The sequence below is a fragment of the Maylandia zebra genome, linkage group LG7 (genome assembly GCF_041146795.1).
Source record: "Maylandia zebra isolate NMK-2024a linkage group LG7, Mzebra_GT3a, whole genome shotgun sequence".
NCBI lineage: Eukaryota > Metazoa > Chordata > Actinopteri > Cichliformes > Cichlidae > Maylandia > Maylandia zebra.
Window position 1 is genome coordinate 40879575 of NC_135173.1, and position 121896 is coordinate 41001470.

The 121896-nt window shown below is 41.5% G+C and overlaps 6 protein-coding genes across 8 annotated transcripts in view; 3 read left to right on the forward strand and 3 right to left on the reverse strand.

Moving 5' to 3' along the window:
- Nucleotides 1–4246, forward strand: part of LOC101477122 (sorting nexin-18) — a 9639-nt gene extending 5393 nt beyond the window's left edge. Inside the window, exon 4 of the mRNA XM_004538347.4 lies at nucleotides 2553–4246. Coding sequence (XP_004538404.1) covers nucleotides 2553–2779 — 227 coding nt within the window. The 3' untranslated portion in view covers nucleotides 2780–4246. The remainder of the gene's footprint in view (nucleotides 1–2552) is intronic.
- A 2921-nt stretch (nucleotides 4247–7167) lies between these two features.
- LOC101476648 (chondroitin sulfate proteoglycan 4) lies at nucleotides 7168–31230 on the reverse strand. Its single transcript, XM_004538345.5, has 22 exons — nucleotides 30953–31230; nucleotides 27621–27784; nucleotides 21773–22879; nucleotides 21263–21673; nucleotides 21070–21191; nucleotides 20307–20415; nucleotides 18890–20218; nucleotides 18688–18780; nucleotides 17088–17585; nucleotides 16854–16982; nucleotides 16197–16382; nucleotides 15934–16116; nucleotides 14935–15111; nucleotides 14519–14717; nucleotides 14309–14440; nucleotides 12982–13160; nucleotides 12683–12878; nucleotides 12420–12591; nucleotides 10457–10853; nucleotides 10194–10346; nucleotides 9338–9916; nucleotides 7168–9190 (listed from the first exon to the last, which is right to left on the reverse strand). The coding sequence occupies exons 1-22, from the start codon at nucleotides 31014–31016 to the stop codon at nucleotides 8063–8065; spliced, it is 7707 nt and encodes a 2568-aa protein (XP_004538402.2). The 5' UTR covers nucleotides 31017–31230; the 3' UTR covers nucleotides 7168–8062.
- Nucleotides 31231–56015: 24785 nt separating this feature from the next.
- LOC101476173 (ras-GEF domain-containing family member 1B-B) lies at nucleotides 56016–68877 on the forward strand. The gene is made up of 14 exons (XM_004538343.5): nucleotides 56016–56245; nucleotides 61563–62102; nucleotides 62229–62351; nucleotides 62748–62885; nucleotides 63020–63235; nucleotides 63413–63487; nucleotides 65841–65933; nucleotides 66089–66191; nucleotides 66280–66359; nucleotides 66514–66609; nucleotides 66698–66793; nucleotides 66985–67108; nucleotides 67222–67294; nucleotides 67405–68877. The coding sequence occupies exons 2-14, from the start codon at nucleotides 61569–61571 to the stop codon at nucleotides 67436–67438; spliced, it is 1785 nt and encodes a 594-aa protein (XP_004538400.1). The 5' UTR covers nucleotides 56016–56245; nucleotides 61563–61568; the 3' UTR covers nucleotides 67439–68877.
- Nucleotides 68878–69325: 448 nt separating this feature from the next.
- On the reverse strand, nucleotides 69326–85551 carry LOC101475683 (anthrax toxin receptor 2). The gene is made up of 17 exons (XM_004538341.2): nucleotides 85233–85551; nucleotides 82256–82327; nucleotides 80893–80964; nucleotides 80707–80788; nucleotides 80478–80582; nucleotides 79700–79768; nucleotides 78535–78615; nucleotides 78377–78437; nucleotides 76606–76701; nucleotides 75787–75856; nucleotides 73239–73317; nucleotides 72953–73048; nucleotides 71642–71692; nucleotides 70671–70766; nucleotides 70375–70548; nucleotides 70214–70294; nucleotides 69326–69481 (listed from the first exon to the last, which is right to left on the reverse strand). The coding sequence occupies exons 1-17, from the start codon at nucleotides 85355–85357 to the stop codon at nucleotides 69443–69445; spliced, it is 1449 nt and encodes a 482-aa protein (XP_004538398.1). The 5' UTR covers nucleotides 85358–85551; the 3' UTR covers nucleotides 69326–69442.
- A 2302-nt stretch (nucleotides 85552–87853) lies between these two features.
- LOC101474998 (progestin and adipoQ receptor family member 3) lies at nucleotides 87854–94502 on the forward strand. 2 transcript variants are annotated; one of them, XR_013099488.1, is made up of 8 exons: nucleotides 87854–88021; nucleotides 88406–88652; nucleotides 88851–89013; nucleotides 89220–89375; nucleotides 89499–89696; nucleotides 89848–89938; nucleotides 90084–90158; nucleotides 92174–92303. XR_013099488.1 is itself a non-coding variant. In XM_014409085.3 (7 exons), exons 2-7 carry the CDS (start codon nucleotides 88456–88458, stop codon nucleotides 92314–92316), a joined length of 948 nt encoding a protein of 315 aa, XP_014264571.2. In that variant the 5' UTR covers nucleotides 87854–88021; nucleotides 88406–88455; the 3' UTR covers nucleotides 92317–94502. The 2 variants fall into 2 exon arrangements, 1 of the variants encoding a protein (XP_014264571.2); XM_014409085.3 differs by lacking the exon at nucleotides 90084–90158 and having other exon boundaries at nucleotides 92174–94502.
- A 4083-nt stretch (nucleotides 94503–98585) lies between these two features.
- On the reverse strand, nucleotides 98586–116543 carry slc26a1 (solute carrier family 26 member 1). Of its 2 annotated transcripts, none has more exons than XM_004538337.6 (8): nucleotides 116399–116543; nucleotides 105427–105910; nucleotides 105133–105339; nucleotides 103171–103417; nucleotides 102835–103066; nucleotides 102288–102471; nucleotides 101520–101807; nucleotides 98586–101420 (listed from the first exon to the last, which is right to left on the reverse strand). In XM_004538337.6, the coding sequence occupies exons 2-8, from the start codon at nucleotides 105832–105834 to the stop codon at nucleotides 100839–100841; spliced, it is 2148 nt and encodes a 715-aa protein (XP_004538394.1). In that variant the 5' UTR covers nucleotides 105835–105910; nucleotides 116399–116543; the 3' UTR covers nucleotides 98586–100838. The 2 variants fall into 2 exon arrangements, with proteins under 2 accessions (XP_004538394.1, XP_004538393.1); XM_004538336.4 differs by lacking the exon at nucleotides 116399–116543 and adding an exon at nucleotides 110409–110579.
- Nucleotides 116544–121896: the final 5353 nt, after the last annotated feature.

The window sequence follows — 121896 nt, forward strand, 5'->3', positions numbered from 1 at the left end:
GTAGCCACCCTGATGTCATCAACTGCTTTGCGGACAATTATTTTGAAGTCTCAATTTTCTAATTTTGGCAAAAAAAACCAACTAAGTGTTGTCTCAGGGGGAAAACTGAACTCCTATGAGTGTCTTTTTTTTTTTATCTGAGCACAAAAAACTCGAGTCAACCCTAACAAGCTAAAGAGAGCACAACCATATAGCAAGCTGTGAAGATGAATGGTTCTGTTGTTATCATCAAGTCCTGAAAATTGGTCAATGGGGGTGTAAAAGTGTATTTTTTATAATGGGGATTTTATGTTGAAAAATAAAATCAAGTGGCGGTATAACCTTAACCATATAAATTTTGTCCAATCAGAAGCCTAGGGGGCAAAAAGTTGCTAGGCAAAAAAAGGAGGAAAAAGAAAGCACTGTGCAGGAGTCCTCCTGTTCTTTCCATTCATAATAAAGTCTTTGAGTTATCCAGTGGCTGCTTTAAAAAATGTCCTTGTTGTATTTTTCATTTCACAATGTGCCAAGTGTTTTCAGTTTGTGAAAGGTCTGGACTGCAGGAAGGCCAGTTGAGTGCTCTTCTAATGCAAAGCAATATTGCTGTAATGCATGGACAGTATGTAGTTTAGCATTGGCTTGCTGATATATGCAAGGCCTACCTTGAAAAAGACTGCATTGTGTGGATAGGAGCACATGTTGCTCTAAAGCTGTATATACCTTTCAGCATTAATGCTGCTTTTCCAGATGTGCATGCTGCCAGTTCCACACACGCTAATTCATCCTCCATACCATCAGAGATGCAGGCTTTTTAAATGAACATTAATAAGAAGCGTCCAGAGAAGATGGCAGCGTTTTTGGATTATACTCGAATAAAGTTTTAACCTGTCTAGTTTCAAGATCATTTCTTGAAGTGTCCTGAGCCCATGTGGTGATTTACATGACAATGCCATGGTCTCAGATTGTCTCATCCAATGTTTGTGAGTTTTTACTTTTAAATTTTGCACATTTAAACTTTGCATTTGGTTATTGTTTAAACTGTTTAATGTATTCTCTCCCTTAGTGTATTTACCCATTTTATTAGTTCTTAGTTGCTTTAGAGTAATTTTTTTCCCTCAGTGCTCCATCTTTTTGTGTCAAGTCTCCCGTACGTTCATTCATATTTTCCACGTTTAGATATCTCACTTCCTGCTTTATTTTGAAAGTTAGTTTTTTTCCTTGTGCTTTGCTTTTAGTTCCCTTGTCTTGGCTCTGCAATTTAGTTCAGATGTCTTCTTCTCCCCAGCTGTCTGCACTTCCTCTAATCACCCTTCTGTTTATGTATAGTTGCTGTCTCCACTTGTCCTTTGTCAGAGTGTCTGTTCCCCTTGGCCCAGTGTGTTTCTTAGTATTTTTTTTTTTTAATGTTTTTAAATCCCCCCCCAAAAGTGCTCACGACAGACCGGTTACTCTCACTGAACCTGGTTCTGCCTGAGTTGAGGTTTTTCCTGTTAAAAGGGAGCTTTTCCTTCCCTTTGTCACCAAAGCGCTTGATCAGCACGGGGTCATCTGATTGTTGGGATTGTTAGACAGACAGAGAGGCCTGTTTAAAACTGGCGACGATGTTGGCGTCAGACTCTGGGCCACGAGAGTTCGTGTTGGATGTAGTACTTCATTCTCACGCCTGTCTTTCTAGACAGAGGAACAAAATTGCAGATATTAAGAATAACAAATGTATTGCAACAGTATTTTTGCCTGCACCTACCATTACAGGAAATTGTCTCATGAAAAAAACATTGCACATTATGATGTCAAAAAGAACATCATACCATTAATGTGGCTTGCCTTTAAGGGCATACCACATCAATGGTATGCCCTTAATGTGTCTCTGGAGGCTCCATTTTTAGTGATCTGATAAATGGAGATAACAGTTTACACGTAGGCTAAAAGCTAAAAGCTAAAAACCCAAAAATATCTGTGTATGTGTTGCCACAACCTTTAGTGACTGTAACTTCAAGTGTGCAAACTTAGATTGTTATCTTATCAGCTATCTGTCGCTGAAGTGTTCTTGTTTATCTGTGTAAAGAAAGGAAACCTGTATTTGAGGTAATGTATTTTAAGATAGAGGAATATCAAAGCAGAGTGGCATGGTAGTTATCACTGTTGCCGCACAGCAAGAAGGTTCTGAGTTCAATTCCACCATCAGGCCGGTGTGGAGTTTGCATGTTCTCCCTGTGTTTGCGTGGGTTTCTCCCACAGTCCAAAGACATGCAGTTAGTGAGGATTACCCACAGGTGTGAGTGTGAATGGTTGTTTGTCTCTGTGCGTTAGCCTTGCGACACACTGGCGACCTGTCCAGGGTGTACCTTGCCTCTCGCCCTATGATAGCTGGGATAGGCTCCCGCGACCCTGTAAAGGATAAGCAGAAGCGAATGGATAGCTGTAGAATATTATTTCTGAAATAAATGTGTCAGGGTTTTATTTCCAGTGTTGTCATGATCACAGAATATTTTTGAATACGTTTTTTTTTTTTTATTGTGAAAAATCCGAAAGTTTTTTTTTTAACTTTTGAACTCTCCGATGTATTTTCCCAGGTGCGCTGACCAAGGTGAAAGACTGCCCAAAGAAGGAAGGTGAGCTGCATGACCGCTGCAACATCATTTCTTTCGCCACGCTGGCAGAAATCCAGCACTTCCACCGCACACGTGTACGGGACTTCCGCTCACAGATGCAGTACCACCTACGCCAGCAGATCAGCTTCTTCCAGAAGATCACGGCCAAGCTTGAGGACGCACTGCAGATATATGACGATGACCAGTAGCACAAGAGTGAGACAAGGAAGAGAACAGACTACAAAGGCTTCAAAGAAATGGGTTGTGGTGGTGGTGTCATCCTCTCATAATCGAGAGCATCTTATTGTCCTTTAAAAGAAAAATCTTTTTTGTGATGATCCCTCGCTGTCTAGTTGGAGCATTGGAAGAAAAATACAGGCCATTTGACAACTTCTTGTATTATCTGAAGCTCTGATGAATGTACCATTAACAAGGATTTTGCTGACGCTCCAGACACATGTTGCAACTCAGCAGGATTGCAGCAGATATTTAAAACAGCTGCTCTCAGTATGACTGGAGCTGCGTTTGAGTCACAGTTTCAGGGTCACGTGACCGTCTCCACTGCCTCTTCATGGGAGCACTCGGTCGGGAAAGAACAATCAACAACAGCCCAAACAAAGACTGGAAAACTAACTAAATCGCTTGAACTGGATGTTTTAGCGCCTGAAAGATATAAATGTACTGATTTGTTTTAACTTGAATGACCTGCTCAGTATTGTTTTAACAAGACAGCGTATGAAAGGGAAGAGGGCACTGTCTACTTTCCAGAATCGGTTTCAAGTCTGGATTTCCATCACAGCTTGAAATCTGAGCTACCTGTGATGTCTGACTTCTTTCACATCACCCTCACCTTGTTTGCATTTGAAACTTTTTGTGGTTGAACATTTTCTCTTAAATGTTTTAATGGTGAAGCGGTACCGCAGTAATCTTAACTTCCAGATGTTTTATGAAAACCTAATGCTACATCTGTCTCTCACCCAATTCAGGGTAAGGTTAAAAGCTCTTTCGAATGCCAGCTATTTCTGGCATGGAAACAGTAAACCGAGAGCATGCAGGCAGTGATTGTGATTATAGCATATTTTACATGCTTTAGAGTGAAAGCTTTTTGTTTGAGAAACATGGCAGTCCTTGTGAAACTGATCAACTTGTACATCTCAGACATGCATCACTAACAGACCAATTCTTTTAATGCTATTTGGGGTTGGCATTGTTCAAATACTAGACATAACAGCTTTTCAACTCCCTTCTAACACGCCACCAAAATATGATCACAATGCCTCACGTGTACTGATATAATGAGCCCGATTCACCCAGAAGCTCCTTGGATTTAATCAGCATTGAGTTGCAGGCTGAGCTCTCTGAGAGACAGTTAGGATTTGTTTAATATTACTTATATTTTCCTTAAAAATGCAGAAAACTCAGAGATACAGTTCAGTGGAGTTGGTTACAGGGGTTTAAAGTATCAGCCACTGTAAGTCTGAGTTGTGGTATCAGGTGTGACTTCATTCCTTTCCTGTGATTTCACTTTACAAAGTTTATAATGGGACAAACCACCATCCTGGTTGTTTTTTAGCTGTTCACTTGGATCGCTAGCAAAAGTGAAAGTGATATACTTTCAATATAACATGATGGGAGAAAATAAAAAAATAAATAAAAGCAGAATTTATTTCAGTTCAGACTCTGTATTGTTGATCATTGGCATTTTTGCACAATATAGGCCCATTTTCTGCATATTTTAGGGTGTTTGTTTTGATGAATATTAATATATTTGTGATGATCACACACTATTTGGACAAAAGGTATTGTGCCACACTTCTTAATCTTTCATCTTTTTAGTGCCAAGGGTGTATAGAATCAGTTACTTAGCAGTTCAGCATGCCTTTGCAGTCATTTGTGAAAGAATAAGCTCACTGAATTCAAGTGCTGTAATAACGCGCCACACTTTCAAAAAAATATATCCATAATCAGCTGTACCCGCTGAAAAAAAATGACGGTTGAAAATCAGAGAAAAGCCTATGAAACATCCAGAGTTGTCATTGTAGATGCGCTTAGTCAGTGTTATTATTCTTGTGTTAAACTTTCAGTTCAGTTTCAATTATATAGTCCCAAATCACAACACCAGTCACCTCAAGGCACTTTATATTGTAAAGTTAGGACCCTACAGTAATACAGAGAAAACCCAAACAACCAAATGACCCCCTATGAGCGAGCACCTGGCGACCCTGGCAAGGGAAAACTCCCTTTCAACAGGAAGAAACCTCTGACAGAACCCGGCTCAGAGAGAGGCAGCCATCTGCTGCAGACGGTTGGGGGTGGTCACACATTTTAAACCCTTTATCAGGTAAGAAACAATGTTTGGTGACTTCACTGGACATAAATTAGCCTAGTTTCCCCTTCTCCAGGAGGCCATAGAACCACTTGGATGTTTCCCACCACCCACCTTACCATATGGTAATTTATGTGGCTGCTTCACTGACCTTGATTTGGACCATGAAAATTACAAATGTGGAAACGTTATCAAAAAATAAAAAACTTGCAATATAGACCAACTTGAATTTCCAAACATTTCAATGAGTGACCTATAAAGGGTTATGCAAGGGTTGACGTACAGTAAGTTCAAATGATGTAAAGTTCATTATCAGAGGGTGAACATGAGGCTCTGCCCAAACTGATTTCCACGTGACCTCTGAATTGGAGCAATGCAGGCTTGTTTATGCAGACACTACTGTATGGTTACCCACTACCTGTGATTCTTTGAATCAGGCTACCAAATGGTGTAACTTAAACAACTTCTCATCCATGTTTTCTACAGCTGTCCATGTTCCTTTATCTGAAAGCCCGTGTAGCGTTCAGTTACACCAACACAGTGACTTCAGTATCAAAATTCAAATACAGTTAGAACAGAAAAAGCCAGAAAAGTACAGTCCACATTAACATTAAAACAGTAATCTATTACTTTACGTATTTACTCCCTGAAAAACTTTAGCTGCACTTCTCTTTGCACTTTTGCTTTAATCACCCAAGATACATTAAGACAGAGTTAACCAGAGGGTTAACATGCACATCACTGCATATCCACACTAATGACTGTGCTAAGGAGGGGACATATGTTGGCACTTTACTGTCACATTCTTGCCCGTTCATGGAACAGGTTCATACTAAATATCTCCTCCCATCAGAAGTATGTTTCTTTATGCACGTTACCTGACAGCTGTTGCACAAACAGGCATGAAAGAGCATGTTTGATTTGGTTTTTGTTTCTGTTCACTGATTATGCAAGACAAAAAAAACCCCAACACAATTGGCATAATTGCTTGATGAGTGCACTGAATTTACCAAATCTAATGTGATTAGAGTGATGTTACCCTTCCTAGAGAAAAGTCTCTCATCTCTTGTTTTCTCTGGTGAAGGGACCACTTCACTCCTTGCTATCTGACACCAGAGTTCAAAGACTGCAGATCAGGTTACTCCAACTGCAGGCCCTTCATTATTTAGACTGTCCTCTTTCTCCCCTCCACTCAGTCTTGATTTTACTTTGAAATTGTGCTTTGTTCAGAATGCGTTCAGACTTACCTGCAAAAGAAACAAACAAAAAAAACAAGACCTTTCTGGGGTACTGCTCTCTAAACGCTGCCTGATTCATTGAGTTTTAAAGGTCAGAGATGAGGGTTGTGGAGCGGTAATACAAAAAATTTGACTCACCCCAGATGTTATGCATGTGACCAGATTAAGAATCTACGTGGAATTCTACAGTGCAATGCATTCAGAATTTTTGGTGTATGTTATGGTGTTAACGCTTGTCACGTGCATGCCTGGCCACAGATATACATGTAGAGAAACAAGTTTTCTGCACTCATTCATGTTGTGTACAACGAATCCTGGCTCTGCCATCTGAACGTCACAGCCGGGTGTGACAGAGTATTAAGGCCACATTAAGAAAAAAATATAATTTTGCCACGGCTGCTTTTTCTTTTTTTTTCAACTTTATTCTCAAAATGCGGCACTAATACTCCTTTGTAGCAGGAACTCATCAGAACCAGGTAATATCTTCTGTTGTCCAATTTTGGTGAGCCTCTGTGAATTGTCACCTCAGCTTCCTGTTTGTAACTGATGGGAGTGGCACCCAGTGTGGTCTTCTGCTGCTGCTGCCCATCTGCTCTTCAGAAATGCTTATCTGCATTCCTTGGTTATAACGAATGGTTCTTACTATTGCCTTCTGCTCAAAGCTGACTGGCATAAACAGTATTTTTCCCCCACAGAGATGCCTGCTGGATATTACCTCTTTTTTGCGACATCTGCTGATGCTCTGTTGGAACTCCAGCATGTTGTCTTGACCATGTCTACATAACTAAATGCAGTGATTTGCCGAACTGTAATTGACTGATTAGATATTTGCATTAACGAGCAGTTGAATCTGTGTACCTAATAAAGTCAGTCAGTTGTCTGTTGGGGTTTCATTCGTTTAAATACTCTGGTATTAAAATGGGCAACTTTATTGTCATAGATGCTTGGTGTTGGCCATTAACAAGGAAATAAAAGGAAAAAGAAATGCCACTAAAAAATAGCGTAACATATTTAGATTTGCACAAACAGCATGGGTATTTAAGAAATATTTTTTTATTAAAAAAACTGTCACAGTGCGTGGCAAACAGATGCAGCCATACAAGGGGTCAGAATTGACAAGTACATCTTACAATGCATCATTATTGATCATAGAAGCAGTTACATAGCAGGAGTAGTAAGAAAAAGGACACAGGAAAGTACAGGACAGGGAATAATGCCTGTGTCTGTACATGTGGGATGAGTGTTATAGCTTACAGTACATTTAGTCGTATGTACAAACATGATGATCTACTGGCTGACGTAATATGTTTTAAAAAAGCAACACCTGACATCTGTACAGCGTGCAATAGCTGTGGGTGAGTGACTTCCATTACCAGTTATATGTGTGCCAACTCAAAATATAGCTGCTGTTAATGTGGTTCACATTAAATGAAATGAACCCCGGGCCACGTTTCACTTCCTCCTTCAGTATAAAATGTATTATTGCAACAACTCTTTGCTTTAAGGAAAATAAGATGTAATTTTCTTGAGAAGGACCCAGGGCAGTTTGTGTTCATTGCTTATAACTAGGAAATCTTTAAAAGAAAAGAAAAAGAAAAAAGGAAGAAGAGCTTTTTAAGCAATAATTTCCTCTGTCTTTACTCAGAAGAGTATTTCACATCTTAGAAACAAATGCTAAAAGTGGGTAACACCTCGCGGATTATGGGTATTTCAAGACAGTATTAATGGAACAAAGTCATATTTATTAGCAACGTAACTTAAATGTGATGGCCATTGCACATTTTACTGTCGTCTTTCCAAAAAGAACATGTTGGATGTGCCTTAGGTGACCATTGGTGTTCCCTGGAAAGCAGACACATATCTTATATATACACACACACACACTACAAACACACCTCTAAGGCACAGTTTTTTCAGCATTACTACCCTCAAACCCAGTACTGGCCCTCTTTTAGAGTTGGAGTCGGGGACCTAGATCTCACAGAGGTCCTGAATCCTGTAGTACGTGGAAGTGGATTGCTAGAAGTTTTATTATCTCTTTCATTACTGTTACAGCCTCTAATATTCCTATCACCACCAGCTAAATCAGCCTCAAATGGCCCCCAGAAGGTCATTCCAGGGGCCAGACTCCTCCGGGGACTTGTGGGCACCCTGGGAGAAGTTGGGCAGCTTGCAGAGCCGAGTGGGGTGACCATAACTGAGGGCATAGCCACACTCCGCTCTGGCCTGCCCAGATACGGGCTGTCCTCATTGGGAACCGGCACTGCAGCGAGTGCCTGGACAAGTCGAAGCCGAGCTTGTTTTTCCTTGCGATGGCGGAACGCCAGGATCAAAACTATGAGTATTATAATGAGAAGCAAACAAGCTAGCAGCGGAAGGATAATGAGGAGGGGGTCCGACGCAGGACGAGGCAGAACCTCGACATGAATCAGCTGGGTGTCGGGAGGGTTCTCCGGACCGTGTTTCTCTGGGATGGAGGGAGTGTGGGGCTGGGGGGCATGGCTGTGACCTCCTCCTGCTCCCTCTACGCTGCTCTTTGACCTCCCTCCAGGACTCCCATTCCGTGTGTGGTTCCCCAGTCGGTTATGAGGCCTCAACTTGTGGTGTGTCCTGTTGTGGTGTGACAAAATGTGGGGGTGCAAACCCACAGTGACCTCACCGTGTGCTGTAGAGCCTCCTCGTCCACCTTCCCGTCCTGCTCTTCCGGCAGTTGTCCTGTTGTGTGCTGGTAGACGGGCTGTTGTGTGTTCGCGACCTATCTTGTCTATTTTATTGAAACCACCAGGACCGTGGCGCATCTGGTGATGAGGTAAGATGGTGAAGTGAAGCTCGCCCTTTGCTGGCTGGACGTTTCCAGACCTCACCAGGAAGCTGAAAGAGTCATTAAGAGGCGTGGCGGGAGCGTGGACTTGAGCTGTTGTGAGCGTGGATTCATTATTGTGGAGCTGGTTGTCGCTGTCACTAAGATTCTCCTCGATGGCAACTCGGCCTTGCACCACATCTCTGAATGTGAATGACTTCAGGACCTCTGACGCTCTGTTAGGATCATATGTTATCTACACAAACACACACACACGAAAACACATAGCAGAGGAGAAAGTCAACAGCAAACCAGTCAGACACGCGACATACTGTAGTTTTATGACATTGCAGTTGGAGAAAGGGACCGTCTAACCCCGACTCATTACAACAAATGGCTTTACCTTGACTAGTTTTCCATGTTTTGGTGGAGAGAGAACCTCAAAGACCGGGTTGGCTCGGCTGATTCTCACCAGCTCTGAGGCATCAATCATGGCTTTTCCCAGTTTCACAGCGATACCACTGGGGACTCGAACTGGCTCTCTCAGGTAGATCAGAGGCCGCACGGTCACTTTCACCGTTGCTGTTACATTTCCATAATTAATGCCAGGTGACGAGGCTGACACTGACATTTGAAAGGTGTCCTCGGACTCGCTGAGATCAGTCATGTGATAGACGACGCGTCCAAACTGGAGGTCCTCGTGGCGGAATGTGGTGACCTCCTGGTCGTTAATAGCGATGCGTCCGTGGCGAGGGGGTGTGGTGACAGTGTAGGAGACAGTGGCCCGGCTCTGACCATTGGTTTGAGCTGCAAGCTGATTGGTTGTCAGGACCACCGCGGTCCGGCCTTGAATCAACGACAGGCCAGTGTTGTTCACAATGGACACCGAGGGCTTAATAACCTCCAAACTAAACAGCTTGTAGAGTGGACGGTGATGGCCGTCTGTTACGTTGAAGTAGAAAACTCCTGTTGAGGGGTCGCCCTAAGGGAGGAAACATTGAAAGGAAGAACAAAAGACACAATGCAGGAATTAGTAGTGGAAAAAACATAAACATGAACTTTATTCACTGCTTTGTTACCACAGAATAATGGCACCACGTAGCCAAAAATAAGGCATATTGAGCATTAACCATGTCCAGCACTTTTTAAATCTCTGCACAATCACAATTACAACAATGTAAGTCTGACGCTATTTTTTTTTCTAAATACATAACACTGACACATGTTTAGGCTTCACTGCTGCAGTAAACCTTCTTCACCTGCTGTATAAAATGCAGCCGGCCGTGGTTGACGTCGTACTGGGTGAATGAGGTCACCGGCTCCGGTCTTTCCCCCAGCGTCAGGTAGCCATTGTTGGGCTTACTTATCACGAGGTAGTGCAGCTCCTCTGGAGGAGTATCATGGTCCTCCACCTCGACATGGAAAAAGTGAAGGATTAAGAAATGATGTAAAAGTTTTGTAGACGTAAAAATAAATTGCAGCTCTACCTAAATTTATACTTGTCCTTTTTGCACTTACTCACCTGAAGACTGCTGGGTCCAAGTACGACTCTCTCCCCCACTACCACCTTCATACTGGGAGCCCTGCTTCTGATCAGTGGTGGCTGGTCATTGACTGGTGTTACTGTGATGTTGAACATCTCTGTCACCCCTGTGGTGTCTTTAACGTGATGATGAGAAACTGTGTCTAGTGATGAAAAGGGAGATGATGACGCAGAGTACAGAGAGGAAAAGGAGCTGGAAGAAGAGGAGGAGTCAGAGGAAAAAGCCGACAAGGATGATGAGGAAGAAGAAGAGGGGAGATCCAAAGGCGCCACCCAGGCCCGAAAAGTGAAGCTGTCACTTGTGGTCTCAGAGTCATCGTGGAAGTATGTGATGCCAAACTTGTTCAGGGTGACTTGTGAAAAATCTGGTTGGTTCCTGAGAAAAGACGATAACCCAAAAGCCATATTTGATACTTTTGTTCATATTTACATGGATGCATGTATTTATATATATAAATCAACACAAGAAGAGAATAATAAGTGGCGCTGAATGTTCTGCATTGTCTTTTAACTTGACAAGGCCGAGGCCTATTGACTTCTCCTAAGTGATCATGATTCACTATAAATTGTAATTTCTCTTTGCCAGCATAAAAAGGATTTGTTAGGCAGCAGTCACTGGACTCTGTGACAATGGAAAAATCCAAGGAACTCAATGAAGTTCTAAGTAGAAGAACTGTAGCTTTACACAAGTTGGGAAGGTCACTTGCAAAAAATCCCCCAAACAAACAACAAAGAAACCCACCTACAAGCTGCCAATGGAGAGACGCCAAACTGTGTTTCATTGTTCTGGTAAGAGTGACAATAAAGATCTATCTTATCTTATCTTGCAGCCATTTCTAAAAAACTTCAAAGTTCAAGATGATCAGTTCAAACAACTGTATGTAAGTATAAGTTCTTTGGATGTGTCACTACTTTGCCAAGGTCTGGATGAATACCCAAACTGTCACCCTCAAATGAGAGGTAATTGGTTAAAATGTTCAGGAACCACCAAGACTCAAGCCTGACATGAATGGAAACTGCTGAATGCCGACGTCGCTGCCCACAATGAGACAGTTTGGACTAAGAAGGTGTAGAGCAAGAAAGAAGCCCCTGCTCAAAAATCAACACCTTCAAGTTCAACTAACATTTGCATCTGTTCACATGGACATGCCAAATGGCTTCTGGTAAAAGGTTTTATGGTTAAATGAGACAAAGACTGAGCTATTTGTCCAAGAGCTATGTGTGGAAGAGTAAAGGCTGGGCTTTGAAACCTATGATTATGGTGCCAACTATCAAGCATGGTAGCAGTAGCGTCACACTGCCAGTGGCAATGATATAATTGGACAAAGAGGATGGCATGATGAAGGAGGAACACCTACAAAGTATTCAAGTTCACCTCAAATCAATAGCTAGGGAGCTAAAACCTGGACGTGATTGGGTGGTTCTAACACGACAAATACACAAATACAGGATCCCAAACACCTCAAAACTGGTTTTAAAATTGATAAAGCAGGCTAACATTAAGGTTCTGGAATGACCTTCTCAAAGCCCCGACCTCAACCCGATTAAAATTTGTGGAAACCAAGGAATTTGAATGAACTTTACCAACTCTACCAAGAGGAGTGGTCAGATAGTCAGTCAGAATTATACCAGAAGCTTGCTGATGGCTACCAGAAGCATCTGGCTGAGGTATAAAGGACATTTAACCCAATACAGGGGTGTATGTTCATGTTTAAGAGTATACATTTGACCCCATGTGGATTAGAGAAAATCCAAAATGATTTCAAATTAAAATTTTTATGGCCATGATATAGTATATGTAAACTAATCCCAGCTGTATAATGATATATATCTTTTATTGAATATATATATATTTACTTTTGCACTGTATATGGTATTACATTCCTTTGATTTTAATTTTGTTTTTCAGTTCATTTCATGACAAATAAGAGCAGCTATGTACCTGGTGAGATTGTGTCCTCGAATAGACAAAATCCCATAGCGAGGCAAAGAAATCACACGATACATGATGTGGTGGTCTTTCCGATGGGACTCTGGGATTTTTCCCAGGAGATTAGAGGCATCAAGCTTGGACCTGTCTATTGTCACCCTGCCTCCTTCAGCCACCACAGCACCTGAGTGATAAATACAGACATAAATGTAGTCACCCTTATATTATATTCTTCTTGCCACATGATATTTATTAGTTTGAAACATAGATAGTACCTGCATTGTTTATTAGTCTGGTCTTGTGCTGAGAGCTGTCATGATGTTCATTGGCTTGGTAGGAGATCAAGATGGTGAAGGTGTGTGGAGGAAGAGAAGCAGGAGGCAAAGACGCCGTGAAAGAAAAAGTGTCTGCAGCTGACCATCCCACTGACTCTGGCTTGTTCTGATCATACAGGATAACGCCATCATCCAACTAAGAGAGCCAAATAAATGAGGAGGGAAAAGAGAATTTCTTTCAGAAGTCAGTCCTCTTAGAAAAAGCGAACACTGACACATGGAGACACACACATCCCTACCATGCTCTGTGTAAAGGTGGAAACATTTCTTGTGGAGTTGTCCGGCATACGTCGGACCAGGCGGCCGAGTTTAGGAGGAGAGGTCACTGCAAAGACCACGGACTGGTTCCTCCTGATGTTGCCGTCAGCAATGTTAGTAACCGCCTGAAGCTCCTTGTCTGAGATTGGTGTCACAGAGCCTTCAGGATAAACAAAAAAAGTAATGCTAAGGAGTGAATCTACCGAGTTTAATGTATTAGTAGCAGGTGACGCCATGCGTCAACAATGCCAGAGTGTTTGGCCTTAACGTGACCAACATCTGCTGCTTTGCTGTACATTTCACTCAGGAGTAGTCTACACCTAATATGGGCCAGATGTCATGTGTGTTGTGGCATGAGCCCACACAATAACCCACGCCAAGCCCACCCCACACCTTTGTAGGGCGTGTTTAGTCTACAGACATCCTGTCACTGAGTCAAAGTGCCAAATGCAGCCAAGGTTCAAATATATTTGTCACCTGAGATCGAACATAACATTGTAAAACAAATATATCAAACAAAAATTTCATACTCGAATGTCTAACTGTGCTCATTCGTTCCTTTGACTGTCCATTGATTGTCAGCGGAAAAGTTGTAGCTAAGTAGTTCATATTGTTCTTAAAATAGCAACATAACCAAAAGAGAGATCAGGAGGAGATGTTTTACTTTTTCTTGAGCCACAAATTCTCTTTCCCCCCCAATAGTGCCACATTAGATCAAGTTCTTGCAGTTTTAACTGATGTGCTAGAAGCACTGTAACCGTTTAGCCTTTAACAGTAAATCTATATTCCCAGTTTCAACACCAATTTTCTCAACACGTTTTTTATAAACTGTTTTTTACTTGACTGCAAAATGTTGTAATTTTTCTCATCAAAGCAAGTAAAATAGTTGTGTGTGGTTATATATAAGAATAAATGCTGTACATATGAGTAGGTGTCACTGTACGCATGTGCTTTATAGGTTTTGGTGTGAACATAAGGCACTGTGGTTTAGAGTAGCGAGGCCACCCAGCGGATTTGCAGTGTATTACATCAGCGTGTCACTGTTGTGCCTTCAGAGCGGCCTTGATTCTTTGTGACACAGATTCACCACAGTGCTAGAAACATTTCTTAGAGATTTTTTTCTGAAAGTCCCGTTCCACCACATCTCAGAGGTGTTCTGCTGGATTGAGATGTGGTGACTGTGGAGTACAGAGGCCATTCAGAGGGTCTTTTTAACTTCAGGTCAAGATGTGACTTCAAAACCATCAGTCACTTTATTTATTTATCTAGTCATTTACTGATTTATTGAAGCTGGAAGAGCAGGTATACCTGGGTAGACTTCCATCGGGTGGTTTCTCTGCAGGGTGAGGATCAGAGAATGAGCAGTTGTGCTAAAGATCTGACGAGGAGCAAAGTTGAGGCCGTCATTCACTTGGAAATGAAAGCCACCCGACGGCGCCCCTGCAGACAGACAGAAACATGTGGTCTACTCCTCTTCTGAATCAAAGGTCTTTTTAGAAAACAGAAACACATGCTTACCATTGTGCACAAACACCAGCTGCTTGCTTTCTATGTGACTTTGAGTGAAGTTCAGAATGTGTCTGGAGGGGGCGCTCTTCAAAGCCAAGTGGCCATTACTGGGTGGTGTCACTATGAACTCCAGCCCCTCAGGTGGAGTGTCAGTGTCCTCCGCACTGAGATCGCCTGTGGTTATCTCTGTAACAGAACCCACCCACACCTGAAGAGCAGAAAGGAAGCACGACAAGTCAGCTTGGCTCAGCATGACTATAAAGAGATATAGATATATAGTTACATAGATACATTTTGTTTGTTTTAATATGCACTAATAAAAAAGCTCTTTCATGACTTTTTGATTTAAGTGTGTCTTTGAAATAATTTTAGCTGAAAATAACAATTGTGTTGACTCTTCTTATCAGTGTGTGGGCTTTTCCCACCTTCAGTCCATGGTTGGTTGTAATCACTGGGGTCTCATCATTGACAGGTGTGATGTTGATGTGAACGGCGCACGGCAGGCTGTGTTTCCTGGTTTCTGTCTGGTTTGCCACAATGGTGAAGTTGTCTCTCAGGGTGTCACTGCCGTCGTGGATGTAGGAAATGTACTCCCGTTCCACCTAAAAACAGATGTTGTGTGGAAAATGGAACAAACGAATCCAATGAAATGATAGCTCACATCATAGTATGAAGCATTTTATCACAAAGATGAGCGCTACATTTAATTTAAGGAAAAATCTGCCAGGTATTGTTGTAGGGTGATTGTGCTCAAGGTCAGCAGGTCAACGGAAAGTGTATCTTTTGTATATTTCATGTTAGATTTTATTTGCAAAATACATGACCTGATCAGGGATGTTTGACCTGAGTATCAGCGATGAGGATTATACAAGTTTTGTGAACAGGTAGAACATGGGTATAAGAAGAAAACATCTATTTTTTTCCACTTATCCAATACAACGTCATGGTTGGAATAGAGCCAATCAATGCGACCATAGGGCAAGAGACGCAGGATAACCACTCACACCTACAGCCAATGTAAAATCACCAGTTAACCCTATATGCATGTCTTCGGACTGTGAGAGAGTATGAGAGGACTCAGACAAACATAAAGGTCTCACTGGCTAGTGGACAAACCCAGGATGTTCATGCTGACAGGCAATGGTGCCAACCACTGCAGCACCATGTCACCCATGAGATGAACCCATTAAATGACCAACTGTTCCTGTGTCCTAGTTTACTCCATTTGTGAGAAATTATTTTAAAAAAAAAAGAGCCTATTAAATGTTTTCAAAGTTGTAACACATGGTTGTGTTGATTGCCCTTCTAGTAAAAAAGGGTCTTTTCCTGCTTTTTGATGCCTCTGAGATGAACACATGGAGTCTTTCAGTCTTTAAGAGCTACATGTGTAATCAAACTTGGTTTTTGAGTGGGTTCGGTCAAACCTCAGTGTGTGTGAAAGCTGTGATAGGCATCCCTGGAATGCGGCTGTGCTCCAAATGTCCATGTCGTGGTGGATTGATGACCTGATACAGGAAGTTCATCCCAGAGAAGTGATGGCTGGCGACTTTAATGATGTCAGAGGTCAGCGGCATAGAAGACCCCTCATCTAGAGTCAAGTCGGACACCTAAACAAAAAATGTGTAGAAGAAAGTAGTGACTGACTGCTTTCTGGTTTGGTAAGTTGACCTCCGTTTGACCTTTTTACCTGCAGAGGAAGCAGGATTGGGATGATATCAATCTCCAGCCTGATAGGTCCAACCTTTGTCACCCCATTGGTTGCTTCCAACAGAACAGAATCATTGGTGCTTCCTGTGGTCTGCTGTTGATAGATGACCAAGCCCTGGTTCAAGTCCTCCTGGGTGAATGTGGGTGTTGACTGCTTTTTGATACCCTGCATGGAGGGAGAAAGTGAACAGACCCCTTGACTGCAGCCTCATTGTGAGGCCGAAATATCACAAATCACCTACTGATTAGAAGGTTGGTTCGATCCCTGGCTCCCCCAGTCTGCATGCCAAGTATCCTTGGGCAAGATACTAACCCCAAGTTGCTCTCCGATGCGTCCATCGGAGTGTAAAGGTGTGTGAATGTTATTAGAAAAAGCACTCCGTTTAGAGTCAGAGCATGGGAGAATGGGTGTGATTGGGTGAATGTGGCATGTTATATAGAGCGCTTTGAGTACTGCGGGAGAGTAGAAAAGCACTATATAAGAATCAGTCCATTTACCAAACACTAAGTGTCAGTGACTTTGTTTCTCAGCTGTACTTGAGCTCCTTTAGATTGTGCCATGATGTTGCTTTTTGAGATCTCTTAGCCTACTTTGTCAGACAGTTTCCATTTAAATGCCTCTTATGGAGGTACCTACTTTATAGTGCTGTCCTCCATTCATGCGTTGATGCTTGTTGTCAGTGGACAACCTCTGAATGATGCCAACTGTGGGAAGACTGTGCACAGTAAAACCTATCTCTGAGGGCTGACTGTCTTCATGGACCACCTGGTTAAAAAAAGAAAATCACAAAAGTGATGCTGAATATGAAACTAAACATATTTTATAATCAGAGAATTTACCTGCATATGTGAGGATCTTGGTTTTGCTTACCTCTAAGTTGTCCCTGCTTATAGAGATATTCTGTCCCTCTTCCACCACCACTGGCCGGTTGTTTCTGACTGTTGGTGGCCTCTGATGACTCTCCAGGTAAATCTTTACCGAAACTCCAATGTCTAGATGTACCTCCCTCTTCCCTCTTTCCACCTGCCTCTCTGTGCTCCGTTCTCTAGCTCTTGCTGTCACATTAAAGCTATCCGACAACTTGTGACTGCCATCATGGCGATATACCAGGCGCCCTGCTATCAAGTCTCGCTGGGTGAATATTGAAATTGCATCTGCGTCTGTTATAATCCCACTCTCTCTGTCAATAAAGCAGATCACGCCATGTTTAGGTGGGATGAAGACCTCAAACGTCACTTCGTGTGGGTCTCTGATGTCAAGGTTGCTGAAGACACTGAGGTTAGCAGAGGTCAGGGTCGTGATCCCACCCTGCTCGACCATGATGCCTGTGTTGTTCTCCACCTGCAGGTAAGGATCCTGTGCCATCACCTGCACCCCACAGCAAAAAGAAGACCAATCATGCTAACATGAACTTCATTATTTTCACACTAAAGTGTCTTCTCAAGTAAACGGTATGAATAGAAATGAAATAAATCACATCACATAGGAATTTATAGTGAGTGCCTAATCTGAATCTTTGCCAGATTTCTACTGCTTGGTTTACTCAGCTTTTTTATATTTGTGCCAGTCATGGGCCTAATGGTTCAATCACAGTGAATCACATGACTCGGAAAAAATCAATAGTTGCCCGAATCAATAGTTCAGATTGCAAGTAAGCAACTGGTTTCCCAGAGGAAGTGCCTTTGTAATTTTGCAGTTAAAAATAATTTCTGTTTAATGTAGATTTCTGTGCTTGCGAACAGAAACAGATTTGAAAATAGATTGTGTGCAATTGCCAAATTGAAACCAATTGTCAGAGATTTACAGTTAACGAACAGTCAGGTGAATAAACAACAATGAGACACTTGTGTAGGTTAACGTGCTGCACGGGTGAAAAGCTCAGAGCAAATCACACCGAACTGAAGTATTCGTTTATTTTTATAGGTTACATCGTCAATATGCAAATATAATCACATTTCCTGTTACGCAGGTCCTGATGTCTGTCTGCATGCAAGCTGTGTGTGTGTGTGTCACAGAGTATGTGTGTTGCAGGTCAATTTCTAAGAATAATATAATGCAAGTCAACTTCTGCGGATATGTATTTCTGTACTGATCTCTTGTCAGCGTCACAGGGTCAGCTTCCTGTTTCAACAGAAAGCTGTGTCTGGTGAAATATGTATAACATAACATTTGAAGCATAATCAATTAAAACAATAAAAATTCCTTAACACCAATCAATTATAAACTGCTGGCAGACTGACTCAGTGTTATTGATGTTTTATCCCTGTCACTGTTGAAGTCAGCAACTGACTGCCAGTCACCGCAGACTTGGTCCTTGTCTTCAACACAACGATTTAATGGCAACAAGATCACATTGCACATGCTCGTAATAACTTTGTGGGCAACCAAGTTTCCTCAGCATGACTGCAACATTACCCTTCCTGTCATTGTTATTAAACCAAAAAAACAAAACAAAAAAGAGAATAATCACCTCCAACAGCGTTGAAACATAATGCTTCCCATCAGATACGAAAAGCACAAAACGCCCAAAACTCACTCCTTTGTGGACAAACAGCACCTTTTTCTGAGATGAGAAAAAGCAGGAGGCCATCATGACCAACGATAAAAAAAAAAGCATTAGCAGGCTTTATAAAAAATATACAAACTATAAAAGATACCATTATTGCTCTTACCTGTTCGAGGTCTCGCTGTGTGAACTCATACAACTTGTGGCTAGGATCACTGGCCAGCACCAACTCTCCCATGGGGATCCCCCTCCGTGTGTACACCAACCAGCTGTCCTCGAAATCTGAGTCATCATCACGATAACGCAGGTCACTCAGCGTCACCAATCTCTGGCCCTCCCGTGCCACGTGGAAAACTTTATCCACAACCCTGAGGGGCCTCTGATCATTGACGAGCTGCACTGAGATGTTAAAGGTGTGCTGTTCTCCATTTCCGTCCTCTTTCTTGTTCATGTGTTTGTGAGCTTTGTAAACCACTATCTGAAATGTGAAAGAATCCTGCTTAGTTTCGCTGTCGTCGTGAACGTACATGATCCTTTCCTCAGTTATATCCTGATTCGTGAACGCCATAATGTTGTCGTTAATTGAAGTTGAGTTGGAGAGGTTGATCCGCCTTATGTGCCCATGCCTGGGGCTCTCTATAATGTTGTAGAGGACCTCCCGGTTACTCGCTGTGTGAGTGAACAGAATATCTCTGGTGATTACTTTACTCCCTCCTTCCATGACTGAGAGACCTTTGCTTATCATAGTGACGGTGGTCGACTCGGCTTTGATGTTGATTCTGAAGTCGTAAGTTGTTGAGTTGGAGTGAGCTGAAAACACCTGGAAGCTGAACGTGTCTCTCGTGTCGTCATGTTGCCGGTTGATTAGCTCGTACCTTACCAAACCATCACTGATGTTCCTCTGGCTGAAGGTTGAGTTCCTTTGTAGGGCCTTGTTGTTGAGGAGAAGCTGACCTTTCTTGGGTACCGTTACCATCCTGAAATGGAGGTCACTCTCACTGAGCTTAACACCCTTAGAAATCACATGGAGGTCCTCGGGAGTGAGAACAGCAGCCTGAACGCCATTGAGCTCCATCTTACTCCGTGTGATCTTGAAGTGAATCCATCGTACCGCGATGGGGAAAACAGCCTCTTGTTTAGCCAGGGAACCGATACTGACTTTAAATTTAAAGTGGTCTGTGATGTTATTCTGCATCTGTAAGCCACGGTAGGTGCTGAGGTATCGAATCCGTTCTTTTTCCAGAAGTTTCTGGGAGAAAGAGGTCGCTGGCTTCCATTCGCCGCTTGAGTGTAACCTCTGGAGCTCGCCATATTGTGGGAACTCTGTAACATTATACCAGATTTCTACTGTGGGGTCAGCCACATTAACTTGTACTGCAAGGTGATTGGTGGTGATGACTGAAGCTTCGCCTTGGTTCACCTCCAGTCCGGTGTTGTTCACCAGTTTATCTTCGAGTGGCACGGTTATTATCCTCAAAACTACTGTGTTGCTTACCTGACAAAGGGAGAGGGAAGAGGCAAAATACCATCTAAGAGGATAAGACATAAGATGAGAAAAAAAGACAAGCTGCTATTTTACTCACCTTCTGCCCGTCACTAACCCTAAGAGCCAGCCTAGAAGTTGAGACCCCTGTGTGGATAAAGCTGATCTTACCCTCCTCTAGATCGTTTAGGGAGAACAAGTTGATGGGCCTGGAAGATAAGAAGGTGAAAACCTTGGAGGTCAAAACAAACAACAAAAAATGTTTTAGTTAAAAGTTGTAGAAAGATGAAAACTACGGGAAAAAATTAGAATAATACTGCTTACTAACTCAAATGACTTCATCCAAGACAAGTGGATGAAACAAATTGGTTCAATTCGTTTTTGTCACTTGGTGCAATGTCTGTGAAAAAATCCTACCAACAAACACTTTACCAGATGAGGGGCTTGGCCCAGCTTTGAAGAAATACTCTCCACATCTGGGCTCAGGAATTTTTGGAAGGACTCTTTAACACAAAATCCCATCATCAGAAAAACAAAATTTGGGAGACATGTTCTCAATAATCAGCACTGATATAATTTTAGTTTTGCCAGTTTGGTCAAATTTGTCAAGACACAAGAGAGAGTGCAAATGCAAGATGTGACTGAAGGGCAGGCTTTCAGCCTTAATGCAAGGGGTAACACAAAAGTATTACATTAACTGTTTAGGAATGACTTAAATGTTTATGTAATGCTGCAAAATATACTGATGTATAAAGTGACCACACTAATTATACACAAACAGCCACTTCCACAAAAGAGCTCAGTATCTGGATCTAAAAAGATTTGCAATGCCCCATTAAAGCTTTATAAGCCGTAACACCAACCTGCCAGGGTAATCCTGATGCTCAAGGTATCCAGCCTCAGTGTTGAGGTTTCCCAGGGAGCTGAAAACAAGCTCCTCAGGACTGCTGTCAGGGTCTAGCGCTCTCAGCACATCTGTAGTCAGCTGGGGGAATTGTGAATGCATTAATTTTGATCTTTGCACGTATAATTACTCAGACATTTTGCTGTACCTACCTGTCGTCTGGACTTCTCGAGTAGAGTAAAATAGTTTCCCTCTGGCAGGCTGAGCACAGGGGCATCGTTCACAGCACTGATGCTAATTTCGAACTGGTGCAGACGGTTGCCCTTGAGAAACACAGGAAGCTCCTTCTTATTGCTGGAGAAGACTGAAAATGTGAAGAAGTCACTCTGGTCCTCTGAGCCGCTGTGAACGTACATCACCCTGCCCTGCCAGAGGTCCAGCATACTGAACGTCCGGTCCTTCTCCTCAATTCCTATCGTGATGGTCCTCTCCTGGCCCTCGTCCAAAATCCTGTCGGGGTCTGGACTCAGGTCCAACCGGAGCTGGCCATGAACAGGCTGTTCCTCAACGCGGAACATAAACTGGGATGGATGAATGCCCAGTTTACGGAAGTCCAAATTCACCTGGCAAAGAGTCCAAAGAGAATTATATATCGGTGCTGCTTATTTTTATTTTCACAATTACTTAAAAAACACTAAACTCAAAAGACAGATCAGCACTACCTTTATGTGTTTTGGTTCAAGAGGTGCCCGGCCTCCCTCAGATACTTCTAGTTTCCTCAGCATCAGGAAGTTAGGGCTCCTCTTCGCGTTAGTCTGTGCAGTTGTGATATCAACCCCAGGAAGATCTGTTGGGCTGGTGAGACTTGCTCTCTGTGGAGCCTGCCCTGTCCTACAGCCAACAGTGACATCCTTGGTCACTGTGGCATGAGGTAGGCCTGTTTTTTGAGTGTTCACCCTGATTTCACTGAGGCAGCCTTTAAAGGAGCCTCCTCCTTCTCCTCCAGATGGAACAGAAATCAGTCGAGCTCGCCTTGCTTGTCCCCGAGCTGCTTCATCCAGCCCTCCTACGAAGAGAGGCCCCGTGAGCTGGAGGACCTGAATCTCTGGGCTCAGACTGGCCTTCACCAGCTCTTTGCCTACCTTCAGCTGAACACTGTGAGGCAACAAGTGAAGCTGGATGGTGTACCAGGTGTGGTTGCTGTTTACATTTGTTAAAGAATGCAGCTCAGTTTTACTCCCCTCTCCACCTCCTACCGAAGCTACCAGATGACCACGTACGATCTCAATGGCAACAAACCCTCCTTGATTGTCAGAGCTATAAAGGACAATGCCGTCTTCTTCTTCTTTTGCAGCAGGATGTAGTTCACATTCAAACACTCCCTCTTGAAGCACATCCCACGGTGGGAGTGACATGAACGCTTCTGAGCTGAAAAAACTGACAGGATCTTCTTCTGTTGCAGAAAACTGTGGACTACAGCCCAGAGATACCTCATGGACGGTCTTGTACCCAGAATGTGGCCTGAGACTGGACAGTAAGTCATGTTGATTGAAGACGACTTCGTCCATGCAACCTCTAAACCCAGAGGAGATGTTGTGAAGATAGAGATGTTTTAATCCAGCTGTCCCGCCAACAAGGAGTCCATCCTCCACACCGAGCTCCAGATCTGGTCCCTGTATTTGTAGGCCGGTGTGGGAGTTCTGGTCCACAGTCATAGTGATATTATGGCGGGTGTGGGTGAGATCCACAGTGTGCCACGCCAGGTCACTGAGATGGATGCCCTTTTCTGAGTGCAACGAATGCTCACCTGAGCCCAGATCAAGACGCACCTGAGGATTAAGGGGGAAGGTGAAAAAGGAAAAAGTTCATAAACTCAAAAAAGTTGCAAGGAAAGCCGAAATATCACACATCACATGTTACAGTGGGGCAAAAAAGTATTTAGTCAGCCACCGATTGTGCAAGTTCCCCCACCTAAAATGATGACAGAGGTCAGTAATTTGCACCAGAGGTACACTTCAACTGTGAGAGACAGAATGTGAAAAAAAAATCCATGAATCCACATGGTAGGATTTGTAAAGAATTTATTCGTGAATCAGGGTGGAAAATAAGTATTTGGTCAATAACAAAAATACAACTCAATACTTTGTAACATAACCATCCATCCATCCATCGTCATCCGCTTTGTCCGGGGTCGGGTCGCGGGGGCAGCAGCCTAAGCAAAGAGGCCCAGACCTCCCTCTCCCCAGCCACCTCCTCCAGCTTGTCCGGGGGAATACCAAGGCGTTCCCAGGCCAGCCGAGAGATATAATCTCTCCAGCGTGTCCTGGGTCTGCCCCGGGGCCTCCTCCCGGTGGGACATGCCTGGAACACCTCACCCAGGAGGCGCCCAGGGGGCATCCTTGTCAGATGCCCGAACCACCTCAGCTGGCTCCTTTCGATGTGGAGCAGCAGCTGCTCTACTCTGAGCCCCTCCCGGATGGCCGAACTTCTCACCCTATCTCTAAGGGAGAGGCCAGCCACCCTTCGGAGGAAGCTCATTTCTGCCGCTTGTATCCGCGATCTCGTTCTTTCGGTCACTACCCACAGCTCGTGGCCATAGGTGAGGGTAGGGACGTAGATCGACCGGTAAATTGAGAGCTTCGCTTTTACACTCAGCTCCCTCTTCACCACGACGGACCGGTGCAACGTCCACATTACTGCAGCTGCAGCCCCAATCCGTCTGTCGATCTCCGGCTCCCTTCTCCCATCACTCGCGAACAAGACCCCGAGATACTTGAACTCCTCCACTTGGGGCAGGAACTCATCCCCGACCCGGAGTGGGCACTCCACCCTTTTCCGGCTGAGAACCATGGCCTCGGATTTGGAGGTGCTGATCCTCATTCCCGCTGCTTCACACTCGGCTGCGAACCGTTCCAGTGCGAGCTGGAGGCCTTCACCCGATGAAGCCAACAGAACCACATCATCTGCAAAAATCAGAGATGAGATTCTGAGGCCACCAAAGCGAAAGCCCTCCGCCACTTGGCTGCGCCTAGAAATCCTGTCCATAAAAATTATGAACAGAACCGGAGACAAAGGGCAGCCCTGGCGAAGCCCATCACCCACCGGGAACGAGTCCGACTTATTGCCGGCAATGCGAAGCAAGCTCTTGCAACGGTTGTATAGGGATCGAATGGCCCGTAGCAATGGGCCAGACACCCCATATTCCCGCAACACCTCCCACAGGACACCCCGAGGGACACGGTCGAATGCCTTCTCCAAGTCCACAAAACACATGTAGACTGGTTGGGCAAACTCCCATGCACCCTCAAGTATCCTGGAGAGGATAAAGAGCTGGTCCAGTGTTCCGCGACCAGGACGAAAACCGCATTGTTCCTCCTGTATCCGAGGTTCGACTAACGGACGAACTCTCCTTTCCAGCACCCTGGCATAGACTTTCCCAGGGAGGCTGAGGAGTGTGATCCCCCTGTAGTTGGAACACACCCTCCGGTCCCCTTTCTTAAAGATGAGGACCACCACCCCGGTCTGCCAGTCCACAGGTACTGCCCCTGATCTCCACGCAACATTGCAGAGGCGTGTCAACCAGGACAGCCCTACAACGTCCAGAGCCTTCAGGAACTCGGGGCGGACCTCATCAACACCAGGGGCTCTGCCACCAAGGAGTTGTTTAACTGCCTCAGTGACCTCGCCCCCGGAAATTGGCGGGTCATTCCCCTCATCCCCAGACTCTGCTTCCTCCTCGGAAGACGTGTCAGTGGGATTAAGGAGGTCCTCGAAGTATTCCTTCCACCGCCTGACAATTTTCTCAGTCGACGTCAGCAGCGCTCTGCCAGCACTATACACAGTGCAGGTAGAGCACCGCTTTCCCCTCCTGAGACGTCTGACGGTTTGCCAGAATCTCTTCGAGGCAGTCCGAAAGTCTTTTTCCATGGCCTCTCCGAACTCCTCCCACACCCGAGTTTTTGCTTCAGCCACTGCCCGAGCCGCATTCCGCTTGGCCTGTCGATACCTGTCGGCTGCCTCCGGAGTCCCACAGGCTAACCAAGCCCGATAGGACTCCTTCTTCAGCCTGGTGGCTCCCTTCACCTCTGGTGTCCACCATTTGGTTCGGGGATTACCACCACGGCAGGCACCCACCACCTTGCGGCCGCAGCTCAATGCAGCAGCTTCGGCAATGGAGACGCTGAACATGGTCCATTCGGACTCAATGTCCCCAGTCTCCCTCGGAATGCTGTTGAAGCTCTGCCGGAGGTGTGCGTTGAAGATCTCGCGGACTGGGGCCTCTGCTAGACGTTCCCAGCACACCCTCACTACGCGTTTAGGTGCACCAGGTCTGTCCAGCGTCCTCCCCCGCCACCTGATCCAACTCACCACCAGGTGGTGATCAGTTGACAGCTCAGCCCCTCTCTTTACCCGAGTGTCCAGAACATATGGTCGCAGGTCTGCTGATACGATTACAAAATCGATCATCGACCTACGGCCTAGAGCGTCCTGGTGCCACGTGCACTTATGGACACTCTTATGTTCGAACAGGGTGTTCGTTATGGCCAAACTGTGGTTAGCACAGAAGTCCAATAACAGAGCACCGCTCGGGTTCAGATCAGGGAGGCCGTTCCTCCCAATCATGCCCCTCCAGGTCTCGCTGTCGTTACCCACGTGAGCATTGAAGTCTCCCAGCAGGACAACAGAGTCTCCAGGTGGAGCATGTAACATAACCTTTGTTGGCAATAACAGAGGTCAAACGTTTACTATAGGTCTTTACCAGGTTTGCACACACAGTAGCTGGTATTTTGGCCCATTCCTCCATGCAGATCTTCTCGAGAGCAGTGATGTTTTGGGGCTGTCGCCAAGCAACACGGACTTTCAACTCCCGCCACAGATTTTCTATGGGGTTGAGGTCTGGAGACCGGCTAGGCCACTCCAGGACTTTCAAATGCTTCTTACGGAGCCACTCCTTTGTTGCCCGGGCGGTGTGTTTTGGATCATTGTCATGTTGGAAGACCCAGCCTCGTTTCATCTTCAAAGTTCTCACTGATGGAAGGAGGTTTTGGCTCAAAATCTCACGATACATGGCCCCATTCATTCTGTCCTTAACACGGATCAGTCGTCCTGTCCCCTTGGCAGAAAAACAGCCCCATAGCATGATGTTTCCACCCCCATGCTTCACAGTAGGTATGGTGTTCTTGGGATGCAACTCAGTATTCTTCTTCCTCCAAACACGACGAGTTGAGTTTATACCAAAAAGTTCTACTTTGGTTTCATCTGACCACATGACATTCTCCCAATCCTCTGCTGTATCATCCATGTGCTCTCTGGCAAACTTCAGACGGGCATGGACATGCACTGGCTTCAGCAGCGGAACACGTCTGGCACTGCGGGATTTGATTCCCTGCCGTTGTAGTGTGTTACTGATGGTGACCTTTGTTACTTTGGTCCCAGCTCTCTGCAGGTCATTCACCAGGTCCCCCCGTGTGGTTCTGGGATCTTTGCTCACCGTTCTCATGATCATTTTGACCCCACGGGATGAGATCTTGTGTGGAGCCCCAGATCGAGGGAGATTATCAGTGGTCTTGTATGTCTTCCATTTTCTGATGATTGCTCCCACAGTTGATTTTTTCACACCAAGCTGCTTGCCTATTGTAGATTCGCTCTTCCCAGTCTGGTGCAGGTCTACAATACTTTTCCTGGTGTCCTTCGAAAGCTCTTTGGTCTTGGCCATGGCGGAGTTTGGAGTCTGACTGTTTGAGGCTGTGGACAGGTGTCTTTTATACAGATGATGAGTTCAAACAGGTGCCATTCATACAGGTAACGAGTGGGGGACAGAAAAGCGTCTTACAGAAGACGTTACAGGTCTGTGAGAGCAAGAGATTTTCCATGTTTGAGGTGACCAAATACTTATTTTCCACCCTAATTTATGAATAAATTCTTTACAAATCCTACCATGTGAATTCATGGATTTTTTTTTCACATTCTGACTCTCACAGTTGAAGTGTACCTCTGGTGCAAATTACTGACCTCTGTCATCATTTTAAGTGGGGGAACTTGCACAATCGGTGGCTGACTAAATACTTTTTTGCCCCACTGTATGTGTGTACATAAAAAACAAAATGAAGAAAATGAAGGCTTTTCCACAAATAGAAATGCAACTGAGATCTCTCTAACAGCACCAGTGACTTGTACTTGGTATTTTTATTAAGCTATTGTGGTTTTCTGTCTTAACCTCACTCGTGTATGAACTTGTCTGGAATTAAAGCAGTGCCGGGGGGGTTACTTTTCCCCCCACTCGCTGAGCAATTTGACGCCAAGATTTCTGGGTTTAATCTTCTGGCTGGTCTTCTTCTGGATAGTAAATTCCAGCATATTTAATGAGCTAAAATGGCCCGAGGGACAATTTTTACCCTTTTTTCCCTTTTTTTACGTCGGCCCCTGGACAGTTTTCACTAATCCGTAGCCATTTTATTGAAATGGATATAGCCTTTATCTTACCTTGTCTCACAGTGATACACTTTGTCTCACATTTTTTGTGTCTTTGAGATAAAGAAGATTAGTTTCTTCTGTGTTATAACCTCCTACCTGCAGGTACCCAGAGATCAGCTCCAGAAGCATGAAGTCTGTGTGTCCTGCTGCCAAAAGCAGCAGCCCTGACTGACTGGAGGTTCGAAATCGAACATGGATTAACGTCTGTATGGACGTCTCAACTGTCCGCAGGTAGATGTAGCCATCTCCGTAGAATGAAACTGCAGCAGTGCAACAACAACAACAAAAAAGACAGATATAAATTGAAGCCTGAGCTGTCACGAAATCACTAAAACATCGTGTAGTTAATCAAAGATGCTCTGACAGCCATGTTTCAGGATTAAGCTTAATTTCATTTGCTACCATACAGGAAGCCCTCATAGCGATCTGGTGGTGATTATAGACCTTCTACCAGGAAAAAACTCTTCCATTAACCTGCATTGACTGATCTGTCACTATGTGCACTCTGTACCTGCTATCTGAAGTCAATTAATGACAACTAATGCATTCTGTAGGGGTTCATTAGACGTCATTAGACCCCACCATTGACCCAGATGACGCAGATTGGTCTTTTAGTTCAAAATACATACCATTAACTTCAATGGGAAACTATGGGAAAAATATACATTAGAAGGAGTTTTAATCAAGGCAATATGTGCACTATATTGCATGACAGATGTCAAAAAGACAAAGTGAGGCATGACTGTGGCTTAGTAAATCTGTACTTATACAGCAGAGCACATGCTAGGATTTTCACATTTTAGCATGATAGCATGATTATATTTGCACTAAACACAGTAAAGCATAGTGTTAAAGCAGAAGTTCATCTTTTTAAAAGGCATCACAGTATTTTCTAATGATAAAAACCATCTCCGTGGCCATTCATACTACACCAAAGTTATTATAGATAAATTAAATGACAGTAAAAGGAAAAACAAAGATTTTCCAAAGAAATTCCTGGTTTTTTTTGTTTTTTGAGGTTTTTGTTTTTTGAGGTTTTTATTTACTTATTTTTTAATAATTTCTAAATAGTTATTTCTGTGAATGACAAAAACTGCTTTATAATTACAAGACAGTCCATGCAATACACTATTTTGTAATTTTACCCACAATTTTAAACATTTGTTTCTTACAGTTTAAACCCAAACAGTTGTGGTGGCAGATCTCTTTCAATTACAACATCAGCATTTTATATAGATCATATATAAAGTATTTGATATTCATGAGCCATGAATTAGTGCTGACGAAAATTCAAGAAGCATTTCCATTACTTCTGTTTTTATTCACCTGTAGTCCAATGATCTATATAATTAAATACAGAGGATGCTTGCCCGTCTCTGGCTTTATAAGCATGTAATTACAGCATACTTTTATCTATCAATGAGGCCAGCATATCTACCACTAACTATAAATGAGCACCAAAAAAGTACGAGTGTCTTTAGCATCATCGATTTGATCTACAAAGCAGCGACACGCTCTCTGACTGTCCATTTGTGCAAACTGTGACGTTCAATGGATAGAGGTCAGAGCCATGTGTCTGGATGCATGCAGCTGCAGTTTGGTGACACTAAAAATGATTCAAAGCTCTGTAAAAGCAGACAGCACAACACTGCAGAGGCAGTGACCACAAAATGGAAATAAAGGGACAATTTATATGACAAAAAAGGGTGGCAAAAAAATCAATGCATTTTAAAGGTGAATTAAAGTTTGTTTGTTTCCACATCGCACAGGAAAAATATTAACAATCCAGGCCTGTATAATCTTAACTATTAATTAGTTAAGATTAACAAATCTATTAGACTACCTGTCATAACAACAAATCTATCAAAACTTTGTTTAAACTTATAACTTGTGTTTATTAAGCAAATAACAAACTAATTTCACTTTTTATAGGCAAATTTGAGCTGACACACTGGAATTCTTAGAAAAGTCAAAAATTGATCAAGCACAACATTCAACCACTAAAATGAATTTGTTTCTGTTACAGCAATACAAGTAAAAACTGTAATTTGGTATCTAAATTTGAAAAAATAATAAGAATGCTCTTCACTATTTCTTTCAGCTTTTTTGTAAAATGTTTGAAAAAAACAATAATTATATTTTACTGGTGGACTAACAGTTACAGACACATTCAAAAATGATTTTGGTGAGTGCTAATGCTAATGTTAATTTAGGCATAAATCTTACTCTGGGTGGTGGTCTATTAACTTTGTTAAGACGTGTATTTGGTCTCTAAACATATTTTTGTGCTTTTGGTTACACATCTAACATTTAGGTGTTTTTGCGCGTGCTTGCTGTAAATAACTTTAACACAGAATTTATTTTTTTCATGTATATTTTGTAAATGTAGGGAAATTGTAATGTTGGTACAAAATTTTAGAATGAGAAAAAGTATTTACATTTATGTGTCTGCACTGTAACATATGTCACAGTGGCTTAATATTTTTTTCTTAAAATCCCTTCTTATCGCTGAGTGGGAAAACTTTGCTATGAAAGCTTTTATTGACTATACGTGCTGCAGTGTGAAGTACTCAGTCAGCAGACTGGCCCAGCATGCTGCTCTGCATAAAGCCTATAAGCCCGCTGTCAGTATAACCCACGTCTGTCCATGCATCCCTAATCTGCCTCTATGATAGCAGTGAACATTGGATTATTAATAATCTTCCTACACTCGCAGACATCTCCAATGTGAATGCAAGTCACTTATGTGCTCTGACAAGCAGGTGTGGTACAGAGACATGTGTAACTGCCTGAGGCAAAGCTGGTGACCATTAGAAAGTTTTGCACGCATACAAAAACTTTCCAAATGTTGTTAAGTGTTTATATTTAAGTGGCAGATACCTGTAGTGGAGAAAATGACATATTGTTTTCTTGGACAAAGAAATGCATTGCAGAGAAGAGCTTAAGAGTTAAGATCAAAGCTGTATTTGCGAGGATTACCACCACCAAAAATGTAAAATTCCTGGCATCAGCTCAACTAACCATGTTGCCGCAAATTCATAAGGGCAAGCATTCTCCCCCAAATATAATCCATCATAATGCCATATGTCACCAGTCTGCAATGTTAGACAGGATTAGATAATAAGCAACCAACTGCCAGATCCATTTGAAGTAAATCAAAGGTTGTAAAAAAAATAAACAGGCCTAAATAACACCAGCAAAACCTTCTTTTGTCTCTATAATGATGGAAATCATTTCAGCGCAGCAGTAATGTATAAAATACACGCCAAGAACCCTTAAGAATTATTTTTCACATGCATCTAAAGGTGAAAGTTTTCTCACGTTGCTATAATGTATCACGTTGCTATAATGTATTGAAACAAATGCCAGGTTTAACTTTTACATCTAGTTTAAGACAAGGAGTATTTTTTTCCTCTGCAGGAACCTACCTCCATAAACGTGTCCGGTGGAGACCAGCAGCAGCAGAAAAACATCAGCCAAAACACTCCCCATGGTTATGTAGGCTCCTAAAATCTATTTTGCATCTTGGTTAAGCGAAACATCTGGATGCATGACTATGCAGCCGATTATCTTTACTGCCCATGTCACTCCCAACACTGACAACGTCAGGGCAATCTCTTCATGCTCTGCTGCTGGCCTTGGATTACAGACTTGGCTCCAAAAAAACCCAAAAAAAAACAAAAAACCATACCTGTGTCTGTGAGCAGAGCGCAGAGAGGTGGAGCTCCACCCTCGGATCCTCCCCTCAAATTCAGGAGACCTGTGTGTGTAAGTATCAGTCGGGAACACAAGGGGGAGTTGTTGCAGCATATGGAGACAGAGATGGAGGGGGGAAATGAGAAGGTACTTTCAGAAGATGGGGCAACCTCAAGAGCCGAAAAATGAGACCAATGTGCAAGTGGGGAAAACTGCAGTACCTCTAGGCGCCACTTACGGCTCCCATGTTTAAATGCCCGACTTTACATCATTAAAAAGCATGTTTCCATTGCAAATCCAGTTTGGCCTCTGTTGATAATTTTCTTCACAACAACTCGGAATGGGGTGACTTAGAAAACACCAACAACACCAACAACAAAAAACCTCTTTGACCAGGATAACTGAGTTATAGTTGTGCGGCCTTATTTTTTTTAAGATGTCCTGATACAGTCGCTAGAGTTCATGGAAATCTTCAAGGCACCATCATAGACAATATAAAACACTGACTATCTTCTGAAAAAATGAAGCCAGTGCTAAAGTAAGTGAACATAACATTTAAAGATATCACAAAGTGCTTCACAACAGAAATGCTAAAACTTATTTATACAAGTTAGCCAAAAGCAATCTTATAAAAAAATTTAACTGCTTTTTAAAAGGGATCACTGAGCCCACAGAAATCAGGCTGGGGGCTCAGTTAGCTACAGTGTGACATGTGAGTATTTATAAGACTTAGTCAGAAGCCTCGCAGAATCATTGTGAACAACCTGCAGACGTTCCAAAGACGTTTTGTGAACACAAGTGAACAATGAATTATAATAACTGAGGTGTGATTAAATAAAAGCATGAATAACAATTTACATGTCAGAGTGTGACACACTGGAAGTTAACTTAGTGATAAAAGCAAGAGCAAACCAGAAATCTTTAACATGAGCATCCCGAGTGAGGATGAGTCAGGAGTTACTCTAAGGCTCATGACAGAAGATTTGGCAAAAGTGGAAGAAATCCATTGGGGACACAAAGACTTCAGTTTTTTTCTTCATTAAGTTGGAGAAAATTGTAAGCTTTTCAACTTTTAATGGAGTCTAAGCAGGTATAATAGATATGTAGCTAATAAATATCTTAAAAAGAAATACAACTTAATGTCATTTGTATAGCAGTGATAAGAATTGTGCTTAAAATGTGTGGAAGAGAGAGCAGATAGCAGAAACCATAAAGGTCCCAAAATAGAAACTTGTGGCACACCGTAGGCAAGAGAAGTGGAAAAGGACCTGAACTTAGAAGCAGCAGCAGAAAAGGTTAACTTAGATAGAACCACGACCCTTTCTAAAATCATAGCAATAAAAAGTAATTTTGAGATTGGGCTGTAAGTGCTAAGAAGAGAAGAGTCAAGCTAAAGTGCCGTAAAGCTGCATTTTATCTGAAGGCCACCAGATGGCGACAGTTGCAGTTACAAAAATACTTCTGGTCCTATACAAGTCTATGGGCTGTTTGTTTGACTAATGTAAAGACTCCTGATGAGATTATGGGCTCATATGGGCTTTTGTAAAATTATGTTATATTTTGACTCAAAAATCAAGATTATTCTCGGTCCAGTCTTTGGGTAAAGACTTGTGACTTGTGACAGAGAGCATGAATGAGCTCTCTGTCTTAGCCTTGCAATAGACTAGCAACCTGTCCACGTATCTCTCCCCAGATTGGATAATTGGCAGAAAATTCCCAGGTTCCCAAGGTTTAATTCCCAGCAGACTGAATAATACATTCTGCAGCCTGGTTTCTTAAACCGAAAGGGTCACAACCAAAGGACAGGAGAAGTGGACTATTTTAATGAGCCTGGATCCCACGCTGAGAGGATTACTGTCTTGTCTTTTAGGTTGTAAAGGTTTTTAAAGCTCAGCTAGCAGACAGCAGATCAAACCAGTCTTTATTTTTGTCTAATTTCACACTTTTTGCTAAACTTAATGAAGCTGATGACAGGAAAAAATCTTTTAAAAACAAAAAAACTGGGAAAAGTTTATTAAAGTTCATTAACATCACTATTAACTGAGATATATTTTAGCAGGAGTATCACAAACTGATTCACTGTCTATTTGCTCAGGAGCATAAAGAACTCTTGAGCAAAGATAAAGGGTCATGTGGGCTGAGGAGTCCAGATTTACCCTGTTTCAGACTGATTGGCGCATCACGCCATCATCCTCAATCCTATTTGTTTTTAACCACACAGCTTTTCTTTTGGTAAATGTAACATTTTTTTCTGACTGCACTAAAAGTTTCACTAATCTATATTCAGAAATCAAAGCAACAATCAAAACTGAGTTACCATATTTGCGTTATATGCAGTTTTACAAATCAAAACAGATGTTGTGCGTTTCGTTTTCACTTTTACAAAGATGATTTACACAACTCGGCACGCCGGGGATTTGTCATAGTGCAAACTCAGTTGTTTTTCCCTGCTGGAGTCAATCAAAGGACTGGGACAAACTGTGGTGTTGTGGGAGGAGAAGTGCTCGAATAAAGACAAAAAGTACAAATAACGGCAAAAGATTATCTTTAATACAAAAGAGATTAGCTGAAAAATAAACTCAATTCAGTCTTCCGCTGCTCGCAGTAAAGCAGGCAACATGTCGTACAAATATTTCATATAAATCTATCTTAAGGACCTGAAATGTGGGCGGTTTTCTGAGATTGAACAGCTACATAACTGTACTGCACAAGTTAGAGAACAGGAACCACCTGGTTCCAAGCTAAACAGCACGGAGCTGGAAGAGATAGAGGATTGGGACTGATTTAACCCCAAAAGCAACTAAAACAACAAAAACACATCACACATCTGGATGGAAGAGACTCAAACCCTGCTTCTTACGCAGTCACCACTTTACAATGTTTATAAATGAACATGTAAAGAAAACAGAAAGTTGCCATGTGTGTTCGTGCTTGCACTTGTATTGGTTTCTGCTTGCATGGGGACAATCTACTACAAGAGAAGAAAAAGTGCAGCACATTATGCACCTATGCAGGGAAGATAAATGACTCACTGTTTTGATACCGGAGTAAAAATAAAGTTAATGGAAGGAAGCTTAAAACCTTGTGTGGGCTCTGGTGTAAACCTTGGCCTGAGCCATTCGCCCATTTCCAGTATGAAAACAATAATTGAGTGACACATCCATTTTGTATTCATGAACAGGTTGCATAAGAAGGGAGAGAAAGAAAAGATGAATGCTGGGGAAAATTAGCGACAGAAGGAGATTTAGAAGGTCGGGATTCTTTCGCTCAGACAGGAGGTGGATAATTAACAACCTGCAGGGTTTTTTCCTGTTCTCTGGGCAGTTTGCCTGAAATATCATGGCATTTCTAACAAAACTTAACAAAACACAGCTCAGGTGTGGTGGTGTGTGTGTGGGGGATAGACTAGAGCTCGATCAGTCATTTATTATGGTAAGTGCTCTCTCTCCATCATTGGCTCATATAATATACCACACTATTAACACACTTTGCTTGTGTGTGTGCTGTGCATGTGTGTGTGTGTGTGTGTGTGTGTGTGTGTGTGTGTGTGTGTATTCCATGTCTAAAGGCACCTCTTCAAATGTTTAGGGGAACTTTTAAGATATTTGATATTTCTTTGCCAAAACATGCAACTTGATGCTGAGACCAGCTGCTGCCTTTGCTCGGGGACACCTTAGAGTCTTTGTGTGTGTGTGTGTGTGTGTGTGCATGTGTGTGAAAGTGAAGTGAGGTGTGACTTACAGAGAAGAAAGTACATCATAAAACACAGGCATTGATAGCAGTGATCAAAGATGGGAAAATGAATGTAAGACAATCAAGGATACTGTTAATAAGGAACTACAACTCTAATATTCTAATATTATGCTAATGCACAGTAACTGAACCACTTTTTACAAGCAAGATATGCAGAAGATCATCTCCGAACACAAAACCCCCATTAATCCTTGGACCAGATGGGCGACAGCAGCACCTGTTAGCTGAGAACAGGAAACTGGGCTCACCAATATTGGACAACTGAAGATTGGAAAAACCTTGTTTTTTTGGTTTTGCTGTGCAGCAGGAATAAGGTTCAGTTCCTGCTGCTATATTCAGATGGTAGAGCTTTGTGCAAACAATATGAAAACAAGGATCCATCCACGCTTGTATCAAAAGTTGATGGTGATGTAATAATATAGGAGATGTTGTCTTGGAACTCTTTGGGCCCCTTAACACCAGTTAGGCATCATCTAAACACCACAGCTTGCTTGAGTATCGTCACCGTCCATGTCCACCACAGTATACCCATTTTCTAATGGCTGCTCCCACCATGATAAAACATCATGCCCAAAAACTCAAATCATCTTAAACTGATTTGTTTAAGACGACGGTGAGTTCACTGTACTCGAATGGCCCCCACAGTCACCAGATATCAATCCAGTAGAGCACCTTTGGGATGTGGTGGAACGGGAGATTGACATCATGGCAGCAACTGTGTGATGCTGTCTTGTCAATATGGACCAAAATGTCAGGTGAATTTTTCCAGCACCTTTTGAATCTGTGCCGTGAAGAATTAAAGCAGTTCTGAAGGTAAAATGGGGCCCAAGGCAGTACTAGCAAGGTGCACCTATGCTTCTCGATAGTTTTAACATTTAAAATGAACAGACTTGAGTTCCAGCTTGAGGCCCAGCTATCCCACCTTACAAGTGCTTTCCTCTCAAAGTCCTGAGAAAATAAAGATGGGCAACATCTGCCGGATCAGCGCTCAAAGTGATGAGTGATGGGAAGGGAAATTGTAGAGGAGGAAGGATGGGATGGGATGAGAGGAAATGAGCGTACATTTTTTTTTCCAAAATGGTAAGAAAGTTGAAGAAATGGAACAAACGTGCTCATGCAAGGGGACATTTTGGTCATCTGTGTTGTTTATTTTTTCCATGTTCAGCTTTATAAACTGCCATGTGAAAGGCGATTTGGTGCTTGCTTTTACAAAAAAGCCCATTAGAAAACATTGAAGCACAGGTATACACTTTTAGAGCTGCATGCGTGCAGAAATTTACATAAATGGCTTATGGTCCACATGCACCTCTTTGCTCTTTCTCTTTCTATGTTATTTTGTCACTCACTGAAACACACACACACACACACACACACACACACACACACACACACACACACACACACACACGTAGGCGCCGCTTGTTTCCCAAACACAATTTCACACTTTCAGACGAGGACTGTTTTGCTCTCATTTTAACTCTTCCTCTCCATCACTGTGACAAAGGTCACGCTCCAAACACAATGGCTGCTGGCAGCTGCTCGCCTGACTCACTGCCACCAGTTGACCCTGCAGCTGATCAGATAATTTAACTTTGTTAAAAGACTTCTAAGCAAAACATAGTCTGCTTCTGCTTTTGCACAAAGGCAGGAGCTGGACTCTGTCACTAGCAGACACGGAGCATCGCTTTATCTCACCGAGCAAACATTTACGATAACATAAAATACTCGAACATGTGATCGATGACACGTACAGGACACTGCAGCTCAACAGTGTGACGTGCTGCCACAGTTTTGCTGCTGGTTGGCTTTCAGTCACTTGTGTTGTAGCCTGGAGTCTGTAAAAACAAACAAGACTTGTTTGTGAGTTTAAAAGAAGGAAATGCATTACATGTGAAGTTAACATCAGATTTCTTTCAGTGAAACTTTCCTCTGATCTTTTCTTTAGCTACGGTGATACATTTTCTCAGCAAATGATTCTGATTCAAAAGCTATTTTTACACAAGTGGCTGCTGAAAACCTTCCCAAAATACTAAACAAGCTAAAACTGAATTTAGCACATAATGTGGAGGGGGCTAGAGAAATTGAAAGTGAATGTTCCCCTCAAGATACAGTCATGACTTTTAATCAGTGTATGACTACATTGCAAAGAAGAAACATAGTAAAGTAGGCATACTTAAAGAAAATAAATGCACCATCAAAAAGATTAACAGTACTGTATGCATCAACGAATGCACAAAGCTCTTCACTATGCATTAACACAAGCTCCATCACCCACTGTTTTTTAGACCTTCCTTTAACAGATTCCTTTATCTCCACCTAAACCAGCACAACTAGTACAACAGCTCCGTGGTGTCGCATCTTTTTTTGAAAAACAACACTGAGCTTGGGAAGACAGCGAGGGCCTCGGTATGAAAGAGCCAATTGTAAAGTTGAACTAATTAGGAGGCCACGACTGAGAATCTGAGACAAAAAGTGGGGTCAGAAGGTCAAACTGAACCAAGAAAGTAAGTGAGTTAGATATGAATCAGCTATTGTTGTCTGCAGAGTGGTCTAATTTCATGTTTACAACTGGGTTTCGTGAAAATTATTCACATTTTGATGCTCTCCATGAACCAGAAGTTGTATTCTGATAACTGTTGTATCCTTAGTTCTACTCCAAAGTGAATTTTGGTGCACCTCAGCAGCACTTTAATCTACTAAAATATTAACAGAAGCAAAACTTAAATGCAACATTTTCACTTGAACGTTATTTCCTCTGCCAAGGAGGTTATTTGATTGGTTTGGTTTTGTTTGTCTGTCCAAAATTTATGGATGAGGCAGAGTCTGGCACAGCTAAGGCGTCATGGAGTCAATCCTAATCTAGATCCAGGAATTTTTGGAAGCTTTCTTTGCCATTTTGCAATACATCTTCACAATATATCATCTTCATGTTCTTAAGAAAATATGACAAACTAATCCAGATCCAGATATCCTGGATCCAGGGATTTGTTTCACTTTAAAAGAAATTTCCAGCCTTGGCAGAGCATGCGGCCCTGGACCGGTCTTGTTTTTAAATGTAAGCCATGCCCAAAGCAGATTCAAAGATCGCATTCAGCTCTTGTGCGGTCAACCAAATGTTGGTGATCTGCTGTTGTTTTAATTCCTTAAGTCACAAATTTTGCCTCTCTCTTGTCACTCAGCAGCATGTGTTTGGCACAGAGTGGTTTGTATTATTTATATGAGGGAATTAGTGAGAGCTGCTGGGACTCCATCAGACAAATGAGTGACTGACCACAGCTATGAGCTAAACAGCACTGTGTATTGTAAAGCTGATCCTCAATAATCTGGGAGTCATTTGATTTATTTTTTTATTTAAAAAAATGTCACTGTGTTGCCTCGTCAAACTGTCATTTTATTGCGCTGACTGTGCCATCGCTGCTCCGGATTTGTCTTAAATGTGATAAACGGCTGTGTGGTTGGCAGGATTTGGATGTGAATGCAGGACTCGGGAGACAGGGAATGAACTCCAAATTCAGCCCTGTTGCTGGTATTTCACAGGAAAAGAGCGAAACAAAAAAATCAGAGCAGGGAGACACACAACCATGAGAGAGAACATGTAGAAGGGAAATGGGCAACACAGACAATTTATACAAATGTAATGAGGTGACGGGTACACAGCTGTGCAATGCGACACTGCAAATTGTGGTATCAATATGATACCAAGTAAATACAGGGTTAGTATTGCCAATACCAATACTGAGCAAAAAGGTTCAGATATTTTTCATGTTCATGTTTGAGGTATATCAATTCACACACAATTCAGTGAGCTATATGAACTTAGAGGATAGAAACAAAGCATCGATTCTACCACGTTAATATTGGTCCCATCCCAATACCACCATTAGTAACAATACTAACGATATTTGGATCAATCTGCCTGCCTCTAGGAAACACAAAGAGTTGGCGACACAAAGAAGACAAATCAGGACAAACGAGACAAAGAAAATTAAACTGGAAAGCCCAAGGCACAAAAGGCCAGCAAATTAGAACAGGAAGTAACTAAACAGATGACAGACATGTAAAATTGACATGGAAAGACAGAAAGACAAGACTAGGCAAACATAGCGAACCTATCATCTAAAGCAAAGAACTTTGGGTAAAAAATGCACCAGAAAATATGAAACATTATAAACAGAAGACCAAAATCATAAATCGTGACAAACAAACTCTGGTTTCAAGACCCGAGGACCATGATATTAAAGGTTCTCTGACATTAGGGTCATAATATAGATGCAGGCATCTGTTTGCTATGTAATGGTGCAGTGGGGACCCATTTAAGGATGATGTCAGCCAGTATAAGTTCAAGCTTCTTTGTTGCATGACGCTCTGTCCGGTCCCTCAGTGTTAGTGCATGTTTATAGTGTTAACATGGGTTAACATTAGAAAAAAATGATGAAGCTTCAAAACAGGATTTCTCTAACCAAAGGGTGACATCACACTGTGACCATCATCTATATACAGTCTGCGGTCTCTGTGCTTACCACATAGATTCCAGGAGCTTTGACAACAGCAGTGTTCAGAAACCTGAGAATGAAAAGGGACTGCTACATATGCTCTTTGTGAAAGAGTCTTTCATTTTGTTTTCCTGGTCTAGTCTGGCCTGTTTGTTTCCCCGGCTCCGTGAAGCAGAATGAGACACAAGGGAAGTAACATTAGTCGAGTTCCAACACATTCAATGTATTTAAAATGCTAATGGTTGGATTAATGATTGAAGAGTATTTTGCTGGTTTTCTTGGACAGGCGAAATGTGGCTGGCAATGACATTGTAAGTTGCTGACTAATGTAGTAGTAAAAACATTTGTTTTTATGATGTGAAACATTGTGGAAATGCCCCACTTGTTACAAAAAATGTTGATTTTTGTACACGTTATTGTTTTTTGCCCTATTAAAGCCAATAATAGCAAGCGTCGCTGTTATGCAATAATTTAATAGGTTCGCTTCACCTCTAAAGGTTGTGCAAATGCTAAATAGCTCAGTTATAATTTGATTTCCCCACTCTCTCTTTCTTTCCCGTCCCACTTCTGTGTCTGTCTTTTGCTACAGGAACGAATCACTGCCATGAGTGGAGCTGAAGTGGCACTTCACTCCAAAAACAAGCAAATCCTTCCCACCCTTTGGTGCTGGCGTTAAAAGAAGAGCTGTTTACGGTCCAGATTCAGGTCACAAATCACTGCTGATGTATGAAAACCTTATGTACATTTGTACAGCTATCCATGTGAAAACTATTAAACCTAACCAAAGGATTACAGACTCACTTAAGAACTGACGCTATCTTCGCTCTTATGAAACACTTTTGAATCTAGTTGGATAAAGTCGGAGACTCTTGGCAGTCTTGGCGGAATTTATTTTTTTCCTTATTGAAATCTTGACAATAATGTTTCCACCAGACATGGAGGATATATTTCTGTTATGAAACAGCTACGGTCAAACTGCAAAATTGATTAACCCACAAACAGTCTCTTATTTTTGTATTAGTTACTACAGATTTGCACAAACCCTGTGCAGATGCCAAACCTTCTTCTTTTTCTTTTTTGAAACGTTTTCTAAGGTCAAACTCAGGCAAAAACTATTTCAGGTATTCCTTATGTTGTGCAGGAGTCAGTGACAAACACTGACTTTCAAAACTGGAAAACATCACAGACAAACAAACACATGACCCCTCCCACAACAAACTGCCTCGAGACGCGTTTTAAATCTAGCACGGCGGGAGTAAGTGGACAGCAAACAAAATGCAGACGCACTGGAATGTTTGCTGTGACTCGTTAGTGACGCACTATTTGTTGTCGTGCAGCGCTGCAGTGCACTTACTGTTAAACACTTTGCACGTGTTGGTGGAGGGGTTGAGGGGAAGGGACAGAGAGAAAGGTTTTGTTGTGTGGCCGAGAGGTTGTTCTCCTTTCCTTTCCTCTCTTCCCTGAAAAGCCCACCCGTCACTCTCCCGGTCTCCCTCCCTCTCCTCTCCCAACACCCTTGTTGCTCCTAACGTCTTTCCTGTGCAGGGGAACGATCTGTTCCCACAATGTGCAGGACATGCCTCTTTCTCAAACACGCACACAGACCGCCAAGTCATTGTGAATATTAATTATTAAAAGGAGATCACATTTCAGTAATAAGCTCACCCTCTTCTTTGAAATAAGATTGTTTGTTTCTGTGGTTTTAAGCTGTTTTTTGCAGATTTGAAACTCTCGGGTTTGTTATTGCTTCATACTCTTTTCCAGAGAACTTCCTACAACACTACAAAGGCTTGCGTCATCACACATCAACAAGTCCAAGGAGGACAGGTGTCCCATATCTAATGAACAACAAACTGAAAGAAGGGATTTTTTATATAAGGAGCCAATTCCTGAATAACTGATGGCACTTTGCCCAGAGCTCCCACTAATTAGTAACTCAGATCTGCACTCACATAAGTCTGAGTGAAGCTAAAAATTTGGTCAGTTACAGATTTTAGTGCTTTAGTAAGTTGATATCTCCCACTAGTGTTTGTTATGTAAGCTCCTGGCAAAGCCCACAAAATACCCTGGAAAAACACAAAGTTTGGAATAAACCTTTCGTGTGCACCAAGGAGCAAGCAGGAACACAAAGCTCGTTTCCTGTTTGTGTCACACTCAGACCCCTCCCCTCCATTTCCTTCCCCGGGGTTTGATTGTGAACCTGCACCTGCAACTTAAGGCCAGCACAAACGCTTTTAGCTGGACTCAGCTGGACACTGAATTCATCTGCAGCACAACAACATATGGAGAAACAATACAGCCCCTGCTTGAAAATATGTTTGTTTTTCACTGATCCATGGTGGTACACAATGGAAAGTCCAGAATGCCCTCAGATTCCTTTGCATTCTTCCCGGTTAGTGTAGACAATGTACATTTGGTCACTACAATGAATATAGCCATCTTATTATGTAGAAGAATGTGAGGAATGTGAGCAGCCGTCCTACTTTCTTCAAAGTATAAAGATTCTGGGTCACGGTGACGAAAGTGGCCAAAGAAAAATGTGCATTAATACAACAAATCATTTTAACTTTTTTTATTTGAAAATGCTGTAGCATAAAACAAAACGAATCCAGCTTATTACGTTCAACATCACAAGAAACAAACACACTAATATATCAGCATCACTGATAAATATATATTTTAATTTCCAGACTCTGGTAGAATACATTGCATGAATATGCTTTGCATCTCTTTCAAGAGTATGACAGCAATAAGGAAAATCATAATCAGCCCACTTTAAACGCTGCTATTGGTCTCTTTTTAAAAATATTTTTTCTGGCTTTATTTGATACAGTAAAGAGTGCCAGGAAACTAGAGAGGGGAAGACACGTGGCAAAGGACCGGGGTCAAACCCTTGCCTGCCACTTTTAGCCATGCAACATACTGTCACCTGCTCCTCCCAGTGAGCTAAACTGCCATCACTGTTACTGGACTCTACCACCAAATTATTTTATTCTTGAACTCCACGATGCATCACAATGACTCCTGCAAATTCTCTCTTCGCAAAACAATCACCACAAGACGGTTTCACACACTCCAAAAATTTTATTTTTGCAATTTGGAAGTCAGAGATAGGACCGCCAGGGCCCTGCTTCTGACTGTCACCGAGTCGACGAGGCACCAAACCCTCTGTGGTCCCTCCTGTGGTTGGTAAGCTCACAGGAGAGCAGACCTATGCTACTTCACTCTACTATGCCTGGTGGGGCCTCATGGGCTAAGGCCCACCCACCAGGTGCTCGCTCAGAAGCCCGGGCCTTTGCTCCTGGGTGGGACCCTGGTTACACTGTCCTGGGCAGAGTAGTCCCTTGGTCTAACGGTCATTGTGTGTGGGGGTTTTGAACCACTTTTTGTCTGGCTCCTCACCCAGGACCAAATTGCCTTGGGAGACCCCACTAGGAGCAAACTGCCCCAGATGGGACCACTGAAACAAACCCCTCATCCACCAAAGGTGGTGCTTCACAAAGGGGATCTGTTGTGCTTAGCATAAAAGCAAAGATGTTGATTTACGTTTTTACCCTCACCTATTGTCACGAACTCTGTGTAATGACCCAAAAAATTTGATTTGGGGCCCAAGTGATGGAAATGAGTTTCCTACAAAATGGCTGGGCTCTCTTTTGAAGATAGGGTGAGGAGCTCTGTCATCTGGACTAAAGAGGCTGCTCCTCAAAGAAGACAGGTAATGTGGTTCAGGCATCTGAATAAGATGCCTCCTGTGAGTTTCTGCAGAGCCTACAACATAACCTACACAAGTGGCCAGAGCTGTTAGCAGCATTCATGCTTGTCCATGGTGAATTCTTTGTTAAATACCTTGTGGCTGTGAATCTGTGGCTTTCTAGCAGCCATTTGTTTCTATCTTGCCAGCCAAGATAGAAACAAATGAAATGCTGGGACTCTTTCCCCCCCCTCTTGGGTCCCTTCTCTTTGTTGTGCTCAATTTTTGTATCTAATTCAAACATAATTGTCCCACAAGTTTTTCCAGTTCTCTGAAGAGTCTCTCATGTCTGTTCTGATAGGTTTGGCAAACTCTCTGCGGGAATTTGCTGACATGCCAGAGACTTTGGTTATTATTATTTATATATGGGTAATGAGTATTATTCTTTCACTGATTAACTGAAAAACTGAAACGATGAAGTAGCTGGAGATGCATAGGAGGAATCAACAACACTGATGAGGAAGGCCCATGCGAGGTTAGTGTGTACATTATGTCCTAGGGTCTCACAGGGGTTTGCATTTACAACATACCTACAGAGGTATAAATCCCATGTGAGGGTTTGTGAGATCCCCCACACCACCTGAAACCAAAGAAACAAAAGCTTTACTTGTTCTGGCTGCTGACAGTTTGTTTCTTTTTTTAATGTGCTGTCACACTCATAATTCTGACCATCTAACAACAGCAATGGACTCCCCTTCACAGAGTTAAAAAAGAAGAAGAAAAAAAGATTTATTTACTGACAACTAGTGTGTACTGATATACATTTTTTATTATAAATGTAATTCCTAACTTTAATATTGTCCATGTGAAATATTTAAGACTGTTGGAGTATGCAATCTGATATCCAGGTAATGTGATTAACATAATGAGTGTGCGTGTGTGATGAGAGACAATGAACAAACAGGAGAATCCACTTTAAGTGTGACTTATTTGTACAGACTGACACCGGCTGATGCTGGTTTGAAACGCAGTTTTTCACTCAGTCAAACAGTTGTTTTAGCTTAAAGGCCAAAGTTCTGCTGCAGGCAGGTGAGAGTGCTTCACACCTGAACTCACTCCTGTTTAAAAGGTGTGATCAAGTCTGCTCTGCACAATAGTGTAGCTGTCACAAAATCCCTTCACTTACCTAATGGTTCGCCATTTCCCCTCGACCACTCCATTTGGGAACCACTGACATAGACAGTGTCCCTGGCTGTTTGCTCTCAAAGCATGAAAGGAGTTCATTTTCATGTTCACCAAAGGGACTGGGGTTTGTTTGTTTTTCCATTTTAAGTGCTGATTGTTTGCTTTTGTTCTTCTCACTAACATTACTAAGGAACAGTTTGTAATGTGGGTTCAATAGAGCCTATTTTAAACATTAAAGCTTGATTTCTGAAAATGAACTATGTGGAGACTTCTTTTGCCTGTCCCGTTTGGATCTTTAGCCATCAGAATTGTTGTCTGAAGGCCAACAAAGATGCCAAGTGGATTTACTTTACCAAGTGGATCATCGTGGACTTGCCATATTGGTCCATTTGATTGACCTTTATTATAATTATGTATTTTTTTTTTATTTGATTTTCGGTTGTTACAGATGGGACAGACATGACTGGGGGATAGGACAGGGAGAAAGAATGAAAGAAAGAGAGGGAGAGAAAGAAAAACAGAGGGGAGAAGAGGTGGTGAGAAAGGGGGGAAGAGAAAAAAAAAGAAAAACAAACAAAACACCTGGATCACCTGTATGGAGATAAGAAAAAACAGAAGAGAAAACAAACAAAAAGGAGCAACATGGTAAATACAATACCATCACAATAAACTAGCTAACAGTCGATAACAGTAGATACTAAATATTACATGTTATTGTGCAGCACGCAAGATGGACATAATAGAATAGTCCAGACTGCTGGACTCTTCTTTATTTCAAAACATGACTATATTCTGCATAGCTCCTCTGAAGCTCTTCGAGGTCAGAGTTCAGTGAGTCTACAGGTCGTTTTTAGAGTATCTGAGTCACTGTGACTGATTCATAATCCCATGTAGTAAATTCAGTTTTAGTTAAAAACACTCTGAAAACAGAAAATTCCTCAGAATCCTATTTAGTTTGAACATGAAGCAAAGCACACACACACACACACACTCACTACAGACATTTATTCCCTCCCACTAAATCCAGTGCCACATCTGCAGACAGTGTAGGAGTGGTTTACAGTAAAACCACCAGAGCTACAGTGAAATTACAGAAGTAAATCAAACCATTCACAGACTGTGCTCACTCCCAGATGTATCTTTACTTTTGTTTTTAGTAAGAGCGTGGGCAGCTTACAACCCACCTCAGACCTCTATTGGGTTAACAGTTTGTTGGTAAGATGAGGAGGTAGTGGAGTGGGCACTTTGTGCCGATATGGAGCTGAAAGAAAAGCAGAAGTGCCTACGCTGTGTATTTAAAAAAGGTTACTTGAATATGTGTTTACTGCCTCCTTTTAAATATTTAGGCTTCATGGGTCGTCAGCTTTAATTAGATAGTAAACAGGGACATGAGAGGAGGGATAATTGAGAGCAAGCAAACCAAGTAGAGAAAGTGAGTGAGTGGAGAGAAATGTGACCTCCTTCAGAGTGCAGAATAAAGCCACAACTAACTTTCTTTGAAAACAAAGCTGTATTACTCTGTTATTTTTATACATTTCTTCTTGTTGTTGCAAAATTCCCCAAATAAGATTCCAAAGAAATGCAAATCAGTGCTGTTTGTCATGGTCACACGGAAAACCTAATGACAAAGCACTTTAAGAAAGAAGAGGCATCGTCAACACTGAGAATGTTATCTTACCTATCTGTAGTGGAAAAACAGACAGTAAGGTCAGTGTAAGGTCAGCTGTGCAAAAGTCTTGAGACACTCCTCATTTCTTTATATTTTACTCCCAAGCAGCCAGATTTTCTTGTAATCTTTTAAAACTGGTCTTGAGCTCTCAGAGCTTTCAAAATGTTTTCACTCATTTTCAGTCCAGTCCTGACCATTTTCAGAAGAATGGGGTTTTTTTGTTTGTTTGTTTGTCAGGCCACTTATCACTGATGTCTGAATCATTCACCCATGAATGATTCAAGCAGAAAATGTTAGGGTACCTGGGTTGTTGACCCAGTGGTTTCAGTTTTGTACCTTTTTATTGGTGTTCTCATCTTAGTTTGTTTTTGTGAAGGTTTTGGTTTCTGTTTTGCATTTCTAATTTTTCCCCAGTTCTTCTTGATGTTTGATTATGTAGTTCTCAGGTTTGGGTTTCCATACTCCCTCTATTCTGTGTCCAGTCAATGTCTGTGTCTGCCCTGTTCCCACGTCTCTGTTACAGTGCCTGCTTGTGAGTCTGTGTCTCTAAGTTCAGTCTGTTTCCTGTTTTATTTTGAAGGTCCATGTCTTATGTTAATGTATCTGGTTTTGCTTCCCCTGTTTGGTTAGGCCTGAGTTGCCCCAGCTGTGTTTCCCTCCTGTTACTCATTCCCTGATTTCTCTGTGTCTGTGTTGTGATCTGCCCTTTTCTTGCTGTGTGTTCTGTCTGTGTACGTTTATTTGCAAATTTGTTACCTTTTGAGTTTAGCAATAAATCTGAGTTGGAGTTACTGTCCACCTCTGAGTGTCTGCACAATGGGTCCTCCTACTACCACTCCTGCCTGCACACAGCCTTCACATGACAGAAAAAAGGAGCAACTCAATGGATGAAGCAGTGTTGTGTCCACACAAAACAAACAGCTTAACAAAAAACCAATTTTAAACTATATCTTTAGGCACTTTGTTATGAGCAGACTGTCACAAAAACATAATTTGTTCCCATTTCTTTAGCTGAATCAATTAAAAAACGCCAAAGATAAAACTGTTTGACAGGCAACAAATTGTTATTTTGTACCAACAAAGTGAGTCCCAAAGTTCTATTAGCCAGTTCTGGTGTATCTTAGCAGTGTGTGCTGTGTGTTTTTAAAAATGTTGAGGAAACTGGTCAAGAAAGCCAAAAGAAGCAGCGGCAGATCTAGAAAACTATCAACAGCAGATGAACAATATCTGAAAGTCACGTCCTTAAAAAGTAAGAACTAGAGCAGCAAAGATCTAACAGGGCACTTGAGAGATGCTTCTGGTCCTTCAGTTGATCCATCTACTGTTCACTACAGTCTCATCAGGAATGGTCTCAGTGGTAGGATGGCTGTCAAGACGTAGTTCTTAAGGGAGGGAAATGGGAGAAAAAGCTGAGGTATACAAAACTACACAACAACTAAATTAACATCAAGGGGTCTCTTAGAGCGATGAATCCAAATTCAAAATCTTTGGTTCAAATGTTAATCAATATGTATGCTGGACATCAGGAAGAAGGTCCCACAGTGAGTGTCTGTCGCAGGGGTCTCAAACTTAAATGAGCTGTGGGCCACTGCTGGCACACTCGTCTCATTGGAGGGTGACTTTAGTGTTCAAGTAGTACAAAAAAACTAATTAACAAACAAGAAAGCACCCACAAATATTTCAGAAAATAGTTTTTTTTTAAATTTCAAATATTGTATAACAAGACAAAACTGCAAATACAATTTTTTTTCTCACTCTTAACTAACTGAACCCTTTCATTGAACAACCAAATAAACACATTGGTACTCTCTTTCTGGCCAGACACATGGCAGCACTTCTGCTATAATTTTGTTCTTGGGCGATTGTGGCTCAAGAGTTGGGAGTTCGCCTTGTAATCGGAAGGTTGACGGTTCGAGCCCCGGCTTGGACAGTCTCGGTCGTTGTGTCCTTGGGCAAGACACTTCACCCGTTGCCTCCTGGTGGTGGTCAGAGGGCCCGGTGGCGCCAGTGTCCGGCAGCCTCGCCTCTGTCAGTGCACCCCAGGGTGGCTGTGGCTACAATGTAGCTGCCATCACCTGTGTGTGAATGGGTGGATGACAGGTTGTGTAAAGCGCTTTGGGGTCCTTAGGGACTAGAAAAGCGCTATACAAATACAGGCCATTTACCATATTTAACAAAATAAAAATGCAGACACACATGTACACATACATTTTTGACTGCTAGTGAAAATTTTCTTTACAAATCACTGAACTAACACAGTCATTTCCTCAACATGTTTGTATCTCTGCTCATATCACCTTCATATTAAAGAATTTTCTGCTTTTTAAAAATTTTATTTTAACATTGCACTCAACAGCAAACAAATTCTCCCTAACAGAAAAAGTAACTTCAAGGGCCAAATTGCATTATAGTTTTTCATGTCAATATATGGGGCGCAAATAGGGGCGACGTGGGCCGCAAATGGTCCCCGAGCCGTAAGTTTGAGACCCCTGGTCTACAGCCATCTGTAAAACAGAGTGAAAGCTCTGTCAAGGTTTGGGGCCCCTTTTCAGCCAGTGGTGTTGGGGATTTTTTCAAAATTGGTGGAATTTTGAATGCAGAAAAGTACCGTCAGATTTTGATCCTACCATCTGGAAAGCATCAGAGCGAACGGAACAAGAGGCAGCCAAAATCCAAGGAAGAGCTTTGGAATGTCCTTCAAGAAGCCTGGAGAACTATTCCTGAAGACTGCTTAAAGAAAAATTATAGATTTCTCAGGCTGTGTTGAACAATGAAGGTGATTAAACCACATATTGATATTCAAGCTTGCTAAAATTGTACAGACCTGTTTTTGCCCTAAATGCTGTATTTCCATGTGCGTTTGCACATGTTTCAATGAACCACTGCACCCATTTCCCATTAAACCAAATATTAAGAAACAAATGGTGGCTCAAGTCTGTTGCACATTTCATATAATTATCTGTGCACTGATTTACTTTTTCGTTGTAGCTTTTGGCAGAACGTTTTACCTGATGAGAATTATGTAACGTGGGTTCATCCGCTTTTCCCATGTCTTTTCACAGGTACATGCTGTGTTTTTATAAGCTGCCTAAAATGTGTGCACACGCATATTATGAATGATTTGTTATGTTCACAGACATTTTATCAGACACTTGTGGTATACAATAACAACAATAAGCAAATGTAGGTCAGCGTAAGGATATTAACTTCTCTACTGAAAAAGGATGTAAGGTGCGCCTGTGTGGACATGGGTCATGTGTTTAAATGTGTACCTCCCATCCTAGGAGGATATCTGTGTGTGTGACATGGAAGTTGAGGGCACATCCAGGAAACAGTCCCTCTGTCTTTATACCATCCATCAGCAGAGAGTTCCACAGAAAGAGCCAGACAGGTCAAAAGAGAAAGATGGGGGAGTCTCATTGAAAGATCAGGCAATTTACCCCTCAAATTTGCTGCTTTATCTTTAATTTAAGCAACTTAAAACAGTTGATTCACACTAAGGATGGAAATGCACCAACTAAATTTTGGTTTCCTCTTTTTTGCATGGGTTATATAACCAGGTGACAACAAAACTCCTTTTTTTCTCATGAGCTGTTGTGTATTTTCAAACAGTGAGAACAAAATCCGTGCCAAGTGTAGAAAACGCCAAAAACACAAAAAGTTAGGGGAATGAGGGGACAGTCATTTTGCTTTCTCTTGATTTAATGCCTCATCGGGCGTTTGTAACTGTGCTCGACAGCAGGAGAAAGCACACACAGATGACGACTGACGTTTGAACCTTAGTCATCCGTTACATAATCAAACACCTGCATTTCCCTTGTTCTTTCAATATTTAAAGGCCAATAAAAAAAATATGAACAGAAGAATGAGACATTACATATGCTGCAAAAGTTGGCGTGTTTCCACAGATCGGCCATGTGACTCATAATGGAGTCTCTGATCAGCAGGTTCTGTCATTACTGTTCCCGTGGGTGAAAATGATCCCCTTTCTCTCGTCTCAGCGTCGCTATAGGAACGCTGTTTGAAGGTCACAAGGTCTAAGAGAAAGACGGATCACTTCAAGGAAAGGACGGCGCAGTATGAGAGAGGGGTGGGACAATGAGCCCATGCAGGACTTGTGGCAGGGAGGGGGTGCATGCATTAGGGTTTTGTTTCTCTTCTTTTTATAGGACTGGGGAATGATGAAGAGTGAATCAGCTCATCTAAACGGTGACTCACATACTCATGTGCTTTCTAGAAGTCAAAACATCATTAAAACCGATTTGAGGCCTGTTGATTTGGCTGATTGACAAAAGCATACAATCGGTGTTGTTCTTCATTATCTGTGCGCAAAGGACAAGAAACTAAAACACTGGTGTCCTGAGGGGTTTGCTTTGGGATTTCGTGCTGTTGGGGCTGATATACAATCACAGTAAGAATGTGGTCAAACTTGTACGGTTTTCTACGTACGCCCTCGGACAAAGGTTTTCTTTTTGCTGATTATGTGGTCCTATTGTCTTCACTGAGCAATGAAGGCAATCAGTTTCCAGCTGAGTGCAGCGTTGCTGGGATGTGCATCAGCACCTCTGAGCACGAGCCCATGGTTCTCAGACGGAAATGGGTGTATTGCCTGCTCCACCCGGCTTAAGGAGGAGTTGTTTCCTCAAGTCAAGCATTTCAAGTACATCAGAGGTCTTGAGATTGAACATACGGCAGATCCAAGGAGCGTCTGCAAAGACACCGTACGGGTTTTTGTGTTGACAGCAGCGCTGAACCCAGCAGCAAACCTGTCGATTGACTAGTTGATCAACATTCACCAGTGCTTTCACCAGTGGCCTCAGGCTGTGGGGCGGTTCCCAAAACAAGCAGCAGATATCAGCTTCCCCTGAAGGGTGTCTGGGGTGACCTTTAGTGACAAGGTGAGAAGATCAGGCATCTAGAGGGGACTTATTTTAGATCTGCAGCAGGAGAAGTGGTTCAGGGATCTGATGGGGATGCCTCCCAGGTGAGGTGTTTCAGACATTTCAATGGGGAGGAGACATATCCAGGATTCACTGATAGATTATATCTCAATGCTGGCTTGGGAACTTGGTGGTAAAAACAGCTGAAGAGAGTGGTGGTACAGCTCTGCAGAGACTGCCGGCCCTGTGACTTGGAACTGGATAAGCAGCAGAAAATGAACAGCTTCATGGATGGATGTGCACTCTCCACAGTTTACAAGATTCTACACACTTCTGAAGCCAGAAAAGGGAAAGTAGTGAAATCTGTAGTTTAGCTTACATATTTACTGCTGCACTGTTTTTCTGCCTTTTTTCCTTTGGCATACTTAAAAACACAGATAATTGGAAAACATATTGTCTCCAGACAGGGTCAAGGGGCTTCCAGTAGCTGAGTCAGACCTCTTACTGGAAGCCTATGAGTAACCCGTCTCCCCCCCCCCCCCCCCCCCCCCCCCCCCCCCAATCCACTCCTCTGTCACTTCCCCTCCCCTCATATAGTCTACATATCACCACTATTTATAACCTCTGCTGTCTTCAAGCTTGCTTGTCACAAGCATAAGTGCAAAACACAGACAGGACGTGTTTAAAATTCTTTTCTTCTTCACTGAACTCCTGCTTTTTATATATCTGCAGCATACAACTCCACACATTCCTCAGAGAAAGAATGTCACCATAAAAGCTTCCCACCCATTTGCCCCCAAGACCCATTATACTCAACCCCTCCCCCAGTTTTTGAGCTCTCCCCTTTCTTTATTCCCCCCTTTCCCGAACAGTAATGATCTCACCCAGCTGTCACTGCGTAATCACACCCACACTCAGTGCGACACACAGGTTTGCTTCTGGTGGCGGCTGACATCACTTGTTTTGAACCCTGTCACCGTTTCCCCGAAATCCAAAACACGATGTTTTTTTGAACACACATGTTTAAATGATTTAATCTTAAATAATATTCTCTTGGTCACATTTGAAGGTGGTTATTATAGCTTTTGTAAAAGTTTGTGTTGTAAAAGTTGTACAAATAAGCAGGATTAAATCGGATTTAAGGGTAAATTGAGACTATTTAGTGAAATTACTCCCAGGTCACACAGAACCGTGCCCTAGAAAACTCTGTATGAACCTTTACATGAAATGAGGGCCTCACCTGTAAGACGTGCAATCCAATCTTTTCATTTTACCTTTGCCTGTTCTCCTAATCATGATTTTGATGTCAATGTGATGTGAGGAACATCTGTTGCTTTGTCTGCCTACATGTCATGGCAAGTAATTTTCTTGAAGCCCATGGATGACATCCACTTTATTTATGCATTTGATGTATCTTCCCATGTGTTAACATGTTCAAACAAACCACTGCAGATCATTTATTGGGCCAATAATGCCCAATAAATGATCTGCAGGCCTAAGTCTGGCCCTGCAGCTCATTTGCATCCCGCTTGTCCGCTCACACTGTCACTTACTTTTAGACAGTTAGGTAACTAAAATCAGTGTATGTAAAACAGAAAGACATTTGTGACGTTATGATCAGATGCCAGGATACGTGGCTGCCAGTTTACTGAATAATCAAATCCTGAACACTTTATAACCACTTCTTCAGGTTAATCGTATTTGCATTGACGTCGTCCACTCTGACAGGAAGTCTTCCTTAACAACACTCCAGCATCAGTGGGCGTCAAGTAGTCAACTGCAAAGCCAAATCTAATGAGAGCTGTCACTGAGCAATGCAAAGGTCAAGTATCAAGGCAAAAAGATGCATGTGCACACACATGCATGAGAGCGTAGTTGTGCTTCAGTCTCAGATGAACTGATGAGCCGGAAGCGGTGCACTTGGGTGCCTGGTGTAGGAGTTGGGTTATTGAAATGAGAAGACCCCGCAGCCTGAAAGACTCAGCTATTCTTGCCTGAATGGTGATGTGTCAGAATGTAAGAGGCGTCAGTGATCAAAAAATGAGCGCCACCCACAACCCGAAGGCCCGGCTGTGCTGCAAGTCTAAAGCTGGTGTTTATGTAATTTGACGTTTATGCAATGAAAATGATCGGACTGAGCTGAGGTGGATGCAGCAGTGCCTCGAGGGGGTGGCTGTGGAGTGCACCCACCTTGCTTTAATTACCATATTTCAGAGGAAATTTGACCGTTTGAGGGCGAGTAGTATATATATTTAGAGTATATTCTAAACATTTAGAAAAAGAGAAGAAGGTGCACTCTGTTGAAGTCTGAATTTTGTTTTCTTTGACCGTGCTGCATGTGGTATTCCTGTTGTTACATCACAATGTTATTTTTCTTGTTTTCTCTTCAATTTAAGGATAACTTTGTGCCATGGGTTGAGTAATGTCTCCAATCTTTTGTGGGTTGTGAAATTCTTTCAAAATCTTATTGTATGAGATTGAGTAAATATTACCACTGAGTGTCAACAACTGTGTTTAGTTTAAATTTAGTCAATTCAGCTGCAGTTTAAGGGCTTTGCAGAACTGCAGGTTTGGCTTTTGTGTCGAGTAAAAGTAAAAGTGTTCTCATTATAACACCTTTACATGCATGATAATGATTAAAAGAGGCATTAAAGGTTAGTAGCTAGACTAATGCTAGAACATAAGAACAAAAGTTACCCAAAAGTGAGTTTACAAAGATGAGTTTTTAGCTGATTTTTAAAAGTGATCACTGAGTAATTGTAAACTTTGACATGTACTCTGCCCTTGTATCTTGCACAGCCAGCAGGCCATGATCACCATGACCTCAGGGACCTGCTAAGGATGTATAAATGTAAAACTTCACTGATGTATGCTGGTGCTTGTCCATGCGAAGCTCTAATAGCTAAAAACCAGAAACTTAAAATGGACTCTCAAGTAAATGGGAACAAAGTGAACCTGAATTAGCAATTCTGTGACATGTGAGTTCTTAGAAAACTGAGTCAGAAGCCTCGCAGTAGTGTTTTGAAAAACCTGCAGACGTTCCAAGGAAGCTTTTTTAAGACAAGCGAACAATGAACCACAATGACTGAGGTGTGATGAAATAAAGGCATGAATAACAATTTCCATTTCAGAGCGTGACGTGTTGGAAATCAACTTGCCAGTATTTCTTAAATGATAAAAGCAAGAGTGAACCAGAAATTTAATTTTAAACCTGAACATCCAGAGTGAAAGGTGAAAACAAAAGCTACTCCAAGGTTCCTGACAGAAGATTTGGCAAAAGTGGAACGAATCTGTCAGGTACACAAGTAAGGACTTCTGTTTTCTCTTCATGAAGTTGGAGAAAACTTCTTGAATGTAAATGTCTTTAAAAGGACTCAGAATGGGCTGAAGAGGGAGCAGATATAACATAAAAAACGAGGTCCCCGAAACAGAACCTTGTGGCACACCATAAGCAAAAAAAGTGGAAGAGGACTTGCACCTAAAAGCAGCCACAGAAAAGGATTGTTCAGACCGATATGAAGAGACCCACTCCAAGGTAAAAAGTATCAAAGGCAGAGATCAGGTCCAGCATCGCTAAAACAGAACATTTTTCTGCATCATTTCACATCAAGATGTCTAAGAAAAGGTGTTTCAGTGGAACGAGCAGTGGAATGTATTTGTATAGAGCAAATGAAAGCTGCTTTTTAGCTGTTTTTTAAAATCTTAGGGGGGAAAAAGACTCATTTTGAAATTGGTCTGCAACTGCTAAGACGTGAAGGGTAAAGCTTGTTTGTTTGTTTTTAAACTGGGTGGATAACCATATTCTTAAAATAAGCAGGGAGTTGACTAGACACCAGTGTTACGTATATTACAGCACACAGGGACCTATGAACAAGAATTCAGGTGAAATGTCGCAACAGTAGAAAGATGCTTTTATCAAGTCAAATAATTTGACCAGATCAGCTAAGTAAGAAAGTTTGCAACATTCCTTTGAAGAAAATGAGAAAAGCAGGTAGACCAGAAGCGACAATACCACTGATAGAGTCAAATAACACATTTGGGTTACCTCTGCTCTTTGAAACCAAGTTTGACAATTCTTTCATCTCTTAGTGAAGTGCTGACAGAAACTAAAATATCCTTTAAATGAACGACATGAACACTTTAAACAGAGAATAGTCTCATATATCCCAGGAGAAGGTTTAAAATAGGGGCTAATCAAATTTTAAAGAACATATTTCATCTCAAACAGAAAGACAGTGATCAGTAACAAAAGTTTTTGAGAGATCAACATTGTTATTAATTGTTAATAAGTCCCCCTCTCAGCCACATTGCCACACACTTTTGCAGTTTTCTTCTCTCTTTTGTTTTTTTTTGCAAAAGATTACATAATGCTGCTTGTTACAAGTAGTCCATGTCAGCTTATTTGACAAATATTTATACATTATCCTATTGTACCCAGCTATTAAATAAACACAAATGTTGATTATGGTTCACAAAAATGAAATTAACAGAATATTGTTACAATGCCAGTGATTTTTTTTTCCTCCTTTGCTGTAGGGAGGAGCCAAGATTTTCCTCCATGCAGGAAAATCCCTGGTTTTGCTTCCAAGATGCCAGATGAAGAATCGAAAGTATCAAACTATAGAGAATTGGTAATACAGGAGCCAATGTCGGCAAACAATCTGACCACTCCACACAGATTTCCGTACAGTGCTGAAATAAATGGCAACATTTGGCAGGTAGGAAAAAGTGAAACCAAGTGCTCTGAGTAACACATACTATCCAATTCATGAAATATATAAGCCCTACAGAAACACAAACAAAACACTATTCAGGGATTTTTTGTCTTATATTTTAAGTCACTAAGACCAGCATAAAGCCACACACACTAACACATTCCCGACGGAAACCGTATACCTTCCATATTTCAGCTCTCCAACAAAAACACTCGCTGCAAGGCTTCACTCGAAAAGACAGAACTTAGATGGAGAGGGAGTCAGCCAATCAGAACTTGGGAGATTTTTGATTTTTTTGACCCCTTTTCTGTGATTGGGCCTAGTCGCCACCCGCCCCCTTGCGTTGATTGGTCAGTTTTCCCGGCTCTGTGGAAGTCATTTGAATACGTCTGGCTTTGTGGGTTATTGCGAGCTTTTGCTTGTTCAAATACTCAATGAAGCAAGAGCGGAGACAGACAGTGGAGAAGAGCACTGCATGGACTCACAGCAGCTAAAAGATTTCCCTGTTTGTTACACGTTTAGCGTCTCCTCGACGTGAGAAAGACTCGAAGTAGCGTGGAAAACCTTTTTCCTTTTAATTTTCTCAAAGGTTACTGGCAGAGACACAGTATTTGGACGCTGAGTAGCACCGTTTCAGAGGTGAGTTGTTTGGAGTGTTGCTTATGTGGATTTTTCGAGAAACGATATACTACTATTTATTCATTTTGTGATAATAAAACCATTTTTGCTATTGAAATATAAATAGATAACTTTCGCATAGGCATAATCGAGTTATAGAAATGCCTTTTCTTGCGCAAAAGTTGATTAAAGTTTCCTAGTTTTTTTATTATTATTTTAAAAACGTATTTACTTCACCTAATATTTTAAAGTGATCTATATCTGATGAACTATTTTCTCTCTAAACGCCCAGTTTCACTCCCGACCTGTTGTTGTTGTTGTTGTTGTTGTTGTTGTGCCACCCATAGGAGTATATAATTAGGCTGGTTGTCAGACTCAAACGAGCATTACTCACCAGCACCTGCGATGGGACCATGCTTGCACAGCATGACTTTTTCACAGTCAGCTTTTACTTTTAGTGTGTTATGACTCAGTCTGAACCCCATCATGCTAACCAGGCATGCTGGGCTGGTTTATATGTGTGTAACAGATTGTGTGAGTGTGTCTGTAGGGAAAAGAAGAAAGAATGGCAGAAAAAAAATGTGTGTGCTGCTGGCCAAGGAAAAAGCCTCCACACACTTCTACACAAACCCACAGGCACTTAAAAGAATGTCAGTACTCTGTGAGCTTGTGAAGCTGCTTAAATAAATCTCACATTAAATAGCTAAACTAATTTAATTATTAACCGAGGCGGTCTGAAGGGTGCCAGCAACATTTGAGTCTTTGGAACTACCTCAAAGTCAACTTACTCCAAGTTAAAATTAAATGCTGACATCTGTGTGTTGTGCAGAGGTTGGAAGTCAACCCCTCCATCCCCAAACAAGCTTAGGTTTAATATAGCTTTGTAGTAGTGTTTATCCTTTCTGGCTGTAGGTTAATACTGTACTAGCCTACCAGATGATACGGGAGACAGGTGTGTGTATTTGTATGAAAGTGCATCCCTGAATCCATTGTGTTTGGAAATAAAAGAAGACAACAGGCTCATAAGTGGTTGAGCCCTGTTGTGCGTATCTCTCCTGTCGATCTGAGTCTGGTATTTTTGTCTGGCTCTGTTTGCCTATCTATCAGATTTTTAAACCAGGCACCGGGTCCCAGCCTCTGGTGTTTTGCTGTGGGCCTCCCCTGACCTGCACACTTCCTTGCGCCACATTTGTTTGGACACTAGGGCTGTTTCCTCCTACTTTGGTTTGGCAATTTGGTTGGTACTTTGATGACGTGTGACTTTGCTTTCCTGCACTCAGAATGCAATCCTGAAGCATTATAGGTTGGAGCTTCTGATGCTTGGACGGCCAAGCAGAACAAAACAACATCTGGACAAAGATATAAAGAATTTCATCAAGTAGGCTTTTTCTGTAATTGAAAAAAACCCCAAAGTCAATGTGTCAGACAATTTTTACCTAAAGGGATTTGAAAATCTATTTCATACCCAAAAAACAGATCTATCCTCCCTTTAAAATCACTGCATGTGTCTTGATTTTCACTACTGATGTATCCTAAGTCCTTGTCATGTCCCCATGAACACATTTAAAAAATTTTCCTGCGCAGAACACATGAAGGCATCTTGGTCCATTGGCATGCTGCATTTATGGGGCTGTTTGAAAATTAAAATCTGACATGGAGGAGCAGTAGAATGTTCTTCACACCGAATGTATTGCTGCAGGGGAGACCTGCAGCAATACATTTTGTATTTTATTTCAACTTATTTCAACATCTGTCCAGTCTTATAATCTTTAAAAGGTTCAGTTTGCTGACTTCTGAGGTGCTCAATCATAAAAAATTAAAAGAAGCATTAAATCATTAGAGAGCCATCTTATTTTTCTACGATATTATGTTATGAGGTGAAGTTACTAGTCCTCCCACGTAAATCGACAAATCATCAGTGACATCATTGTACAGCGTCTCTTTAAAAGGTTAACTCTTGTACACGCAAGCCACAAATAAGTGTCATGAGCACAGTCTGAACTTTGGCCTCATTATTGATAACGATAATCCCGGCTGTCAGGAGTTTCCTCCAGACTGTCATGCTTCTCTCACTCACCCACCTTGTCTGTTGTAGCTCATTAGTGTCAAAGTACATTGGGTACAAAGTAGAAGTAAGATAGCATTGCAGTACATTGACATCTTAACACTCTCACAAATAGTTTTATGGATCCTCTTATCAGGCGCAGGCTCTGCCTTCAGCTTACTCCGCTGCTCCTCTCATGAAACCATTTTTATGGGTATACACTTTATGGGTATATAAACTTTGCAGAAGACAAGGTGCTAATTTAGAAAACGTGGCTGTTGTTTTCTTGCTACTGACCAGCTGCTTAAAGTCTTCGAATTTTATTAGATGTTTTTTTTTTTTTTTTTTTTAAAAAGCAGGAGTCAAACAAACCCCTGTCTCATCTAAGCTAAGGCAGTTGGTCCAGGCTGTTCTGAGGTCAGTATCTTGTAGCTTTTATTTTGTATGAATAAAGCGATCTCTACTAAGGTCAGTAAATGGGTTTCAATATGCTCTTTTATTGAAGTCATAAACAAAAAGTCTTGTCCTTGTTTAAGCCTGGCAGATTATTATTTGTGACTTCGCTATAATAAGAGGTCCCACCTTAGAGAAGAATGAGTAAAGTCTGCTTTTCTGGTTTGACTGATGTAAAAATGATCCCAGGCTCGGCTCACGCAGAGGCTGGGCGTCGTATAACCTGACAGCGGAGACCAGAGTGTGTGAAAGCTGCTGTGTGTGTCTGATCTGCTGGGATCTGCTCTGATCTCTTCCTGTGGGTCTTTGTGTGGTTGTTAATGCCATGACAGGATAGATAATGCTTCTATTGTTGAAGACCTCCTCCCCTGCCCCGTCCCCCTCCTCCTGTAGGGCACAGCATTGCTAGGTGTACTCTTTAAAACCACATTAAATGGTTTTAGAAAAAAGTATTCTGACAACGCCTTCAGATTCATTAAAAGCCAGACATGGGCAGCTTTCATGTACAGAAGACCTTTTTAAATCCGCCGAATTGGCTTGTCTTGTTGATGCAGCACGAGCACGTTTTATTGGTGTAAATCCATTAGTGGATGAGATTTTCCTGCTGCACCATCAAAAGTTCAATTTGTTTTAACCATTTCATGACATTTTAGCCAATGGGCGCTGCAGTCTTGTTTCGATGCCAGCTGGTAAGAAAATGCACAGACGTGCAAGCCCTTAGGATTTTTAACGGTCTAGTACAAAAGTGGTTTTCTTGGTAAAAATGTTCTTACATCACTGTACATTTTTTGCTTTTTCCTGTATTATTATAATCACATCAGTCTGCTTCTTAAGCCTGCAATCTTCAAAGTTTACAAACAAGAGAATATAAACAATGCTTTTAATATGAAATTATACTCCCAATGCCGTCATTAAGTCATTCACGGAGAGTCCAACCTATGATTTAGAAAGAGTGCAATTGCAGTGCAGCAGCGGGGAAACCGCAACTATTCAAAGGGTCAACTTTTCAGGAAGTCCGTGTGGAAAAACACAGGATTGTTTTCCAATTTCTTAGTTTTCCCCCTTTGCACAAGGTCACCTTCCAATGCAAACAGAAGGACAAAAGGCATCTACACTGGAGTAAATATTACTCAGAGGACTCTTATCTCAACTTCACCACCGCAGCCATGCTTTTCCAGATTGCGTTTGTAATTCGAGGAAGGTAAAGACACCGTAATCTCTAACTAAGTTAGAAGAAGAACAGCAGGCTGAGATCACAGAGTTCAAAAGATGGTTTGGCACTGGACTGGCTTACACTGGCAACATGCCAAACGCTGTGGTATATGTGTGCGTGTGTGTGTGTGTGTGTGTGTGTGTGTGTGTGTGTGTGTGTGTGTGTGTGCGCATCGTTCAAGCCATCATTTGTTTGTGTGTGTGTTTGGATTATACCGGCATGGGGCTAGGCGCCATTGTGGACAAGGGTGTGTGTGTGCGTAAGATGTTGGCTCAGGCAGACACTCCTCTGTCGGCACTGTGATGGACAAACAAAAGTCTGCTGGATTCCTGCAGGGTTTTGTTTCTGGCACAGTATATGTGCATTGCTCATATGTAACTGTGTGTGGCTCGCTTATGCTGGCATGTGGTGCCAAGACAGACAACAGTAGCAGGATAAAGATGGCTCCAGAGTTAAAGCACGCCTCGGTGGTGATCTGGGATCAGCTTACCCAACTCAAATCCAATTATATTAACCATTAAGACAAAGGGCGGGGGGATCACTGCTGTTGTGTCATCTGGCAGGTTGTTGTTGTGAGTATAAGCTGATTTGTAGAAATTTTCACCAACAAATGACTTTGTCCAAGCTGTAAATTTCCAAAGGAGAAATGTTTGTGTTCAGAACCAGAAAGTATAGACAGAGGAGGGATAAAATTATGTGATTAAGTATAATTCTTTTCACAGACATCCCTAAGTCTTTCCTTTGCGTGATGGAGTTGCTTAAACGTATTTTCACAACACTCGGCTTCCCAGAGAGACGGGCAGGCTAACGCAGTAAGACGCTGCAAGAGACACTAGTCACGATTTTGTGACTTCAAGTTGACTATAAAAGGATTGGTCTGTTGACAACTGTTGGGAAACCTTTGGGAAATCATGGATTAGCTGATCAACGAAAGAAACTGCATCATAATTATTCTTTAAAACTGGCTTGTGCAATGGAGTTATAATTTTTGATGGTTGATTGGACTTAGACACTGCAGTAAGGGTAAGGAGAAAGAAAATGAAAACAAAGATCTGCTTTAATTCAATCACAGAAGCCTTTCTACTTCATTCAACACCTACATGTCTGGTATTATAACTTGTCAGGATTTGTTTGAATAATGCAAAGTGTCACTTTGAAAGCCTCTGTTTCTACAAACTAAATGCAATGTTTTATTTTTATTGGGCCTCTTCCTGTGCCGTCCACTGTTTCAGATACCCGGGGAAACCTACTGATTGTTGCTCTTTTCCTGTTTAGGCTGTGCAATCATCTCTTAATTTTCCTGGGATATTTCATACCCAGTTCCAGAAAGATTGGCTTTAGAATGAGGTTTCAGGAAGCAAATCTAAATTATCTTTTTAAAAAAAAGAAAAAAAAGAAACCCTCCCTGTTGCCTGTTTATCATATCTGGCTTATTGGGAATCTTTAAATTGGCTGGAAGATGTATCTTCATGTGAATTATGAAAAACATATATTCAAGATTGCATGTTATCCATCATGTATTTCTCAGCTGACTGAGAAAATGTATTATCATGTCATGAAATTGCATATAAATAGTCTGTTAATCTTTATTTCTCAACCCTAACCTACTCCTTGTATGTTTTGTAAAGGTCATCATGCCTCCAACAACGCCATATGCTGGGAAGTTCAGCTCCTGCGTCCCTTACAGCAGCAATGCCAACCACCAACAACCTACGAGCCCGTACCGGAGCAGCACTGTCCCGAAACCTGCGAGGGAGAACATCTACAACGGCGCCTACTCGGTTGGAGAGAACCCCTACGACATACCTCAGCCTCACAGCGGGGCTTATCGGAGCGCCTCTGTCTCCTCTGTGAATGCGAAGGAGCATCATTACACCAGCTGCGCTCTGTCTGAAAACCCATACTCCTCGCCGCAGCCTTACAGCCCTCGCCAGCACAGCACTTCCTGTCCAGGCCGCGCACATCGCCACACGAGCGGCAGCAGCGGCAGCAGCAGCGACCAGTCCTGTCGTAACAACAACAACGTAGCTGCGGCGAAAGCGCGGTTTTACGGACACGGCGTCACCACCAGCTACGGGGAGATGTGTTACCATGACAATAGCTTGGTGTCTGCATCTCTTGAGGCTCTGATCCAGCACCTGGTTCCCACAGTGGACTACTACCCTGACGTACGTTACAGGAAACATGGTCTTTTTGTGAGAAACGGAGTGGTCTAGAATAGACGAGTCTGAGAAAAGAGGTCGGCTGTCCTGGCTGTGTTGACCTTTCTCTTCTTGTTCTTTCCTCCTCATCAGAGGTCGTATGTGTTCACTTTCCTGCTGAGTTCACGCCTCTTCCTCCCCCCCTACGAGCTCATGACGAGGGTTTGTCACCTGTGTGTGGAGCAGCAGCGGTCTGGAGATGCCCTGCTGGATAAGGTGGGCTGGCAACACACACACACAGGGCTATAATTTGCTTCTCTTCTCGTCACACTCACTCTCTGCTCCCACACAACCTTCCACCCACTATAAAATCCACAAGCTCGCTCACCCACATGCTTCTTTCTGAGAGAAAGTATTTATCTGTTTGTTTGTTTTTGCCCAAGCAAATAAAATCCAGGCAAGGGAACACTCGGAAACAGAAACTGCAAAGATAAAATAAATAATGGCAGAATATGCTCTTAGAAAAACAGCGAGCTGTGGCTACTCTTGCGTGTTTTAAAAGATATGAGGGCCATGCCGTTTAGATTATTGACCAGAGAGAGATTTACTCATAAGATAAATCAAATCATGCCTGCCTGAGTGTCACTTAGTGCGCCATCTGATGGTTTTCAGATTCGTTTCCGTGAGGTGGCCCCTAAGCTGGTGCAGCTGCTGACCGAGTGGACTGAGACGTTTCCATACGACTTCAGGGACGAGAGGATGATGCGCTGCCTGAAAGACATGACGCTTCACGTGGCCCGAGGGGACGAGGTTAGCGTTCAGAGCTCCTGTAGTTAAAACTTCTCATGCAATGAATTTGCAGTAATTCAACATAAATATCTCAAGTTCATTCTCACCTCCCTGTCATAGTTTTCATTATTTGTGCTGTCTGTGTCACGCTGCAGTACTCTTGGCGAGCCATGCAGCAGATGACCCAGCGTCTTATCAAACGCCTCTCTGCCCTCGGCCAATACGAGGAGGCTGTGGCAGCGCTCAATGTGGTGGCAATGGAGCGTCCCGCTTCCTTGAAGAGCAAGCAAGCATCGGCTCAGCGGAGCGACGTACTGAGCGTGTGCGACGATCCCTTCGTCCTCGCCCAGCAGCTTACACACATTGAACTGGTAGGAAGTTGGCGTTAAAACTTGGGTGCCTGTGCTTATTATCGGATTCTGTAGAGAGAAATTTTTTTCACTCCTTCAAAGCACGTCTGTAGATTATATTAATGAGCTTTTATGATTGTCTGTCTTATGCTATTGTCATTGTCTTAATTGTTTTTATGTTCTGTTTTCTGCCCTCAGGACCGACTGAGTTTTATTGGTCCCGAGGAGTTCATCCAGACGTTTGCCATGAAGGATCCTCTGGAGAACCATAAGGTACAATTGAGTTTGAATGAAAAAACGCTTAGCTTAGCTCTACCTCCAGCGTTTTAGATCGAGTTTTGGACAAACAGCTCACAAAAATTCCCATCTTCTCACTCAGGAACTTGCAGGCTCAGGTTTACTTTTCATTTCATTATTTGCTTTTTTCCTTTTGAACTTCTACATGATAAAACTGGAGACATGAGGAGCTTGTGCAAAGTCATATAAATGAATCTCATTCCAGTCACAATTAGCAGATAGATCTAACAGCTACGGCTTGCTGCGTGCAGTTTTACTGTGTAAAGACGGCTTGAAAATACAGTAACATGACCTCTTTATAATTATCAGCATCAAAGGACTGCAGACGATTGCAGTTATTTTGAGTCAATTTTTATTGTTTTGATTTGAAGTATATTCTAGGCCTGCTTTGGGTGTAATTTGTGGTCTGCTTCAGTTGAAGTAAATATGCTTTGGAAACCACATCAGAGAATCTACTGGCAGATAGATAACAATTTGTGCAGTGTTATTTTTAACATAGCTCAGACACAGTATGAAAAAGTCCTTTTGCATATGTCTAAGTGAATCTGAGGGACCTGTAAGTGAGCTGAAGGGTCGTATTCAATCACTGCTGCTGGGAACAAGTGCTCACCCACTGTTTGTAGCCGTGCTCCAACCAGTGCTGTGCCAGTTATATAAGACCCACTTTGTATAAAAGAGCAGTTGAGTCAGTGAAAGGGGTCCTGAAGTGTAGAAGGGGAAGTTTGGAGTGGAGTGGGCTGTCGCTGTTGTGTAAGCATTTAATAGAGCCATGAATCTCTGAGATTACATCATCACGGACAAGTCAAATTTATTTATACAGAGCTTTTATAATGTTTGTTTACATAAAAGGGCCTCTGAGAAACAAGTTCTCCACAGAGTGTCCTTATAAAAAAACAAAAAAACAAAAGGCACCAAAGTAGATGTAAATGAGATGAAAATAACAAGCAGACACGTCACAGGCTTCAGTGCAGGTCCAGAGGTTGTGTGGGTGTGAAGGCTAACAGGATCCATTAGCAAAGGAAATTATAGAGGAGCAGCAGTCTGTCTCCTTCTATTTCTGATTTATAAAATAATTTATTGGCTAACCTTAAGAAGATTATGCCGATGATGCTGAATCTCAGGGAACAAATATTAATAGAAGACCAACAAGTAGCCAAAAGGTACATGGAAACATTAGCTTGACTGATATGAGGAAAAAGTAAAACAAAGCGGAAATTAAAACCTAATTAAAGAATTGAGCAGACCTACCTCTGAGCAGAAACCTCAATAACAAAAGGGTATTTTATTAGATAATTAAAATAGATAAGATCTATAGAAAACATATATTTGAAAGATTGTTAAGTTTGTCTGTAGTTGAAGTTGTTGGCTATCTGTGGATAAACATTGTCAGTAAAAGAAAAACAGATACACAGTAACCAATTACTTTAGAAGCATGGAAAAAGCTGGAAAGTGTTAGCTATGGCAGTATAACTAGCTTAGCGTATGAGTTGAATTATTAGCTAAAGATAATAGATAAACACTGGATATAGCTCGCTAAGATTATGCTAAAAGGTGGAGATTACTAGCTAAATGGAAACTTAAATAGCTAGGTAAAATCTAGTATAAGAGATTGTTGGTTAAAGCTGTGGATAACCTGTTGAAATTTTCAGTTACAGAAATTGATAAAATGCAAATGTTAATCATGCCTTAAATTTAAACAGAGGGCAAACATTAAAATAATAAGCCAAAAGCTTTGGTTAAATGCCGCGGACCGTTTGCTAGCTAAAAATGATAGATGATGAGCTGAAAGTAGTACAGATATAATTTAACCTCCTAGGACCTGGCATCCACATATGTGGACATCACATTTTGGGTTATTTAGACCAAAATACAAAATTTTGCTCTACAAGGGCCTGATATCCACTTACAAGGACAATATACTGCTAGTGTTCTATCGAAATTTTAAACGAATATCCTCATATGTGGCTCTGATTTTTCTTAGAAGGAAAAATCTGGTAATACTTTGTTTTTACATTCATCGGGTTCCAATCAGCCCAAATATCAAAGAGAAATTAAAAATGCATGCTGTGGAAGAGTTCGGGTCTTAGGAGGTTAATGTAAGTTCACATTTGAACGTGAGTGATGGAATTTATGAAGGTGTCAGAGCTTTAGGGGTCCATAAAATGAAAGAGATCTAAGTTCTAAGATCTCATTTAATTTCGAAATGGTCCTTTCTGTGACTCACAGTTTTAAATGTTTAACTTCTTTCAAAAATAATGAAATACAGACAAAAATGCACTCAGATCTAGACTTGTTCTTTGTTTTAATTATGCCATAATTTGTGTTTCAGGGTTTCTTTCGGAAACGTAAAACTAGCAACCTGGAAGCTTACGTCAGCTGGTTCAACAGACTGAGCTATCTTGTGGCCACTGAGATCTGTATGGTAAGTTGTTGTGATTCGTTTTGGACCAAGGAACGCCTTTGAATGCACAGCTGAACTACAAACCACTCTTAGATTCTTACTACACTCCAAAGGTGCATAATTTTGTACATATATTGAATTTGTACTGACCTGCTCTGTTTGTTCTTTCATTTAAGCCGATGAAGAAGAAACACAGAGCGCGGATCATAGAGTTCTTCATCGATGTTGCTCAGGAGTGTTTCAACATTGGAAACTTCAACTCTCTCATGGCCATCATCAGTGAGTATTTGACGGCACACATACAGCTCGTTGGCTCGATCTGACCCCGTAAGTGCTCTGCATTTACTCACCCTTTCTCTGTGTCCAGCTGGGATGAACATGAGTCCTGTCGCCAGACTGAAGAAAACCTGGAATAAAGTCAACACGGACAAGTTTGAAATTCTGGAGGTAAGGACAATTGGCATGCAGCAGTGAATCCTGTGTAGTGTAATGTAAACTTAAGATTTCAAGTTGCTCAGGATTTCAAACCCTCACCATGTGCAAACTCATGCCTACACGGATTTGCGTTTGATGGCCGTCTCCTGTGTGTGCTCTCATTCAGCACCAGATGGACCCATCCAGTAACTTCAGTAACTACCGCACTGCACTCCGCGGTGCTACCCAGAGGTCTGAGACCGCACACAGCAGCCAGGAGAAGGTGAGAGAGCACCTGGGATTTACTCTGAAAATAAAAAGCTCCAGGTGGTGAATGTGTACGTAAATGAGCTGGTGTGTTTCTCCTCCAGATTGTGATTCCTTTCTTCAGTCTCCTCATTAAAGACATCTACTTCCTGAATGAAGGCTGTGCCAGCAGGCTGCCCAATGGACACATCAACTTTGAGGTTAGGACACATTTCAGAAGATTATGTTGTTTAAAGGATTAAAAACGGTCAGATTTGTAGCAGTACAAGTTCAGGCTTTTACATGTGATGTTGTGACTCCCCCTTGTGGCTAAAAAGATCAATGCATTTTCCTTAATGATGCTTTTCTTTCATCTGCCCATTATAATCGATTGTACAATCTGTCTCCACAGAAACTCTGGGAGCTTGCAAAACAGGTGAGCGAGTTCCTGGTTTGGCGTCAGGTTGTTTGTCCATTCGACAGAGAGCGGCGAATCCTTCAGTACCTTGTCACAACACCCATTTTCACCGAAGACGGTCAGTATTCAGTCTCCCCTGCGTTTTGGAGATGTCAATCATACAAATGTTTGCTATAGTTTGTCAGCTTTAGGAAACAAACAAAGCCATTATTGTTTATCTTATTGTTGCAGAGCTGCATCTGGCTTCATATGAGAGCGAAGGACCAGAGAACAACATGGAGAAAGACAGTCGCAGGTCACTTCGGTAGGTGTAGACATATGTGCACACACCCACATATCCCAAACATTGTACTAATGCAAAAAAGGGCAATTTTTGAGTGTAATAACACTGGTTACTTATCTTGTGTATTTTAGATCTTCGCTTCTCCATCGAGAGAATCGGACCTAAGGCCAGGGAAATCTCTGCTTTAAAGACTGAAATTGAATCAGGTGTCTTAAAGCTACAGGTTTCTCCGTTTTATAATATGGACACAGAAGATTCTTATGGTCACAGTTAAGATGTTGGACTTAAAACAAGCTGGGACCACATCCTGCCTATATTACTGTATTTGGGCTTTGAGATCACAAGGAGCACTCCACAGAACTCATTCCATAAAATTCATCCAGTGCCAAAGAAGCCCATTTTATGTTATTATTGTAACCTCTTTTCCAACAAGTCTTCATGGATTTAAATCATTTATGAAGCCAATGATTCTCAAGAAGAGCCTGGATCAGCTGTGCTGCTTCTGTAAAATCAGCTCTGTCCAAGGCGCTCAGAGAATATCAGACGACTGGCCAGAGGTCTGCAGACTGGGTTTATACCTCCAGCGGTTGCCACACTGGCCTCATATTGTGGATTGACTTACACGCTGAAGGGAAGGTTTCATCTCTAAACGAAGTCATCGTGGACCTAAATGAGTTTCAAAGCTACATTAACGCTCCTTGCCTGCAGATGTCCTTGCTGAGGACCACAGAGATTTGAAATCTCAAAGGAAAGGACTGACTTGCATCGATTTGCGTTATAAATAACGGGCTAACAGCTGCTTTTAAAAGTGGTGTTGCTGCTTGTCTTGTTGGATGCCTCAGTTTTAATGCTAACACCTCGAGCAGAACCTGCACCACATCCACTCCATTAGCTCCCACTTTGCACTGTCATTTGTTATCTTTGTGTAATGGAAGCTCATAATACGAGGCAGTACATCAGCAACATTATTCCAGCGTGCATTGACACGGTGCTTTTATCAACCACGTGTTATTCAGTGCTAAGCATTTTGTGATGTGCACACTTTGACTCTGGTGGTGATGCAAAACTGTGTAAGTGACAGCAACATAATAACCATGCAGACTACATCAAAATGCACTTCAGTATGTTCTTGTGTAATATAGGCAACTTTCTATGCTATAGTATTAAGTCGTATTTTGTATCAAAAGGCTTTTTTTTTTTTTTTTTTTTAATGTACTTTATTTGATGTTCTGCCAGGAGCTTGTTTTTTTTGGCTGGTTTTGTGTTAAGCTATCAAACACCAGTTTACATATTAAAAAAAACACTATTATGAGTGCAAACTGATGTGTGTGTGTGTGTGTGTGTGTGTGTGTGTGTGTGTGTGTGTGTGTGTGTGTACAGAAACAGGAATTTTTATTCTTCTCATCTCAGCTGTGTTGATGTGTGTGTGATATGCGATGTGGTTCTTTGAAATCCACTTGTGAGTGCTGTGTTTTGTCATTTTATTTGTCATATATGCTACTTTTTTGTGTATCTTTTGTGTCATCAGTCAGGGTACTTGTACTGAAGGTCTTTGTGTAAAGAGAATGATCTATTTTCTTTCAAATAAAAGAATCATGAAAACACTGCTCCTTTTCATGCATGGAGACTCCTTTAGTTTGGGTTTTTTAGTAAAATACAGATTACAAATAGTAGGGTTAATCAATTTGTGTTCTAGTAGCTTTAATTTTAGTGTTGTACGAACACCTTGCAGCATTTAAGGACAAAACATTTAAGAAAAACTTCTGCAGCCGAATACAAATTCTGGTGACTATGTCAGGCACACAGCTTGTGCTGCTGTGCTTCATTTGGAGCTGTTTGTGAAATGAGGCTCAGCAGGTTGCATACGTACAGAATTTCTTTGGCAGAGACTCTATATCACACTTACAGCATAATGTAAATAAAAGGTTTTGTGAAAACGAAGCACTTCCGGTCAATTTTTAACAATGACTTGGAACATAACCAGCTTCTGACCCGGTTATGTGCTCAGCATAGGTTACCACGGTAAAAAGAGAGCCAACTGTGACACCACAATGTACATAAAGAGGTTTATTTACAATACAAAGTAATTCTTCATGTTGGATCACACATGTTTGTCATCTTTGGCAAAACTGGCATGAAAATGGGAAAACTGAGCCTCGTGTTTGAACATCAGTGATTCTGAACTCTGGTGAAGTTGATGCAGCGGCCCTGGAGAAAACAAAGGAGACACGCCATAGTCCGATTTAAACATTTAACCGCAGTCAAGTGGGAATGTGAAGTGATTTTAAATTCAACATGCTGTAAAAAAGCACAACTTATTTATCCCACCCAAGCCTTGATGCACCACTAAAGACAAAAACTGCTTTAAAATAAAGTGGAATACTCTACAATAAACCTTTCATAACACATCCATTATTAAGCTCTGAGCCCACTGGGAGGTTTTTAAAACCGTGAACTCAAAGCCCCCAAAATTTATGATGAAAAGGCCCAAGTTGCTTCTAGCTCTCCCAGCAGCTCAGCTGACGGAGGATCGATACAGTAAATCCACGTGAAGTCTCAAAATAAGACTTAAACTAAACCATTAAGCAGCCTGTAGCTCATGTGCGCTGTTTCATGACACACTCTGGAGGCGTTGGCATTTAAACTGTTATTTATAACAAGCGAGTTGATACAGCAAGCTGTTATCTATCTGTTGTGCACATAAAAAAAAAACAGCAAGATTGGCACTATATTATTATTATCTGTTATCTAATCAAATCACTGGGGGATCAAGAGGGTGGATCACTGATCTAACCAATTTGATGGTTGAATACTTTTGGCAAAACTCAGACTGGTGACAGTCCAGCTGGATGTAATGAGATTTTTTTTATATGATAACATGCTGAATTGATAGCCGTGTTTCTCGTAAGCTTTTGTAATAATGCTGCTGATATTTCTTGCCTTGTCCTGAGGTGTTGGCCTCATGATTGCCACTCTGTCATATTGTCTTCTCAGTAACGCCAGCAGCGCATCAATATGTCCCTGAAGGCAAAGACATTCAAAAACATTACAAAACAGGCAACTTACAAAGGACCTAAATATTAAAGAGATCGTTATCTCACCTTGATGGGGGTGTACCATTTGGAGTGCGATGAGGGGTTGTAAACCGGAGGAGGCCTTGGTGGGGGTCGAGGAATGATGGGCTCCTCCACTTCCTCTGGCATAGTGACCACAGCATTTCTGGCCTTCTCTAGCCGGGATCCCTCCTCTGTGGACCCCTTCTGGCCCCAGCGCACCTGCAACATGTGGGCACAACTGACTGATACAGCTAACATTACTGCATCTTCACTATAGCAACATTAGCAAATCAACAACAAAAGCTTAGCAGTAAAACCTTTTTTTTTTTTTTTTAATTTACCTCCATGCGTTTGATGCCTCCAGCACCCCTGCCGCCGTAGTATGAAGCATCCACTGTAGGCCACCTGTGTTTGGGCAAAGGGTCTTCTTCTGGCTCCTTAAACACAAAGTTTTTTAAAATATTTGAATAAAGTTTTATTATATTCAAAATACAAAATTATATAATACTATTCTAAAACATTCCTTTGCTAAATACTTTATATTGTGTAGCCACTGGAAGAAAAAAAAAACTGCCAACCATGAGACAAAATTTTAGGTTAGTATCTTGAAATTTCGCCTTAATAACTCAGAATTACTCAGAAGTTTGAGAAAATAACTTGAAATTTTGAGTACATACGAGATAATATAATTTTTTTAATAATAACTCCAAGTTTGGACTTGGAATCTACCCGCATGATACATTTCTTCTCAAAATTCACACAGGAAAACATTTATGCCACCATGATTGGAAATGATTGGATTCGATGAAGTACATGAATGTAGTCAGTAGATGCTTATCCACAAAGAGAGCCTGAAGACTTTTATGTAATAAGCATAAAAGCTTCGTTGTAATAAGTACTTCCATTTTTTTTAAATCAAGCAATTAAAAACAGAGAGAAAGGTTTTGTGTTGCTGATCAGTCTATAATCTATAGATCCAGTGGATTTACACCAAAGGTTCAGCTGCAGTGGTGGGATATTTGTCATGCAAAAACATAACTGCATTTTTTAATTTATTTATTTTACAATGAGGGAACTTTGCCTTCTGACTCATGCTCGATGAATAAAATCTGCCACCAAACCACTTCTGTCGGCTCCTTCTCCCCAGCTCCACCTACGCTCCTTCTGTATTTGCCCAAAATTGGATTTTCTCACTGCTTTTACTGCCAAAATGGCAACGGGTGGTAAAAAAATCAAAGCGTCCCTTCAGTGATATGAAGTCCTTGGAAAAAGAAAATATGGCTTTAAAAAAAACAGTCAGTGGAGTACTCACAATCACAGGGGGGGGAGGAGGGGGGCGAGAGGGAGGGGGGTCTCTGATGACCTGCGAGAAACGAAACATAAATCTTATACAAAACAATAATGACATATATCTTTGACAGAAAGCAGTCTATCTGCTGAAAGACTTGCAGACTTTGTCACGGCGGTGTGCGTCGGTGTGAAGATGAGGTAGACCCACGAGCAGACACGGTGGAGACAGAACTAGGTTTCCAAAAATAAAGCGAGCCTTTATTGTGGCTGATGGCATGACAAAAACACCAGGGAACACTGAAACTGGGAAAACTAAGGGGACTAAGAACACTGTGTAAACTAAAAAGACTATGACACTCTGTGAAAGAACCATGAAAAAACTATGAACACAGAGTAACTAGGCAGGCTGTGAAACACAGTGACACAATAACGGAAACTATGAAAACATGAGGTGAGGATAACAGACGATCTGACACTGACTGAGCGGAAACACACAGACTAAATAGACATAAGGAATGATCAAGGGAAGAGTCACATGGGGAAAACAGCTGACAACAATTAACATAATGACAGGACAGGGGACGTGAAAGTAAATACAATAAACAAAAAACACAAGGCTCTTTCAAAATAAAACGGGAAACATAACGAGTCCCAGACTTGACTCGAACTTGACAAACAAAGAAAACTTGGACATGAAACATGACAGATAAACACACGAAGACTTAACATGACAATCTGACACAGAAAACTTCACACAGGGATGAGACAGATGGGGAGCTTGATAAATCATGAACTAAAACTGTAACCTAGGCATGACAGAATGTAACTAGAAAAACTGAAATGAAACTAGACTGAAACGAATAACAAAAACATCAAGAAACTCAGAATACTGGGTCACATGACCCAGGACATGGACAGACTTGTTAACACTGATGTCTGTTTATTTGTGTTTGGTGCTTATGGCCACCAAACACAAATAAACAGACATCAGGTGTGATTTACTCTTTATGCGACATCTCATCGCTGTGATCTTTTGCATTTAACCTGCCGAGGGACTGCAGATGCAAATGAGCTTTAAGCTTATTCAGTGCACCAAATAATAACATGTATGGTTATAGTGCACACGGCCCCATTTCAAACTGGTGCCTTTCACTTTACATTCATTGGACATTCAATTCCACAACAATTCATAATTGCAGTATCCGACTCAAACACCTCACTACATTTACTAGTTCCTGTGTCCTTCTGTATTTCTTTTTTTATATGCTGCTTTTAAAACGACTGCCTTCAAAATGAGTTTTGTTGTACAAAAATGCACAAGGACAAAGCTCACCACGGTGCAGCAGAGAGGCCAGAACCACCAGAGCAAACCCAGGCCCAGCAACAGCAACAAAGCCAACAGGAACCAGAGCACCCAGGTCCCATCTGACTGCAGAAAACACACAACACAACATTATTTGATCTTATTCTGTAATCTATCACAGTTACGTCAGTATGCTCTCCTGTACCTACACAAAAAAGTGTTGTATCTAAATTAAATAACAGAGGGCAGTGTGACATCATACATGCAGGTAACTCCTTCAAAACTGTTCGTGTTATACAGAATTAATGTTACTCACACATGTTGTGGCATAGATGCTCATGGGACTGTAGATGTAGGACTTTCCATGGTTTAAGCTGACCAGCACTTCAACTGATCTGTGAATAAACAGAATCACAGAACACATCATGAGATCTAGTCCCTGTTCAGAGCTCAGTGTGACACTATTGGCACTTTTACAGTTAGAATCATAGTAAAACGTGTGTGGGGTAGTCTCAAATGGATTGATTTAAATATAATTATAGTGTCAAATCATCAAATTATTATAAAGAACCAGGAGTTGCTGCAATAGGGAGTCACCATCATTTATATTCTTATCAAGTTTTGACCAGACTCCCTTATTTCTAAAGGTTGTTTGCTTTTGCAAATGCTTTTTTAACTTCATGTTCAACCCAACTGAGACTTTTCCAGCTGTGAGGGCTGAGGAGGAGAAGTAGAGAGAGAGGGATTGACTGTTTGAAGTGTGGAAGTCAAATCAACCACTCACTCTTTAAATGCCACGCTGGTCAGCCCGACTTCTGTCCATCCAACACTTTGACACAGTTTTACTGTAAACATTGTGCCTGTTTGCATTTTCAGAGAACAAATCTCAACATCAGTCAGATGAAGAAATGCTGATGAACTACAGTCTTGTAAAAAACTAAGTACACGTCGTGATTCTTAACAACAAACATTTGTACAACCACTTTTAGCAGCAATGACAAATTCTTATCTGTATAATGTTATCGGTCTCTCACATTGTTGTGGAAGAATTCTGACCCACACTTCTTTACAACATTGCTTCATTTAAAGTTTTGGGGGCATTTGTTTAAGCACAGTCTTCTTAAGGTCCCAACACAGCATGCCACTCAAGTCTGAACACCTTGAGCTTTTTCTTTTGCTGCTTTTCTTGCAATCATTGACCCAATTTCAGCCGAGCTTTAGCTCTTGGACAGACGGCTTTAACGTTGACTCTGGAATGTTCTGGTATAACGAGGAGTTAATGGTTGACTCAGTGACTGCAAGATGCCATGGTCCAGTGCCCAAACCATCATTCCTCCACCACTATCCTTGCTTGACAGTGAGTAAGAGGTGTTTGTGCTGATATGCTGTGTTTGATTTTCGCCAGACGTGGTTCTGCGCATTACAGCCAAACATCTCCACTTTGGTCTCATCTGTCCAAAGCACATTCTTCCAGAAATCTTGTGGTTTGTCCAGATGCAACTTTGCTAACCTAAGCAGAGCTGGCATGTTGTTATTGTAGACAAAGGCATTTCTCCTGGCAACGAGCCCCAATCGCTTAGTCTTTTTCTAACTGAGCTGTCATTATTGCACAGTCTGACATTGGGGTGAATATACTGGGACGTCCACTCATCTCAGGATTTTGACCTTTGTGTTGACACACACCTTCAGACTAGCAAACTTGCAGAACTTCTAGCACTAATAATCAGTTAATCAAGTGCATTTGATTATCACCTGACTGCTACTTACCCTTCTTAATTACATTAATTAAATGAATGCAAAAATTAAGGATGTACTGTAAGTCTTGTTCTTACCATTTAAAGTGCCTTGAGGTGACATGCACAAGTTTATGAACACATGTTAGCGTTCATAATGAGGCTTTATGCATCAGCTTTTGAAAATGTTGCCACACCTACAGTGAACCTATTACATTCATGTATAGAACCATATTTATAATCCTGGGACTTTTCTACATTATAGCTTTGCATGTTTCAAAATACAAAATAATTGTCATTTATCTAATACGGGACCTTTTGTGCTGCCTCATAGTTCATCATATAACAGAAACAAGTTATTTTAGCCCCCTTTGCTTTCTATCGAACACTTTAGCTCTGTCCACTCTCTGTGATGTCATACTATCATGTTTGTATCTGTTGATTTTCCTCCTGCCCCACTGTTGTTTTATTTCTTAAGATATCCTTGTTTTCATTGTTACATTCAGTCGTCAGTACCATTCATATTTTCTTTAATCTCCTGTGTGTGTGTGTGTGTGTGTGTGTGTGTGTGTGTGTGTGTGGTCTTGCCTTTCCCCTCGTCAGTTATCAGATGATCTGTCTGCCCACCTTCTCTTCCCTGTGCTTCTCATGCCCTATTTTGGAATCCTGTTTAGTCTTTTCTTACCCTTCCAACTCAGAGTTTCTCTTAAAGATTCAGTATTTGTTTATTTTCTGTGCCTCTGCATCCTGTATTTGGGCCTCTGCGTCAGGCTGCGACACACACAGAGATAAGTGCAGGAAAAACTGCCTGAAAAGCCTCTGTTTATTTAAATCGCATATAACCAGAAAAAAAACATATAAATAAATCTAATAAAGAAGGAAACTAAAATACCCTCCCAGTTCCCCCTTAAATTATTTTCCTGATATGGCACTTTTGATGACAGTTTCTCTTCTTTTTAATTAAAAGTCAAAATCAAGCTGCTTTCAGAGAAACTCTGAGGTACACATCATACGAAACAACACCCAGAGAAGGATTTTTCTTTCTTGGCTTTTTAAGGCAATTACAGGTACCAATAGGCTCCGTTTTTTGTTACACACACTGTGTTTGTGCTCACGTGTGTGTTGACTTACTGTCCGACCTCTTCTAGACGAACGGCTGGACAGAGCAGATACCCATCTCTCACTACTGTTGGCTTTTCAACTGAAAGGAAGAGGAGGCAAAGATGAACTCTGCAAGCCCACACAGGTGGAGGAAAAAGGTCCGTACTTTTCTACTTCAATTAGCTGCTTTGGTTTCTTGTAGCAGAGACACATCATTTAATTCATCGTTTAATTTTACATATGGCAAATTAGAAAAAAAATTAATCTTAATGTTATTGTGCAACTTCTTTGGTATGTACACAGGTTGAGAGACGCTACAAACAGAAGAAGCATTAAGCTTTTTGGCTGTTTTCTGTGACAAACTGACTGAATAAATTCAATTTTAAATTTGTAATTCGACTGCAAAAAGAAGTAAACACAAGAGATCCAGATACAGTTTTGTGTTATCTCCTCATGTCCTCTCAGTAACTCCACCCTGTGCCATTGATCTGGTAATGGACTAATGAGACAGATCATCTCCCTCCTCGTCCCTCCCTCTGCTCATGAGCACTCTGCTCTCATAATATCTCCTCTGTTCTCCAACTGAAGTCAATAAATAGCAGCCACTGTTTGCTTCTGGACGTCATGACTCTGATTTTCCACTGCAGCCCCCAGAGATCTGCACACTATACCACATTTTCACTTCAGAATTTCACTTTAATCCTCGAGTGCTTTACAGTATCAGCGTGCAGTGAACCTGTGATACTGTTTCACTTCTTTAGCAATGCAAAGACTGAATCCTTAGCATTGGCATCTAAATGCTAGCTATGCATCAGGTGTGTGAATCATAAGTGTGTGTACTTTACTGACTGTGGGTCACTTGATTGATGGTGAGGGAACAGAGTACATTGTCCATCCTTTTGGATCCGCTGAAGCCACTTCCCCTCAGGACCACGTTGAAAGACTCTGGGAAACATCAGGTAGATCACATTACTCTGACAGTGCACTTGAATGGCAGCAAAGCAAAACAATAATTATTAAACATGAAACATTGTGATCAAAGTAAAGTGACTCTGTGAGGCGATGCTTTCAGCCACATCCTGGGTCCTGGATTTCTTTCTTGAGTCTTCTGGTTTCATTATTATTCTTGGAACATTTTCCTTAAGATTTTGTTCACTTCAGGTTCCAAAGAGCGGTACTACCACGAAAACTAAGTTGGATTTGTAATTATCCAGGTTGACAGTGAAGGAAGTTCACTTCTTACCAAGATATGCTTTTATCCAGTGCCTACTGACAAAGTAATTCTCCATTAATAATCTTTTTTTTTTTTTTTAAATCAGTGAAATTGGTGTTGCAAGCAGACCTGTCCATGTTTGTGATTGGTGAAATTAGTTAAATATGATAAACACATTTGTGTGGATGCTTAGCCAGACTACTGATCACATGAGTGACTCCAGATCATGGAAAAAGATCCTGGGTATGTTGAAGTTGCTTCATAGTAAAGGTGCTTGAGTATTTGTGTGTTTTTAATGCCTGCTGAGTTCCTTCAGTGTTTCCCTGTTTTGCCTCCCTCTGTGCTGTCTATGCTGTAATGCTTTTTGTCCTCCCTCTTCTTGTTTTTTGTTCTTTCTGTGCCTTTTGGTTATTTCTCATTTCACTTTAAAAAATATGTTTTCTCTTGTGTCTCATTCAAGTTGTACTCTTGCTTCTTTTCCCTCCTTTGTGACTGTCGGCTCCCTGCTTTTCTGCTCCCTCCTGTGCCTTGTTGTTTACCTAGCTCCCAGCTTATATATACACCCATCAGGCTTAACTTTACGACCACCTGCCTAACAATGTGATGTTCCCCCTTTTGCTGCAAAAACAGCCTTGACCTGTTGAGCCATAGATGCCAATCTCTGAAAGTGTGCTGTAGTATCTGGCATGTAGATGTTAGCAGTCCTGTAAGTTGCGAGGGGGGGCTTTCATGGATCAGACTTGTTTGTCCAGCACAGATTGCTCGAATGGATTGAGATCTTGGGAATTTGGAGGCCAAGTCAACACCTGAACTCGTTTTTCTCCTTAAACCATTCTTGAAACCAGTTTTGCTTTGTGGTTGGGCACATTATCCTGCTGAAAAAGGCAAGAGCCTGCAACAATGCTTAGCTAGGTGCTACGTGTGAAAGTAACAGCTACATGGCTGAACCAAAGGTTTACAAACAGAACATTGCCCAAAGCATCACACTGTCTCCTTCAGCTTGCCTTCTTCCCATAGCGCATCCTAGTAAGCACCTGCACCCAACCGCTGATGTGATATAAAAGGAACAATTCAGAAGCTCGTCTGTTGCATGGTACGCCACGGGCCACCCTTCGGTCTACATGTGCTGTGACCCGCAGTGGTCTCTGGACTATCATTTTTAACTGAGGTTGTTAAGTAATGTAAGATTAAAGATCCTACTGTTGTAGACTTTGTTATTTTTCCTTTATTATTCCATATATATATATATATATACATATATATATTCTTCATGCAACTCTATATGTTTGGACAAAAATAACAAACTCATTGGGTTTCATCATTACGAAACCACAAACACCTGTTCAAAATTACATGATAAAATTACATGAAGTTTTAAGACATTAAGACTACTTTGATTAAACTTACCATTCACACAAACACTCAGTGGCTCAATTGTGAAAACCTCAGAGCAAGTTTTCTTCAGGACCTGTGAGATACAGAGATACAGGACTCTGCATAAGCTCGCCATGCCACAGCCTGCACGTGAACGTTACTGCATGTCGCTGCATGGAGCGTAACCTCACCGAGTTCACCATGTCTTTGAGAGCATGAAAGCCGGACACAACTGGAAAGACTTGCTCTCTGCCGTCGGCTATTTCAGCAAGCTGTGGCCAAAGTGGAAACAGCAAAAGATTACTGATACAAAAAGCATTTCAAATTTCTGTTCTCATGTCTTTCTGCTTCTCAGGGAGGTTTTTGGCTTGTGCTTGGGCATTTAGGGAGGCAAAGTCTGCTACTAGGAGATTAAAGCTTTGGGGAGCTGGCTGAAGCTTTCATCTGCTGCTTTAACGATCGCAGGACAGGAAGTTTGCCTGGCCTTATTCAATTAGAGAATGATGTAATTACTTCCTCCTTTAGACCACAGATCGTCGGTCAGTCAGCGGGCAGAAAATCAGCCATGCCCTCTGACTGCTGAAGACATTACAGATCATATGTTATGTAAACTTAAGCACTTTAAATATGTATTAGTTCATGTTACACAAATTAAGAATGTCATTCAGACTGCTGAAACATCAACCAGAAATAAACAGGGCTGGGGATGTTCAGCAACAGATGCCACATTAATTGAAATATTGTTTAGATCATTTTATGATTCTCAGCAAATGTAATTATAGATTTTGCATTGGACTGTAAATCTTATTAGCACGAAAAAAAACCCACAACAGAACAGCAGCTTTCCTCCCTCCTTTGTATTGCTTACAGTCACTGCAGTCAGTAGAAGAGTTTGCAGCTGCATAAGATTTCCTGCTTTTTCTTTTCCACCACAATCGTCTCTTTCAACCGCTCAATACTTGCACAGGAAGAAATCACAGCCTATCCCAACAAATAATAACTTCACATAAGCTGCCTGAGAAAATGTATTCAGTGTTTTTTGTTTTTTTTTACAAGAACAAATGTATCATGAACCACAAACTACAAATCCCTGACAGCTGCTTGCTGTTCAGCCCTTTGGAGGTTTTTGGATTGACACGAACAGATAAGCAAAAGGGGTCGAGGTGTGTCGATAAATCTGGGCCAGAAACAACAGCCCACTGAAGCTTTCGCACACTGACATGTATATTTACTCAGAAAGACAAATAAAAGGTGTTTAAACAAGAAACAATATCAGCAACAGTATCAAGGCCTTGAGAGTGTTCTCTTTTCCCAGTGCTGTATGGAAGAGGTAGAAAATGAAGCCCCCACACCTACCTGGCTATGGTCAAAGTCCATGACCCCGATACAGTACACTCTGGCTCCAAACTCTCTGGCTTTCATAGCCTGGGAATCACAAGAGGAAAACTTAAGCCATGATTCTACAGACATACAGTGAATCCATGTGACTTATAAAACATCAGAGTAGTGTTTTTTATTGTTACAGCTCAGCCGCAGCAAATGCTGTATATTTTAAATTACGATTAAGATTTCACAGCAAACAGTTTTGTTTGTCCAGCCAGCAGCAGCTTGTCCGGTTCATGCAACACGATACAAACGGAACAAACTGAGCCTTTCAACTTTTCTTTGGTTGAGATTTGTAACAGAGTAAAACAGAGAAGAGGGTATGAGAAGTATGTGAATTTGTGTGTTTCTTCAAACAGCCATGCTATCAAAGCTGCTTTAGGCTACTCCCTTATTCGCAAGGGGGGGTCCCCACCACAGAGGATGGCTCTGCATATCTGATATGGCTTTTTTGTTTTTTTACCGGATGCCCTTCCTGACACAACCCCAGCCCCAAAGGATTTCACTGCACTCACAAACTGTGCTATATGCTCACAACCCACATTTTGAGATGATATAGCACAAAAACAGCACAAGTGTCTTCAAATCCTTCCTGCGTGAAAGAACATTTGGTATTCTCAGGAAAAATTCAACAGGATGCTCATCATGACCTTCAACATAATATGGTTCTCAAATTTCATCCAGCTCCTCATTTACAGCATCTTCCACTAAGCCATTAGTGTGTGTGTGTGTGTGTGTGTGTGTGTGTTACCTCTTGTACACTCAGTTCATACGGGTAGATGTTCAGCTTGCCATCAGTAAGAACTATGATAATACTGGATGATGGTGAAGTTTGTGACTTCATTTGCTGTGATACCTGCCAAAAATACAGATTATTTAAATTAAAAAAAGCCCCAAAATAACAAACAACAATGAAAGGAAGCATCTGTAAGGAAAACAATGCATGGCAGGAAGTTGCAATACTAGAAAGGAGCGCGTACCGCTTTCAAACCTTCGTGCATGAACGTTTCACCGGCAGGTGTGATTTGGCTCAGCTTCTCCAGGCCTTCATCTATCTTAGATCTGAAACAAAAGCAATTCAATTTCAAAAAAAAGGAAAAGAAAGAAAGATTTACTGTCTGAGTGAAGCGGAGGAGAAGGATTATAAGGAAAAGGGAAATATATACCTGTCTCCAGTTAGTGGGAGAATTACAACAGCTCTAGCTGAAAAGACGATATAAGAAACCCTCATCCTGGGGCTGGAACACACACACAAACACACTTTGTGAATACACAAACGTATATTACATGTTAGCATCATATCATGATTATGCATTCCAGTCTTGCTTAAAATAAAAACACATCGGTATCAGTGCAAGCACTTTCTTACATTTTGTATGCTCACATGCTATCATGCAGTGACACATGATACACATGCTGTCAAACAAAAATTTAACAGTCAATTAAAACAGCATTGAGTCACTTTATAAGACGTCGCACAGAAAACCACAAAGATGGTGACAAAGCAGACACAGAGTCTCGCATTAATATCAATCCGTGACATTAGTTAACAAAACAGGGACTTGCACACCAGCCACAAGGCCAACGAGATGTCTCACCACACCCTTCTTTGACAATACTATATAATGAAACGGGGTAGCAGTTTGAGTTTATTGGATGACTGGTGGAGAGAGGAGGAGAAAAGATTTTTCAGCAGCTTCAGTACTCGTGGGTTTGCCATCTTTTTACTAATCAAGTGTCAGAGCAGGTTGTTCACTGATGACAGGGTTAGCCCTTTACACGCAAAACTGGTCTTCGGCAAGACGAAGAACGCACAACGGTCCCAATGACAAACCAGACAATTTACCATTACGCACGCTAAGTTTTGCAGCTGCGAAGCTTCATGTAGCCTGTGTTGATGAAATCTGTCCACACCGATCCTGATTTAAACACCTGCCAAAGTACACAAACTATTTTGTGCTACAGTAGATGTCTCCGGGACCACGTTATGCTATGATGACAGACGGGGAAAGCGGTTTGTGCCACAGTGGTGCAGCTGGTTGATACAAAAAAAAACATCAGTTAATAAATGTTAATAACATGGGAGAGTTTTGAGATGGGGAAGTGAGCCATTATCCCTGTGCCTTGTTCTACTGTGAAAGGGGGACAGGACTGCCGGTTGTGGTTGGCACCACCTTCAACATCTGCTGCATGTTTGGTTCTTATATTTAGCAGTCTGCTATTAAACTTAAAGATATCACACACACCCTCAGTGCTATTGCCCAGAGGGGTTTTGGAGCAGTTGGTTGCCTTGTGTGATGTCTAGTGCCTGAAATAGGCATGCCCTAGTTTCTGCTAGCCACTACTGTTTGAACCACTGACTCTGTTTCCTCTGTTCAACTTCTTGTATGTGCTTGAAGGGCACTCGAAAGCTTCCTTTAAATGTTCTACATTAAGTGTTTTTTTTACTATTTTCTGTAAGTTTTTATACAGAGAATGAGGAGATATTAATTCATTTGCTATTAATACTGGCAGAAAACAGCTACTCACCTAACAAACCTCCTGGTGAGCTGCTCCACAAATCCATAGATCTCATCCCAGTGTCCCCACACGCTGCCTGACCTGCAAAAACAGGCAGTGGCCGAGTGAAAAATCAAATGCACCCAAACAATGTGCTAAAATATCACTTCATTTAGCATTATTTAGCTTTATTACCAAGGATTCACAACTGCACTAGAGTTATATGAAAATACTTGGGGAGCTCCATCAATTAATCAATAAATCAGAAATTATTTATGTGCTTTATATTTTCTGCATAAGACACATATATAGTTTGATTCTGCATTTTGTGTAGTATTTTACTCCATAAACATATGAATTACAAACAGAAATAAAAATACAGTTAATAGAAATCTATTATTGTGCAAGTCTTTGCACCATTGCTCTTTTCTGTATATTCTACTAGGAAAATGTTTCAATACAGTATAAAACGCAGTTCTAACAAACTTGAAGTCGATATTTAGTGTGACCATCTTTATTCTAAAACACAGCCTGAGTTGTTCTTAGTCAGGCTGTCTGATCATTTCTTGAAGTAGTCTTCAGGATTAGTTCTCCAGGCTTCTTTAAAGAGCATTTAAAGCTCTTCTTTGGATGTTGGCTGCCTTCTGTTTTGTTCTCTGTGAAGATGATTCCACGCTGCTTGAATAATGTTGAGGTCCAGGCTCTGGGGAAGCCAATCCATGGCTTATACTGTTACACTGTGTTTTCCTCTGTCCAGGTATAATTCTACTCCACTGATAATCTCCCTCGATCTGGGGCTCCACGCAAGATCTCATCCCGTGGGGTCAAAATGATCATGAGAACGGTGAGCAAAGATCCCAGAACCACACGGGGGGACCTGGTGAATGACCTGCAGAGAGCTGGGACCAAAGTAACAAAGGTCACCATCAGTAACACACTACAACGGCAGGGAATCAAATCCCGCAGTGCCAGACGTGTTCCGCTGCTGAAGCCAGTGCATGTCCAGGCCCGTCTGAAGTTTGCCAGAGAGCACATGGATGATACAGCAGAGGATTGGGAGAATGTCATGTGGTCAGATGAAACCAAAGTAGAACTTTTTGGTATAAACTCAGCTCGTCGTGTTTGGAGGAAGAAGAATACTGAGTTGCATCCCAAGAACACCATACCTACTGTGAAGCATGGGGGTGGAAACATCATGCTATGGGGCTGTTTTTCTGCCAAGGGGACAGGACGACTGATCCGTGTTAAGGACAGAATGAATGGGGCCATGTATCGTGAGATTTTGAGCCAAAACCTCCTTCCATCAGTGAGAACTTTGAAGATGAAACGAGGCTGGGTCTTCCAACATGACAATGATCCAAAACACACCGCCCGGGCAACAAAGGAGTGGCTCCGTAAGAAGCATTTGAAAGTCCTGGAGTGGCCTAGCCAGTCTCCAGACCTCAACCCCATAGAAAATCTGTGGCGGGAGTTGAAAGTCCGTGTTGCTCGGCGACAGCCCCAAAACATCACTGCTCTCGAGAAGATCTGCATGGAGGAATGGGCCAAAATACCAGCTACTGTGTGTGCAAACCTGGTAAAGACCTATAGTAAACGTTTGACCTCTGTTATTGCCAACAAAGGTTATGTTACAAAGTATTGAGTTGTATTTTTGTTATTGACCAAATACTTATTTTCCACCCTGATTTACCAATAAATTCTTTACAAATCCTACCATGTGGATTCATGGATTTTTTTTTTCCACATTCTGTCTCTCACAGTTGAAGTGTACCTCTGGTGCAAATTACTGACCTCTGTCATCATTTTAGGTGGGGGAACTTGCACAATCGGTGGCTGACTAAATACTTTTTTGCCCCACTGTATATACAGACAAAAATTTGAACCAAAAGTTTAGATTCATCACTCTATAAGACCTGTTGCTACTGATTTTCAGTGTAGTTCTTGCATAATTCTGCATACCTCAGCCTTTTTTTTTCTCTCTTTCCCTTCGTTAAGAATGCCTTCTTGTTAGCCACTCTTCCACTGAGATCATTTCTGATGAGGCTTCAGTGAACAGTAGATCCACTGACTGAAGGGTTGTCTCTCAGGTTCTGTATCAGGACTTTGCTGGATTATTTTCTGTTCCTTAAAGATATGACTTTCAGATACTGTTCGTCTGCTGGATAGCTTTTAAGCTTCCTCTTATCTAGTTATTTTTTTAAAGACACGCTGCACACCGAACTGAAGTATGTCAAGTTTTTGTTAAAAGTTATTTGGGAATCACCTTATTGCTGCATTTTTTGTAGAATCGGATAAAGAAAGAGACGGAAATTATCTTTTTGCAACAGGTTGCTAGTAACAAAGTAGTAAAAGTGGCTCTGTTTTAGGCTGTCTTGTTCATCCCTTCAGTTAGATCCCCCTTTATGCTTGAGATCAGTGTTAAGTGGCTTAACAAACAAACAAAAAAACACATCCCTCCGAAAACTAGACATGGATGGGACTGAAAATGAGTGAAAAAGTAGCCAGTGTCCAAAGAGAAACTCTGAAAGACCTTCAGAAAGCCTGGAGATCTACTGCTCAAAACTAGTAGGAAAACTGTAAGAAAAATGAGGGGTGGCTCGAGACATTCGCACAACACTGTACTTTTAACATTAACGACAATAATACAGTCCGATGCAAGGATAAAATGTAAAAACAAAGAGATCTGTGACAGAATTTGACTACATCATGTTTTCCAAAAGTTACTACATTTGCAAGCGGCAGAATAAACAGAAGAGGTGAAGGGTCCGTTTATTCTGCTGGTGCATGCAGACACACAGAATAAGCGGGGAGCAGGTTGATCTGTCGCTGTTGGGAATAACAGCATAATAAGAGTGAACTTTGTGGTCACTCCTGCAGTCTAGCAGAGGAGGAACTAAACATAGCCATACATGGAGAGGACTGAGTAAGTCTCTGCCCTGGGGTAGCAAGTATTTAATTAATTAATGAATTAATGCACGGGTAAAACAGGCTAGCCTTCATGACTCACCGGTCTAAAACAAAATAAATATCAAACGCCCCATCGCAAGAAGCGTCCTCTTCTTCCAGAGATGACGAACTCACACAAACAATTGCAAGGAGTAGGATTTTGTAGCATATCCACATGCGATCCATAACCTGTGCTTCAGACTACATATCAACAACGTGTTTGGGAAATGGAAAACACAAATAAAATAAAAATAAAACCAGTCAGTGCGGTTAAGGATAGTCTCTAATCTTCACAGTTTCATCCCTGCTCACATGTTGAATCAGTGGTGTGAGAGGGCATTTGGTATTTTCCCCTTGAAGCTGCATGTTGATCATGAAATAAAATGGGCAGGGCGCACAGCTGCTCACAGTGACGCTGTCAAACTACTGCCAATGAGACGAGCCCTCGGGACGAGACGAGAGCTTCCTCCCTCTGCACTTCCGGGATTCCTTATTCGGGGGGCGTTAACAAAAATGGCTTATATATTATTAATTAATTAAGAGTTTATAGGGACGCTAAGAGATAGCATGTTGAAGTTATTTTGCATTACATATTTAGACACTAATAAAGAAAGGGTGAGTAGGCAAAAGAGGACGGTTGTGTAAAAATATTTATTCACAAAAACATTTTCCTGATAAACTTTTTAACAACTTTTATTTTGAAGATAACTTCAGTGATCTTCCTGTTTGGGGTATTTGAGACGTTTTATCATTGATATGAGTAAAAAAAGAACATATTTTGAAATATTACATTCGGCTGAGCTTGTTTTAGGAGCCTTTTCTACTATATAAACTCGAGTCTCTTCTTCTTCCTACTTAAATCGCTTCAAGATTTAGCAAAAAAGAGTAATCGGTAATGGCGTGTCTTGTTGTAATACAGGTCTAACTGACTCATAAATCACCCTTTCATGAGATGAACTTTATGCTTCGTGTCTCAAACAAGTGCATCGTGCTCTTGTAAATCTCTTCCAGATGGAAACAATTGAAAATGCAAACACAACGCCCTCGGTGCGCAGGGTTGATTTGTTGTTTTGCATGAACACTTGCATCTTCCTTCCAAGTGCTGAAATTAAGTCCCCACCTTTGCTCAGCGACACACGGAGACTTTGTTTTCCAACACAGTATATATAAACTTGTATAGTCTTTAACACCAGCCCCCCAGGAGCTTTAATCTTGGAGACTAAAAACATTTTTAATTCATTCCTGGAGTTCTTTTGTGAGCGAGTGCTGTAATCATGTGTCTGCACTCTCTGTAGGGATGTCCTCACAGCCTGTGGCTTAGTGTCAACTTTCAAGAGGATGAAGTCATGACAATGCAACTCTAATAACATACCAAAGTCACTGCGTCAGCGAAGAGGAATCTATTCTCTTCTGATGGCTGTTTAGGTCATGATCATGGTCCATGTTTTTGTATTTTATTATTTTTTATGTGGGTGTGGTTGGAAGAGGAGACAGCAGGGCTCTGGATGTTAGATGCTCCTACTGACAATACTCCGATAATACCAACTCAAACTGGATTTTATTTATTGTTTCAAGTTATAGTGGAGACCCCAAATTTTCTAAAATCTCGAGCCATCATCTATTTCCCATTTTGCTTGGAAATGGGAAAAAAGAAGAAGTGACTTATCGAAACACATGCAAACATAAACTGAAATACAGTAATAAAAGGCAAAATCAGAGTTTGTACAATTCTTATGAGCTTGAACGGTCAATATTTGGTGTGGTTACCTTTATTTTCCTACACAGCCTGAACTCTCTTTCGCTTTCTTGTAGTTCAGGAATAGTTCTTTAGGCTTCAGAAGGACTTCCACAGCTTCTTCTTTGGATGTTTTCTGCCTTGTATTTTGATCTCTAGCAAAATGATCCTGCAGTGCTTCAATAATGTTGAAGTCTGAGCTCTGGAGAGGCAGTAGATTAAGAAAAAGCATCCAATCTCCAAAGAAAGACTAAAAGACCTTCAGAAAGGCTGGAGGCTCAAGACCATCCATTAATTTTCTTATTTCGTTCAAGATCATGGCTTGCTCAAGACCACTTTCTTGGAGATTTTGGCTCTGTAGCAAATAGATATCAACATCACAAAACAGCTATTTGCTTTAATATTTCACAATTTTTAAATAACGTAAAGCAGCTGCTAAAGGATTTGTCATGTTCAGGCATTATGGTAGGATGATGTTTGACAATTTACAAACATGGGTAAGAATTGTAGATCTGAGAAAATGAAAATAACTGCTGTAGTTTTTGGTTTGTTTGTTTGTTTTTCTCGTGGGATGCTGGTAAGACTTAAACAATGTGCAACAGTCTCAGTGAAAGCAAAAAGTCAGTATTTTTTTAGGTGTGGTCACCAGTCAAACTTATTAAATAAACAAGCCGCATTATAATTAAATGGTCCACCAATGCTTGGGCGTGATGCCTCTTGGGAAGTGTTCAAACCGCTAAAATAAAAGATGCAGTTTGAAATGCATTCCTTTGTAGAGAACAAGGCCTTAATTAACCTACATCAGTAATTAGGATACATTTCCACAAATTATTATTATCATCATCGTTGTTGTTGTTGTTGTTGTTGTTGTTTTCATTTCATTTCATTTCATTTCAAAAACACCGCAGGGTGAAATTCTCCGCAGCCACCAGTTGGTGGCAGCATTGTGCCGTTTCATTGTTTACCATCAACGTCAAAAGAAGAAAGACAGGTTTTGCGGGTAGTGTGTCTGTTCACTAAAATGTAACATTATTACTGACGTGTCAGGTTAAAAGCCATCCAGATATGGCTGAACTGTGTGAACGGGGACATCGAAAGTCGGAGTGGGACTAATGGTGAGTTCTGTAACCCCGTTTCACATCACTTTAGCGGACTAGCGTGCGCATTAGCTAGCATGGCCCAACAATAACAAACGGATTGACGTGCGAGTCGGGCACGCTAGTGTGTTTAGTTTGCTGTTTTAAGGGGTTTAGTTATAAGGGAAAGATATGCGGAGAGCCTGTGGAATTAACTGAGAATGTGGTGCTGGTGGTGGTGAGATTTGAGAGCTTTTAAGGAGGTAGGGTTAGGGAATAGATGAATACACACACACAAACGACGGTAACCCTGATCCTGTAGATATAACATAATGTCAGCACTGATTTCAGATAGAGGAGGACTTGTTTTACCATCCTAGCACACTCCCTTATAAATCCTACCTTTCCTTTTTCCATATGCAGCCTTAGCCTCCCTCAGCTTGCCTTACACCGCCAGAGGAGCCCCGAGCAAGATGCTGCTGAAGATGCCCCAGAAGCTGCTGAAGACTGCCCACTACATAGAGCTGGGCAGTTATCAGCACTGGCCGGTGCTGATACCCCAAAGGATACGACTGTACACTTACGAACAAATCCCCCTCTTCCTGAAGGAAAACCCCTACATCACAGACGGCTACAGGGCTCACCTGCCCTCCAAACTCTGCCTGAAAAGGTGCTGGGAATACTGCAAAATCAAGCTTATGCATTTCACCTCTGGCCTTTACTGTTATTTATCTTTCTTTGAGTTGCCCAACTTTGTAGATATAAATATATAGCATTACAGACCAGAAGGGGGAAAATTGAGTGATTATATCCATACATTTGCACATAAACCATGCACATGCAAACATCCTGCACATTTCTTTTGCAGTATTTTTATTCTGTCCAATGAGACGGTGAATATCTGGAGCCACCTTTTGGGTTTCCTGCTGTTCTTCTCTCTGGGAGTCAACGACCTCTTGTCTGTCCTGCCAGCTTCTGGAGCCAACAGAGAAGACTATGTCATCTACGCTATAGGACTCTTCTGTTTCCAGGTAAGTTGTGTGTATGTATGCAAGATGGTTTTTGAGCTTCCTGTGAGCTGGTTTTATGTAGGTATAATGTACCCATGTGGTAAAGGAACACAAAGTTTTTCGTGTAGTCACAAATGTGATTAGCTTGATGGATGCATAAAAATGCTCTATACGTAAAGAAATTGTCGAAAAACATTTGCATCTGGTGCTGTGTGCTTCCCTCTCAGGTTTGCATGCTGTGTTCAGTGGGGTATCACCTGTTCTCGTGTCATCGATCGGAGAAGACTTGCCGCCGCTGGCTGGCGTTGGACTATGCAGGCATTTCTGTTGGCATCCTGGGCTGCTATGTACCTGGGATCTTCTACGCTTTCTATTGTAATGCTGTAAGCACAAACATTAGTATCAGGTTGCTGGCTAATTCCTTTTCCTTTAAGATATGAAACTGGAGATCCTCAGGCTCATATTGCGCTGTGTTTTATATTGTCTGTCACTTCCCCTGGTTGCAGTTTTGGCGGCAGGTCTACCTGCTGACAGTGCTGTCCCTGATCCTGGCCGTCTTCAGCGCTCAGGTCCACCCTCGTTACCTCAGCAATGACTGGCGTTGGATACGGATGTCAATCTTCTGTTGCGTGGCAGGTGTTGGCACGATTCCTGCCTGCCACTGGGTCTGGCTCAATGGTGGTTTCACCTCCGATGTTGTGCAGGTCAGGAAACAAAGCTTGTGCGCTGTATGTTCGCTGTATCGTTTTAGAGCTTTATTACAAGCCGTTTCTGCTGTGATGCTGTTACTATGGTTTTAACCCAGAAATGAGGACTTTCCCTGTGTACAATAAATCTTTCCTGTCTCTGTTTCAGCTGTTTCTGCCTCGAGTTATAATAATGTACTTGATTGCTGGTTCTGCCTTCCTGTTCTACGTCACCAAAATCCCTGAGCGATATTTTCCTGGTGAGTTTTGCTTGTCTGCGGCAGCATTTGTGTCTGTTTGCTTTTGGCTTTACAGAGTGAACGATTTTGATATCAACTTTTCAAGTATGCATTCACCCATCCATATCATTGTATTCAGGCATTCCAATCATTTCTATTGCCACAGGTGTATAAAAGCAAGCACCTAGGCATGCAGACTGCTTCTACAAACATTTGTGAAAGAATGGGATGCTCTGGCCAGGTAACCTGATAGGATGCCAACTGTGGAAAAAGTCCTGTCGTGAAATTTTCTCACTATTAAAAATTCTACAGTAAACTGTTAGGAGTACAAAGTGGAAGCCAGTGGAAAAAACAGCAACTCAGCCATGAAGTGATAGCGTTATAGCTACGTAAATTAACAGAGTGGGGTCAGTTGATGCTGAGGTGCACACTGTGGAGAGGTTTCCAACTTTCTGCAGAGTCAATCGCTACAGACCTTCAAACTTCACGTGACATTCGGATGAGCTCAAGAGCCGAGCGTATTGAGCTTCACTGAAAGGGTTTTCATGGTGAGCCTTACATCACCAATCGCAATGCATAGCATCACATGCAGTGGTGCAAGTTACGCAAAAACTGGACTCTTGAGCAGTGGAAACGTGTTCTCTGGAGTGATGAATCACACTTCTCTATCTGGCAATCCATTTTCATATGAAAAGGAGCTGATCTGACCCTTCTCCGTCAGTTAAACTGTTATCATCATCATTCTGGGTATGAAGTTCCTGCTCTGAGGCTTCTCAGGCCGTAGATCTTCCTACTTTATGTCTCTTAGCCATAACTCACACGATTCACAAAACATGATCAGAAGTGGAAAATTACAATGAAAGCTACTCAGCTGTTATCCTTACCACACCTATGTGCCGATGCCCGTTCACATTAGGAACCATTTTCATGATACATGATGAAATAAGCAGCTTTAAAAGAGTGAAGTTGCTTTGAGAGTGACAGAGTACTGAAGTTGACCTTAATGGTCTTGAGACCTACAGTTAAAAAAAAGCATTTGAGGAAGTAAGCTGGGAGTATCAGGAATGTAAGATGACATGTCACAGTGTGACTGCTGCTAGATCTGGGTCGACAAACTAACCAGTAGGACAGGAAATGACACCCTAATCAACGGACACAGACTGGTACAAACTTAAGTGGAGTGGAGGAACGTAAATGTAAGTGTAAAACAAAATGTTTGCAATTCCAGCAAAGAAGGAAATCGGGTTTGTTGCAGCAGAAACTTATTTGTTTTACCATGACAGACCCGAGCGGGTATCAGGCAGTGTGGCGTACAATAAAGTTTGCTGAAGAAGATTGCTGGGATCTCGCAGTGTGCAGGCCTCTTCAGATCATGTTCATAATTCTAGACACATGGTCTGTTAAACTTCACCGCTCTGTCTTTGAAAAGAATGGTTTGATCTTCATGTGGATTATACAAAACACAATGTATGGAGGGAAAAAAGTTCCCACTAGAGGCCAAAATTGTCAGGCAATGCTCTGGATTTTCTACGAGTCTGTTCTGGGCAGTCAATATGATAAGAAAGGCACATCAATTCAACCATATGTTTTTAAATTTGTGTATATATATATATCTATATATATATGTATGTATGTGTGTATATATATATATCTATATATATATGTATGTATGTGTGTATATATATATATATATATATATATATATATATATATATATATATATATATATATATATATATATATATATATATATAAAACTGGGATATTTATAATTAAAGCTATTTTGTAACTTTGTAATATATTGTATTTTTTAATTTAGTTGAGTTAGTTACTGTTCTTACTGTCTTGGAGCAGCTGGGACCACATCATTTCCTCTGGGACTAATAAAGGATTCTGATTCTGAAATGCTAAATATAAAGTGCTTTAAGCAGAAAAGAGCTGTATAGGGATCAGTCCATTTACCAGTCAAATAAACTGCTTAATGAACTTAAACAGGAAATGGTGAATTTATGTGGAAACAGAAATATTAATGATTAAGAGGGTACTGTATACACCGCCATGACAACGACACACCAGACATTTCATTTTACAGTACGATGAAGCCATTAAACTCTCTGACCGCTACAGAGTACGCGTCCCATCCATCCATCTGTTATTTGTTTTCCCTTTAAACGATTGAACTTCTTTCAACAACAGTTCTACATTATGAGAATTAATAAATGCATTATATTTACACTTTATTTTTTCTTTTTCCAGGCCAGCTGAACTACCTGGGTGCCAGCCACCAGGTGTGGCACATACTTGTGGTGGCTATGTTTTACTGGTGGCATCAGACGGCTGTGTACATCATGCACTTTAGACACAGCCAGTCCTGCCCAGCGCAGACCACCAGGAGCTAAGTGAAATTCATCATGTAACTGCAATGTAAAGCTGCCTAAAAACAACACAATAATAAGAAGAACCGTATTTTTGTGACCTCTACCTTGTCAACCTAACGACAAGGTACTTCTGAGTACCGGCGGTAGAAATAAAGGGGCTTCTTTATCGTACGCCCTCCGTCACACTGTTCAACTCACCTGTGCGTACCACTCGCAGATTATCTTCCCAATCTGAAGTCCACATTAGGGATTAGAGCAGCAGCACAGCCTCAGTAAGAAATATGTCTGACACCCTTCACTGTAATTTAACTGTCCAAAATAAAATAAAATGGATGAACACATCATGTCAGCCACTGCATGCATTAAAGGAGAATGAGCGGATGTGATTACAGACAGCTGACCGATTGACACAAACATATAGCATGTCAGTAAAATGTTTGGCCACCAGGTGTCCCCAGAACAGCTTAAATTCAGCTTGAAATTAGTTCTAAACCTCTGCTGGAGGGATCGAACACTTTGGTTTTTTTAATAATGAGGCATATATAAATATGCCGAGAGGGTACCTGCATCCCACGGCTTAGCAGAGCCACTGGAGGTGGAGGTTGGTGCTGGGATTGTGTTTGCTCCCTAAGGACTGTGAGCTGATGTTAGATGTGGTCGGCCACACTAACTCAGCCCCTAAAGCACAGAAAACAGTGAGCTCTATTAGATCAATGCATGAAACTGTATTTTTTGTATTCGTAGAAAATATTTGGGTGATAAAAGCATTTTCTCATGGTTGTTTATGATTGTAGTTTTTGTACAGAAGTGTTGGTAAAAAATATCAATAGGTATTTTGAATCCTTTGAATCTTACTTCTTAGTCTGTGGGAAGAATTATTTATTTTAATTTTGTTTATTTTTTGCCTTGCTTTGTTGTTGGTTCTGTGTGAAATGTCTTGATTAAGAAGTGGGAATGACAGAAAAACCCAAGGGAGCTGAACGTTACCGTTTGGGTACTGCGAGTTACCTCTCTTTGGTAGAAACAGTCACTCAGTACTTGCAGTATTTTTTTTTTATATTTGAACACATATGTTGGGAAAAAATACTTTAAATGCTGCAAAGTTGCAAAGCCAGTATATAAAATCAAAGCTGTTGTTATCAGCTGAGAGAAACAGACTAATCTTAATGCTAAACTCATTTTTATCATTGAGATGATGGGTATATATTTTTTAGTCTTCAGTCTCATCTTACATAATTTGGGAGTCTGATTTCAGTCGTCCTGCTGTAGCTTACTCACAGTTCACCTCACTCAGCACAGCTCATCAGAGAGGTGCTAAGTGACCTGTGGTTGTCTATCTATTGCAATTGTTTGATCAAATTATAGGACTGTGCATTTATCTCTACTGGCACGCTTCCAGTTTTGATATTGTGCCCTATTGTAAAACAGATCAGCCACAACTCACAGGAGTTTTAATGTGGTGGCTGATATGAGTCTGACGAGAGGAAACAAGATCTCTTCCTTCATATTTAATTTTGAGGAAATGACGCTTTAGCAGCGGTACGTGTGACTATGAATTCACAGTTTGCTGTGAGCAGTAGCACTTAACATAACACTCAGTGATGAGCCCGGGAGGTCAGTCAACTGTAGCAGATATCTGTTATCAGCCATCAGTCCTTTTATCATGAAGCTTCTCGCAACAATGTGAGGAAAAAATACTGATAACCGCCACCTCGTTGCTTTAACAAGGCCAGTTTGATGTGTGTCAGTTTCCTTTTCTTTTTCAAATTAATGTACTTTTGGACAGTTATATGTTTTTGGTGGTTTGTATTGTTTTTGCATTATTCAATCAGGTTTGCCTTATTATCTGTTTGTACTGTAATGGCACTTCTACAATCTGTGGGTCCACAATTGAGCCTAAACTAGGACAAAATGATCAAACTGTTACACTCCAAGGCCAGTGTGGTTTTCTGTCTTTCTTTTCAGAGCACTTACTGCTGCAGTCATGACGGCAGCACTCAAAAGCACTCTGTTTTTTTTTAAGTGTCTTTATTTTGGCATTAAATGCTTGATCTGCTTGGACTGCTGTTTGGTTGTGTTTTTCCTTTGTGTGTTTTGTATGTTACTGCGGTGGCACTGACTACTGCAATGTGAAATATTTATTTCAGTGCCTATGTGAAAAGATATTTTTAAATGAATAAATGAATGAATAAAGTGCTGGGAAATCAGTTGTTTGTGAGTTTCTGTGCTTCAGTTGCTTAAAAATCCAAGCAGGTTGATGTGATTTAAGAGAGGTGCAAGATTAGCTCATTTTGGTTTGCGAGGAAGCTGCAGGTCTCATAAAAACCAGTAGTAGGCAGCATTGATTCAAATGCTTCTCATTTATGATGCAGAGTTCAGTGGAAAATGTGGATTAAATCTCGGTTTTTGTGCCTATTTCTCTCTATTCACAGTCTCCACAGGTAAAGCTCACAATGTAAGTGATTCATGTCAGTTGGTAGCTTGAAAAGTATGTTCTTGTTAAATACATGGGCATCGTGATGAGAACTGCCTGGTCAGAAGTCATGTCTCATCCTCACAGCATCAGCATAAATCCTCATTCCTTGTTGCATGACACATCAGCAGATGGGCTCACTGTGTTTATAAAGGGATGGAGATGGTCAGGAACAATACTCAGGTGTGGTGTTTAAATGATGCTGAGTTGGTACTAAGGGACCAAAAGCGTGTCAAAAAATATCCTCCACACCACTACAGCACCAGCAGCCTGAAGGGTTGATACAAGCCATGCATCGATGTTGTTGTTTATACCAAATTGTCACCCTACTATCTAAATGCTACAGGACAAATCAAGACTCATCAGACCAGGCAACAGTTTTCCAGTCTTTTGTTGTCCAATTTTGTTGATCCTGTTTGAATTGTAGCTTCAGTTTCTGCTCTTAGCTAACAGGAGTGGCACCTGATGTGGTCTTCTGCTGCTGTAACTCATCTGCTTCAAGGTTCAGCAGGTTCTCCATTCAGAGATGCTCTTTGCATAGCTTAATTGTAACGAGTGGCTATTTAACTCATAGTTACGTCCTTATCAGCTTGAAGCAGTGTAGCCATTCTCCTCTGACCTCTGACATCACAATGCATTCATACGTCTTCCACTTTCCCACTTTAGAATTCCATCAGTGTGATGTAAATAATGTGTATTTTACGATACTACCTTGTTAGTTAGGTCTGGATTATAATTGACCCCAATTCAGCCACATTTTAACTCCGAAGGCCTCGCGTGTGGAAACTGTGGCAATGCAGACTTCAAGGGGGTTCAAAGTTATTCAATCATTGACAGGTACAAACAGACAAACTGCTTACTCTTCATTTCTTTACAGTTAAAAGATGGGTGTCCCATATATACTTGAACGTGTGAGTGTGCAACAGTATGATGAAGTCCTGCTGCGGTGTTATTATGAGACAGTGTCAATATTTCAAAGTATGATCATTATGCAAGCAAATAACAACCTTGAGTGTACTACCTCATGAGCTAATGGCTGTTTGTACAGAGAAGTGTCTGCAGTGATCAGCATTTTTGGAAACGGTCAATTTTTATTTTAAGAACTTTTCATTTTAATGCCGTAGTTTGCATTATATTTCACTGTCTACAGCCTATATGTAAACGAGCTTCTTTGAGAATAAAGCTAGTTCAGTGTCTATTCTCATAATACATACCAAAAAAGACCAAATAGCTGATAGCTAGGAGAAGTCAGAGAGCCAACCCGCAGCTGAACATGAATGTAGAGGAGCTGGAAAGAGTCTCTAGTTTCAAGTTGTTTTGCACACACATCTAAAAAATACCTAAAATAGACACACAACACACAGTGTCTTATTAAAACAACATACAACATATACAACAAACACTGTATTTTCTGAGACCTCTGAGGAACATTAGCCTGCCTCAAAACCTCCTGGTGTCAAAACCTATTGGTTTACTATTAAAAAAGCTCTCTGAGCCCCTACAGGCTCCGCCTTTCTCAGGCGTCCCCCCCCCCCCCCCCCCCCCCCCCCCCCCCCCCCCGAGGGGAGTGCTGGTGAAGGAACTGACAGTACCCTAAAAATCTAGAGGAAAAAAATCCAAATTTCTGCACTAAGAAATATTGCATTTATAAAAGATATTGTGCCCTCTCAAAACAGTCATTCCATCTCGAATCATCTTTCTGTGTGACAGTTAAGATAAACCTTTGGTGGTGGGGCTCACCTCAGGGGGAGATGACATCCTCTTCCCTCCCTGAAGGACCTGTGCAGCACTCGCTGTCTCAAGAGGGCACGCAGCATCCTACGGGACTGCACACACCCAGGACACCAGGTGTTTAAGCTGCTGCCGTCTGGCAGGAGGTTCAGGCTGCTGAGGTCCCGAACAAATAGACTCAAGGACAGCTTTTACAACAGGGCAATAGCCCTGATCAATGTAAATAGCTGACCTGACTGGATACCTCCCTGGACTTTTTTAGGGGGAGGTAACAATGTTTAAAACGATAACAATAATAATATTTATATTTATAACAAGGTGCAATAATAATTAATGTGCAATAATAACAGTGTGCAATACACATACACTTTAGTGTTAATATACTGTGTTGTGTTGTTTGTGTTGCATTGTGATGTGTCATATCGTGTCGTGTTGTGTTATATGTAGTGCTCATTGTACTATGTATGACTGTGCAATGACAATAAAGAGTTATCGTATCTTATCTTATCTTTATTAGTCCCACAAGTGGGAAATTTGCTAACCATCTCCAATTCACCTAAACATTTTTTAGTTCAGCTTTTAAACATATATAATGATTGCTGTGAAATGTTATCTTCATGCATCAAATGCTTTTCAAATATATACTTTTATATTTTATATACTTATTTTCTCCATTGTAATTACTACCTGTAATTACTACCACCTGAAATTACATGGAAACTCCACAATGTTGTTCTATTTAGATTAGAATAACTAGTGTGATACATATTAGCTATACCCGACTATTTCTATTGCATATTTTCTGCATGTATGTGACTAAGAATGTCATATTAAAAACATTTTCTCCATTTTATTTTGCATTATTGTGAAACACAACTATTTTGTTTTCTTTGTTATGCTCAATGAACAGGAATGCTTTAAATGTTTTGGTTTTTTTTCTCCCGTAGTTTAATTCCCCAATTCATTGTTTATGTACCCGGTCCCAAATTATATATTCTGAATAGTCCAGTGAAATTTTCAGGCTTTTGACTTCACAAGTATTTATGTTCAAATATTGTCTCAAATTTCAAAGGAGAAAAAAGGCCTGAAAGTGGGTGAATGGGCCTTTTAAAAAAATGAAGCTAAAATTTCACAGCAATCTGTCCCAATTAAAATAAATAAATAAATACAATTTCCAGTTTGAGATGGACTGATGCAAAGAAAATCAAAAGATTGCCAGAGTATGTACTAGCTTACCTACAACAAGCTTTTTAAGTGGTTTGAATAGCTAAAAGAAGAATTCACATTCCCTATCACAGAGCCTACATAGACTCCTACTGGCATCTTCAACTAAAGACTTAAATCTAATAAACAGGAAAGAGTTTTTAATAAACTGCAAACTGGGAAGCAAACTAAAGTCATCTCAATATGATGTTTTTGAGTATGAATTTAAGCAATATGCTTCACATGGGAAACTAACATTAATACGGCTGTATCACAAGATAGATGACGGGTGAGCTACCAGAGGGCAGTGATGCAAGAGTTAAATAATATCTTGGAATATTTCTAACTGAAGCAATCAAGTGTACCACAGTTAAGTGGCTCAGACCTGAAGCATATATCAGATGGAACAAATAACATACTCAACGAGACTTCAAAACAATTTATCAAACGTTGGAGGCCGGTTGCCTATAGCAATCCCGACTCAGTTTGCTAATCTGAGTTAACTGACAGAAACAATACGCATAAATATGTCCTAGAAAGTTACTTACTGCTCACACATACCTGTATGCACACACCATGGTGGGGTCTCTTCCCTCTCTCTCTGGTGTTATTTTTGCTTTTTTGCAGCTATTTTTTCCAGTTTTCATCTTTATTTATTCTATTTTTTTTATCTATTGAATTTTGTATCTGTCTCTTTACTACTTGCAGAGTAAGGAGATGGGATACTTATGTATCTAACTATCCAGATAAAAACAGAGTAGATGAAACAAGAGTCTGAATTGTACACGTAAATGCATGAAGGTCTAAATTTACTGTGACTACAACCTGATTTTCCAAAAAAAGTGTCATGTGGTAAAATGTAAATAAAAGCAAAACACAGTGATTTTTAAATTCTCAAAATCCTATACTTTATTCACAGTAGAACATAGAAAACATATCAAGTGTTTAAACTGGGACATTTTACTATTTCATGAAAAAATATTACCTCATTTTGAATCTGATGGCAGCAACACATCTCAAAAAAGACAGGGGCAACAAAAGGGTTGAAAAGTAAGTGCTAAAGTATTAAAAAGGAAAAAAAAAACCTGGAGGAATATTTTGCAATTAAGGGTGTTTTGTAACAGGTCAGTAATATGATTGGGTTTAAACCGAATCATGTTAGAGAGGCAGAGCTCACAAACACCAATCTGCAAAAAGCTGCATCTTTATAATGTGAAACAACTTCAGAATGATCTTCCTCAGTTACGAAGTATAAAGTACTGGCCATTGTAGGTTGAATACATGTTTTTCTATCAAAATGATAAGTAGTCTCTCTTTATATGACATCCTTTTGTTTGTTAACCAATTTTAATTAACAATAATATTAGTAATTGTAATAATAAATCACACCCACAGGTGTTTCTCTAAAGACACGGTTTAATCTAAGTGTTAAACATTAAAAAACATTTGATGATGTTGAACGTCAACGCTGTCTCTAAGACGAGAATCAAAGAAACTCCTGCTAAAAACAAAAGTCACTATCACGATTCCAGTAAAAAAAAAATCTTAGAAATGGTAGATGACAACATAAATGTATGAAAATGATGATTTTCAAAATTTACAGTTGTCTCATGTCCACATCATATTACAGTGACAGTTTTTCAACACTTCAGCCTAACATATCATTTTTTATTGACATAGATAGTCTCAGTTATTATTCATTTTTAAATTTTAAAGAAATTACCCAATTTCCTTCGGGGCCAATAACGTTTATTGAATTGAACTGAATTGAATTGAAAGATTTAAAGAGATCAAGGAAAATTGTGGTTTAGCAAAGATACGAGAGTGAGAATTTAACAATCAATGGCAGTGAATCAGTCCACGTTTATGGTATCACCTGTTGCCGTCGATTCAAGGCACCAGTTTTTGTTTTAATTTTCACCTGAGCAAAGTCCCCATATACATCTTAATCATATGTTACTATTTCTTTCCATGGTTTTTCCCCATTTGGGCCATTGGAACGGTCCAACAGTACTAGCATGTTGTAATGAACCCTCACCTAACCACACTGAGAAAAGCACATAGTCCTCGTGTGTCACGTATAACTTTCCTTCCTGGTGTCAGGAAAACTTTAACCAGCCTTTTATGAATGATTTAACGTCCAAGGTAATAGCTGGCACTTAGATAAATCTCTAAATCTGGATTCTACAACCCCGGGTTAAAGCCATTACGGACTTTGGCCAAGAGGTTCAAGGTATGTAAACTGAACTGACTTATCTTTCATTGCAATAAATAATACTTTCATATTGTGGCACATGTGTGTTGTACTAAAACTGCACACAGAGTATTAGCCAGAAACTGAGTGGAAACTAGCTTGGGAATGAAAAAAAGCAAACATCCATCCAGTTATACACTACAGGCAAGCATGCACAGATTCAGAGTTCATCAGTGCTTGCTCTGCTTTAACAGCTCCTGAAAAAAATTCAGGTTCACTTAACTCTAGACTATGTAAAACTGTTGTCTGAAAACTAATTGCAAAAGTCTATATTCAGTCATTAGCACTGAAAAGTTAAAAAGCTACGTGTTTGTTTGTGTCGCTACTCCTCCAGCTCATTTCCTTTTCCTGCAAAGAGAAGACTTGACAGAACAAAACGAAACTGCTACTGACTGAGAACACCTACTGCAGCTCTTTTTGGACCACATTTTCTTCATCTTACTTGGAAAAAATATAATGACGTACACTTGAAAAAGATTTTAAAAATGCATGTAGTAAAGTTGGATTTCAAACCTTTACAATTTTTTTTACTTTTAAAAGCAGAAAATTTGTTATATTTTTTAAGCCATTTCTGTCTCATTGGTTTATCACTGGATATGTGTCTTCACCATATCGTTCCTTTACTCTGGCTTGCGTTGCTCATTGCCAACTTGAATCCATTTTTTTTATATCTTTGAAACAGAAGGCTTTGGATCAAATTTAATAGGCACAAAGCTTAAAAATATATTTTCCACTGTTTTCTAAAAAGAAGGGTTATAAAAAGCATCATAGAGCTATCTAATGCCCAAACTGATACTGCCTAAACATTTTTTCACAATACCAGTGGGAAATCAAACAGAGGAATGAACCGGGCACATCTTTTCTCTTTCTCCTCTGGCTCACCTACACCTCAGAGTCCTCTGACCTGCTCTCTGTGGCTGCAGCTGCCCTGTTAGCATGGACAACAGCAGCGTGAACTGTGTGAAACAGAAGGCTGCCCATGTCTTCGTCATTCTTACCAAAGAATTTTCCCTTCTGCAGGGTATCAATGAGTGAAGTGTTACAACAGGCAAGGAGCACACTCACGCCAATCCCTTTATATTCCTTGACCAGCCCTAGAAAAGCAGCCAAGCCTGCTGAATCTATGAAAGGGATTGCAGAACAGTCTAAAACTATTGTGTGAAACTCCAATTCTCTTTGGACCAGTCTCACTACAACATCTCCGTTATTTTTCTCTCCGTTCGCCTTGGCCTGCTTCGCAGACGCATCTTTGGCCTTCTTCTCTGCCTTTTTCCTTTTGGTCAGCTCAAAGAAGGGTTCGACTCCGACAGCTTTGTAGAGAGACTTGAGAAAAGACTCCTTATTGGCGTAGTACAAAGGAGCCTGGAAGCGGAATATTTGAACCCGAGATGGTGCCACAAGGTTCTTATACTCTTCCAAGTCCTCGTAAAAATCAGTGTCATCAACCCGGCCCAGGAGGGAGACCTGACATCAAACCCCAGAGTGTTGAGATTATTCACAATTACTTGAATCATTTTCCAATTATTAGTATAAGCATCATTTAAAATGACCTTATTTGCTTACCTTTGGATTTTGAGTCCTAAAGATGAAGCAGATCATGGAAAAGATTATTCCTACAAGGAGGCCCAGCTCCACACTGATCAGAGCCGTGGCTGACATGGCAACCAGCCAAACGATGGCGTCATTTCGGCTCGCACGCCACTTAGCCGGTACATCCCTGAACTTTCTCAGTGCCCCCCGAAGGCTAACAATTATGATACAAGCAAGCACACATTTCTGGAGAGCTTGGAAGAAAGGTGCAAAGAAGAGGAGGACAAGGAGGACTACCAGGGCACTGATCAGACTTGACACCTGGTGGAGATGGTAGAAGACAGACAGAGCTGATAGTTATGAAGAAATCAAATTACCACACAAATACTAACACCGCACACTTGACGTCAGGACAGACTTGAAAAAGGTTACAAGAAAATGTTTTCTCTCACAGGAAAGTTTGAGCAGGATAATAACGTGGAGGTCTGAGCTGTCACCAGTGATGAACCTAACCCTGGGTAATCAGACTAAGTCTTGGCAATCAGCAAAAAAAGAAAATAATCAATCTAATGGACATACATCAAAAAACATTCACATTTTTTGCAAAAAAGTCCATTTAGGTTAGGGTTAGGGTTATCACCAGTGATGACTTACAACTCAGAAGGTATTCCCCAAGGCATTTTTAGTACGTCACTTGCTTTCACCAGCAATATAACAACTAAATGTAGTGAGAACACTTTTTTCCAAGATCTTCAAGTGAGAGATTTTAGACTATTCCTTCAGGTCAAAGAAGAAATGTACCTGTGTCTTGCAGCCTGTGGAGTCCTTCACCATTGTTTTTGCCAGTGCTGCACTGGTGGTGAATGAGTGGAAGAAGGAGGGAATGATATTACAGAAGCCGATAGCCAGCATCTCCTGGTTGGGACGAACGGTGTAGCCATGTTTCTTAGCAAACATTTCAGACAAAGACACCGTGAAGGCAAAACTACAAGACAAAAATAATATTTTTGGTGAATATTTAGGTTTTGCAAATTCATCTCACCTGAGGTCAGCATGTTTTCTAGCAACTTATCAAACATTATTTAACGGATCAAGAAGGCTTTTTAGAAAGTTCAGCAGTTTGAAGAATCTAACTTCCCATACCACTTTCCTTTAAAAAAGATACAAACAATAGAGGTGGAAATGACCTTAGGTGTGTGTGTGTTTTGAAAGGAAAGCCCAGTCAAAACTCAAAGTCGTGCATCCCGCCCAGACAATAATGTGGCTACTGATATGTATCTGTAATAACTAAGATTAGAGGCACATGTTCCTGCAAAGTCAACCTGCTGTTAAACTGGTTTCACTTTACCTAATGACTGCCAAAGGAATGGCATCCAGCACCACACGGGACATCAGACTAAAGCCGGGCAGCTGGGGAGGCATGAACCCTGTGGGGATGTGACCAGAAACGCTAGAGCCATAACGGCTGTTCAGCTCTCCAAAATGACTGGCTAGTGTAGCTCCGGCCACTACTACAAGCTCAGTGGGGAGAGGCATCTTCAGACGATCCTTATAGCGTTCCTGAATCTCCTTTGCTGCCACTGAAATAAAAATGTATTGTGAAATAAAAATCCATGTTAAAGAAAATTTTATTTTTCCAGGTTACATTCTATTGATATTATATACGTATCCAAATGTGACTGACCTAATATTGAGATACAGATGGCACTAGTGATGAGGTCACACAGGTTGGTCTTGTGAATGTTGGAGAAGATGTTGAACCAGGTAACGACTACTGTGCCATAGCCCTGGTGACGTGGAATCTTTAAACCCAGGAGGTATTTAGCCTGCACGGTCAGGATGGTGAAGGACGCTCCGGTGGCAAAGCCATCGAGCATGGGAGCCGAAAGGTAAACTGAGACAAATCCCAGTCGAAACACTGCCATCAAAACCTGCCGAGGAGACAAGGATGTAGAGGAGAGAGAGAGTAAAAAAAAAAACATGCTGGTCTGTTAAGTGGCTGCAGGTGTTTTGATCGATTTGTGAAAAAGGTTCAAGTTAGAAGCATATAGAAACCAAAGTCCAGTGTGACGTGTGGAAATTTAAGCCCAAAAAGGAAAAGAATAAATACCAGAAAACTGGAAAAATTCTAATGCAATAGCTGTGAGATCATCATCATAATAATGACCCTTCCACAGAAACACATCGTCTAACTGTGCTGTATTATTTTACCATCCTTAATTAAAGCATTATCACTGTAGTCGGATGAAACACTTGGTCAGGCTGCATACATTGTGTGAAAAAGTAATTACTCCCTTGTTAAATCATGAATTAACTGTGATTGAGCCCATTTTTTGAAAAACAAAGTTCAATTACATTAGCTAAACCCTGACCTGATTACTAAGAAAAATGCAGAATAAAAAAAATACCTTCAATAGAACCTGTCTGACAAACTGAAGTAGGCTGAAAGAGCTAAAAATGAAATGTATCATGCCACAATTTAAATACATTTAAATAAACAGCTGAGAATCAAAGTCATTGATATCTATCAGGAAGTGTCATAAAGCCATTTCTAAGGGTTTGGTACTCTAGCAAACCACACACCCCATTATCCACAAATGGAGAAAGCTTGGGATAGTGGTGAACCTTCCCAGGAGTGAACGGCCTACCAAAATTACTCCAAGAGCACACTGATGACTCACCCAGGAGGCCACAGAAGAACCCAGACTAACATCTAAAGAACTGTCTCAGTTGCCTCAGTTAATGTCAGTGTAAATGATCCAACAATAAGAAAGAGACTGGGTAAAAATGGCATCCATGGGCAGTGAAAACCACTGGTGACCAAAAAGAGCGCAAAGGTTCATCTTATCCAGGTCGCTGCTCGTGCGGTCGACAGGCCAGTCAGCTGATTCTGATTATCAAACAACATCCTGACCATTCCAAAGATTTTGGGGACTTTTTGGAAGGTTTGAATCCCATTATATCTGGTATAAAACTACATCCGCATTTAATAAAGAACAGACAAATATGGTGGTGGTAGTGTGATGCTCTCGGGCTGCTTTGCTGCTTAAGGATCTGGGTGACTTGCTGTAATTGATGGAACTGAATGAATTCTGTTCTCTACCAGAAAATTCTGATGGAAAATGACAAAATTAAGTTCTGGAGTAGCCTAGACTTAAATCAGATCGAGATGCTTAGCTAGGTTTAAATCGGTTATTCATGATCAAAACCCCCAATGTGGCTGATTTAAAATGATTTTGCAAAGAAGAGTTGGCCAAATTCTTCCACAGTGATGTGAAAGACTCATTGTCTGTTATTGCAAATGGTTGATTGCAGTTCTTGCTGCAAAGGACTGCAAAACCAGTTATTAAGTTTAGGGTCCAATTGCTATTTTGCACAGAGTCAGATAGATTTTAATAACTTTTTTTCTCTTTATTAAGTGAAATCAACGTTCGTAAAACTACATTTTTGTATTTACTCGGGTTATCTTTGTATAATAATAAAATATGTTTGACGATCAGAAACATGAAACTGCAACAAATCTGCAGAAAAATAAGAAAACAGGAAGAGGGCCAACACTTGTTCATAGCACTGTATCAGTGTGTGCATCTTGCCAACAAAGGTGCTTGAAAAACAGAATACACAGAAAAACAATTGTGCTCTTTACCTGGTAGACTCCAGCCAGGAATGTAACAGCAACAGCAATGCTGATGGCGTAACACTCCTTCCCACACTGCATACCCATTAACTCCACAGTGTGAACTTTAGTGACTGTGAGGTTTATGCCCAGTGTATCATTAAGGACATCAATATTAGACACTGCTGAGTCCTCACTGAGGTCAAAACCTGCCTTGAACACCTCCCTATCCACCACCTGTAGAAAAAAGAAAATGACAACATAAAATCTTTAGCTGCATGCTTAACATGCACGTGGGAGATTGACCAGATTCTGATTTATTACCTGTCCAATCATGAGGCTCATGAGGCTGAAGATGCCTACAGACACATGCCTGGATGTCCCCATGAGGAAGTAGATGATGTTAGCATAAAACGAGGTGTATAGGCCATATATGGGCTCCACCCCTGCCAGCAGGCAGTAAGCAATGGCCTGTGGTACCAAGATGATACCTACAATCATCCCAGACATCACATCACCCCAGACATACTCTTTAATGTTGTATTTAGGCAACCAGCGCATCACAGGGAAAAACCCTGACAGGGTGGATCGGATTCTGGGCACAGAGCAAGTTACAGCTTGCTTCAGCTTTGATTTAAGGACTGACACTGCAGGCTTTCGCTGGCGAACTTGTCGCTCCAAGAGAATGGGTATGGCCGGTGGGGTTTCTGTGGTGTTGGCAGCTTCCTCCATGGTCTCAGAGAGGAAGAAGAGGGAGCACAGTGTAAGGAAAAGGGAAGCGTTGACGATGAAGTGGTCAGCTTTGCTCCTGCGAAAGAGAGGGACAAATACAGTTTTATATCCAGTGATTCCTACTTGAGTGCATTGTTTGTAACTTTGAGATCTAACAAATTTGTTGACGGCTGTCAGAATGGTCCATTTAAACCATTTTCATCCAAAAGTTCAGCTTGGACTCCATCTTTTAAGGATTCCTTAAGTCACAGTTCTCATGACATGCAAATGCTGTTCTCTGTAACGGTCCCACGTTTTTGTGATGACATAGTGTAATTTTGCTGATGTTTTTTCTTTGTGCATTCTTCCACGTCCTTTAAACTGCTGATTCAGAGCTCTGTGTGAGAACGTTCACTCGGGGTTATGAATTAACTTAACACTATCTTTCTTTGTAAATAAACTAACAACAGGGCAAGGGTTAATTAGCTCCATTGAAAATCCATGACAAGATGTGCCATTAAGTTAAACTTCCTCACTGTCTAGAAGCAAACATACCACACACACACACACACACACACACACACACACACACACACACACACACACACACACACACACACGATTTAAATACAATATGGACAAGGTTAAATTGTGATATGATGTAAGGCACAAGTGAAACATAGCTTATCTTATACCCCTACACTCTTTAATTGTGGCTATGCTGGGGTTGAGTGGGGGCAAGGTTACTGAAGACCAAAGCGATGGGAAATTACTGACAATGGCCTTATAAACACAGAACAAAACATGACTGCAGTCGTTATAAAATGATCCCTGGTGCTGGTTTTGGAAAAGAGAAATATAAATGGAAAGGAAAGCCCATATGTTGGATAGACCTATCCAGTAGTGCCTTTCCCCCCCAATAATAGCTAGAAAAGACTCCAGCCCCACATGCAACTCTAAATTGAGTAAGGGGTTAAGAAAATGAATGAGAAAACTAAGGTTTGTCTAGTTGGAAGCTTGCATTCATTTGAGTTTACTTCGTCATATCTAACATTCCAATAGTTTAGTGAATTCACTCATGTGCAAACCATTACAGCTCCCAGTAGATGAAGCCTAATGACTGTGGTGAATTTCATATTTTGACCTAGTGCAACACTGAGTTAACATTTGGTATTTTTAGTGAAATTTCTTAAAAACTATTACCATGAAAATTGTTTCAGGGATTCAAAGGACAAAGCCTAATCTTACAGCTATCATGTATGACTTATCCTTATCCTTATATTTTATAGCCTCCAAATATGTGAGATTCCCAGACAATAATCCAAATGTGTTTTGACACATTTGTTCAGTGAAACGTTTGATCAAATATGAATGAAATTTGCAACAGCACTTACATCATCAGGTCATTTTAGCAATATTTTAACCATATTTGATACACTTCAAGCACTTTTCTGCCTCAAATCTACTGCCAATTTAGAATCACCAATTAAGCTAGCTCACATTTCTCTGGACTGTGAGAGGAAACCTTAAGGACAAATATGCAATCTCAGCACAGAACCAGGGAATGTCTTGCTGTGAGACAATAGAGCTAACAACTGCACAAACATGCAGTCCAAATGCCTGCAGAACTTGTGTTTTGCGCTGTTTAGCATGCTAAAACTAGCCATGATGAAAATAAAATTGAAATTGTCAGTATGAGCTTGCTAGATTCTTTTTATTATCACCTAGCTTAAAGTAGGCATGAAACACTATACATACTACGCTTTAGTACATGAATTCTAACTCTAAAATTTGTCATAGGTTTTCAAGTTGCAGTGAAACTGGGTCAAAAGTGTCTAAATGTAGCATAGCAACATATTTGTCCCAAAGCACAGAAGGTCATGAGGTGGTTGATGGGCTAACTATTACACCACATACAATAACTAACTCAAAATAAGTCAAATTAAACAAAAAAAAAATGCTTTAGGTACTGTTTTTGGTGACAGGGATGAATGAAAAAAAATTATCCACTATCTATACAGATGCTGCTATAGCTCACCTGGTTAAACAGTGTGATTCTGAAGTGCTGTACTGTATGCTTGTAAGTTTTCTCCCCAACAAAAACAAAAAGGTCGACGAAACGTCGTCACCTGCAGATGCCTTTGGTTTCATTCTATAATACTGGACTTATTTTTCTACAAGGTTTGAACTTTGAGAGTGTTTAAACGAGAGAAAGTGTGAAAATGTTCATGCCTGTCTGAGAAAAGTGTATAAAGTGTGTAGTGAGGGGTTTTACAGCCTTAAGACAGCTATAGTAATTGTAAAAAATAAAACTAGCTACTTCGCAGATTTCACTCATTGCGGGTTATTTTTAGAACATAACTCGAGGGACCGCTGCAATAAATCATAATTAAACTGTATTGTCCCTTTTTAATCATTGCTTCTTAAGCAGCAGACGGTCCATTATCGCTGGCTAGCTATTTCATAAATGAGGACTATGTGGAGGACAGGGTTTTTTGAGCTAGGTGTATTAGTAGGCCACTCTATGTTTGATTTTTCTTCCTTCAATATCATCAGGATCAGGATCAGCTCTGACCTATAAGCAAAGCATTATGATTTCACAGTTTTACAGGCTTATTAGTTACTCAGCATTTTGACTGCATAGGTCTTGACATTTATTGGAATGAAGCCTCAATACTATTTACTGAAGTGTTAAATTAACCAAACCTCTAATTTTTAAAAAACCTTTTTGTTCTAAATATCTAGGGAAGATTATCAGAGCTTTGTCGCTTGTAAACACATAATGTTCAACTAGCTTTTAAAAGCCATTACAGTTGCACCGAGTATAATTTATATATAGATATTAACTTGTCAGCACATTCCTGGTGTTCAACAATACAGTAGCAGCAGCGCTGCAGCTAAGATAACATGTCTCAGAAACCATAAAAAAAACCAAGTGACATATAATCTGTCTGTGCCATCAGAACGCTGACATGTGCTGTGATTTACTGTAGACTTCCTGTGGCAGCGCTGGCTGTTATGTAGTCAATGGCTTGATAGGAATTGTTTATCTTTTATATATTTGCTGTTTTTGTTTCTGATTAGTTTTGCTCATATTTAACTTTTATGTTGCTTTTTATTAAACTTGCTGTCTCTGGGTAGTTTTGTTTAGCGAGCAAAAACTGTTCAGGCAGCACAGAATCGGCTCCTTTGAAGCAACAAACAAGTCTATGTTCATGTGGGTATCATAAATCTCACCTGAAGTTTCTAACTGATAGAAGTGACAGGAGATAAATTGTGACCGTTCTCATTGACGAAAAACACATAAAAAGAAATCAAGAGCTGGCTTGCTGTTTGCTTGGTAGCTCACCCCCGCCAGCAGATACAATCTGTAAAGATTAACTGCTTTGAGGAATAGAACTCACACTGAGGACCCAAACAAATTTAGTTCATTTAGTTCAGTGTCAGCCCCGAAAAGCACCGAAACCAACTGATTGAAGGTGTGACAGTCAGCCGTTTCTAATCAAAGTTTTCTGCCTTTAATCATGTGATGAAAGCACTTCTCAGCTGCTTAGAATTCACCTTGGAGTCCATCCCAGCTGTCATTTAATCTCAAAATATAAATTTGTGTATACCACAAAAAGTGACTAAATTATGCCAGGTCTGCATATTATGTGCATACGCAGAAACTTTCATAGTATTGCAGTGACCTAAAGTACACAGATAGAAAATGTGGCATTCCACATAATGAGCACTAAATCTGAGGTCTTCCAAAGCCAACAGTCCTTCTGCAGGCAACTTGTGTTGAAGCTAACCTCAAGTCAGAGAACCGGCATTTTTGCAAGTCATTACACTCGTTTAAGTCAGGCTCCAGAATTGTTTCACACAGATGTGATGTCAAAAATGACAGCGAGGATAACATCTAGAGCAGCGGTCCCCAACCCCCGGGCCTCGGACCGGTACCGGTCCGTGAGTCGTTTGGTACCGGGCCGCGAGTGTTGAGGCTCAGGTGTGAAATGTATGGTTTTCAGGGTTTTTATCAGTTTTCAGCGTTATTTTGTTATCGTTTTTATCGTTAACTCGGTTTTCCTGGGTCTTTTCACGTGTGTTATGAATAAATCTTCTTTTCTTCGGTACCGGTACTAGTTTTATTTTGTTGTATTTATCCGCGACACCTTAAAGGCCGGTCCGTGAAAATAATGTCGGGCATAAACTGGTCCGTGGCGCAAAAAAGGTTGGGGACCGCTGATCTAGAGAGAAAAACACTGAGTAAGCTAAATTGTCACACAACCGCTCCATGCCAGCTTAGCGCAGTAGGTGTAATTTATCATTAATACCGCTGAAACATCTCTAATCTGAAATGGGTGGAACTAAATAAAACACCTTTCTCTGTGGTGTTCAAAACCTTTGCAAATGGGGAATAAATAATTACAAAAACTCCTGAAATAACACAGACATCTGTTCCCTGCAGACTAACTACTCTCACTATAAAGAACAACTTTGAACTGTGCTTCCCAGTGAAAAACAAACTCAGCTTTCAAAGCCAGAATTTCCTCTACGTCCAAATCCAAATTCATAGAAAAGTTCCAGTCAGTGAAATTTAATAATGCACTCACCTGTAGAGTCACTGGCACAACTACAAATAGCCGTCTTCACTGTGTCATATTTAAGTCAACTCTGAGTGTATTTTTCTCTTCCTGTCCTCAAATCTCAGATGTCATGCAAGCAGTCAGACCAGTCGATGTGAGAGCTGAATGTATATGGTGAGATAAGAGCAGCGCTTTGTTCCCTCCCTACTGGGTTGATAGCTGGGAGTGGGTGGGTCTTGTATTTATATGCAAGTGTGTTTGTTGGCAAGAGGTTAAATTGAGTCAATTTTTTACTGGATCACAGTGTTTATCCACTCTGTTGGATGGCTCGGGCCGTGATTGTGTTTGCAATGTTAAAATGGACCTAGACTCTGTGTCAACATATCCATAGTATTTAAATATATCTTGTAGACAGAGTGGATTACAAGGCAAACAGAACCTAAGGTGTGACAAGCAGAGAATTGCTGCTGGGAAACAGCTTTCCTTAAAATAAACTCATGTCACCTGTGAGTTAAGTGGTCTTTGCATAATGATTTAAACAATGATTTGTTCCTATATGACTGGATTAAAAAACACAAAGCACACACAGAATGAGTAACATTGCACCAATAGCGTATTAATGAATTAGCACCTTAATCTAATCTGAGGTTATATCAGCTATTTTATAAGGTACAAGGTTCGGTAATTGATTAAAGTTCTTAATAGACACACATATAATCATTTAAAAATAATTCAGTATTGTGTAATATAAAGAAAAATCTGACATGGTAGTTTTTTTTTTTCATCAAAGCACATTTAATTAGGATTTACAATAAATATGGTATTTGTGCTTCCGGATAAAAAGGCATTAGTATCTTACTAACCAATTTACATGTGTTTTTTTCAAGTCATAGGCAACTGCAGGTGTCAAATTGCTTCATTAGCATGTAAATCTTCCACAGAGATTGTGAATCCCTGTCACTAGAGAAGGGAAGGCAACACTTTGCCTACATTTGTCAGAGATCTTGATGAAAATAAACATATACATACTGTTTTACAAGGCGTTACCTGCTTCGCGAAAGCTGTAAAAGCAAAACCAAAAAGGCACCTGGGAGGTGGAAAAACAAATTCAGCAGTCAAAATGTGCCAACATAACATTTCGCAGCAGTGCGCACGAACACTGAAAACTTTCAGTTTTAGTGCATTGACTGAATATTGCAGAGAAACTGTGACACACCAGCCCTTTACAAGCTGAGGAACCTATACTGACTCAGTAGCTGTGTTACTGATTGAATCAGTAGCTTTTTAAAGGCGATCTCGCCTGATGGGGGACTGTGAGAGTTGCTCCAGGCTCAAATGAAATTACTCGGTTACTCTGGTTAAAATCTTTCTAAAACGATCAGGAAAACAGTCCTGGTATCTTTGCACTGAGCTTATTACACTTTAACAGGTTAAACCAGCATTTCTTAACAGCTATGCAGCTGTTCCACTTCATACCTCATCACTATATTCCAAGGCAGTGCACTGTGAAGTGTGAGGTCGTGTGGATGAGCAGTTGTTATATTTCAGCTTAATCTGTTTTATATTAGCAGCTCATTCCAATAAGCCTTTGCATGTGAGATGTTTATGAAACATTGGTGAATTGCATTGTACAGAGTCTGCAAGTGTGGCATTAAGCATTTATTAAATAAACTCAATCACAATCCTGGGACACCAACTGATCTCAGCGTTATTGCACATCAGCTAACAGCTGTCCTGATGCCTTTTCACACATCCACTTGGTGAATCTAATTTAGGTCCAATATTTAAGCTGTCTTAATGCTGCCATGCATTTGCAAGCCAGCCCGGTCCTGCTCTAAATGATGTTTCTGACCTAATCAGATAATCACAGTATCAATTGTCATTGATGCTTGTACCTGTCGCTTTTTCTTGGTCTCAGCTGGTCTTCTGATCAAATTAGTGGTTCGCTTTGCATTTTAAAGTTTCCATGGACAAGATACAGAGTCTGAATATGACAGGTGTTTGATGGCACAGAAGTTCTGTATGAATGGTTGAACCTTAAATGTAGTAAAAAGTGATTTGAGTTCACAGAGTAGAAAAACATTTTATAGAATATTGGGAAAAATAACGTTTTCGTAGGACCTTGATTAATCGATCAAATGATTAACAGATCGTGAGTTTGACAGTACCAGCGTTCAGTTGCTGTATGTGTCTTGGGAGTATGAAAAGGGGAATATTGGCAATTAATGGCCCATGCTTACACAGACATTCGGGTGTGTCTAAATTTATCTAAACTGACAGGTGAAAAATATTCAAAATAGTTGCCAGTCTTCCCAGGTGTGGATGTCCCAGCAAATCTACCCCAAGGTGAGATCACAGAAATTGCCAAAAAAAACCCAAACAAAAGCTACATTTCAGACTCTGCAAACTATTTTATTACATCAATGTAGGACTGTAAACCTCAATACAATTGGGTAGACAAAACAGAAAGCTGAACATGACATACTGCTAATAAAACCATTTAATAGCCACACTTTGTCACATAGCTAAATTCAACATCCAAACAGCCTCCAGGGATGTTTTGCTGTTTCTGTTGCACCTGTGACTGAGGGTTTCTAATATGAAGATAAATGCTTGGCAGGGCACGAGGGGCCAAAACTATTAAGCCCATTTTGAATGAAGAATTTCTATCTAAATGTGGACTGAACAAACCCGAGGATATCATTAATGAGAAAAACGATAATGGGGGGAAAAGCAATTGGTAAAAGCACTTTACCATGGAGTAGAATAAAGAAAACACTAAGTAACCTTATGAAACTGATAGTGTACTTATGATAGTTACATAAGTAAACCAATAAAACAAATCATCAGTCTGTCATCTCATAGTAAGAAGACTCTAGGTTTAAAGCTGTTCAAAGACATGACCGTCAGGTTATCTGATGATTCCAAAATACCTGGTGGCGTTCATGGATTGGTTATTTGAATCTGTGTTATCCTGTTAAATAAAATACTAATACTACTAATAATAATGAATTAATTATGAGAGAGTTAAGCCAAGGGTAACAGAGCCTTCATGCATTGAGTACATGAAATCCACAGAATTCCACAGGAATAAATTGGCATCCAATAAATGTTAAATGTCCAAATGTAGCTGTACAGGACCTAATGCTAACAATCAACATAAAACATGTGTTACGACAATTACAGTGCTGTGCAAAAAAAACTCTTCTTGAGCAACCCTTCATTTCTTTATATTTTGCTTCCAAGGAGCCAGACTTTCTTGTGATTTTTAAAAATGGTTGTGAGCAGGCTTTCTGAAGGTCCTTCAGAGTTCTTCTTTAAACATTGGCTGCTTTTTCACTGACTTTCAATCCAATCTTTGCACTGATAATTTTCAGAGGAAACCGATTTGTTTGTTAAGCTACTTATCACTGACATTTGAATCATTCAAACTTAAAAAACACACCTGAGTCTAACCAGTGTTGTTTCTACACATAAAAAGAACCAATTTTAAATTATATCTTTAGGAACTTTGTTACAAACATTCTCAATTTGGTCACTTTTCTTTTTGTTCAATCTCCAAATAATGTCAAAGAAAGTGGCAGGCCTAAAACTATCTGTAGCAGATGAACAGTATCTGAAATTCATGACCTTAAGAAACAAGAAAAAAGACTGGACACCGGGGCGGATCTAGAGAAACTTTCTTAGGGTGGCATGGAAATCAGATGGGGTGGCAAAATCAAAGCAATTTCTTCACACGTATGCAGGTGTTACTTCTGTAATAAGTACTATATATGGTTAAAATACATCAAATAGAGCAAGTATAACCAGTCTTCATATAAATATAGTCTGTAACTTTCTTATTGGTTTCAGCCCAGATAATTAGACACTCAATTATATAAAAAGGTGAATTTTGAGTACTGTATAATCTATGTAATAAATAAACATGTAGCCCAATAAGAATAAAATCAAGAAAGCTACACAACATGAGGTGGATCAGTTAGAAATACAAGTCTAACTAGAAGTTAGTTGTGACAAGGCGTTACCTGCTTCGCGAAAGCTGTAAAAGCAAAACCAAAAAGGCACCTGTGACGTCATACTTTTGCGACTTCGGGAAAAACCGGCGTAAAACAAAAAACTGTACTTAAGCTGCGTGAAACCGCCTCTGTCCGCCGATCAACTGACCCTGACCCTAACCCACACCCTAACCCTTTAATAAACAGTAAGCAGAATTGATATTATCCTTGCAACATTGGAATTTCATAAATGCACAAATGGCTTGGCACGCAAAGGAATAACGTCACAACAATGTGATTGGTCACTTGCAATGGTGAACCTGGAACAACATTTTCATGATGGTCTGGGAACAACACCAACACGAGGATATCAGATCATCCTTCCCTCCCCACAGCCTGGACCTGAACATTACTGAGGCAGTTTGGGATCATGCTGACAGAGAACAGAACAAAAGACAGTCAATATTAATTAAAAAGCTATAATGTTTGTTCAAGAAGTCTGGAGAACTTTTCCTGAAGACGACTTCAAGAAATTACAAGAAAGCTTGCCAAAGAGGGTTCAGGCTGTGTTTAAAGAATAAAGATGGTCAAACCAAATACTGACTTTCAAGTTTGTTAGCAATGTACAAACTCTGTTTTTGGATAATGTACCGTATTTCCGTGTAATTTTGCCCTTTAGAAAAATCCTTGTACTTATTTCCCACTTTAGCTAAACAAAATGACACAAGAGCACTCTGAGTGCACACTGCCCCTCCCAGAAGGGCAAGAGTTATACTAAAACAGTGATGTTTATGATGTTTTTATTACAACATGCTGCCGTTAGTCTGTTTTTATTACAACATGTTGCTGTCTGACCCATGACTTTGAAACATTACATACCATATTGTTGTATTTTATTATCTTTACCTCTGTGATTGGAGCCGAGTTGCTCTCTCCATGCTGTACATGCTCGCTCCATATTTGTGATAGATTACTCGATTTTTTTTGTCTAGGTGAACTTTGACCTTGTTCACTAACAATGAAGTTCAAGGTCAAATGCTTAGCCCGTCAGGGTATTCATGTCTCCCACGGCCTAGTATATTGTCATTAAATTTGAAGACAATAAATAAAAACACTGTGGGTAATATAATGTTTTTACTGATTTTCACATTTGGTGTGACCTTGATTGGTTTCACCAAAATTAAATCAGCTTGAGCTGTTACTGACAAAGTTTGAACATATCTTAAAAACTGAGCACACTAGACTGCTAACAAACAAACATACAGACAAACAAACATGACCGATTACGTCCTCCCTGCCTCAGGGGTGTGAATGAGGGGTGGCTAAATCATAGTATTTATATGTTGTTTTAACAACAAAGGAGCTCTGAAGAAGTTTTTAAAACTCTAAACTTGATGTAGTTATAGTCAAAACCTTCAAGAGTATGACCAAAGAAATGTAATCAGGTGTTGAAATTCTCCAGTGAAACAGTGCAATGATAACATAATTGGAATATGTCAAACTTTTTAAGATTCTGTAGCTTTTTTTTTTTTTTTCAGATTAATTGTTCCTGAGGGACAAACATGCAAATTTTGGCACAGATTGTTTGTTATCTGCTTGTTGCTGTTATCTAAATAAGTCTGCAAGGGATAATAAATAGGGCTGAAATTCACAGTAAAGGACACTGTGTCTCTCTGTGTGTGCAAGTGTGTGGGTGTGTCCCTCAATGCATTATATGCTAGACTGAATGGCATATTTGTCAGTGAGATGTGGTAATTTGCTTCTTTATCTTCACTCAGTCACTATTGCGCTGTTGATATTGCACTCGTCTTTGAAGTGACAGTTTCTTCAGTCTTGTAGCATTTGTTTGTCTCTTTCAGTAAAGACCCTTATCTTTTTCCATCTGAAAGGATTACTGCACTGCCCCTTTAAATCCACCGGCAGCATGCATATGTCTGCAAGCCTGCTCCACCATCTACATGCTTCATCATGCTTTTCGGACACAGTCTTGGTTAAACACAAGCAATGTGAGGCAGGACTTACCCAGAGCGAAAGAGCTTGAATGTGTCCTGAAGGCAACACTGGCCATAACTCCCTGAGTCCTGCCTCCTCGTTCACTATCAGTCTGTTTTCCTCTGTACTGTTGTCCACTTTGCTGCTTGCTGACAATATCTGGCTTCTTCCTGCTTCCTACTGCAAAGCATGATGGGAGCAGCAGCCCCTCTTGTCCTTGGCAGCCTGTTGTCCGTGGAGAAGAGCCTGGCGGGGGGATGGGGAGAGAATATGAGAGAAGGAGAGAGTGAGAGAGAGGAACCGTTGTCTGTGGATGATGGAAACCATGGTAACTAAGCTCCTGCTAGTGCGTGTGTGTGCATATTAGTAAGGATGATGCATTTTGAGTATAAAATTTTATCATATTTCAGTATTATCATAAGGGAACAAACAAATCCCGTTCTTTCCTATTCAGCTCATAAACACAGCTCATATTTACACTGTCATTAATTTAACGATTAATGATGTCTTTTAAATCAGCGGTCTCCAACCTTTTTTGCGCCACGGACCGGTTTATGCCCGACAATATTTTCACGGACTGGCCTTTAAGGTGTCGCGGATAAATACAACAAAATAAAACTAGTACCGGTACCGAAAAAAAGAAGATTTATTCATAACACACTGTCAGTGCGCCCCAGGGTGGCTGTGGCTACAATGTAGCTTGCCATCACCAGTGTATGAATGTGTGCGTGAATGGGTGGATGACTGGATATGTAAAGCGCTTTGGGGTCCTTAGGGACTAGTAAAGCGCTATATAAATACAGGCCATTTACCATTTACCATGAAAAGACCCAGGAAAACCGAGTAAACGATAAAAACGATAACAAAATAACGCTGAAAACCGATAAAAACCCTGAAAACCATACATTTCACACCTGAGCCTCAACTCTCGCGGCCCGGTACCAAACGACTCACGGACCGGTACCGGTCTGAGGCCCGGGGGTTGGGGACCAGTTTTAAATAACAGATAAAAATATTCTGTGCCTCTCATGATCATCTGGAAAAGGGGCAGAATTATGCTCATTTCCTGCTTTAAGAGCTTAGTGTTGTGATTAGTGTGATTCACTATGTGAAACAAGCTGTTTTAGCTCCCTTCTCTCTTGCTTTTGTCATGGTCCGGGTGAATACGGGGTGTTTCCACTCTGCTGGGCTCCACCTTCAGACGGAGACTCCAATCAGCTTCCACACCTGGTTCCAATCAAGTCACCTGCATATAAGACCAGCGTTCACGACAGACCCCTGCCAGATCTTCTGCTAACACATGTTAGTGCTAGGCCGCCAAGCCCTTGCGAGAACTCTGGATTACTGTTTTTTCTCCTCACCGTGTTTTCTTTCCTTTTTTGCCATAGGACCCATCTGCCTGCCTCCCTGCTCAGCTCCCCACTCCAAGCCTATTCTGGATCTGCTTTGGACACTCCTCACCCGGAACCCCCTGGACACTCCCTCCTCGATTGACACTCCAAATCTGCAACGCTGACTTCACACCTCCCTCCAAGCCGCTGCCCCCTTTCTCCATTCCCCCGGATCCCTCTGTGGAATCCAGCCCTCAGAGTTTCTCGTTCACAGTCTTGCCTCACAGTTTTCCGCTCATAGCTTTCACAGTTCATAGCATGCATAGGTTATAGCATTCTTAGTTTTCTGTTTTGTAACTTCGCTCAGCTCTGTAAATAAACTCTGTGCTCACGCCCGTTTTGCCTCCCTCTGTGTCTGCATTTGAGTCCACACCCACTGCCTGGCCCTCTCGGCCGTAACAGTAAGATCTGGCCACAATATGGACTCAGCAGACGCAGAGCGGACCGCCATTCAGAAACAAGGCGCCATCCTAGGTCACCACGAGCAATCCATTCAATATCTCCTGGCTTCGCAGAAAGACCTTGGTGAGGGACAGGCTAAGATCTTTGCTGCCCTGGAAGCCCTACAAGCTAACCTCACGCCCGTGCCGCGTCCCGCCCCCGAACCCGCGGTCCCCGCACAAGTCACTCAGCCGTCTGCTTCGTCCCCCGCCTCGGCTTCCGCGCTCCAGAGCCCGAATCTTTTTCTGGGGATCCGGGGAGCTGCACGGGGTTCCTGCGTCAGTGCGACCTGGTATTCGGCCGCTCACCGCGCACCTTCGTTGACGACGCCGCTCGGGTTTCCTATTTCATAGGGAAATTACGGGATCGTGCTCTAAGATGGGCGGAAGGATACCTGTCAAGCCATCCCTTGCAAGCCTGCTCCTACGATAACTTCCTGGGTGAGTTTAAAAGGACATTCGCTCATCCTGTCTCTGAGGGCAGTTCGGCCCGCAAGTTGTTAAAGTTGCGCCAGGGTCGCCGCAGTGTCGCTGATTACCTCATAGACTTCCGTACGGCCGCCGCGGAAACGGGGTGGCCGGATCACGCGTTGCAGGGAATATTTCTACAGTCCCTGAATGATAACATGAAGGATCAGCTTGCTTCTCGGGATGAGCCCGCTACGTTTGAGGAGCTAGTCTCCCTTTCTCTCCGTATTGACAACAGGCTGAGAGAGAGGGAGTATGAAAGGAACTACAAACCCCAACGTTCCCTCCTCCGTCCACTTCCGTGTTCGGCGGTGCCAGCTCCACCCATAATGCAGTTGCCTGTGTCGGTTGTCTCTCCCCCCGTCGTAGACGCGGCGCCGGAACCGATGCAGATAGGCCGCGCTCAGCTGACGCCGGAAGAGAGAGAGCGTCGTTTTCGTGCACGCGCGTTTCTATTGCAGGTCAACCGAACATTTAATCGCAGCATGTCCTAAGAGGGGAAAAGGGCCAGCCCGCCAGTAGATTCGGGGATACGGGTGGGCGGTTCTCTTAGTGATGACAAACCCCGTTTGCTTCTCACAGTCAGTTTAGTTATCAACCGTGTCATGCACTCCCTTCAGGCTCTGGTCGACTCCGGGTCGGAGCAAAACCTAATTAGTTTTGACTACGCCACACAGTTAGGGTTGCACCTGGTGCCGTTAGACCCGCCTATTTCAGCGAGAGCACTCAATAACCAGGTTTTTGCACAAATAACTCACCACACAGAACCAGTGACTGTAATCACTTCAGGTAATCATAGGGAGGAGCTCACTTTCTTCGCCCTCTCATCGCCCGACACTCCCCTCACATTCGGCTACCCTTGGTTAAAGCTGCACAATCCACACTTGGATTGGTCAGGACAAAAGATAACAAGCTGGAGTGTATTCTGCCATTCTAACTGTTTGATGTCAGCGTGCCCCCCGAGTCCCGAGGAGCCCTATGCGTTGGATGAAACCACCCCCGATCTCACTGGGGTGCCCCTAGAATATCACGATTTCAAAGAGATTTTTAGCAAGAGTAAGGCACAATGTTTGCCGCCTCACAGACCGTATGACTGTGCCATAGACCTTCTCCCCGGGGCTCCTTTGCCCTCCAGCCGGTTATACAACATATCCAAACCAGAGCGTGCTGCTATGGAGAAGTACATCAGAGAGTCACTTGCTGCTGGACTAATTCGACCGTCGTCTTCACCTGTTGCAGCTGGATTCTTCTTTGTGGGTAAGAAGGACGGGTCGCTACGACCGTGTATCGATTTCCGTGGCCTCAATGACATAACCATAAAGAATAAATACCCATTGCCACTCATTAGTTCCGTGTCAGAGTACCTGCAAGGCGCCACTATCTTCACAAAACTGGATCTGCGTAATGCTTATCACTTGGTACGTATCCGGCAAGGAGATGAGTGGAAGACGGCCTTCAACACGCCACTGGGCCACTTCGAGTACTTGGTCATGCCCTTTGGACTAACGAACGCCCCAGCCACTTTTCAAGCTTTGGTGAATGATGTGCTCAGGGACTTTCTGAACAGATTTGTGTTCGTGTATCTGGACGACATACTCGTCTTTTCCAGATCGCTCCAGGAACATCATGTTCATGTCCGTGCGGTCATCCAGCGCTTATTGGAGAACAAGCTGTACATAAAGGCGGAAAAATGTGAGTTTCATGCATCGTCAGTCTCTTTTCTTGGTTATATCCTGGCAGGGGGGCAGCTGAAGGCGGATCCGGCAAAGGTCAAGGCAGTCACAGAGTGGCCGGTGCCCACGTCCCGCAAGCTACTCCAACGATTCCTGGGCTTTGCCAACTTCTACAGGCGATTCGTCAGGAACTACAGTCAGGTAGCCGCACCCCTAACACGCCTCACATCTACCAAGCACACATTCACATGGTCTGCTGAGGCCGACAGAGCTTTCAACAAGCTAAAACAGCTGTTTGCAACCGCTCCTGTGCTAATTCAGCCCGACACCAGCAAGCCCTTCATCGTAGAGGTGGATGCATCGGATGTTGGAGTGGGGGCAGTGTTGTCGCAACACACTGGTCCATCAGCAAAGTTACAACCCTGCGCTTTCTTCTCTCGCCGCTTGTCTCCGGCGGAGAGAAACTACGATGTTGGGGACCGTGAGCTGCTTGCCGTGAAACTGGCATTGGAGGAGTGGCAGCACCTGCTGGAGGGGGCTGAGCACCCATTCATTGTCTGGACAGACCATAAAAATTTAACATACCTACGGAATGCAAAGAGACTTAATACACGCCAAGCCCGTTGGTCGCTGTTTTTTGCTCGTTTCAACTTTTCTATCTCATATCGCCCAGGTACCCAGAATATCAAGCCAGATGCTCTCTCCCGCCAGTTCGAAGCTGCTTCAGAGCAGTCAGGGGTGCCCTCCATACTCCCTGCCAGCTGTCGGGTGGGGGCTGTCGCATGGGAGGTAGACTCCGTCATTCAGCGGGCTCTTCAAGCAGAACCTGATCCGGGCACTGGGCCTGCTAACAAGCGCTATGTACCCACGGCAGCCCGCTCCAAGGTGTTAGAATGGGTTCACACGGCCAAGTTCGCAGGTCACCCGGGCCGAGGCCGGACGGCTATGCTACTGAAGAGACACTTTTGGTGGGAAACATTGGATAGGGATGTACGTGAATACGTAGCTGCTTGCACGGTTTGTGCTCGCAATAAGTCCAGGAATCACCGTCCTTATGGACTGCTTCAACCACTAACCATCCCACACCGGCCATGGTCTCATATTGCGTTGGATTTCGTTACGGGACTTCCAGACTCGGCAGGGAAGACTACCATACTTACCATAGTTGACAGATTCTCCAAGGCCGCACATTTCATAGCTCTAGATAAACTGCCCACTGCTTCGGAAACAGCTAAACTGTTGGTGGAACGTGTTTTCAGACTCCATGGGATCCCTATGGAAATCGTGTCTGACAGGGGTCCCCAGTTTGCTTCTCAGGCCTGGAGAGCCTTTTGTACGGCCCTGGGGGCCAAGCCCTGTTTGAGCTCAGGCTACCATCCACAGACCAATGGCCAGACTGAGCGCTTAAACCAAGAACTTGAGACCACTCTTCGCTGTGTTACTGCCCAGAATCCAGCCCGTGGGTTGAATATGCGCATAACACACTCACCGCCTCAGCCACGGGTCTTTCGCCTTTTGAAGCATCCTTAGGTTACCAGCCACCTCTGTTCCCCGAG

Coding starts and splice junctions, on each gene's coding strand:
- LOC101476648 (XM_004538345.5), bottom strand. CDS start 31,016: ATGGGGAGTGTTTTGGCTGATGTTTTTCTGCTGCTGCTGGTCTCCACC. Junction 18,781..18,889: donor CACAGCGAGACCTCGAACAG/GTAAGAGCAATA, acceptor TTCTCATCTCAG/AAAAAGGTGCTGTTTGTCCA. Junction 13,161..14,308: donor CCCGATGGAAGTCTACCCAG/GTATACCTGCTC, acceptor TTTATCCTGAAG/GCTCTGTGACACCAATCTCA.
- LOC101476173 (XM_004538343.5), top strand. CDS start 61,569: ATGCCTCCAACAACGCCATATGCTGGGAAGTTCAGCTCCTGCGTCCCT. Junction 62,103..62,228: donor CAGTGGACTACTACCCTGAC/GTACGTTACAGG, acceptor CCTCCTCATCAG/AGGTCGTATGTGTTCACTTT. Junction 66,610..66,697: donor CACACAGCAGCCAGGAGAAG/GTGAGAGAGCAC, acceptor TTTCTCCTCCAG/ATTGTGATTCCTTTCTTCAG.
- LOC101475683 (XM_004538341.2), bottom strand. CDS start 85,357: ATGGATCGCATGTGGATATGCTACAAAATCCTACTCCTTGCAATTGTT. Junction 70,549..70,670: donor GAGGCATCAAACGCATGGAG/GTAAATTAAAAA, acceptor CACATGTTGCAG/GTGCGCTGGGGCCAGAAGGG. Junction 69,482..70,213: donor GGCCAACACCTCAGGACAAG/GCAAGAAATATC, acceptor TGTTTTCTCCAG/GGCCGCTGCATCAACTTCAC.
- LOC101474998 (XM_014409085.3), top strand. CDS start 88,456: ATGCTGCTGAAGATGCCCCAGAAGCTGCTGAAGACTGCCCACTACATA. Junction 89,014..89,219: donor TAGGACTCTTCTGTTTCCAG/GTAAGTTGTGTG, acceptor CTTCCCTCTCAG/GTTTGCATGCTGTGTTCAGT. Junction 89,376..89,498: donor ACGCTTTCTATTGTAATGCT/GTAAGCACAAAC, acceptor CCCTGGTTGCAG/TTTTGGCGGCAGGTCTACCT.
- slc26a1 (XM_004538337.6), bottom strand. CDS start 105,834: ATGGAGGAAGCTGCCAACACCACAGAAACCCCACCGGCCATACCCATT. Junction 102,472..102,834: donor ATTCCTTTGGCAGTCATTAG/GTAAAGTGAAAC, acceptor TTTGTCTTGTAG/TTTTGCCTTCACGGTGTCTT. Junction 101,421..101,519: donor TTAGGACTCAAAATCCAAAG/GTAAGCAAATAA, acceptor GTTTGATGTCAG/GTCTCCCTCCTGGGCCGGGT.